Below are 144,179 nucleotides of genomic sequence, written 5' to 3'. Positions count from 1 at the left end.
AACCAGCTTGATCGGATGCTGACCATCATTTCATGTTTTACATAAGGATGAAATAGCATGGTGCTACACTTATGATTTTGGATTTATTTATTGTGATGATTGGAAAAAATACCTCGTTTGCCATCTGGGACGTGCTTTTGTTAGCCTTTTTTTTTTTAACCACCCATTCCTTAACTGCTGACCGCATGTTCCAGTATTCTACTGTAGCACAAAGCCTGTCTATCTATTTTTTACACTAGATTGCGCTCTGTTTTTGGTGCTGAATAGAATCTGGTGCCTTACTCCATTTTGGGGGGAAAAAAAGCGGCACTATGTTTTATACTTCTGAAAAACGCTGATTTTATTAACTACAGGGCTCTACGCTAGTCCTTTGCATTTGCCTAAAATAAACAGCCTCACAGTCATATCTTATCAGAGGTGCAATATGTGTGGTTTAGAAAAGAGAAAGTGGATAAAAGGAGTGGCAGGGCAACTGTAACCTCCATCTGTTTTGGAATTCACATTTTTAAGCAAAGTTGCTACACAGTTAAAGGGACATTTTACTTTCAAACATGTATGAGAGAAACGATCCTTTTTTTATATGTGAAATACATATGATCACTACTGGCACAGGTCATCTTGAGTGGTTCAGCTGGAAGGCTTTGCTTGGTGCTTTAAGATCTTCTCAACACATCTTGGCAAAAGCACAGTGAGAAATTGTTCATAATTTGGTGTATGAGTATACCTCATTGACCATTTTGGCCTTTTTCATGTACATATTTTGCATTCAATGTGAAACGTCCACATAGTCATTGGATTAATAATATACTGTATTTGCTGCTTTGTGATGCAAGGATGCTTCTGGAGGATTTGTACATAAAATTGTATCTTTGATTCTCTATAAGGAATATTATTTGGATGGACAGTGAGTTTCCTTGCATGGGAAAGCATAATATATGGGGCTCTTCAGTGTTTTCACCTTCTTGACGTTGTCAAATGCTGTTGGTATGGCGATGCAGGGTTTTAGTTCCACCGCTGCTTCCATTTCACTCCAGCGTATGATTCCTGTCAGTCATCGATCCTATGCAACATCATCGTGGATTTCAAATGGAAGCCAAATATCGTAGCTCTGTAATGCTGTCAGCACTGCCAATATGTTGTGTGTACACGGTGTATATAATTTGTGAATAATTTTAGGATATGTGCCTAATATTCATTTTCGTTGATGGATTATGATGATGATGAAATCATTTTAAGCACAAATGTTGTATGTGATTGTTGTAACTGAAATGGGAGGGCTATACCTGAATGGATTTCATGTCACTGAATGTGTACATCGTTTCTGGCTGTAATATATTAATGTAAATACTTGACTACCCTGCAGGCTGCATTTTGATGAATAATCTTTTTTCTAGCCGTTTATAACAGTGCTTGGAAATATGGAATATTTTGTGTACAGTGTCTTTTTCATCTTAACAGTCCCACGGATGGTCTGTGAAACACAGGCAGCCCATAAAGATTTACTGATTACCTTACCAGTTTTAAATTATTTGTAATTCAATAAACCTAGTAATTATTTATTAATGGTTTATTAGTTTGTTTTCATGACTTCATGCAAGCACAATGATGAAAAGCATACAAAAATATATCCACAGCATTTTTATATCAACATGTTCCATTCAATTATAGCATTAATTAAAAAAAAGTATTACAATAAAACAATTACAATTAATTAATGATTTTAAATATTTAAAACACAACCAATTTTAGTTAGTAAAGTAGTAAGTGATATTTTGTTAAATTCTAGGATAGGTGGACACCTTTTACATGACAGCTGTCATTCTAACTTTTCTTACGATACTTACAATACAACAAATAAACACAGACTAGTGTACATGAATTAGCTATACTTGCAAGAGTTTATATGAGCTTTGGGATCATTCTAATAAAGACCAGAAATAATGTTCATGTTTTTCATGTTAAACAATTTCGATATGGTGACAAAGAACACACCTAAAATGAAGCTGTGAGTACTAACCAATCACAGCACAATTAAAATAAATCTAAGGATCTAGAAAGTGTCACGTTACAGAAACGAGGTCTGGGTCCAAGAATGCAGGGAGGTGTCTTTAATAAAACAAACTAACACAAAGGCCAACACGGCACAATAAACAGAAACCAAAACAAAACATAACATAAGCAGATCTCAGAACAGGAAGCGGGACATGAATCACGGGTAACAACATATAATGAAAGCACACAGAGTGGTGAGAAGGTGGAAGCTATATAGTCCGTGGTGATGGGGATCAGCTGTGGGTGTAATGATTAGCCAGGTGTGTGCAATGAAACAGGTGTATGCGTGTAATCCTGTGAGTGGAGTCCGGGAGGAAGGGAGATGGCGACCTCTGGTGGGGAAGGGCAGACCTGCAGTCCGGCCTCGTGACAGTACCCCACCTTAAAGGAACGGCTTCCAGACGTTCCCCAAGATCCAACAGTCCGGAGGGGGGTGAAACAGTGAACAGGGGGAGGGATGGCGGGCCAGGTCCGTGTGGGGGCAGAGGGTCTGGAGATGGAGGCAGCGCAGGAAGCCAGGGCGGGTCTGGAGGAACGGACCAGGGGGGCTTCAGCCCAACAGGAACCCCAGGGCCCAGCCAGGGTGGGGCCGGAGGGACAAACCTGGCAGTGAGTTTAAGAACGGCCTCTGTGGCCGTGACAGGGCAGACAGTGAGTTCAGGAACGGCCTCTGTGGCCGTGACAGGGCAAACAGTGAGCTCAGGAACGGTCTCTGTGGCCGTGACAGGGCAGACAGAGAGCTCAGGAACGGTCTCTGTGGCCGTAACAGGGCAGACAGTGAGTTCAGGAACGGCCTCTGGCAGGGTAAGGAGCTCGAGTGGAGCCGGCAGAGCGAGAAGTTCGGGTAGAGCCGGCAAGGCGAGGAGCTCGGGTGGCGCCGGCAGGGCAAAGCGCTCGGGTGGCGCCGGCAGGGCAAGGAGTCTGGGTGGCGCCGGCAGGGCAAGGCGCTTGGGTGGCGCCGGCAGGGCAAGGAGTCTGGGTGGCGCCGGCAGGGCAAGGCGCTTGGGTGGCGCCGGCAGGGCAAGGAGTCTGGGTGGCGCCGGCAGGGCAAGGAGTCTGGGTGGCGCCGGCAGGGCAAGGAGTCTGGGTGGCGCCGGCAGGGCAAGGAGTCTGGGTGGCGCCGGCAGGGCAAGGCGCTTGGGTGGCGCCGGCAGGGCGAGGAGCACGGGTGGCGCCGGCAGGGCGAGGAGCTTGAGTGGCTCTAACACGGCCTCCTGGCCAGCAGTGAGCTCTTGGGAGGCCTCCTGGCCTTGTGAGACGGAAGCCTTCTTCCGTCTCTTCCTCCGTTTCCGGGAGCGGGATGCCGTGGCATACTCAGCCTCCACAGTGGGCGCCGCTGCGGCATTCTCGGCCACCTCTGGGGGATAGAGAGCGGCCACCGCCGCCTCGGGAGCGCTGCGAGCGTGCCCCGCCGACATCTCCGCCGCTAACTCCACCCTGAAGGCTGAGCCGCTCACCTGAAGAATCCTGTCGATGTAACCATCCAACGACTCCTCAGGGTCCCAGTATGGTGCTCGGGACCTGAACGGCTCAGCTAGACCACTCCAAAAAAAAACCACGAGACACTCCTTCTCAACGGTCGACTGCCGAGCCAACCCGATGAACTCCTTGGAGTAATCCTCCACGCTCCGATCCCCCTGGCGCATGTTCAATAACCTCCCCGCTGGACCCATCGTTGGTGCTTTCATTCTGTCACGTTACAGAAACGAGGTCTGGGTCCAAGAATGCAGGGAGGTGTCTTTAATAAAACAAACTAACACAAAGGCCAACACGGCACAATAAACAGAAACCAAAACATAACATAAGCAGATCTCAGAACAGGAAGCGGGACATGAATCACGGGTAACAACATATAATGAAAGCACACAGAGTGGTGAGAAGGTGGAAGCTATATAGTCCGTGGTGATGGGGATCAGCTGTGGGTGTAATGATTAGCCAGGTGTGTGCAATGAAACAGGTGTATGCGTGTAATCCTGTGAGTGGAGTCCGGGAGGAAGGGAGATGGCGACCTCTGGTGGGGAAGGGCAGACCTGCAGTCCGGCCTCGTGACAGTACCCCACCTTAAAGGAACGGCTTCCAGACGTTCCCCAAGATCCAACAGTCCGGAGGGGGGTGAAACAGTGAACAGGGGGAGGGATGGCGGGCCAGGTCCGTGTGGGGGCAGAGGGTCTGGAGATGGAGGCAGCGCAGGAAGCCAGGGCGGGTCTGGAGGAACGGACCAGGGGGGCTTCAGCCCAACAGGAACCCCAGGGCCCAGCCAGGGTGGGGCCGGAGGGACAAACCTGGCAGTGAGTTTAAGAACGGCCTCTGTGGCCGTGACAGGGCAGACAGTGAGTTCAGGAACGGCCTCTGTGGCCGTGACAGGGCAGACAGAGAGCTCAGGAACGGTCTCTGTGGCCGTGACAGGGCAGACAGTGAGTTCAGGAACGGCCTCTGTGGCCGTGACAGGGCAGACAGTGAGCTCAGGAACGGCCTCTGTGGCCGTGACAGGGCAGACAGAGAGCTCAGGAACGGTCTCTGTGGCCGTGACAGGGCAGACAGTGAGTTCAGGAACGGCCTCTGGCAGGGTAAGGAGCTCGAGTGGAGCCGGCAGGGCGAGAAGTTCGGGTAGAGCCGGCAAGGCGAGGAGCTCGGGTGGCGCCGGCAGGGCAAGGCGCTCGGGTGGCGCCGGCAGGGCAAGGAGTCTGGGTGGCGCCGGCAGGGCAAGGCGCTTGGGTGGCGCCGGCAGGGCAAGGAGTCTGGGTGGCGCCGGCAGGGCAAGGAGTCTGGGTGGCGCCGGCAGGGCGAGGAGCACGGGTGGCGCCGGCAGGGCGAGGAGCTTGAGTGGCTCTAACACGGCCTCCTGGCCAGCAGTGAGCTCTTGGGAGGCCTCCTGGCCTTGTGAGACGGAAGCCTTCTTCCGTCTCTTCCTCCGTTTCCGGGAGCGGGATGCCGTGGCATACTCAGCCTCCACAGTGGGCGCCGCTGCGGCATTCTCGGCCACCTCTGGGGGATAGAGAGCGGCCACCGCCGCCTCGGGAGTGCTGCGAGCGTGCCCCGCCGACATCTCCGCCGCTAACTCCACCCTGAAGGCTGGGCCCTGGGGTTCCTGTTGGGCTGAAGCCCCCCTGGTCCGTTCCTCCAGACCCGCCCTGGCTTCCTGCGCTGCCTCCATCTCCAGACCCGCCCTGGCTTCCTGCGCTGCCTCCATCTCCAGACCCTCTGCCCCCACACGGACCTGGCCCGCCATCCCTCCCCCTGTTCACTGTTTCACCCCCCTCCGGACTGTTGGATCTTGGGGAACGTCTGGAAGCCGTTCCTTTAAGGTGGGGTACTGTCACGAGGCCGGACTGCAGGTCTGCCCTTCCCCACCAGAGGTCGCCATCTCCCTTCCTCCCGGACTCCACTCACAGGATTACACGCATACACCTGTTTCATTGCACACACCTGGCTAATCATTACACCCACAGCTGATCCCCATCACCACGGACTATATAGCTTCCACCTTCTCACCACTCTGTGTGCTTTCATTATATGTTGTTATCCGTGATTCATGTCCTGCTTCATGTTCTTAGATCTGCTTATGTTATGTTTTGGTTTCTGTTTATTGTGCCGTGTTGGCCTTTGTGTTAGTTTGTTTTATTAAAGACACCTCCCTGCATTCTTGGACCCAGACCTCGTTTCTGTAACGTGACAGAAAGCAGTTTAATATACTGTATCTCATAAAGTGTGAAACAGATACAAGATGCAGCTTCAGTTATGATTGGTTTGATATTTAATATTGATGGTTAAGGTGAAGTCAAACTCTCCTGAATAGCTTCTAATCCAATTTGAGCAAATGCATAGTTAACGAGTTTTGTTTGCCCATATAATCATTAGGAAACAGAGTAAACTTATTTGGCTTGCTATCCACTGATGAGGGGCTCAATGAAGCAGCTTCCGCTCGAGCTCTGATATACCCCCCAGGGACTTGATATAAGTTCATTACAAAGGGCAAGGTACGTAAGAAGAAGGTGGAGATTGGGGAGGTGGAGGGATGCTGGAACAGCTGAGACTGTAGAGAGGCAAGCAGCTGCTTATGTACTCTGGCTGTTGATTGAAAGATTAGATGGGCTCGCTCCTCCCTAACTTACGTTTAGGAACTTCATTTAACGACTTTGTTTGCCCATATAATCATTAGGAAATAAAGTAAACTTAATTTGGCTTGCTGTCCACTGATGAGGGGCTCAATGAAGACTAATGGTGATACCCCCCAAAAGATGTGAAATTTAAGCTATAAAAGGATGGTGGTGAGAAACCTGCGCTTGGAAGTTTGGTTAGGGTGCATCTCGCCGCTGCGGCAGTGACTTTCTGGAATTACTTCTGCGGGAGTATCTCAGAACTGGAGGTTTGAGTGCGGGGCTGGAGAACACCCCGCCGCACATCTGCGCCATGGAGCTTCATGAAGTCAAATAACAAGGGGCCCCCAGATGTCGCGGATGGGGCAGGGCGCCCTCAGTCCGGAAGGGGAAATGGGCCACTGATGTTCAAAGCAAACCCCCCCCACCGCAGAAAGAGGGGGCCCACGGTGTATAGATAAACGTAGGGTTACCATCCCTCCAAAGCGAGGGTTTTAGGTCACGCAAGGACATGAGGGCCCACTGCGCCAGAGGGACCGACGAACCTGGTACACATCCAGTCCACTTTTTCAGATGGGAGGGCTCACACTGCGATCCAAACGGGAGAGCCTCCATGGTTAATAACATGGAGGATCACACAGCGATTCAGAAAGGGAAAGCCCCCACTGCGCCCGAACGGAAAGCTCACACTGTGATTCGACCGGGAGAGCTCCCACGCGTTTTGAAGGAGAGAGCTCCCTGTATGAATTAAGGGAGATCTCATTCTGCCATCAAAATGGGAGAGCCCACACTGCAACTCGAACGGGAGAGCCTGGACGAGATCTGGACGGGGGACCCCACACGGCGATTCGAATGGGAGAGCCTGGACGATATCTGGACGGGGGACCCCAGACGGCGATTCGAATGGGAGAGCCCACTCCAGGAGTGGTAGCTCCCGCCAGTCCGAAAAGGGGACTCAGAGGGATGCTAGTGATTGGTGAGCTTGTCTGATTTGATGAAGATCAGCTCGAACATATGATTTGAAGGTATGGGATGTCCATCTGTGAAAGATTTTGAAGGAATTCCAAGCTGTCCAGTAGCTTTGGAGTGTTCTGGGAGAAATGGCTTGTAAAATGGTGTTGATGGAAAGGGTATGGAGGTGACTGAGGGCGTGGTCTAGAGGAATAAGAGTTCTGAATAAGGAGGAACTTGAGTTGGGTTGGAGTCTGCATCCGGGGCCAATGTTCTGAACTTCTTAAAAAGAAAACAAAATAAAGGGTCAGCGATTTAATTTTGATGAATAGGAATATGTTCAGCTTTAATGACAAATTGGTGACAGACGGAGATCCAAATTAGACATCTTAGAAAGGGCATGATTTTTGGTTCGTTAGAACTGCCTTTGTTGATACAGTGGATGGTGGCAGAATTATCGCAGTGAAAGAGGATGTTTTTGGTTGACCATTCAGAGCCCCAAAGATAGGCTGCTACTACTATGGGGTATAGCTCAAAAAGGGCAGTTGATTCGACGGTTTGACTAGAATTAGAGAGCTCCGGTGGCCAGGTTGAGGCGAACCAACGTCCTCTGTAGAAACCTCCAAACCCTGTGGAGGGAGCAGCATCAGTGAATAAGGAGATGTCACAATCATCCTAGAAGAAGGTTATCCCATTCCAATTCCTTAAAAACGTGATCCACAAGTCTGCCCGACATGGTTGGTTTAGGGAAATTATTTGTTCTAGACTAGACGCTGACATAGCGAGAGTTAGCAGGTGGGAAATGAAAGGCCGACCTTGGGGAATTATGCGCATGGTGTAATTTAGATGGCATAGAAGCAAAAGCAAATCACGCTTACTGCAATGGTTAGAATCTAACAAGTTAGATTCGATTGTGATTATTCAATCAATTTTTTCTTTGGGGAGAGAGGCCTGGAATTTGACCGAGTTGAGGAGGATACCGAGAAATTCCAAGGATGTAGAAGGGCCCTCAGTTTCTTCAGGAGAGAGGGGAACTCCTAGTTTTGTAAACACTGATTGTTGAATGCTCTTCGACCGGCATTTTTAATGAGAACAATTGCTTGGTCAATGTCATGATAGTGTAGGCAGAATTCGTCTAGGGGAATTAGACAGTTGATACTGGGATGGGAATTTCCGTGGGGAGAGATAAAGTCAGATCAGTCGTTTTTTACCTGAAAATTTTCTGGTGGCTACTCCGATGGGACTTATGCGAAATAATTCAAAGGGAGGAGAATTGAAAGGGTCAATCATGAATCCTGAGAGTTATTTTTTGATGAGGGCTTCGACTATGTTGGGTTCAGCCGTCGCAGATTGCAAGTTATTGCAGATCATGCTAAAATTGGGTATGCTTTCCAAACCGGGGTCAAAACCAGAAAGAAGGAATTGAGTGATTTTTTTTTTTGTCTGGATGATTTCCCAGTTCACTAGCTAGTGAAGAAATAATGATAGGAGAAGAAAGATACTTTTGTAGCTTTTTATTGAAGTTAGCCAACGAGCGGCGGACAGGGAAAATAGATTGTGCGTGAGCTCCGCCACAGAAATTGCAGACGTGGAGGAAGCAACATTGTTGTCTGATGCAGCCTGATGAGTTAAAACTGTTACACACTTGTCTGCCTGACACTGAAGTGAAAATTTGGTCACGGTCACTTCTAGAGCGATGGGTGTACGAAGTGGATTTTGAAGCTTGAGAAGTCACTAGATGGGTTGAAGGGTCGGGGTTGGTTAGGGGACATTCTGAGGTTGAATGAACAATGGACCTGCAGATGGCGCAGGAGAGGCTTTGAACTCCTAGAAAAACTCGGTTGTACAATTTGAGGTCTAGAACTCCCCAATAAGGACATTGGTTCCAATGGGTGACACGGGCTGAGCATTTGGCTACGAAAAGCTTATGGTAGGTATAAAAATTACTACCTCCAAATGAGAGACTGAGCTCTGCTATGATGAAGAGGTAGTCATTTAGTTCCTTGCGTCTGTTAGGAAATTAAGTGCAAATGACTTCTGTGTACCTACCAAAAGCTATGCAGAATTCTGCCAGTGTGAGAACACGTTTGGTTTGAGGGATGGATTTTTTTAGATTGATGGTTAAAGGGCCACAGTCAAAAGAACGGTGGGATTCATTGGTGGGAACAGAAGTTAGCAGAGAAGGAAGATCAATGTCAGAATCAGAATCAGAATCAGAATCAGAATGAGCTTTATTGGCCAAGTATGTTTACACATACAAGGAATTTGTTATAGTGACAGAAGCTCCACAGTGCAACAGAAAGACAGTAACAGGACAGGACACAGGTAATAAAACAAAATAACAAGAAATAGCCAATAACCAATGTACAAAGCAGCAAAAAAATAAAAAATACACAATATATAATATATATATATAATATATGTCTGCACCTGTAGACTATATATATATATATGTATATATATTAATATATAATATATAATATATGTCTGCACCTGATAAAATTAGGGAACGGAGGTGAGTTGAGACTGGAGGTGGATCCATGGCGACTGCGTTGGGAGGAAATGGAAGAAGGACTGCTGTGGCAAGAGAATGAGCTGGCAAGTGGGTTAGACCTGAGGAGGAAGATGGATGCTGGGCAGGGGGCCCTAGAAGTGACTGGAGTCCGAGATGGCTAGGAGGAGCTGAAGTGAGAGAAGGGGGAGGGTTAGCAGGGAAGAGGGGGGAAAGGGTCCTTTGCGGAGACAACCTCACGCTAGGGACTGAGCCAGGGAGAACGTTAGGAGGAATTTGAGACCCAGAAGGGAGAGGAAGGGGATGAGAAGAAATGACGCTAAAGGATAAAGGAGGGGTGGAACTCTAGTGAAGGCAGCCTCACGCTAGAATCCACTTTCTGAGTAGGGGGTGAGAAAAAGGTAACCGTCTGTGAGGAAGTAGCACATGGGTTATCAGGAAAAGAATTGAAAAGAGGTGGAGCGGCAGAAGGAAGAAAAGTTGGAATAGATGGGTCTTGCCTAGGAAGTGGAGAAGCCTGTATGAGAGAACTCGTGAGCACTGGAGGGACTGCGGAACTATTTTTTGCGGACGCTGTTTTTGGCCGGACGGAAAGGTTGGCGGACTAGGAAGTACGTGCGGCTGTAGTCCCACCCTCCCCCCCTTGTCTTTGCTGCGGCCTCTGGATTAGTGTGCTGAACGCGTTCAGAATGCCGAGCTGGGGGAGAAAGATAAGTGGATGAGGACTGTGTCTTCTTTTTAGGAGTTTGTTGGGATGCTGGAGCTGTTATTAGAATTAGTAAGTAGATTGTAGAGTTGAGCTTTAGATGATCTGCGGGAAAAATGTAGTCTGGAGTTTGAGAGAGCTTGTGCAAACAAGATGTGCAGCTTTATCTTACACCATACCTCAGAAATTCCATTCTTCTGCAGGCTTCTACTCACACAGGCAGATACAATTTTATAATAGTAGAATAACTTGATACATAAATGGATATATTCACATTGGTTACATTTGATTAATTTATATTTTGATAAAACTCTTCTACATTACTTGCATAGCACAGAGCAAAGAAACATCTATATTGATACAGTAAGTATAAAATGGTATATTACTTACCAAAAAGTGGTTCGGTGTTGAAATAAGAAAAAAAAATATCTAACAACCAAACTTAACAGTATCTGTTCCAGTGAACCACACCACAAAAAAGCCAAGATAATACAATCGTCTTCCCCTATTTAACCTTTCCAGGAGAGTGGGCGGGGAAACAGGGCGTGGATGTGAGGTTTTTTTTGTTTGTTTGTTTGCTCGAGTATGAGCACATCCTTGAATCCTTGTTGCCTGTTGTTTCTCAAACCATAACACAGACATCAGATTTAACTCCTTTTAATAGAACTATTGAATGGGAAACATTGTTGGCTAATACATTTCATGCATCATACCACTCTTATTGCGATTTTCTTTTGGGCCAAGGTGCCATATGCTTTGGGACTGTCCAGATGTGCATGCTTTCTGGGATATGGTGCTTGATGTTTTGTACAAGGTCACTAGGATTTGTTTAAAGACCCTGTTCTGTTATTGTTGAATGGTAATTCTCAGTTTCCTCTAACTGAGAAGGACCTGAAAGAAGCTGTTAGTTCAGCGATAGAAATCTCCTCATGACCTCTCTATCAAGCAATGGTTTACTTTCCTTACTGAAGATAATATATCTGGACACTTCAGTTATTTTGCATTCTTACAATGTGAAATTCAGTACAGTAAAAAGCATTAGCACAGTGAGAAATTGTTCATGATTTGGTGTATGAGTATAACTCCTTGACCATTTTGGCCTTTTTCATGCACGTATCTTGCATTCAGTGTGAAAGAGTAATACACATTGTCCATGTCCACATAGTCATTGGATTAAATTAAGCATCATTTTATGTGCGTGCCCACTGAAATATATGCACATGCTGTCTATTTTAGTAACTCATTCACTAAAGGAATTATGCAAATCAGGTAGTGCCACAAACTAATAACCGCTGCCATGATGAACAGAAAATGCAAACATGTATTTGAAACAAAATCTCTTTACCGCCTGCTTTTTGCAAGCCATAATAGAGTAACATTAATTGCACCAGGCAAATAGCACTGAACATTCCAAATAAGGTTCATTCTATAAGTGTGTTTGCATTGAAAAGTCAGTTCTCATGGTAAAAGACTATTGCTGTCCATTTAACGTGGTTCAACAGGTTCACAGGTTTTTAGTGAAGACTACACGCTTTTGCAGTAAAAAAACTGCACAGAAAAGTTCTGGAACGGTGAGTTTTCCACAAAGGTCTCTCACTGCGCATCCCTGCTAAGAAAAGAGCACAAAGTAGAGTGATTGATGGATTGTGAGAAAGTAAGAAAACTTGTTTCTCCATTAAAGAGAAGATCACTTCAGAGCATTATGGATAATGTAGCTTTAGGGAAGTCATGGGGAAGGACAGAGGAATGATAAATGAAGTTCCTAAACGTAAGTTAGGGAGGAGCGAGCCCATCTAATCTTTCAATCAACAGCCAGAGTATATAAGCAGCTGCTTAGCTCTCTCCAGTCTCAGCTGTTCCAGCATCCCTCCACCTCCCCAATCTCCACCTTCTTCTTACGTACCTTGCCCTTTGTAATCACCTTATATCAAGTCCCTGGGGGGTAATCCTATATCAGAGCTCGAACTGAAGCTGCTTCATCGAGCCCCTCATCAAGTTTACTCTATTTCCTAATGATTATATGGGCAAACAAACTTTCCATTAAATGAGTCAGCTTTTGTGGTGCGGTACACACTCTCATTTCAACAATTAACGAGAAGCTGTGTAAACATTGCTCAATAATAAACCGCTAATTAAAACGACAGAGACAGACTCAAGAAAGAAAGAAAAAACATAAAGGGTTGTAGCTAAACTCTTCAGGATAGTGGGTCCCCAGGAACAGGGTTGAAGACCTCTGCTCTACATCCATTAAACAGGACAGTGCTGTTTTATCAGCATCTCAGCAGAGAGAAATCTTCTGGCAGAAAATCACTAGCATTATTCTTTCCTGTCAGTGAATCGGTTAACCTGGATGACCTGACAATGTGTGCATTTATGACATCACTTCCCATCTAGAGAAAGAGCGCTTTCTTATCAGGCACACATCTCTCTTCTCTTTCAACCCGATCTCATGAAAGTGTGTATAAATAGTACACCAAATAAAAACGAAAACTTGTGGTATTGATATGCAAAAAATTTACTTTGGCGTGTATATGAGGGTGAGTAATTTTTCATTTTTAGGTGAACTATCCGGTTACGGTTTTTGTATTTTTCAGCACTAGTACTGCAACAGTAAGCAGCAATGCAACTGGATCAACATTTCCCTTGTGAGAATGAGATTGTTCTGCATCACCGGATGAAAATGTACAAAAAACACTTCGTGGTTCAAAACAGAGAGCCCACAAAAGAGCCTGTGAAAGCAGCTCACATTCAACTGCATTCAACAAAATCATGGCTCGCACACCCTTACAGACACAACACACAGAGACCAACATACTGCTGCATTAGCAGCACGGCACACCAGACTTTCTGCTGAGAGTGGCTATTCACTATAACAAAGAGCTCAATACAGTCTCATACAATCAGCAATGTACTTCAGCATAAGACCCAGTATTGATGAAAATCTGGTGTTTTAATGAAAGAAGAGAGAGAAAATTAAATTAATTATTTAAATGTAATTTGTCTGTCTGAGATGTAGTCATGTCCCATGTAAGCCTTTTTGTTAACACCTGACATAAGAACAGCATTATACTGCCGAAGGTTATTGAACAGCTTAATAATATACTGTATTTGCTGCTTTGTAATGCAAGGATGCTTCTGGAGGATTTGTACATACAATTTGATCTTTGATTGTCTATAAAGGGACATTATTTGGATGGACAGTGAGTTTCCTTACATGGTAAAGCATAATATATAGGGCTATTCTGTGTTTTCACCTTCTTTATGTTGTCAAATGCTGTTGGTATAGTGCTGCAGAATTTTATTTTTTTATTATTTTTATTTTTTTCGTTTTAAACTTAATTTCATGATGGTGAAATAATACACACCTAACATGAAGCTGTGAGTACTAACAAATCCCAGCGCAAATAAATAAATCTAAGGGTCTAGAAAGCAGTTTAATGTACTGTATCTCATAAAGTGTGAGAGAGATAGAAGATGCAGCTTCGGTTATGGTTGGTTTGACCTCTAATGGTGATGGTTGAGGCCCTTGACCACCAACATTTCCTGAATAGCTTCAATTCCATCTTGAGCATGTGTTGAATTAATCTTTGCTTAATCATTTTCTTTGTTTTGCATAGCAACTCCATACCATTTATACAGAGCTGTTGGTTTTCTTTCCAGACTATTTTCTCCTACAGCAGTTCAATAAAGAAGAATTTAATATGAACACACTTATGTTTTAGACACAATATTGACTGTTTTTGCTCTATTTAGCCAACAAATATAATTTTAATTTGCGTCTCTGAGCAACAGCTGATTTGTTCCTGAATGAATCAGTCCTTTAAATGATTGGGTTCAGTCGCAATGACTCACTTATTAACAGTAACTTGCTGCCACCTACTGGCGGATTTAATTTCACATTTAAAATAACTTCTTTTTTTTTTTATAATTTCAAATATCAGTATTCAACGTTTTATGTTTAAAATACAAATACAGTATTAATGCATTTGTAACTGCAGGTTAAATGCATTCATGTCCTGCATTAAACAGTGTGTAAATGCATCTAAATGCCACTTCTAACGGTAGTCCTTAAGATATCAGCACAATAACACACTCAGCAAAATATTGTAATTAATTTATCGTTATCAATAAAATCCCAGAAAATATTGATATATTTTTTGTCAATATCGCACATCCCTAATATATTTAAAGTTTTGTTTAAAAAAAAATTAATAAATATGAGAAGTGCCCTTTTTTCCTCTTGAGCCTCTGGCACTCAAAATGTCTCTGCATGTCCCTGCTGCCAGTAATCAAACCCTGTTCTCGTTTCCTCTGTAATGACCCGAGGAAATCTTTCACAGGTTGGCCTTGCTCTGAATATTAAGGTGAAGTCTTGGTGTGTGCTTTCATGTTCATCTCTTGACCACTCATAAGTAAAGCTATCAGTTTAAAGGGGTTTCGTTGAAGGATGTAAGTAATCATCAGAGAACGTTTAACACTCAGAATAATCTTTCAGTTCTGGGAAGTCATTAACAGCGTTCTCTGGTTTGTTCAAAAACCAAGTGTATGTTTTAAATGTAGGATCATTTTCTTCTTTGTCCTTGTGTTTTTTTAGAGCAGGTATTTCATCATAAAGCACTGTTAGTGCCTCTTGATCTGTGAGTTGATGTTTGTTCTGTACCAGTAGGTAATTTAAATCACGCATGAAATGAGGCCAGTAGAGTTGAGCCACAATGAAGTATGGATGAGCAGGAAGTTTGCCACCTCTGTTCCAGCTATATGCAGACATCCCCTGGAACTCAGTAGTACAGTTCCCGCACCTTGATTTTGGCAAATTTTGGCACCTTGAAATCGCTTAAGAAGGGCAGGATCTTCACCTTTAAATTCATGAACAATACCCCCGATTGTAGTAGTCTTTTTTAACTGTACGACGTAATAGTCCTTCCCACTGTATTTACCCTGTGCATGAAAAATGTACCAGCGGTAACAGTTTTGCCCCATTCTCTCCTACTCTGGGTATATGTAATCATCACTCTTGTTTCTATATATTATATTTCTCTCTAAATAGTTAAACCTGAGGCAATCAACTTCAGACAGCAAGTGTACATCCCATGAAAAAAATATACCCGTCTGGTTTTGGAGGTTCTGTGCCTTGATTAATACTGTCCATCACATTTTTAGCTATTTCAAGGCCAATTATATCTATGCTTTCTTCTATGAAATGCCGGTTTACACATCGGATGATCTCTGTGAGCTCACGACTGTCACACTTTATGAACTCAGTTGATGTACGTTGCTCCCCTTTTAGATACTGAATGGTGTTGTGGAAAGCTTGGAGAGCCTCTTCATAAGAAACATTGCAATGTTTGTTTCGAAACATGAAAGTCTGAGCTGCAAGTAAGACCACATCAGGAGATAATGTTGAGATGTCACAATCATCGTGTGATTCTGCAGCTTTCCGATAATCTAGATTTCCTTTTTTAGCTTTGAGCAATTCATTTACAATTTGATGTGGAGATGTATAAACAGACTCATAATAGCTGAAATTGTTCCATGTGGGATGAGATTTCTTGTAGTCAATAACAGCCTGGATTTGTTCCTTTGCAGTACCACGTAAGCTCAAACCATGAGCACGTGAAGTCTCATCAGAGAATGCTAATGATGGACGAATTGTTAGATTCAGCATGTCAGAAACACAATTTCTGAGCTCTGAAACCCGGATTTGAGCCTCTGATAATTTCATGTTTGGGTCTAAATACTTTATGACAATAGCCAAGTCCAAAAAGGGCACTGGCTCATTGTTTTCTGCCATATCTTCTATATACCTATAAATAAAAAATGCATTTATATTAAGTTACATAGAAGAAGACATAATGCTTTCGAAGTAAACAGAGAAGAACTGCATATTTAAATTCACTTTTGTTAGGGTAAAAATTTGCATACTAGAATCTGCTTGTGCTGTTGGATTTGCATTTTATTTCAGCCAGTGGTGGACAAAATGTGAGTAGTTACTTACTGTTGCAATAAGGAAAGTGCACAGGGGGTGGATACCGTGGCCCAAGCTACTGCTCCTTTTGCCTTTATCAGGTCCCTCTCTGGAGATAAATACATTTCCATTAATTCCTGTAGCAGACGCTTTTATACAGCAACTTATAAGAGGACGCTATCCTTTTTACAATTAGAAAATATATTACAATGCCATGTAAATCTAAATGTCAGCTTGGAAAGAATAATAATAAAAATTATTATTATTATTATTATACATTAACAGTATAAAGTTTAATCCTGTACATATTTTTAAACAATAAATTGTACAGCTACATTCAAAACAAAGAGTGTGGATGTGCAGGCTTTTTGTCAATATCAGCATATACGGTTTAGTGTGTTTTAAATGTGCTAAAGGAACATTTTCATTTGTTAGAGGCCAAAGCAGAAGGGTAAGGTTACATATCAGAAATTAAAATCTGTCAACATCAGGAGGAATGTGTAGCAGTTATAAAAACAGACATGTCGGGTCAAGATTTTGGGGACCGCTTGCTTGTGAACAGGTGCAGTCAAAAGGGAGGGGTAAAGGATAGAGACATTTCTCGGGAAAAAATGTAATTTGAAACTAAAACAGATCTGTTTGTATAATGTAAATGTGAATGGCCAACATAAACCTGTTACTAATTTACGTTTATTTTCAATAATGTTCTTCTGCATTTTAATTTCTGTTTTCACTGTTAAATACCACCTGCAACAATTGTATCTGAACATACATAAAACATAAAAGAGAAAATTGTTTGTTGTATATTCTACGAGAAAGTCCGGAATGGTAAAATAAACTGGATGTTGTATATCTCCCTGAAAAATTAATTAGACAATACCAAGATCTATTAGGTTTTAGGCGTTCAAGACGTTTGTAGGCCAAACCGGAAGACTAATTCAGCACATTATTCTACTATGCGACATAGCCTCGTGCGCGCTGTGGTTTGTATGGCACGTTCCCATTTAGCCTAATCCACATTTAGTTCTTGTCATTTGTTGGGGATTAACAAATAACAAAACAGATTCACACAACATTACACACTATTGCTTCAGTTGTATGGACAGTAGCTTTTTCAGTAGCCAATTTTGCAACAAGTTGCATTATAGATAAAATACATAGGCTAATTGCTGTTTTATGACACACTGTAGCTATTGCCCAAGCAGTTTCAAAGCGAGGTAATAAAAAGTTTAGCAAAGCTCAATTCGTTTTAGTGAATCGGCTCGTTCAGAAGGTTTATTTAAATGAACTGATTCAGACCTCAGTCCTCGCGCGTCTTTTACACAATTATTTATGTTAACGCCTTAGTTCATTAATATTATTTTGTTTCATATTTTATTGAAAAAAAAAAAAAAAGATTTAATGCACTGATCTATAATAGAGAACAGATCAGTGATTTAATGTGTTCTGTCTGTTTGATGCTGACTTTTTGAGTTATTCATTCAAAAACATTTGCTTTTGTTTTGAATTCAGACAAATATCTTCTATGGCTAATAATTATATTAAGGTTCCTCGTGCTAAAGTTTGATTGTGCTTGTGGACAAATTGTGGTCAAAGGGAAATCTTATTCTTGAGGTTTCTGCTATTTGTTTGCTAGTTATTTAGTTCTTCAGGTCAAAACTGCAGTGAAAGAGCATTAAAAAATATACTGGTGAGGTCAATAGACCTATATCTACCGAAGTAATGGATTTTTCCCCCCAACTCAAAACTGTGATTATAAACAGAGATTTTACTTTATTTAGAGTTTACATTCGATAATTGAAACCTAAATGTAGCACTTACATCTTATACATTTGGTGAGTATTATTTCGTGCTCTTTGTTTTCCTTTCACAAATTATTCATAGGCCTAATTATTTGTAATCAACCACCCTAAAGTACGGTGGCCGAGAAGTGCAAAACAAATCACGATTCTGAAAACAAAATAACAAATTACAAATGCAAAAGCAAATCTAAAAAACTAAATAACAATTCAGAAAACACAACAACAATTCCGAAAACATTATAACAAATCCGAAAACAAATGAACAAGTCAGAAAACACAACGACAAATCAGACAAACCGGAAGAGGTAGGTATAGTTTGAGACAGCGCCATTGGTTTGGGAATAGATTACTCATCGCTGATTGGACGAGACATCTGTCAATCAAGGTGTACAGGAAGAACCAGAAGAAGAACAGCAGAGTCAACTATTGACAGCGTCAGCTCCAGTGCCGCAGATGGTAGGGCGCGTATTATTGTGTTTTTAGACGCGATCGACCGGGTTTGAGTCCGCCTTTTGCCGAAATTTTTTTTTTTCTTCCTTTTCAAATCTCGTATCGCTTCGGAAAGGCATTTATTTTCAATAAAAATTAAGGAAATAATCCAAAAGTTGAAAATAAAGTATCGGGTAGGGTTAGGATAGGTGTAGGGAGGGCTTTATTGTACCAATAAGGTGGCATCCATTTGAATTAAAATTATAATTAAGTAATCTATTCCCAAACCAATGGCGCTGTCTCAAACTATACCGACCTCTTCCGGTTTGTCTGATTTGTCGCTGTGTTTTCTGACTTGTTAATTTGTTTTCGGATTTGTCATCGTGTTTTCTTATTGTTATAATGTTTTCGGAACTGTTGTTGTGTTTTCTGAATTGTTATTTTGTTTTTTAGATTTGCATTTGCGTTTGTAATGTATTTTGTTTTCAGAATCGTGATTTGCTTTGCACTTCTCGGCCACCGTACTAAAGAGAGACGATGAAATTTACAATTTATTTGCAGACAATACAAAACATTTTCAACATATACATATGCATACAATGTGTCACAAAGAGATAAATTCGTATAAATTATACATACGTCTACAACTTTAATAAAGAATCTAAAACTCAAAATTCTTGGTATAAAATATCCATACAAAAATATTTGTACAAAATACTGTACAGTTTCGAAACAGCGAAATCATTTTGCGAAGTCAATATAAAGTGATGTGGAAAAGAGTTGCTACAAACATGGAAGTGAAATTACATGCCAGTAAAAACCATACCATGGTTATGGCGTGCACTTGTGCTTGAATACAGACACTATACAGCTGATAAAGTCGCTTATGAAACTGTTATTTCATCCTCTGATTCAGAAAAGTCCGAGTGTTTGAATGAAATGCTGGAATCAGTGCGTGTCGGTGAGAGGCAGAAATGTGATTTAGGCCTCGCGCAAGCGTCGTCTTCATCTTCCTCATCCTCAGAAGACTTTTTACCCACGTCGCTGAGATCTGGGTGAGGATTTGTTTTGGTCGGCAGGGTTTGTTCTCGGCAACCTCCGGAAGACAGCAGCTCCCTCTCCTTGGAGTTTCTCCATTTCATTCTCCGGTTCTGGAACCAGATTTTGACCTGTTTAAAGAGATTTTATTGTTAATGATTGAATCTTAATAAAGCAGAATATAGTAATAACATTTTGCCTCGATAAACAATTAACATCTAAAATAGTAAATTATTTAAGATATTTAAATGCATATTTAAATGCAGCCTAAATAATATATTTTTCTTAAACATCATTTTATATAGGCTAGAATTATTAGTAGGCCTATAATACTTTTCCACCCGTATATTCACCTGTGAATCTTTTAGGCCGAGTTTCCCTGCGAGTTTTTTCCTGTCTGGCTTGCTGATGTATTTTTGCTTTTGGAACATTTTCTCCAGAGCTTTGCGCTGCACATCAGAAAACACTGCCCGGCGGAGCATCCCTCTTCTGGGCTTCCCTCTCGCAGCAAGAGGCCAGGAAAAAGTTCCAGGAATGGGTACAACCGATGAAGGAACTGTTACAAGAGACAAGTACATAAGGTAAATAACGCATTCATGCACACATTCGCAACTGTGTCAAAGAGTTGCATTTCGTTTTTCGCCCAGGAGGCTAAAAGTTAACGTTGCGTTACTAAGGGCAATTGGGTGTTGCTTTTCCCAGGGACAATCTAGAGTGGGAGAAAGAAATCTTTTCTTCATTATAATCATTATTTTGAATGTATTCTCTTGAAATGTTTTGAGTGAAATGGCACGAGGTGACTAATTAGCACATGGGCCGGATCCACGCTGCATTGGTATGGTAAAAAGGCAGAGTATCCTTTTCTACGAGCCTCCCAGTGCAGGACAGAGGAGTTAATATACCGTGAACGGTAATTGTGTAGTAATGAACTGGCTGAGAAAAGACTCCGGACAGACGGCTAAGGCCATATATTATTGCCACAAAAGGAGATTTACAATTTCAAACCGAACGTAACTGCATCCCGGAATACTGATGACCGGGCACCGCGTTTTTTGCCCTCAAATAATTTTCATTAAATGAACACGAAAAGCAATTGAGAGCGCAAAAGTTGTTTTGCGCGCGCAGTGAAAAGAGTCGTGCTCTATTATTATTTGGCGCCGATAAAAGAATGGACCGTAGACATTTAATGCCTCAAAAGAGCATTTTAAGCTCGTATTTTAAATAGCCTGTTGAAAAGTATCCTGTGTAGAGCACGTCCAAACCGAAGTGTGTCTGGCGCGCAGTCAGCTGAAGTTGATGTTTGGCAACTGCAGCTACATTTTCAATGTTTTTTGTCGATTTTTCTGATTTCTCGCTATCCATTCTAAACGCACAGCTCTCGATATTGTTCTTTTGCAACTCTTTCCACAAACACCAATCACACTCTATGTGGTCTTGTGAGAATATTGAAACCGCTCAATTGCTCCTAATGGGTAAATTAGTCCATGACTGGTAAACGCCCCTCTGTCGCTGGTTAAAAGTCTATCTTTGGCGGGTTTGTGGGTGGTTTGCCCCGGAGGGAGCTGACCAGATTGGTCATGGTGCTGGCGGCATTGTTGGCAGTCAGCAGGCCGAAATGCTCCCTCACTGTGGGAAAGACCTGCGCCAAAAGCGCTAGTAATTTGAGGACTTAAAGAGGAGAAGACCCTCACGTTGGCAATCGATTAAACTAAACTCTAATTCGTTTGCCTCTCTCTCTCTCTCTCTCTCTCTCTCCCTACTCACAGTGTTGGCTGAATTCAATCCACTTAAGTGGACTCTGCAAGCATTTAAATCTGAATACTCACCAGGGAAGTACGAGGAACGGACGAAAGGGCAGAATGAACCATCAAAATAAGGCACCGAGAATCCTTTGGGATGCATGCCGTGAACGGACAGTGGATATGTGGCTAAAACAGAAACGCAAACAGAAGTTAGTGCTGTATTAACTTAGATTTTGTCATTATTAATGGAAATATTAGGTTTATTTTAAACACTCACCTTTATTTGGTGATGGTGCCAAGATGGCACTCACCCCAAACTTGAGGTAGGTTGGATCTTTGCTAGACACTGACGTTTTTGGGGAGCAAGATCCATGTTTCTCCGTGATACAAGGGCTGACTCTGTCCAATAGCCTGGAGTTATCCGGGATGGAAAGAGGTGTTGAAGTGGGGGGAGAGGCGCATGGCGAGTGCGCGTCTTGGTTCAGGTAACCGCTAGGTCTGTTGATGCGCAGGAGGTCCTCCACCAGAAAGCTCGGGTGAACCGGGAAAGGTGAATGCAACGATGCTGTAGGACGCATAAATGCTGAATATATTGCAGGCGGTGCAATAACACTAGGGATCATCATTGTCCCGGCTATTTTAATGCGAAGTTAGACGATAGGGTTACTCCTGTTAGGATTAGAAATGTCTCTTCTGCCAAGCTCTGAACTGAACGAGAGGCGATTTGCTTCTGGACGTCTCCGTTTGGGAAGGGGTCCTTTATATCTAGGCCCCTGTAAGGGTCCTTTGAGGACTGACAGCCACAACAATGAGACTCAATAAAGTCCTCTGCTTGAGTCCCATTGAATGATGCCTCGGAGGTGCCTGATTGGTCCGACAGAGCAATTTATGATTGGATTAGACTTCATAAGATTTAAATGGCCAGGGCATGCATCTTAACAAAGAAGATGTGGTCATAAATTTTGCATATCGACAAACTATTTATTTATTTAAAGCACAAGCGATATTCATTATGTATTTAGTGTCGTAAATGTATGCTACTCGTTTGCAAATGTTACAGCGTAATTATTATTGTTTTTTTAACGTGAACATTGTTTTCGAATGCATAGCAGTAACTAAATATAGGTTAAATATAGGATAAATTATTTCTGAAATAGGCCTAGAATTGATAGAGTCTGAAACATGTGTTTTATCTTTTTGGAAACCTTGCGTAAAATATAAATAAAATAGGTTAATGCCCCTCAGACTATATGCGCATTGCCTGTCTTATTATTATGCACAGTTCTTATCCTGGTTTATGCTGTTCCTTTAGCTGTCAAGAACCTCCCGATTAAACCCCCATTTAATAATCATTTATGCTGTATGCTGTATACTTCTACTGAAATCCAATCTGGGCTCTGTCACGGAGTACAGCTTTAAATGGATTTGTGGTTGAATCGCCATGACAGATGTGTTAGATATATATCCCCCGTGTTTGAAACCGGGCAAGTCTTTATTCACGTTTGCCGGGGCCTCACTTTACACACGCTCGCGAGACGTGTGCAGCCCCGTTTGAACCGTGAGCTGTCACCCTCAGCTGCTCGCGCCTCGCTTTCTTTTGCCCTCACAAAGATCTCTGACACAAAAACACACCGATCTCTGTTTCTATAGACGACGAGGCTTATTCTGCCAGTTTAACCGCTTGAATAAAAGTGCATATGAGATTTGAAACGCATGCGTAAGAGGTGCATTTAAACTCGTATTTAACTGATATGAGAGACTGGACGCTGGACACTCGTGAACGCATGATTCAAAGCTTCATATTTCAGGATTGGTCCAGTTAATAAAGACTAAATTAATATTCTAAAAAAGTGACAATAATAAAATAATATAGTTTAAACAACAACAACACCACGCTACTGCGCAGTGCCCGAAAATGTACGTATAAAAGCGCTCACGGTGTAAAAGTCTCAATCCGTCGTTTATATTTCCACTGTCTTTATTCTCAGTCCCCAAACTGCATGTGTTGAAAAAGTCTTGAAAGTTTCGTGTTCGTAACGCGCTTTATGAGCATAGAGGTTTCACTCTGAGCATAAACTCTTTTTGAAGCAGTCAAGCATAGAAGATGGGCCTCTAATGCCTCTCATAGATCTTATCTTGAATGTAATAGATCGTATTTATTTATAACTCTGATTTTAATCTTTATCATCTTAAAATTAGTTTTATTTAAAATTTCAACAGTTCTAATGTAAATATAACATATAACAGTAAGGACAAATTCAAATGGACTAAATAAGCTAAATGGGTGTAAAAATAAAACCTCTCAATACATTACTAATGTTTAGCATGCCCAATTTAACTATATCAAACTTTATCAAAGGACTCATATTTATCCCTTAAATTTATGGGATAAGATCATATTTATCCCTTAAATTTATGTTTTTCGTTTACATTTTTGTGGCTATATCCTTTTACCATATGCATAGAATACTTTTTATGAATAATTTTTTTATCTGTATCTGTGTGGATGTCCACAAAGTAAGATTTGTCTGTTATTTATTTTTATTTTTGGCCCATGCACACACAGACTGGTTTACCTAGGTAGCCTATCTAATTAGGGACTTCCCATAGACTTCTTTTGTACTTAAATCAAGCTAATTATAATTACTATAGACCAACTCTATTTCTACAACAGGACTTTTAGCATTTTTAGAAGTGAATGCAGGCATTATTTACTCCTTACAAAACAATTGTTCCTTTAAGGTATATCCAAATTTATTTTAAAAGTTAGCTAACTTGTTACTTGTTAACAGCTATTTAATTATTTAGATACACACACACATATACACACATACACATACACAAACACATTCTGTAAATGCACCTTAAGCAAAAGTGATGAGGCAAATTAACAAAACAAAGCCTTTTTCCATTATGTTTAATTTTTTTATAACTCCATATTTCTTTGCTCAGGAAAATCCTTCTATTGTTGCAGGCTAGCAGATGGTTAGCTGGAAACATGGCTTAGTCTCGATGACCGAAGCTAATTTCTAATAGCTGTGGAAGCTTGGCACATTTTTTTTTTCTCTTTTAGCAAAGGCTAAAAACAGCTGGTGGGATTTGATTAAACCCATTAAATGCACATTTCCAAGATATTATCCCCCTCCGGAACACCTCGACTTAAGTGCAGACACTGTTGAGGGGAGCAGCTACGGTGCCGGCTAGATTCTTTACACAGTTGCCTTATTTCACAACAATATACTAAATAGATTAACTTGTGCATTATCTGGCGTCAATGTTGCCTAGTTAAGAGAAGGGCTGAGTAAATATATTACACATGCATGAAGGGTTCTTGTGGGATAGTTTTACTTGGTGTTGGATCTGGCAGGTGGTTAAGTGTTTACTCCTTTTTTATTAGTTAAAACACTGGATTGGACAAACAGGAAGTCTTCCATTATAGCAGGACAACTATAGCAGGACAAATAGAATTTCAGTTCTTTGAAATAAAATTTTGAAGTTACATTCCATACAAGCTTCATATATTGCGAATAATTAGATGATATAGCAGGCCGTTTCTTCCAAAGCATGATTTTTTTCCGTATCTTTCTAAGCATTCAGAGGATTTGCATTGTCAAAAAAAAAATATAGAACCGCTGACAAGCATTAAATCGATATTAACTCGGCATTTAACATAACCCTACAAAAATCACAAATCTATTGAACAAAGCCTTTAGTACGCCTGGTCTCGGTCCACCTGTTCTTTGATATGTCAGGCAGCCAACCCGCGTTTGGTCACAGCAGGGATTAACGTTTTTTCTTTGGCCTTCAGTCTTGAACCCTCCATTGGTTGTCACTGTTCGACGTGTCTGCAGGTTTGGATGAAGAAAGGACTGGGACGGCAGAGACAATTTTTCTGAGACTATTAAATTCAGATGTCCCTCCTATTTGGCTGGCTGCATAACAGGTGCTGTTATAATCCTCTTTACATGGAGTTATTGTTCTCCAGACTCAAAAACAGGAACAAGCCTGGCTATTCACTGTTCTACAGGCCAGTTTTTCAAATTTCACTGACAGCTTAGGCCTTCCCCAAAGCAGATCTTTTGTGCATAACTTTTGTCCATGACTGAATGCAAATTTAATTGCTCGTTGATGACAAAATGTATGACTTTGATTTTTTTTACATTATGCAACTCAACATAAATTTGAACAATTCAGACAGCATAGACACACTGTTTTTAATGTGTTAAGTGGCTACAGCAGTTTTTTTTTTTTTTGTTTTTTTTGATGGCATCACAAGACATAAATGATTGTAAATAAAACAAAGATTATTGGATTTGCCACGTTTTACAAGGAAATACTATTTCAATCTTTCCACTTCAAAATTTCACATTTAATTCAGTGTTACTTGCCGTTTCTTTGTAATAAATTGTGAAATTTACTAACAGTTTCTGAAAACTATTCTACACCAAATGTTTTTTTCAGTCCGTAAAAGTCTGATGTGCTCAAGTGTAGAATTTGTGTTATATTGCTTCATAATAATCACTTTATTTAATGCTTCTGCTGATACAGAAATTAATATTTTATTCTCCACTAATGATGTTTCCATCACTGAAGTTTTAATGAATGCACTGAACAGGATTTAAAAGGCAGCGTCTGCCAAATACATTTCAAACCTTTCAAACACTTTCCGATTTTAACTTGTGAACTGTGTCCAGGTAGGTGGTAATGTTAGTGTGGATGTATCTGTATGGATGAGGCCCAGGAGAAATGGAAAGTCATTTAAGAGAAGGACAGAGGGACTCCAGTGCCTGTTTCCCGGTCTGCGCTGACAGATTTAATCGGATTTTGAGCGAGTGTGGGTACTTATGTCAGTCTGCGTTTTGTCAGAGCCGCAGAGCGCTGGCTGGCCACGGTGCCTTAATCTCCCCTGCTTTACCTTTTAGAGGAAAAGCCCAGAAAGCCTCATTTAATTCACATATAATTCTCACTGAGCACTCTGACACATTAGCATAACAACAGGAAAGCGTTGCCTTTTCAGTGTTTTTTTGTGAATGTGTGCTTGATTGTTCTTTCAAGTAAGTTATACCTGCTTGATAGTATCTATCTATCTATCTATCTATCTATCTATCTATCTATCTATCTATCTATCTATCTATCTATTCTGTCCAACTGTCTATTTTTCTGATTATCTCACTGAAAGATTTTTGGTGTAGGATTTTCACATTCAGTAACACATTGAATTAAACATGAATGTTTGATGTGGAAAAACTGAAATAATGTTTTTATCTATTTTCTTTTACTACTTGAAATCATTCCATCAGTGATTTTTTGAAGACAGCATGTTTTACAAGTAGCAAGCTTCTGATCTTCTTTTCTTATGCACCGTCAACTCTTATTTACCTGTGGCACAAAAGTAGAAAAGCTATTTTCAAATGATCAATGTCTTGTTTTTTTTAATGGAAGAGGATATGAACTTTTGAACCAGGATACGGGTGATTTCGGGTTAAACGCTGTGAGCCGTAATGAACTTTTCGGTCATCGCACAGCATTAGATTCATACGCAGGTACTTTAGTCAGGCAAACGGTACTAATGAGCTCTGACTGACTTTGCACTCGGGCACAGCAGTGGGCAGCCCCCTAATGGCAGGACCCCAGTGTGACCAAAGCTCTGCCTGCTTTAAAGCACAACAGTCATTCATGTTCATGAAACTGGTCATGTGCACTGACAGAAGTTTATATTGACTGATCTTGTTATGCATGGCTTTAGTCATTGGCCTCAGTGATTCAAGGGTTGCAAGACATCACTGATCATTACCATAGAAGGGTAGGCCTATGTTTAAAGTGTAATACAAAAAAAGGTGGATCTTTTTGTTGATCTTTAGTTTTTAAGTCGATTTCCACCACACAATAAAAAAGGTAATTTTGACTTTTTATATAACAATTCAGACATTTTTTATCACAATTTTATACCACAAAAAGAGATAAACTCAGAATATATTTTTTTAGGTATCTGCTTGTATAGCAGATTATATTTAATATGTACATTGTGCACAGTATGTGTGATATTTCTTATGTATACTGTTTTGAAATTGGAATTCTGACTTTTTTCACACAATTCCAAGTTTGAATTTTGACTTTTTTCTTTGAATTCTGAGTTGACATCTTGCTTTTTTTGCCACCACAGAAAAAAAAAAAAAAAAAAAAGTAATTGCAACTTTTTTTTCTGCAATTGCAAGTTTGTTTCACAATTCTGACTCCTTCTCAGAAGCGTCCATAATTTTTGGTCTTGCATTTCCAAGATATTGTATTTGCACAAGCTAGTTTTCTGGTTTGTGACAAATTTATAAAGCTACAAAGTTTTAAAATGATCTTTTTCATTTTTGTACTAGGAATCTTCTAACAGTATACCATGACTCTAAAGTATTGTCACTTTCCATGACTTCTATAGTTTATATACTGAGCTAATGATGTTTTATCATAATGCACATATCACTGCATGAATGAGGTATAAAAAATAAAAAGGTATAAAACTGGTTTCACGTTCATATTGTCACAGAACGGCCAGGCTCATCACAAAACCAATTACCACGATCCGCCTCACCTGAGTTCTGATCACCTTCACCTGCACCTCATCACCGCTACTATCACCACCCTCAATAAGAGCACCGTCCTCAGTTCACACAGTTGTCCGATCTTGTTGTGACTACAAGGAGAGACCGCTTACGAAGCTACTAGGCTGAGTATACTACCTGTACTTCCCTACCTGTCGTAGTTACCTTCTGCCTTGTTCCTCTTCATCCACCCTGCTCTCAGGAACCAGCTCCTGGTGACTACCATCTTCCCCAAGCTCGAAGTAACTCTGGTTCACCACGGACCTGCAAGTTAAGAAAGGGACGGTTAGAATCCTGACGATCTATCACCAAACTCACGGAGAATCACCACTCACCTGTTCTCACATCATCCACCTGTGCTGGGAGATCACCAAAGCTGTTAATAAATATTATCACTTGAAATACTTACGTTTTGTGTCTGACAGTTCCATAACACATATAGGCTTTAAGTGTACCTGGCCCAAACTCAGACATTTTTGACATATGGCATAATGCCACTTAAGAGCACTCGAGATGTATATTTTGGACCATGTTGTTTGTTTAGAACTAAACATATCTGACTCTATAGAAAGTTCTTGAAGTAATGTTGAAGTATATTGTAGATACTTGCTGTGTTATTGTTACCCACTCCATAAGTGTTTTAATAGTCCACTTTCTGACACATCTGCTCTCATTAACAGGTCCAATATACCTTTTCCAGAGCTTTTTTAATCCACCTTCATCCAAGTAGATGATTTGTTGGAATAATCAATGGAGTTTCAAAAGGTCAGTGCTGCTGTTTTCTTTTCCAGATCAACATGTGTCCTTTTCCTGGACCTCAGCTTACCCCAAATACTTTCCCATTGGCATCTGAAAACACAGAGGGAAGGAGATTTCATGGAGCTTGCAATGCACAGAAGTTTGGAAGCAAAAGAGAGGGAGCGACCCTGATCTGAGACAGGCAAGCTGACCGTTGTGTCACAGTTCAGTCTTTGAGGCAAGCTTAGTTAACTTTATGAGCTGTATCCAATGTTCTCATCGCACTGTTACACTACATCATGATGTAATCACCTGTTAGAAACATTACTCTGTTTACCAAAGCCATGCAAACAATATCTATATGACTTCTGCCAAAATAACCAGCATTCAAATGATAAGTATGAAATAAACATGCTAATCTATGCTAAAAAGAGCAAGTAAACAAGTAACATGTCCTCAACCCTAGAATGATTAATAGTAATGATTTTCTTGTGATATTTCTAGCTGTGGATTCTTTCAGCAGAGCATCTGTCTCCATCTTCTTTGTGTACTCGGCCTCATTGAACAGATTTTTGAAGGCTGTGTGTGTGGGGTGTAGGGGGGGATTCTGGGGTTGTATCAAAGTATCCAAACACTTCCCTGCTTTTGCATAAGAATGCGAGCCTGGTGCCTCTGATTTCTCTGAAGATGCCCGTGGCACTGACATCTCTAATCCCTGAAATATTGTCCGGCCTGCCTGAATGGCAGTGCATCAGAGCGCAAGTGTAATTATTCTCTAATACGTCTGAGGCTATTGCATGTTCTCACACATTTACTGAGAGGATTGAGAACAGCCTCTCTGTGGAGATGAATGGTGCTACACAAGAACAACCTGCTATGCTCACACTACACACTTTGCCTTTGTACACTTTGTAAACTTGCACTTTGAGGAGTTTGCAGTTCTGATAGTATTTTTTAAATGATTTTCTTAATGCAGACTTGCGTCTGTGCTTTAAAGCACACGAAGTAAGCTTTGTGTTTCTTTTCACTTATATTTACTTGATTTAAAGCGGACTTCTCTTTCAGCATGAAGTCACACAGATATTTGTATTTATGTTGTCTTTACACAGCATAAGCGGCACACAATCTGCATCAGATGCTGGATACAGTATATGGGTCTTTTTTCAACTTTCTCACAGAGGTTTATTGTATTTTATTTTGTTTTTGTTATATGAAGAACACATTACAACTGAATTAGGCTAACTTTGTAACTTTGTAACTTTGACCCTAATACATTTTTTTTTTTTTTTATAGTTTTTTTTTTTAAGAAGCACATGTAATTTGTGAACAAGAAAAATTGAGAAAACTATCACTTGTGAGAAGAACATTTTTGTGAGCTGTAATTTTGCTGATTTATGCAAATATTTTTTTTGAATAATTAATGCTATGAGGCTGCAGTTTATTATTTCTTAAAAAAAACTTAGAAATGTCACTTGCCTACCATCATTTTCATGAGATAGATATTATTTAAACTAAGTGCAAATAGCTATAGATTCTATTTGCACTGTTAAAATAGCAAGTTTTTCTGCTATTTATACTACTTATTGCAAATAGTGGCAATTATCTGCACCTCAGTATTGTAGTACATTATAAAACAGTACGCAATAATAACGTATTGAGTGTATTATAGTTTTAATTCAAATTATTAAATGGATGCCACCTTATTGGGACAATAAAGCCCTCCCTACACCTACCCTAACCCTACACGATACTTAATTTTTTTTTTATTATTTCCTTCATTTTTATTGAAAATAAATGCCTTTCCGATGTGATATGAGATTTGAAAAGGGAGAAAAAAGTTCAGCAAAAGGTAGGTTGGAACTCTGGTCGATCACGTCAAAAAGCATGCGCTTTACCCTCTACGCCAGTAAAACTGATGCCAAATGAGCGTCTTTTTTCAGTGTTGACGAACCCAATCACACATTGGTGGGCGGAGTTAGTGTAAATAGCCTCTGCCAACAAGGTGGGCTATTTGCACTTAGTGTAAATAGACACTCTGTTTTAAAATACTTTCGAATAGAAGTTATTTTAAATTTTAACAATATTTCACAGTATTACTGCTTTTACTGTATTTTTGATCCACTATATGCAGTCAGTCCTAGTGAGTCTAAGATACTTCTCACACAAACATAAAAAATGTAACCGACCTGAAAATATTTTAGTTGCATTAAGATTTATTTGAAATTACATTATAGTGGGAATTTTTATGACTTGACAGAACAAAAGACAGAATTATCCAGTGATGTTTGCATATACACTGTTGAACAACGTACAGAGGAACGTACGATCAGCTGCTAGAGATGACCTCTACAGCCCTGAACGTCAGTGGAGAACAGGACAACTAGATGAGCCCCAGAGACTGATCCCCAGTGAAGACCACTGGAACCGGATGAGTCCTTTGCACAATCAGACTCTGCTTTAGCCTAGATTTAAACTGCTGAATTTGTCTGGCCAGAGGAGAATGTCACTATTTCCCCATCTAAATACTGTAAAGTTGATATAAAGTCACCCAGCTTTATATCAAGCTAATTTAAAGCTGATTTGACACAATTTGCATTGTTAAAAGCGCTATACAAATAATAGTAATAGTAATAGTGCAATAGTTGAAGAACCCATATATACCATGAAAATGTGTGTGTATATAGTGTATATAAATCATGCTATAATCATAAGAAAGCATTTATTCAGAAATTACAATTACAATTACATTTAATTATAAATTCTCAAATTTATTTACATGGAACCAAAGCTGTCATTTACTAAGCGGAGCTGTTTTTGTCCAGCGACTTCTAGCAGTAATAGTAGCAAGATTGTGTTGCGATCTTATGTAAACAGCAGCAGTGGAGGGGTTTTTAGAGCAGTTGGTTAGCCAACCCTTCTTCTTGAAGCACTCTCTTTTTTCCCTGGTCTCTGAACCCAATAATAAACCCAACAGAGCCACAAAGAGCCTCAGTTCATTAGACTGACATAGAGCCCTGAGGAGCCGTGAGTAGAGGCTTTCCAGCATGCAAGTCAATTGTGACCCTCATCAGACTGAGGTTGTTGATTGGAATTGTTCAGGGGTTAATCTGCAGGAGAGGAGCATGATGGGAAAGTGAAGTTTCTAATTAAGGCCTGTCATTACCTCTATGTGCACTTTCACAGGCTTTAGTGCGGCACAAGTGTGCTGAAATGGATTTGAAGTTGGGTAATCTAAGTTTTATTCAGCACAGATACTGCTAAAGTCCTTCTTGGCTCTTCCTCTAATTGAAAATTCCAAGAGCCTGAGTGTAGGACAGATTCAACTTACATGAATTGAGTGCATACAAGCAGCATTATGCTGATAACTTTTGCTTCCTCTAAAAACCTGATAACTTTGAAGTTTTCTTTTTTCCTCCTATTACCAATGCAAAAAAACAAACAAACAAAAAAAGCATTTCAGTGATAGAAATTACCTAAATCTCTAGCTACGTGTTGAGACTGGAAATTTAAAAAATGCATTGGTAACACTTTACTTAAAGTCTTTATGTATAATGCATTATAAAGGTATTATAATGTACATTGTAATGCATTATATGTTTTCTCCAAAGTTATAAATGCATCATAATATTTGAAGGTTTGTTCATCTTTCTCAGCTTTCTAAAGGTGTAACAATAAATATTACAACATAATATAACTGTGGTTGCAATTATTCATTAGATCATGCAGTACAATGCATTATAAGTTGCATTACAAGGCATAATTCATGCATTAAAAATACTTTTATAATGCATTATATATAAAGGCTTTAAGCAAAGTTTTGTCAATGCATTGTTCATGCTACATTTACTGTTTTATGATCATCTATTTTATTATTATTATAATTTTTAATTTTACCATGCAAGTAAAGAATGACATGTTTCAAATACAAAATCACTTGGACGAACAAACATATATACTGATAGCCAACATTATTATGCAAGTAAAGAATGTGACAACATTTACATTTGTGTACATGATGATTTTAAAATCAATGTTGGTCTCAGAATGTCCTTTTAAACTTAACTTTTTTTCTATCATTTTCTTAATTTACCACAATTTCTGTGCAGTGTGATTGCATTACTTTACTTTCATAAGCCGGATAGACTCAATCCTCAAAGACTCAAATCCAAAGAAGAACAAGGGGTTTCTGGGACATCTTTGGCTCTGTGGTGCAGGTTGGGGGATTGGATTAGGGCAAGAGTAGCTGGGAGGCGGGCCGTCAGGAGTAAGTCTATTCAGCAGTGTCTGAGGACCGCTATTGTGGACTTGAGAGTGAGTGTCAATAAGGGGGCAATCAAGCATGGAGGCAAGGGTTATTTTAGAGGAGCCATCCCTATTCTGTTCTACCTGTGACAGGCCCTCATGTGCCTTCCTCAAGCCTTGTGGAGCCGCTGAGGACAAAGAGAGAGAATATCAATCTTGCTATGTGCCGCTCATCTTAAAGGATGTCCGTGGAGAATGACCTCCCTCACATTTATACAATACATATATCTGCTCATTACTAAACACAGGCTAAATTCATCAAAATAAGCTGTTGCTCATGTGCAGCATAACACATTTCTCTCTTTCCTACTAGACAAAGTTGTATCCTTTTAGTTCATTTTGAACACGATAAACTACATTTTTATGTTTTCTGAAGAAAATGTGAGTGGTGATTGCTAGTGTGCATGGATAACTTTTAAATATTATTGGTGATGGCCTTATAAGTAAAATATTTAAGCTAATAAATTATAGTCAAATGATCATTGACCCCACATTATTTCTAGTACCTAAACACAAATAAAATTGCCTTTTTCAGTACCTGTCATATTTGATCTATTGCGCACAGGCATTCGGTTTCTTTATTATTTATTATATTTGTGACATTTATATTTTTTATTTAACTTGTATAAATGTTGTTCACAGTTGGCCTACATTTTTTCATATGATTGTGTCAGATTGTTTTCGACCGTGCTTGATGTTTGGTGTCATATCAAGCATGTGGAGATCTGGAAAGCTGTACAACATGCAAATTGTTATATAATATTGGTGTATTGATTATCGGCTTCAAAATATAAATAAGATTATATTTTTTGGCTATGATATAGGCCAAAATTTCCATGTCGGTGCATCTTGAGTGCTGATCTTTTGAACTCTGAAGTCTTAAAAAAAAGTTTCAAACATTGATAAAAATATTACATTTTTCTTGAGCAACAAATCAGCATATTAGTATGATTTCTGAAGGATCATGTGACACTGGAGACTGGAGTAATGATGCTGAAAATGCAGCTTTGTATCACATAAATAAATTAGATTCTAAAATATATTCAAATAGGAAACATCTGTTTTAAATTGTAATAATATTTAAAAATATTTCAATATAAAAATAAATGTAGCCTTAGTAAACATAAGAGACTTCTTTCAAAAACAATACATATCTTGCTGACCCCAAACTTAATGGCAGTCCACTTCTCTTTCGAAAATTGTTTGATGGCTTAACAAACTATTGTTAGGTCTATTATTTTCAGCATATTAAATGACTCATTTGCACAGTTTTTACAGTTAATGCATTTTGGGTATACTTTAATGTTTCAATGATGCTGAAAGATGTAATCATCATATTGTTTCATAAATATGAGCTCTTCATCAGAGTGCTAAACATACTAGTGTGCATCTAGTTCTTGATTATGTTTGCATACACGAGGCATCCCATGAAATTTTTCCTTGATAATATTACAATTATTCAGAGACAGCGTGAGAGAAAGTTTAATACACCTGTGCATATGGCTTGATTCCTCTCAGTTGTGTTACATCTGGTGTTGAGACTGAACCAGTTTAACCGTGTCAAAGCAAGCGAATCCTTACACACCACCAGCCACACACACACATGCACACAGCATTTCTCTTTGCCCCATTACTCACAAGCCAGTGTGACCAATCCTGCTTTGTCACCAGTGGTCAGGTCATTCAGTGCCAGGCTGTATTTCTCTTTCCCTCTCTTTATCTTTCTCTTTTTTCCACACACTCACTCGCTCAGCTGTCGCATGAGAGCAACGTAAAGGGGGGGAAGACATAGCTACTCTCCCTTTGAGTCGGGTCACCGAAAAGAGTCACAGAGACAAGAGCGAAAGAAAGAAATGCGCGATTTAAAAGAGATTTAGAATTTAAAAGAAACTGTTGAAAAGTGTGTGTGTGTAAGGGGAGGGGGCTGAATTATCATTTATATCAGATAGTTATAATCTTATCAAATATTTATAATCTCAAATTCATGGTTTGTGATCTGAAGAGCTCACAGTTCACAGTTCTGGTTCATTGAACAAAACTTATTTACATGCATTTATGTGCATTTTTACAAATTTTCCCCAATTTTAATTGTGAAATGTTTTTCAATTTTTATCTTTAAGACATTAACCTGAAACTTAAAAATTGCTTTTGTTGAGGCAAACTAATATAGACTTATTGATTTAGACATAATTTATTTTGAATAAAACACATTAGTTTAAATACACTTTTGTAACCTGACCATCCTCATAGTGTATAATCATTCATTTTATATAATTTAATAATTTATACATGCAATGTATTTGTACTTTATTGAACCGAATGAACTATTTTTTTCAAAGCCGCTCTAAGTGATTTTTAAGACCCAGATCAGTTGTAAACAACTCTCAGTGTATATTTTTACGGTCTAGTCTCCTCAGTCTGTTCTCCATATGTTGTGTCCCCTGTTATTGGGACGAATGGACATCTTGCCACCAAGCTGGTTCTTAATTCTCCATGTCAAATACAATGGCAGCAATTATATGCTAATCAGCGCTGGCCTGCCGTAGCCCTCTCGCTGCAATGTGCCTCTCTGTGTGTCTGAGCTGGTACCCGTGAGCGTGTTTAGTCACGGCCTATTACAGCACCATTACAATGGTCACGCTTTAAATCAGGCTTTCTCCATGCAGACGCTAGCGCTTTCAGCCTCTGTGTTCAAAATCATATTAATGATAATGATATGTAGTAATGATAGGTTATAGTCATTATTAGGACGATAGTGAATGTAATTGTATGTAATGAATATGATTTTTACAAAAATGCTTATGGCTTTTTTGTATTTTTCTGTATAGGACCGGTGCATGCATACAGATTGATAGTTTAGCACATGTCAAAAAAGATAAGCATTGATACAGAATCGCATTTAGTGTCATTCCATGTGTTTTCACTTACTGTAAAACGATTCTTAATGTGATTGGTTTTAAGGTAAGTTTTTAATATCCTTGTATTTAAAATGTATTTAACTGAGCTCACATGACTGTGTTTTGGGATGTAATGCATATTTTTGTTCTTTATCTAAACGGACTAGCACATTGTCACTGGGACATATATACAGGTAAACTATGACTTTAGAGTAGAGTAAACTATTAAAATACTAGGAATTTAATTTATGCAGAGGTAATCTGAAGAGAAATGTTATTAAAAGTGGATGTTTATGTTTGAATATAACATTTCAGTAGTGTATATTTCTTGATGATATTTCCTGTACACCAGGGCTATTATATTTAACTAAACTAAAATCAAATTTTTGTTACTTTAAATAAAAAAAAGTTAACTGAAATAAATTAAAATATAATTTAAAATACAAAAAAAAATTTCATTTAGTTTTGCTTGATGTACTAAAATAATGAAAGCTAAGATAAAAATAGATAAAAACTTATTTAAAAAAAAAATTAATAAAAATAACAAAAACAATGTTAATTTGATTGCCTTCATAAATTATTTCATAAATTAAATAACACTGAGGGTAGAGACACAGACAAAAATTGATTTATTGATTTAACAATTTTCACTCTGAAATTGTTTAATAATTACAAAGAAACAGCAAGTAAAATATTTAACTGAATGTGAAATTATGAAGTGGAAAGACTGATTTTCCTTTGTTTTATCTTTATTTAACTTATAAAAATATTTTTTTACAGTTTAGTAGTAGACCGACAAATGAGTGAATGCTTTCGAGGTCGTGTTTAGTTAAAAAAAAAAAGACACATCTCAGCAATGATTTGTGCCCATGATAATATAAATCCTGCCCAGAAAGTACCCCCTTTTAAACCAGCAAAAGGGTTTGGCTGAAAACTGTATGTTGTATCAGTCTTTCTAATTTTGATGGTAATATAGGGGAGCAAATTGCTGTTCTCACAAAATGCAGGAAAAGCAAAAGTTTGCCGATTAGCATATGTGTTGCGTGCTGGCATCCCCTTCGCTCTCCTCAGTCATCGAAGCTTTTAGCCCGGTACACACCCACAAACGCTTCAACTGCACAAAGCACAGCCCGGTCTGAATGGCTACTCTGACAAATGAATTGTTTTAAAATGAAGCTCCCTGTCTGTCTGTTGACTGCACCTACGCCCCGATCTCCCCAGCACCCCCTGCAAAAAAACTTTAACACACCCCCAGTGGCCGCACCTCCCACCCTCTAAAAGCAAAGGCCCCTTTTGTTAACCTAATGTGCATTTACCAGTTGCTTTAGCCGGAGACATCTGCTGTGTGCAACCAGTCAATATTGTGAGGCCAGTTCAAAGCAGCCAGTTCATTATTCCTGTCAGCTTAACAGGCAAAAGGTGGCAGACTGCGGGAGTGCTGGAGCACAATGCCAGGCACAATGAAGGACTCATTACGCTATGATTTATCAGGACAAGATGCCCGTTTTCACCTCGGGTCGGCACCGGTCTTTAGGTCTGGCCCTTTCCGCGTCGCCACCCCTCACAGTGAGATCTTCAGAGAGAGATGATATTGTAAAAGGTGGCTACGGTGAAGTGTGTCCGCCGAGGGTGGCAGCTTGGTTGGAGGCATTCAAGGCTTTTATATTGTGCCTGTGATTTTAAAAGACTTTTTTTATTAAGACGGTTTTATAAGCATCAGCGGCACATGTTTGTCTTAAGAACTCGGACTGTTTACTTTAAAGTGTTTACTGTTTTTTTTAAAGTAGCCAACAAACTGTTCTCTTTGACAGTTAACATAAATGATGTGGTAACATCTAAATTACGGGTTTGGACATAGTCAGAAATAATTAAATGTGACTGATTCAACATTTTTAAGGCTCAGATTGGGCAGAAATAGCTCCTTAGGATAACAGGTTTTGACTTTTGACAGTGATTGTGAAGATTTGTCTGTTTTGCTAAACTTGCAATAACCTTTTGACAATAAAGTTAAATTGAAGTATAATTTCTAAGGCCTGTAAATGATCAGCATGATCAAAACTTTGCAGAAAAACACAATCTACTACATGCCTTCTGTCGTCTGATTGATAGCTCATACTTTTCAGAAAGTAATACGCTGAAACCTAAGAATAACTTTTATATTGTTAGTAATATTTCAAGGTTTTTGTAATTATCCATACATAATTCTTTTAGAAAAATCAGGTTAAAATGTAATAAATATGATAGTAAAAGAAAACACATAATAAAATATATTTTTTTATTTTTTAGATTTTTTATATTTCATTAGAATATTTTAATAGGTTCAATAAACCATTATATTTTTTAAAATATATATTTTTTTGTAAAATCATTGTTTACATTGTTGTTACCAATGTAAATATTTAAATTGTTCAAATTACAATTATTACAATTCTGTGACAATTTACCCCAATCTAATATTTTTGAGAATATATATATATATATATATATATATATATATATATATATATATATACTGTATATATTCTCAATAATATCAGATGTGTGTGTGTGTGTGTGTGTATGTGTATATATATATATATATATATATATATATATATATATATATATATAATGTATATATCATAATTTTTTTATTTAGTACTGACAAAAGCTATTCCACATAACTGATATTTACATATGTTCCATTATTTATGTATGTTCATTTTTTTTCTTGTTTTGTGGAAAAATATGTAAACATATGTTATGTAAAATAGTTTAGAGCAATCATAAAAAAAAGATTTCATGATCCCTCTCTTTTTAAATGATAAACCTTTGTAGTATATGATTTTAAGAATTAATATAGCACTGGACTTTGAATTTTAAGTGACAGGGCAGTCAACTTCTACTACCTCACCATCTCATTGACTCTCTAAGACATTATTTTTAATTTCATACACTGGGCTGAACCGTAGAAATTGGTATTTAAAGACATGAACCCCCTCTGCCCTCTATGAAAGCCAAGTATAGGCCTCATAATGCTCAGAGGAGATCATGTGAGGTGATGAGTATGGCTCATTCATGCATATGCAGTGAGATCATAGCAGCTCTTCTCCCTTCAGCACACTGCACACATACAGAGCCTAATTGCTATTTAATGTATGGAGGAGACTAAATAGGGCAGAAGAGAGAAGATTCAGTCTCGACTCATGTGGCGTTTTGTTAAGATGCCACGGCCACACCTCTCTCTGAATCCATTTGCCTAAATCACAGCGTCTCCAGAGGCCCGCTGGATAATGTACCAGCCAAGCCTGGTAAACTGTTTTGTTAACAATGCATTATGAAGGCAAGAAAGGGAGGACTAAAAGAAAAGAGAGAGGCAAAAAAAGAGGTGGACACTTCTGAATGCCAAACAGTTGGGTGGGTGTGTAGGGCCTCTCTATTCGGAAGAGCAAGAGGTGACACCCCCATCTCATCGCTCCACACACACACACGCACACACACACACACACGCACACACACACACTCATACATATACACACGGCCCATTTGCGCCAGGCTCTGCTTAGTCACACCACCTGCTCTACCCATTTTTCGAATACACACTCGTTCACAACCACGATGGCAGCGACAGACGGTGTCCCGCTCCCCCCGACCGCTCTCTGTCCCGTTTTTACCCATCACTTTCCATCCCGCTCCTCCCTGAGGGCAGGGTTCAATAGAAGATGACAGCGAAGATTGAATGGCCGTCACGGAAAAAGCAAAAAGACATAATGAAATGATCAATAACGCTGAGATCAGAGGACTGTTTAAAGTCTCTGCGTGTGTGTGTGTGTCCTTATGGGTCATCCGTCACGGTTAGTGTTTCCTTGTCATGACAGGTTATAATAAACACCCTTTATTTGCTCGACATCATCTCACCTCTGCTTCAAAGGGGGATTAAATGTACCCCAATCTGACACTGAATCATATTCATTTTATGAGGTTTCTAATGACCATGTTTTTGATGGTTTTTATGATTTATGTTTTATTTGATTTAAATTCATTTTATTTTAGTAATTGTTTGGTAACACTTTTAGTTTAGTCCTATTAGTCCTAATACTAACTATTAACTAGTTGCTTATTATCATGCCTATTGTATTGGCTGTTTATTAGTACTTATAAATCACATATTCTGCATGACCATATTCTACATCCCTAATCCTACCCAATACCTTAACTTAACAACTAATACTGTCCTTTATCAATGTATTTACTTATAAAACTACGCTACTGTTCTTAGGATTAGGATTAGGACTTGCTAAATTTATAATATTTAGCAAGGATGCATTAAATTGATCATATATGACAGTAAAGACTTTTAAGTTGTCAAACAAAATTTGTATTTCAAATAAATGCAGATCTTTTGAACTTTCTAGTCATCTAAGAATGCTGAAAAAAATGTGTCCTGGTCTCCACAAGATTAAATTTGAAAATGTATTAAAATAGAAAACAGTTATTTTAAATGGCAAAAATGCAGTATTTTTTGTTTAATTTCTTATTTATAAAAAAAATGTAAATACTATATTTGTAATTAAATAACAGCCTTGGTGAGCACAAGAGACTTTAAAAAAAAAATAGTAGCAGTCAATTTTTGAATGGAGAGTGTAAATTATATCATCGTTCTCTGCAGGTTTTAGTTCAGGAAGCAGAATTTATTTTGGCCATTAAGTCGTGACAAAGTACCAATTTTTTTTATATCATCTTCAACTGTGTAGGCCTAACAATATGCACATTTTTTAACACAGCATTGGTGGGATAGGAAAATGTAAACATTTTTTAAATGCAAAAATTATTTATGATAACAGATGACAAAATGACAAAATATTTTTTGCAAAAACAGTGTCAAGATTGATGCCCAGATGTTAACAACAAACTATATGTGAATTATTTGTTCTTTAATTTATTTTGATATCCTAATGATACGTGATTATATGGTTAGTTGCATTTTATTATTTACATTAGCATTTTTTCCCCTGCAGCTCATGACCCTAATCAACCTGCAATCCAGTTTATGGGGCAACCCACCAGTTGAGAACCACTGTCAAAGGTGGCATACAGAATACGGGGGGACCAGACCTGTTTTATACACCAAACATTGAACATTTACACAAGACATGTTTCTGCACATTCTACACATTATTACATTTTTAAAAATTATTTTTGAAAACCATGTAAAACATTCTCAGACCTTAAAAACACAGTTTGCAACAACATTTATAGTTTTAATAATAAAGTACATAACATGTTTACTTGTCCTGTCAAAATTCTGGTCAATCTCTCCCAAGATCAGACTAATATCTAATTCAACAGCGACCATTTATCGTCTGACCATGTTCCACACTTGTGGTCTCTAAGGACAGCTATCCCCAAAAGGAGTTAGCAAATCCAGCCACTATGAGGAGAGTAAGTCCCTCTCTGATTAGCCATTAGCCCCTGCACCGGTGGGCTTCAGTGCCCCAGCAGCACAGCTTGTGCCGCACTCCCCCTCCCATGCCTGTCGCTGTCTTTCGTCCTTTCTCTTGACTAATTGGCACAGAGGGGTATCTGACAGGGTTGCAGCCTGTGGGAATAGCCATTGACTTCTGATCTGATGCTCACTTAAAATCAAAATCAGACTAAACCGCACTGTCGGGCCTTCTGAGCTCCCGTGAGGATGCAGATCTTAGGTTTTTGGGACACTGATGTCAACACTGCAGACAGCACATGAGAGATGAAAGCATGAGGACAGACCATTTTCTGTTTCACTCTTATTAGCTGGCAACAATGTCCAGATGATGTATTTGAAAAAGAGAAACCTTGTCTTAGTCTCTTGATCTTACTATGCTGTCATATCTTACATAAAATCATTATGTTTTCTTCCCCTACACTTGCATGGAAGAAATACTCTCAGTATAGTCTGAAATGCTTTGAAGAATGTGAGTTTATATACAATACCCTTTTTAGAATCGGTAAGATTTTTTAAATGTTTTTGAAAGTTCTTAAAGGAACACTCCACTTTTTTTGGAAATAGGCTCATTTTCCAACTCCCCTAGAGTTAAACGGTTGAGTTTTACAGTTTTTGAATCTATTCAGCCGATCTCCGTATCTGGCGGTAGCACTTTTAGCTTAGCTTAGCATAGCTCATTGAATCGGATTAGACCATTAGCATTTGGTCATCAAAAATGACCAAAGAGTTTCGTTAATTTTCCTATTTAAAGCTTGACTCTTCTGTCGTTACATCGTGCACTAAGACCGACGGAAAATGAAAAGTTGCGATTTTCTAGGCCGATATGGCTAGGAACTATACTCTCATTCCGGTGTAATAATCAAGGAACTTTGCTGCCGTACCATGGGTGCAGCAGGCGCAATGATATTACGCAGCGCCTGAAAGTAGTCCTCAGCTAGGTAACTAGTTATGATATAGCTGGGGACTTTTAATTTTCCTTCGGTCTTAGTACACGATGTAACTACAGAAGAGTCAAGTTTTAAATAGGAAAATTATCGAAATTCTTTGGTTATTTTTGAGCGAGATGCTAATGGTCTAATCAGATTCAATGAACTATGCTAAGCTAAGCTAAAAGTGCTACCGCCAGACCCGGAGATCGGCCGAATGGATTCAAAAACGGTAAAACCCAACTGTTTAACTCTTGGGGAGTTGTAAAATGAGCCTATTTCCAAAAAAAGTGGAGTGTTCCTTTAAGCTCCCCATAAAATATATAGTAAAAAAAGGATTAATTAAATATTACAATTTAAAATAATTGTTTTCTATTTTAATATATGTTAAAATATAGTTTATTCCTGTTATGCAAATATTAAATTGCATCAACAGCCATTGCCATTCAGTCTTCAGTGTCACATGTTCAGAAATCATTCTAAATATGCTTATTTTGTAATGAAGAACATTTCTCACTATTATCAATATTGAAAACCGTTTTGCTGCTTTTTTTCCCAACTTTTTTTGTTTTTTTTTAGATTAATAGAAAGCTCAGAAGAGAAGCATTATCTAGAAATACAAATCTTTTGTAAGATTACAAATGTTTTACTGTCACTTTTGGTCAATTTAATGCATCCTTGCTGAATACAAGTATTAATTTCTTTCAAAAATAAAACCTGGTAATTGTTCTACAGTACTTCATTGCAGTCAGATTGAAGCCTTGTATCTTCTTTGTATTAGATTGCTGAAATTTCTTTCATAATTTATTTATGTTGCTCCAAACCTGTTTAACTTACTGTCTTATATTTGTTTTTGTATTTGTGTGTGTATGTATATATATATATATATATATCTTATATATTGTGTATTGTGTGTGTATGTATATATATATATATATATATATATATATATATATATATATATCTTACTATAGTAAATATAGTGTCACGAATTTCCTTCTGTGGTAAAACTAGAAATGAGGAGATGAGAGATAAACTTCAAAATAAACAGTCTTTAATCCAAAATGGGGATACACAAGGCAGGGAGAACACACAGGAACATATCATTGACAATCAATACCGGACGCTAGACTAAGCTTAAGTAGCTCAAATAAAACGACATAATTAACAAACACAGGTGAATACTAATGAACTAATAATGAAACAACAAGGACAGGAACAGGAAGATAACCATATATGGGCATAATGACACAAGAGGGAAAACTAGGAGCACATGGGAGACAAAACACAAGACATGACACAACACAAGCCTGACATGATGCCCCCCTTCAGAAGGCGCGTCCTCGCGCCATCTAACATCCAACGGAGAGGGGGGTGGGTGCTCTGGAGGCCCTTCAGGACAGACAGGGTAGAGAGAGCGGTAGCCGTTCCGGGACCCATGGCAGATCAGGCAATTCGGCGCGCCATGGCGGATCCTTGAGCTCAGGAGGCCGGAGCAGGGAGCTCGGGCGGCCATGGCGGAGCAGGAGGCTCAGGAGGCCCGGGAAGCCATAGCCCCAGCCCCTCCATGGGATAAACTCAGGAACAGGAGCCCTCTCGCGACTATCCACAGGAACAGGAGCCCTCTCTGGGCTAGACTCGGAATCTGAGGCCCTCTCAGGGCCGGACATGAGACCAACAGCCCTCCTTGAGCTGAACGTGGTGACTAAGGCCCTCTCAGGGGTGAGCTCAGGAACCACTTCCATCGAGGCAACAAGAGAAGAAAGCGGCTTGGAAATGGCCTCCGTGTCCATGACAGGAGAAGCAGCCTGCTTCTGAAGAACCCCAATAGACAAGACAAGACCGACAAGATAGACTAGAATGGTTCCTGTGAACAATACTTCAGGGGACATGACTTGACTCTGGTTAGGGGCTGGAGCCTGCACTGGATCCATATGAAAAATCAAAAGAAAACACTTTAAAACGGGTAAATAAAGCATAGGGTAGATAGCTGCTCACTTTGTATAGGTCCGGTATTCTGTCACGAATTGCCTTCTGTGGCGAAACTAGGAATGAGGAGGCGAGAGGTAAACTTCAAAATCAAAGTCAAGTCACCTTTATTTATATAGCGCTTTTAACAATACAGATTGTGTCAAAGCACTTAACAGTATCAAATTGGAGGATAGAGTGTCAGTAATATATAATGATAAGATTAAACATTAAATTTTCAGTTAAAATTCAGCGATGTCATTGTCTAGCTCAGTTTAGTTTAAATAGTATCTGTGAAATCGAATCGACGATAATCGCTAGAAATTAAATGTCCCCAACTGAGCAAGTATAATAAACAGTCAAAATAAACAGTGTTTAATCCAAAATGGGGATACACAAGACAGGGAGAACACAGCATCGACAATCAATACCGGACACTAGACTAAGCAAAACACAAGGCTTAAGTAACTCAAATAAAACGAGATAATTAACAAACACAGGTGGATACTAATGAACTAATAATGAAACAAAGAGGACAGGAACAGGAAGATAACCAAATATGGGCATAATGACACAAGAGGGAAAACTAGGAGCACATGGGAGACAAAACACATAACATAACACAACTGTTACGGAACGTGCTTCCAGACAGGCGGAACAAACACACGGGCAACGGGATATCCAAAGAATAAGAGGTATTTAATAATAAGAGCTTTCATCCAGTAACATCAAATAATAGCAGACAAAATGGCAAGGGTGAACACAGGCTTATAAAGGCAGGTCATCATTAGGGGAGAACAGAAACAGGTGAGGAGCTAATTAACTAATCGGGGAAACTGGGTCAATGGAAAACAAGGCAAAAACAGAACAGACTCGTGACAGTTCGCCCCCTCCCGGAACGGTGCGTCCTCGCACCGAGAAATGCAGACCAACCGAGGAGGGAGGGTGGAGGTTCAGGAGGCGGGCATGGAGTAGGAGGGATCCGGGCAATAGGGAGCAGGAAAAAACAAAAACAGTCCAAAAAATGAGTCCAAGGGGGTGTGGAGGGTGGGAGGATCCAGGGAGGAGCCCGGAGCAGGGGAAGCCAGATGGCAGTCAAGAGGCCAGCCAGGATGGCGGCCCATGGCAGAGTCGATGGCGGGAGGAGCCATGGTGGGGATGGGACCACCGACACCATGGGGCCGACTGCCGGAGATGACGCCGGTGGAGAAGGAGCCCAGGATGGAGCAGAGCAGCCGCAGAGCCAGGGTGACACGGATGGGCTGGAGGGCCACGGCGGAGCCGGCGGCTCAGGCGAGTGAGGCGGAGGCGGGAATCCCGAGTGACGCGGTGGAGCCGGAGTGACAGAGGACAACGGTGCAGCCCGAGGGAGGGAGGAACCCGACGGAGCCAGAGGAATGGAGGGACGAAGCGGAGCTGGAGGAGTGGAGTTCCGTGGAGTAGGCAGGGGGACGACTGACCAAGGCGGAGCCGGAGGGACGAGGGAGCCCGGCGGAGCTGGTGGAGTGAGGGGCCACGGTGGAGATGAGGGAGCCACGAGCCAAGGTGGAGCCGATGGATCGGAGGGCCGAGGTGGAGTCCGGGTCTCGCAGGCTGGAGGCGAGGACTGGGGATCCTCCAATCCCGAGGTGGTAGATTGCAGGGAGACCCGAAGCGCAACCGATCCACTGGACATGGCGTGCTGAGGATGAGCTGAGGGGCCTTCCTGATGCAGCTGAGGGAGGACTGAAGGACTGGCTGACTGGTACCGAGGAGGCGGGAGAGGGAGGCTGGGAGGGAACACGGAAGGACTTGAGCTGGACGGAACCAGCGGAGACACAGGAGATTCAGGGCTGGACGGAACCAGCGGCGACGACGGAGATTCAGGGCTGGACGGAACCAGCGGAGACACAGGGGATTCAGAGTGGGGTAATGCCTCCCCAAACCAGTCAATAAGAGTTTCTTCGAAGAGGTCCAACAGTTCCTCAAAATAGCTTCCAGAAACCAGCTGTTGCTCACCCTCAGCGGTGGAAGCGTGGGCTGGGGATTCCTCCATTCCCTCGATCTCCACTAAGACTCCCACGACGCACGATGTTGCCGGCTCACACACCTGGTCAGTCGCGTCGAGTTCGGTCTCCGGGGCGATGAGTGGCTCTGTCACTCTCAGTGGTGACGGCTCTCTCTGCGCGGCCGGCTCGGGCTCTGCGACTGCGGTGGGCTCTGGCGAAACCTCCGTGCAGAGAGTTGGTGAGGGCTGGCTGGGCTCTGGATCGGGAGTGGGGCTGGAGCTGTCCTCAGCAGGGTCACCGAAAATAAACAGTCCATTATTTTCCAGCACCCACTCCACGCAAGCGGCAAAATTCTCCCTGGGACCGTTCGCTGGTAGGCGTGCCTTACACTGCTCGCTCAGGTTGGCGATGTAGAACACACAGAGCGAGCGGTCTTCAAAGTGTGTAAGGCGCGCCAGGTTGATGTAGTCCATGGTGTGTTCCACCAGCGAACGGTCCTTCTGCTCCAGGCAAAGGAGTAGGACGGCGGGATCCATACCGGAAGGGAGAGGAAAAAGAAACAAAAATGAGCAAAAAGAAAAACGCCGCTAAAAAAAAAAACTGTTTCGGTCTGCTATTCTGTTACGGAACGTGCTTCCAGACAGGCGGAACAAACACACGGGCAACGGGATATCCAAAGAATAAGAGGTATTTAATAATAAGAGCTTTCATCCAGTAACATCAAATAATAGCAGACAAAATGGCAAGGGTGAACACAGGCTTATAAAGGCAGGTCATCATTAGGGGAGAACAGAAACAGGTGAGGAGCTAATTAACTAATCGGGGAAACTGGGTCAATGGAAAACAAGGCAAAAACAGAACAGACTCCTGACAACAACACAGCACAAGCCTGACATATAGACTTTATATACTCAAAAAATATCTGTCACTGGTGCAGTACCTTTTCAAAAGGTATCCCTTTGTACTATATTTACCCCTAAAAGGTGCATATTAATACCTTAGAGGTGCGTAGGTAATTGGTAAGGGTACTGCACCAGTGACAGTACAATCACTTTTGTACCTTTTTTTTCTGAAAGTGTGGTATATTCTGTTATTCACTCAACATCATGTCTTTCAAAACCCTGAATGCCAATCAAACTGGAATAACTTATTAACTCTCTGTGATTTTTTCCAGTATGTCCACAGAAAATCATGAAGTGCACATCTACTACTTTGATGATCGTGCTTTTTGGAGCTTGGTAGTCCCAGTCCCCATTCACTTTCACCATATAGCAAAAAGCAGAGGAAAGCAATTTATACATGTTTGGAAGATGATGACTGAATGGTCATTTTGGACTATCCTGTTAAAAATCATATGTGATATTGACATTAATAGGAACAATGTAAATGCTGCAGGGTTCAGTTTGAAGTAAGGGTGAACCAGGTTTCACAGATTACTGAAATCACAAAAACTCTTGGCCAAATGGCAATTACACGTTTATGCACATATTTCCTCCAACTTTTGGCTTATATACTGTAGTAAATAGTCAAATGTGTATGCTAAATAACTCATGCACCTATTTTTGTTCATCACCCAAAAGAGACCAAGTAGCCTAATTTTTTCCCCCAGCAGCCCAACATCATCCTCTTTTCATCTGATTTGTATCCATCTGAATAAGATTTGTAAAAATGTTCCCATCCCATTCTTGTTGCGGCATTTCCTTATCATCCATTCTGAAACGAAACGGAGAACAGAAACCATCATGAGTCTGAACATCACAGTCGGTCGACCCCTAAGCAAACATCTTGGGCCTTATGACTCGCCCATCTTCTCCACCTCTCCAATTAAGTTCAGTCACGGGGGTGAGAGGATCTTCTAATGCCTGCTAATCTCTAACACACACACGACCCTCACTCTCACTAACACAGCCTGGAGATAATCATCGAACCACCCAGGCAGCGAGAGTGAGAGTGTGGAAGAATGAAACGAGCCCAATCCCTGCAAACCTTCCTCATCAACCAATAAATGGAGAATATGCAAATGCTGATTTGGTAGGAGGAGTACTGTAGGGTTTATAGGGATTAGTGCTTGTTCAGCTTAGCTCGCTGCAGAGCTAGCACACTAATACAGGTGTTGGTAAATTGTTGTTAGCCTCCAGCTAATTTGGTTCCTTTCATTGTGGCATTGTGCTAGCATCTTGGCCATTTGTAGTTGTGTTTGCTCATTGGCAGGGAGAAATCTCAGTGCTGTGGTGGGTCTGATATGATCCTCCGCTTGGCTCAGAGTCCACACTCTGGGGTACTTTGGATCATCTTAATGAGGCTCTTAAAGCCAAAGTCCTGCTGAGAGGCCAATGAAGACCTAGAAGATGCTGATTCCACCTTTTGTTGAATAAGATCTTGTTTCGTAAATGCTCATGCTCATGTGGTTTGTTTCGTATGAATTTTGGCACAGTATCAATTTGGTAAAACTGAGAAACCATTCTTGCTCAAATCAGTCGTGACTGATGTGGGAACGAGTGTAGAGGTTAGCGACTTAGCATGTTTCCAGACGAGAGGTTGAGTTGCACACAAAGCTGAACCTCAGAGAACATCGGCAGTTCAAAGAAGTCATTAGGATAGTCCAGACGCGTGACAAAAGGGAGATTTGAAGTCTGCAAACAGCACAGATGGAGAAACCTAAATCAAACATAGACATCCGCTATAAGAAGCTTTCTCTTATTATAGCATTTCATAGAAAACAAAAGGCTCAGTGCTTACTTTTTCTCTTGGGAAAATCTGGGAATCTCCCAAGCTCACTCTATCTATCTATCTATCTATCTATCTATCTATCTATCTATCTATCTATCTATCTATCTATCTATCTATCTATCTATCTATCTATCTATCTATCTATCTATCTATCTATCTATCTATCTAAGGCTCAGTGCTTACTTTTTCTCTTGGGAAAATCTGGGAATCTCCCAAGCTCACTCTATCTATCTATCTATCTATCTATCTATCTATCTATCTATCTATCTATCTATCTATCTATCTATCTATCTATCTATCTATCTATCTATCTATCTATCTATCTATCTATCTATCTATCTATCTATCTATCTATCTATCTAAGGCTCAGTGCTTACTTTTTCTCTTGGGAAAATCTGGGAATCTCCCAAGCTCACTCTATCTATCTATCTATCTATCTATCTATCTATCTATCTATCTATCTATCTATCTATCTATCTATCTATCTATCTATCTATCTATCTATCTATCTATCTATCTATCTATCTATCTATCTATCTATCTATCTATCTATCTATCTATCTATCTATCTATCTATCTATGCAAACAGTTTGTAATTGTAAAATAGCAATTGCTAGCAATTGACTGAGTTGTGTTTTTAACGTCAAGTTTTCTGTATGTTTTAGAACCTGATTCAATTAAAGACAATTATTGATCGCCTTGGAATTATAAGGTTCTATCTGACATTTCTGTCAAAATGGAGTCATTCGCATATTCTTATTCTGTGACAACTTACATTATGTGATGTTTCTTTTGTAAGCTGTGTGCATTTTGGGCCTTTTTTAGAAAACAAAAAGGCTTCTATCTACAGAAGTCTATGGAATGCAAAAACTTTGAAGATCAATATCTCAAAATTGCTCAGAATGCAGATAGAACTTTATAATTCTCATTTGTGTTTTAAAGAACCTACAGTCTACACGAAAAAGGTACAGAAGCTTTCACTGGTGCACTGGTACTTTTGAAAGGTACTAATATGTAGCATGAAGATACTGATATGTGACCCTGGACCAAAAGTCATAAGTCACATGGGTATATTTATAGCAATAGCCAAAAATACATTGTATGGGTCAAAATGATCAATTTTCCTTTTTTTGTCAAAAATCATTAGGATATTAAGTAAAGATCATGTTCCATGAAGATATTTTGTAAATTTCCTACCGTGAATATATCCAAACTTAATTTTTGTTTAGTAATAGCATTGCTAAGAACTTTTTCTCAATATTTAGATTTTTTTTTTTTTTTTTTTTTTTTTGCACCCTCAGATTCCAGATTTTCAAATAGTTGTAGCTCGGCCAAATATTGTCCCATCCTAACAAACCATACATCAGTAGAAAGCTTATTTATTCATCTTTCAGATGATGTATAAAACCTAATTTCGAAAAATTGACACTTAAGACTGGTTTTGTGGTCCAGGATCACATACTGTATGTACACTTCTGGTATTAATATGTACCATGGACAGCTCCAGTACTTTTTTTTTTCTGAGATTGAGGAGCTTCGTTTTCCCTTTTGTAACAAAACCAAAGATCTGTTGTAACATGAACAACTTTTCTTCAAAGAACTATACACAGCTTTTGCTAGGATGCTGCAAACAACAGTGAAAGAACCATAATTTTTATTGTATCTAAGATGGTGAGTGACAAACATTTTCATGTACCTCCTGCATAGCAGAAAATAACTCAAAGTAAATTCATTTGATGACGCCATCCCTACAAGGAAACTTTGGCCAGCCCTGCGCTGTAATACACTTCACCCTCTCCTCCCATTGTAAGTTAACGTATCTGTGCTTAACACAGCATGCCGGACAGATGTGCTAATGCATTTCCAAGTATTAACTGAGCCTGCTGTGGCCTGGCAGGGGCCTCATCTACGCTCCCATCTCCCTCTGTGTCGGGCTGCTCTAATCTGTTTGCTCATTTAATTACGCCATTGTTTTGGATGAGTTGGCAGGAAGCCTGGTCAAAGCAGGTCTGAGACCAGCTTAGCTGATGGCATTTGGGCCACAAAGCCGAGCTGAGCTGCATTGATACTAAGCCTGGATCGGCCACTCTGCCAGCACAGAGACTCAGTCTGAGACGAAGGTACCTGTTTAATGAGTAATGATGAAGTTGTTTAGTTATGTAATTGTCTACACAAAAACTGTGCAAAAGAGCCATTTTCCCCCAAACCTAAATGATGTCCACATTAAAAATGAATGAATAAGAAATACTGTATATGGGAAATAGGACTTTTTTTTTTCTTTTTTTCTTTTTTTTGCCATGTAGGGATGTAACGGTATGAAAATTTCTAATCACGATTATAGTGACCAAAATTATCACGGTTATCAGTATTATCACGGTATTGTTAAAATGTGCTGGAGATGTTCAAAAAGTACCGAAACATAAATCACTTCACCAAGTTTCATACTTAAAAATCAACAAACAGCAAATAAAATGACTTTTTGTTTGCATAATCACTAAAACAATAACATTACCAGTGAGGTCTGGATTTTAAATGACAATTTGACTGACACCAGTTTAATAGCATGTTCAAATAAATAATGTAAATGTTCAAATAAAGCTTTGAAAAAGTTTAACATAAAGGTAGACCACACATTTCAGCCTTTAAAGAAAAGGGTTAAATTAAAATGATAATTAATAAATGATTATATGTATTTTATCGGCTCCATAAATAATCCTATATAGCATATCTGAATTGTTTAAATGTACATAAGTTTGTTTTTCATCAACCGGTTAAAATTTACAGCAGGTCATGCAAATTTGGTCAATTTTTTGGCCAGACAGAAACTGCACACAGACTGAATGTAAATAAGTGTCTGTAAATCCACTCTCTGGCAGCAGGTGGCGCTTTATATGGAAAAGCTGAATTACAGCTGATTCCTGTGAACTCCGCGAACACTTCCTTTAGGTATTACATGGAGCTAAGATGAAAACAAAATGCCATCGAATTGTTTCTGAAGACAGTCAGATCCTTCAGAGGTACATTCATATGATTAATTCATTGATATATTAATTTGTATAATTCCCTAAGCACTCTTTTAAAACCTCCCAGCTTTTCCGCCCTATTTTCACTCAGAACGAAACTACTGTGCTGCTGTGCGCACGTGAGACTGTTACTGAAAACTCTGCTTTATGCTGGACAGTATTTATTTATCGCGAGTTGTTTAAATCACGGTAATCGAATACGGTTTTTATGATAATTAAAATATGAAACGGTAATACTAACCGCGGGGAATTTTATCATGATTTATCGTCAAACCGGTAATCGTTACATCCCTATTGCCATGTATTGCTTACAATATAAAATTGTAATAAATAAATAAATATGAACTAATTTCTGTTTAAAAACTTTAAAACGTTTTAAAACAAATTAAATAATTTATTTAATTATATATATAATTATATATAGTTCATTTAGATTTTAAATAATATAGAAAGTATTTCATATGCATATTCATGTTTATTATTACAAGCATTATTAAAAATGTTTAAACAGTACATACATTGTTTAATATTTATTATAATACATTGCAAGGAAATATACAGTATATACACTATATGGAAGCAGATAAATACATGTGTGTGTGTGTAGTCTTGTAATTATAATATGTAATATAATAAATAAATGTATTGTAATTTATTATAATGATGTAATGAAATATAATACATTTGTTTTAGAATTAAAGTTTCTAAATAAATATAAATACATTTAAATGACATCAATTAAAGATTGTGCAAAATGAATATTACAAAACATTCACTACCTATTGTTTTACTGATTATATTCTGATTACTCTCATCATGTCAAAATATGATGTAAAATACAACATTCTTTAAATAAATAAAACTGATGAACAGATTTTGGTCTGATATGAGTAATAGGGCGTTAGGCCAGCCGCTGTTAAGATTATCTGACATGCAAATGTAAAATATAACAAGGCAAACGGTCAAGTCTAATGATGTCACTCCTGTTCAGCTCTGGGATTGTGAAGCCTGTGATTCCTGCACCTCTGGGACCACTGAAGAATTAAGCTCACATTATTGGACAGTGCTTTTTTGACAGTAACTGACAGTTACTTTTGACTGTAAAGGGTATTGAGCTCTAATTAAGATAATCCTCACCCATGGATCAGCTGGGATCGGCCTGCAATCCGCAGTCCCTCTGTGGCAGCTCCCCGGTTTTGTTCTTGAAACCTCCTCATCCCTGCGCAACCACTTGCCACTTGATTTGTCCTGACGTCCCGAGACGCCTGCCTCCTCTTTGGCCCCTTGCAAGCTGCAGATCCTGCAAAGGTGCTACAATGAGGAGCAGATTGTGCTGTCAGGCTCCATTAATGGCCATCATTAGCATCACACTCAAGAGTCAGTGGCTCTGCTGGCTAAGCCCTCTATGTCAGTGGGCAGGTTTCAATTGGCCAGGATATGGGACATATTGCACTGCAGTGGGGCATTAGGCCTCCTGGTTCTGTGGATTCTGGATTAGACATCCATTTTTTAACTTAAAGATCTCAGAGTCATTTGGAGGCTTTTAATACTTTTGCTGTGAAAATGCTACATTGAATATTATTTCAAATCTAATTTAAACCTAGAAATAAACTAGGTTTTATGGTTTTAAAACATTTTAAACAAATGTTATAGCCTAAAATTAATATGAAATATCTTGGTCACTATAATTTCTACATCACTATTCAGGTTTTCAAGTGTTGCTGTCAAAGCAAAAGAGGGGCTATATATATATATATATATATATAATTAACTTTTCACTCAAATAGGTTTGCTGGTTATGTATTTTTTATAAATAATAATTTTTAAAATATCTAATACATTGTTTGCATTTTTACTCATGATCAACGCATTTTACATACATTTAAAATACAATTTATATAAAAAATTTTTTTTCATTAACAGTAAAGCATGCCAAAATTGACTTATAGACCTATTTTTCCATTCATTAATTCATAACTTTATTTATTTATTTTTTTCAACCAACTTTATAATAGACATTCTAACTTTCTGTCATGATTTAAATACATTTTACTTTAAATTCTACTTTTTAAAATTTTTACATTTAATTTACAATTTAATTCTAGTTTAAAAAAATTGTCAACAAAAAAATATAAAAAATCAATAAGCTTAATTATGCATTAATTAGTTAATTAGTTAATTAATTAATGTATTTATATTTATTTATTCATTTATTTGTTTAACAGTCTTATTCATTCATTGGTTATTTGTTTGTTTGTTTGTTTGTTTATTTATTCGTTTATCCATTCATTCATTTAACTGTCTTATTCAATCATTAATTTATTTGTTTGTGGAAATGCCCTATTCATTCATTAATTAATTTATTCATTCTTTTTTTAACAGTCTTATTTATTTATTCATTTGTTATTTATTTATTTACATACTTATTATATTATTATTATATGGTTGGCACTACTTGCTTTTAATAACCTTTTTGAATGTGCCACCTGTAAAGACAGACGTCAGTCAAAAGATATTAAAAAGTTTAATGCACTTACATGCACTTAAGTTCCCACTAGCTAGTGTTTATCTGTAGCCTTCTATTTCTTAGAATTATTGATTGCGAGGTGTAATTAAAGATCTGGTTTTGCTGAGTTAGAATTACAAGTAAAAATGCATGACTTCAAGAATTCACATCCACATATCAAGCTGTTTTGACATTTAACATTTAACAAGTGTTTTTAATGACACTGTGAATGAAAACCCTCCTCTGAACCTCAGCATGGCCTCAATCGCATTTCCTACATACGCTCATCCGATCGAAGTCAGGCCACAATGACTCAACATGTGTGTATGACAGCGACCTACACAAAGCCATCTCTCCTCCGCAGGCTGCCACAGACCCCCACTAACATGGGACAATAGGAAGCCATTTTGATTCCACTCAGTGGTAATTAACAGACTATACTCCGCCGGCATCTCCAGAGCTCACCGTGGTCACCCTGTTACTGACAGGACAGCAAGATCGAAGCCTTTTGTTTTAAGCGGCGAGGGGGATGTGGATTCATTCATGACGCATTTTGTCATTCTTCCCTGTCCTCGACGAGATTGGTTTAAGCTCAATAATAGAAAAAGAGCAGCTTTTCAGAGGGAGGCTTAAAGTTAAAAAATCAGCAGGGAAAATTCATTCATTGCATGAGCATGTCCAGATGCACTGTGGGTTGCTTTCGGAATAACACTTCCTTACTTGAGCTTTACAGTCATTTCATTCTACAAGAGTAGTCCAAGAATGAACTCTGTGGCTGCATGTATTAAAATATGGTTTATTGGACATTCATCTGTCCTTAAGAAAGAGATATTTTCTATTTCCCAGATCATTTTAAAGAAGGAATAATGAAAGTTGATATCAATAGCCTTCTATAAATCTCCACTGCATTTGTTCAGTAACATCTGAAAGAGGATTGCCAGCTGACATATGGGTCTATTCATACCAGCGGCCAACAAACGTTTGAACAAGAGGTGGAATTTAAACAGTTGGACAATAAAATCTGCTTTAAAGGATTGGAGCATATGGTGTGGCCTCATTGACTGTAGAGGAAACAGTTTAATTCACAACTTTGATATGTTTAATGATACAGTGTAGTGCAGTTTTGCTCCATTTGAAGACTTGAATCATGCTTTCCTCTAGTGATATTGGTAAAATATGTTCATTTGTGAATTGCACTTTCTGGTATGAAAGTCTTTCCACAGCTTTACAGGAATTAAGCACAAATACAACATTAAACAGAAAGAGATAACTGTTATTGAATGTGTTTCATCATCAAAAGCACCAGTGTTAGATTAGTGGCAGGCAAGAGCCAATCTTCTGAACGCAGGGGCCCCCAAGTATTAAGCAAGGGAAAAAACAGGGTTCACAGATCTTGGGTTTACACTGCCATCTACTGGTGAGAATAAGGCATCACACATGAGCGCTTTTGGTTACAGGTGCCATTGGTCATTGTAGAAATGACCTGTTTTCAGTGATAAAGTGAGTGGAATTTTGGCACAAAATTTTCTTAAGAACACATCATGTCAAACAAAACTACTTAATCTAGGCCAGTGATGTGACAACATTTATATTTTTAGAAGTAATAATTATCAATTTAAATATTATTTTGTTAAAATACAGTTTGCAAAATGTTTTTAATTGTCTCTCTATTCAGTCTCTAAGTAAACAAAAGAGAAAGAAAAACCCGAAGGGCGTAAGTGACATTTTTGGTGAAATGGAGATATATACATCAAATGAAAGCTCTTAATGAGCTTTTTCTACTGGCAAAAGTACTGTCATCCATGAGTGTACAAATTTGTATTATAAACAATTGAAATCAGTACACAAAGTCAAACTATGGTATTTTTTTGTTTGTTTTGGCTCTACTGTAAAGTTGGTGAAATGTCACTTCTGGTTCTCAACCCTCGATATGAAATAAATTCACACTGTGAGACATAAAGTCAAGTGGGAAATAAAGCTGAAAATGTGAGATTAAATATAAATATGAAAATATGAGATTAATATGTAACATGAAAAACACAAAATAAATTTGCCATGTAAAGATTTCAAAAAGAAAAAAAAAATAGTTGCTGGTTATTGTATCTTTCAGTTTTTTTCCCCTCTGCTGTGTAACTCAATCAAACAATCAAAACTATATCGTGTTGTTTTACAATATTAAAAAAAAAAATTCATACAGAATGTCTTGGAAATCATGTATGAGATGCTAGAACAAACTACAAACCATTGTCATTCAAAGAACGTTTGCATATCAAAATCATTAGGGTACTAAGAATGTGATGGGACTGTGATATTAAATTTAGTACTGATCTAAACTAATCTTTACTTCTTAATAACATTACTTGTATGTTCAGTATTCCAACAAATATTAAATGATAAAATCCACATTTCAGCTCTGACATCCTCCTGTGGTGCTGTAGATGAGGAGCCTCCAAGTGGATCTGGACTGATCCAGTCTCCACTGAAAAATGCCTGAAAGAATGGAATAAATGGAAATACAGTAAAATATCTGACAACACCAGTCAGTTTATGCAAAATGTTGGACTCAAAAAATTTGAAGTTCTCTGTGATGTCTGTGAAGAAACAAAGATGAAAGCCTTGAAGTCCTGTCTGGTGTGTCAGACCTCTTACTGTGAAACACCTGGTTCTTCATCTGAAAGTCCTGAGCTTAAAGAAACACAAATTGATGGATCCTGTGGAGAATATAAATCACTATATATGCCAGAAACATGAGAGACCTCTGGAGCTGTTCTGTAGAGATGATCAGACGTATGTGTGTGTGTTTTGCTCTGATGGAGACCACAAGACTCACAACACTGTTCCTCTAGAGGAGGAGAGTAAAGAGAAGAAGGCATGAGATACTGTTAACATTAAAATACAATAATCTGGTTTTAATAACAATTAATTAAATGTTTGTGTGTTCTGGTTGGTCTGTAGACTTATATGATGAAGACACAGAAAGATGTGCAGCGAATGATCCAGGACAGAATCAAGAATATTCAAGATGTGAATTACTCAGCAGAAAAGTGAGAGGATATAGAATATTAGATGGGTAATGATTTGATTTCCCTTAAAAAAAATTAATCTGATTATTTAAAGTAATGTATTTTTCAGAAAAGCACAGATCGAGAGAAAGCAGCCAGTGTTGAGCTCTTCAGCGATCTGATGTGCTTCATTGAGAGATGTCAGGCTGAGCTGCTGAAGATGATGGAGGAGAAGCAGAAAGAGGCAGAGAATCAGGAGGAAAAGCTCATTCAAGAGCTGCAGCGGGAAATCACTGAGCTCAAGATGAGAAACACTGAGCTGGATCATCTCTTACACACTGAGGATCACCTCCAGCTCCTACAGGTCAGTGTCTCTCTGTCTGCTCACATCACGGGACAACACTCACACTCTTCATGCTGAGGGATTTCTGCTCTCTCCTGCTGTAGATTGATCCATCCCTGTGCAGTCCTCCACACACCAGGAACTGGCCTGAGATCAGTATGAACACTGATGTGAGTGTGGAGACTCTGAGGATAGCTCTGACCCAGCTGCAGGAAACTAGACAAGAAACTCAATGAATCTGGTAGGTCAATGTAAATACAGCACACAAATTTTATTTTTACAGCAGTCATGCTTTATCTAGGGTAATATTGTGGCTGCAGAGGTCACAAATGCTCACCAAGGCTGCATTTAATTAATCAGCAATGCAGTTAAACATAATATTGTGAAATATTATAATTTAAAATGACTGCTTTCTGTTTTCATACATTTTATAAAGTAATTTATTCTCGGTAATTTATTAATTTATTTTCAGCAGACATTATTTCAGTCTTCAGAGTGACATGATCATTCATAATATGTTGTATAATATAATATCTCATCATTCTAATATGCTGGTTTGGTGCTCAAGAAACATTTTTAATCACTATCAATGTTGAAAACAGGTTTGCTTTTTTTTCCTCAGGAGTTTTATTTTTGCTAAATAAAAGTATTATGGCAACAAACTATAGCCTTTGGATGCTGGTTTATCCACAATTGTTGATGTTTTATTATTATTTGCCTCCACAGTGTTAAGGGTGATGCAGCATTTTACAGGTAAAATGTGTCATTTGTACTTTTCTTTCACATTCAGAGATACAGATACACATATGACAGCTGAACATATAATCACTTGTACCAAATATTTTTTGTTAAATATTAAGCACATCTAAATTCATATTCTCTGATTTCTCTCTCTCTCAGTGGATGTGACTCTGGATCCTGCTACAGCTCATCCATATCTCATTCTGTCTAATGATGGGAAACATGTGAGACATGGAGACATTAAACAAATGCTCCCAAACAACCCAGAGAGGTTTGATCACTATCCCGGTGTCCTGGAAAAAGAGGGATTCTCCTCAGGGAGATTTTATTTTGAGGTGCAGGTGAAGGGAAAGACAGACTGGAATTTAAGAGAATCTATTAACAGGAAGAGACAGATCATGGTGAGTCCTCAGAATGGATTCTGGACTGTGGCTCTGAGGAATGGGGATGAATATTGGGCTTGTACTGGTCCGTCTGTCTGTCTCTGAGAGTTAAACCACAGAAGGTGGGAGTGTTTGTGGATTATGATGATTACTTATTTGACTCATTCACATGCAAATCAATTTATAACTTTTTGAAATGTTTTTTGTTGTTGTTGTTATTCTGTCTCTCACTGTTCAAATAAACCTACCACACACACTGTACTATATAATATGAGTAAAAGTGAGGTAAGGTGAACCAGTGGTTAAGTATAGCCACATGTCAATAAAATTATACACAGAGAAACTCAAAAGAATGAGTTCAGGACACAGTACAAGCCAGACTCAAACCTGCACCACCACATAAGCAGCACAGCTTTTTTGCTTTTTTTGAGAGGTGTTCATGTGCACTGACACTGCCACAGTACTTTAGTATGTAAAGTGATGACTTTCACGTTCTGAAGTGATTCAAGTGCCAGTAAACCCAAACGCAGTCGTGCTCGTGAATATGCTTTTAAAAACAGCTGGAACACGCTGCATTCTATGCATGCAGGCGTTCCACGCACGCGCAGTGTGATACAGTGGACGCTACAACAGGAAGAAGCTCCAGCGTATCAACTACCTCTGTTTATCGACCTTGGCATGAATATATTTGAGAGTAACTGGGGTAAAACCTTAAGCTTCTTCACTGTTTTTGTTGTGGCTCTCGCCGCTGTTTTTAATTATCTGGAGAATTCAGAGACCGACGAGATCCCAAGGTGAAGTATCCAATACAGTCCACTACAGTCACTTCTATTGCTATGTAACTTATCGTACTATGCAAGCTTTGTCCTGCCTGTGCTGGCAATATGTTTTTTTTTCTACAGTACGTGATCATTTTGATTCTCGAATCTCGCTCATAGCAGCCTATGAACGACCACACCTCGTGATAATGGCAATTTTCCGTCTTTATTGTATTTAGGTAAATAACGTCATCAAATACTAAAAAAAATACAGAAGGAGAATTTGAATCAGAGAGATAAAGAATAAAATAACAACAGTAAAAATGAAAAAAAAGAGAGCATGCTATGCATGATGAAATAAGTCGACTGGACGTGGCTGAATGTAATATCAATTCAGTAAATCTGCTAATAATATTTCTCGAGTTCATTCATGTCGGCAAACGACACCTTTATTGTCACGTGGTACTCGATACTTTTCTCAGCATGGACAAACCACAGCTGATTGTTATTATATATATATATATAGGCTACTGGATAAGGATTTTTAAAAATCATTTGAGAGATTTCTGGGGCAGATTAACATTAGCATGCCAGGTACCAAATACTGGCATTAATGGATTTCAACAATTCCAGACATGTAGGCCTATTTTAGTGTAGCTACAGTTCTTACCAGTAGACAATCGTCCTGAGATTTGATTGACTCAGTGAGCGCCGCTCATGAAGCAGTTATTAATACACCTGTTTATTATAGTACACATGTGCAAATTCATGCACTGTCATGGTGATGTTGCGAGATTCAAACGGTTGCGTATGCAATTATTTCTTCATTACAGAATGGATCTGAACGCGATGGAAGAGAATTACCGGAAGAAGAACAGCACGTGCTTCATTCTCGGCGCTTCAGGTGAGACCGGAGGGGCGCTGCTGAAGGAAATAGTGCAGCGCAACATCTTCTCCAAGATCACTCTCATTGGACGAAGGCAGCTAACCTTCGAGGATAAACCCTATGAACATCTGGTAATGTGTCAAGTTTGAGAATGTTACGATGCCCATGTACAGTAGCCCATAATTTGTTTGGACACTTATTCATGCTAAAAATTTAAGAATTTTGAATAGCAAATATCAAATGAAGTGACTTAAAGGGATAGCTCACCCAAAAATGAAAATTCAGTCAACATTTACTCACCCTCGAGTTGTCCCAAACGTCAAACCTGTATGAATTCCCTTCTTCTGCTAAACACAAAATAATATTTTGAAGAATGTTGATAACCACTGACTGAATTTTCATTTTTGGGTAAACTTTCCTTTTAAAGAAAGAAAGCACAGCACAAGGTTTAATATTTTGTTGTTTAATGCAATGCAATTTAAAAAAAATGTTATGCAGGACTTTATTCTGACTGTTTATTGTCCTCCTTGTTCTCTTCAGGTGCAAAAGGTGGTTGATTTTGAGAAGCTAGATGAGTACGCTGAGGCTTTTCAGGGCCATGATGTTGGATACTGCTGTCTAGGAACAACCAAGGCCAAAGCAGGAGCTGTATGTTTCAGATGTGATCATTTTGTGAACTGTACTGTATAAATGCATGAAGGACTTTCTGCTGAACCTTATTTCAACTTGAGAAATATAAAAAAATGCTTTTTCTCAATATATGTATAACATAATTTTCAGACAAAAGATTTGCACTCGCTGTCTCTTCTTAATGAGTTTTAGTTTGCATTTAGTTTATGTTAAATTAAATTAAATTACAAGTCATTAAGATCAATATTTGTATAATTGGAATGTATGGTGAGACAAAAAATAAATGCAAACTAAAACTAATTGGCAATGCAAGTAAAGACACTTCAGCAGCTGATGAACAAAACATTTTTAAAATAAATTATTAATAATATAATTATTATTATAAAATCACTTTCTGTTTTTGGTAAACAATGATGCATTTGTGGGGAACCCTTTGCAAGTTTACATTTCATGTTCATTTTTTGTGGTAAAGTTGGTTAATTGGATAATAAAAAACATAACCTTTTGTGCATACATTTGTATGGGCTTACAGGAAGGGTTTGTGCGGGTGGATCATGACTACGTACTCAAGTCTGCAGAACTTGCCAAAGCAGGAGGTTGCTCACATTTTCACCTCGAATCCTCCAAAGGTGCAGACAAAACCAGCAGCTTTCTCTACCTGAAAACTAAGGTATTATAACTTGTTAAAATTATATGGCTTATTTAATTTACAGAGCAAAGAAGTGCAAAGAAGCTTGTATTTTCATGTCATTCAAGCCAATCCAACACTGGTGTATTTACAGGGACAGGTTGAAGCAGAAATTGAAGACCTAGGGTTTGAGCGTTTCTCCGTCTATCGACCAGCGTAAGTCCCGCTGCTTTTTTTTGTTCTAAAAAACAAGGAATAAAATCTGTTGTGATTTCTTATACTCTGCGTATAGTCTCTGAGGTCATACATCTTTGTGTTGTGCACGTCTGATTTTTCAGTTATTTCTAAATCATCATTATATGTGATTGTTTTTTTTTGTCTAGGGTGCTCTTAGTGGACAGAGAGGAGAGCAGGCCAGCCGAGTGGGTGGCCCAGAAATTTCTTGGTGCATTCTCCTCTGTTTTCCCTACAATGTCTATTCCCATCACAGCAGTGGCCAGGGCTATGGTTGTCAACACACTTAAAGATGGAGAGAAGAAAGTGGAAATTCTCGAAAACAAGGCCATATGCAATCTTGGAAAAATTGGAGACCAAAAATAAGACTTTTATTCTCACATTTCTTTACTTAAGTGCAATTCTGGCATGGTGTGGTTCTTCAGTAGGATAAGCCAAAATATTGTTTTACTGCAGTTGACTTGGATGTAATTATCATATTAAGTAGTTTAAAAACATATTCAAAATATAGTACTGATTGACTGCTTAATTTAATATGTGCTGTGTTTCTTTATGCTTTATATTAGGGTTCTGGTGCTTTGTTTTGTTATGTAATTTTATATTGCTCAGGAAAAATAAATTATATTCATACTTGACAACTATTGTGTATATAATAATATTATTTTGTGTGTGATATCTGAAAAGTGGATTAAAACAGTCACCTCTTCAGTCACAACTGAAAGACAAAAGCATTTATTTGCTGTATTAAACTTCATAATGTACAGAAGCTGTTTAGCAGCTATACAGTTCAACTGCATGCAGAATATAAATTTTTGAACTTTGCAGCTGCACATATAACATATATATTATGTTCAAACTTCATGATTTTGTAATGCTTTTAACCAGCATTGGAAGAGTTCACGTGTGTGCTTGACTCTCGCTTTCTTTCTTATCTAACTCATTCTTTAAAATTAAATAAAAAATTAGCTTTGTAAATAATTTCCACACGGAAAAGTGACAATACTAATTCACACACTAGCCATACTGTATATAGAAATATAGTGCAAGCCTTACAATAGGCTAATTATGGTGAGTCTTGAGTGTAGTAGGTAGGCCTAGTGCGTTATTCTAAAATTACAAAACATAAAGATAATGGGTTGTACCTGCTTTTTGATGTTTTGTAAAAATGCACAAATACAATACGCACTTAGACACAAACACAGAGGCACACGGTTACTGCGATTACTAAAGAAACAGCGACCTCACATGGCGACAAAGGAGAATTGCACCACAATAAGAATGACCCGGATGAGAAAAACGACTCAACATGGCAGCGTACACAGGTACACGTGAGTCTATGAAATGTGATGCATATATTTGCTTTAACCTATGATGCGATTTAAACTGCGTTATTCTAGCGAGCTGGATAGTGTAATTTAATCTTAGCTGCAGCTCGGCATTTTCAAATGGTGTAATTAATGGTGTAACACTGTTATTTTTGTTAGTATTTCTCATAACCGGTTGTTTAGGAGGTGTTTATGAGTTATGGGTTTTGTCATTGTATCCTGTGATGTAGGAGATGCTGACTGCGAGGTGTGTGAAGATGTACCCGAGCTGTCTGACAGTGATGAAGAGCAATGGCAGTCGATGGAGGAGGGATCTGAACACATAACAGTCCCTTGTTTACTCTGTGACAGGTAACATTCAGTGGAAATCACTCATGCTGAGGCTTCCAGAAAGAAAACTGAAAGATGATTTACTGTGATCTGCTCGTGTTTGTATCTGCAAATATAATAATCCAGCAATATATTTCCATGTTTACACACCCACTTATACTTATATGTGAGAAAATCTAGCGTGCTATTTCCAAACTTAAATAATTTGCTTTTATGTTGGCTTTTTATAGACAGGGGAAACTATTCAAATGTATGATATTGTTACTCCTTTGTAACAATCTCTTTGGCTATCTTATCTTTTTCTACACACTATTAGTGTAGTGTTAGATTTATAACCTAAAGAGCAACATTTTAACATTTTGATTTAAGTTAGATTAATAGTGCTAGAAGAAGAAAAATGTAGAGAAATGCATCACAAATACAAACTCTTTTTGGATGTCAAAAGTATGGATCTATGAACCATTATAATTTTTGTATCATAGATTTGTTCATGTATTATTTCCACTTAGTAATTTCAATGCTTCAACATAAACATATTTTTATTAATTGCCAATGCAGTATTTCTTCAACAATGTTTTTGTTGGGTTAGTTAAGTATTTTTATTTTATTTCCATTAACAAAAATCTTAATAATTTTAAACTTAACTATTTTATACTTTTAGTTTACAGTAAATAACCCTGATCTGAACTTTGATTATTCATTTATTTATTAAAAAAAAAACACAAAAACTGAGTAAGGCTTTGATTTTGTGTGTCAGAAATGAGCAGGGAACTTTATACAAGCAGATCAGGAGTCTAGGTGTATATGTACTTCTTTTTTCCAAATTTGTGTTCTGAAAAAAGTGAAAAACCTCAGAATTTGCATTTTTGGTTGAACTGATCCTTTAAGAATAAAGGGTTTGTTTTGTACTCAAGTATCTGTGTCTCACTTTAAACAGGACTCTCACCTCTGTGTCTGAAACAGTACAACACTGTAAGGCAGATCATGGTGTGGATATTCCAGCTCTTGTCCAAAAACACCGTAAGTTTTCCAAACAAGGACTGCTCAGTGTGCTGAGTGATGCCTGATGTCTTGAAATACAAATGTTTTAATTTCTCTTTAGGGCTTGAGGACTATAGCTACATAAAGATGATAAACTACATTAGAACTGCAGTAAGTATCCGTTTAACACACTCAGTTGCGATAAGATGACTTGATGCCTGTCTAAGCTGTGTGTGTTTTGTAGAAATGTTCTGCAGAGAGTTTGCTACTTGCTTCAAATGGTCCATTGCCATGGGACAGTGATGAATATATGAAACCAGCGTTACCAGATGACCCATTATTGCAGATAGGTATGAGAATCATTGTTTTTGTCTCATTTATACGGACAAATTCCTGCTGTTTTCTATCTTACACGATCCATAGTCACATGATCCTTCAGAAATCATTCTGGTTTGCTGCTCAAGAAACATTTCTTATTACGATCAAGATTGTGCTGCTGAAATTTTGTATGCACAAAGTGATTTCCTTTTTTTTCAGGATTATTTGAAAAATAGAAAATTCATAATTTCTAACATTGTAAATGTTTTACTGTTACTTTTGATCAATTTAATGCATCATTGCTGAATAGGTATATTTAAAAAAACGTATTAACTTTATAACTTTTGAGGATGTGCTAATCTTTCTTACATGTTTGAAACACATTTGTGCTACTGGCTTGTATTTTGTCAGATGTTGAAGAGTTGTGCGAGGCTGCAGCTGTGACGTTGAGCCCTGCGGCTGGTGATCAGGTGTCTCTTCTGCTTCAGAGAGCCAGACAGGCTGAAGACAGAGCTCAGAGAGCTGAGGAAGCTCTGGCCCGGGCCATGGATGATCTGCACAAACTCAAGTCAGTATAACCTCAGCACTGAATCACTGTGGCTCAGCTTTTTAGTGCTATTTTTCCTCAAAGTATAAGCAAAATAGCATTATTCAGCTTGTGGAATAATGTTTATGCAAACTTTTGTTCAATCACTCATCTTTAGTTTGATTGCAAAAATAACACAATATTGCTTGTGCCAATCTTAAACATGCCTTACCTGATAGTATGAAGTTCAAAAAACACGTCATCCAGCGGATTTTTGACAGTTCCAGGGCTTTTGAGAAAACTTCAGATTTTTGTATTCCTACTCGTGGATAGTGGATTGAACCCAGTGCATTATGGGTGTTGGAAGTTTTCCTTTTTTTGCCACAGCACCCCCCCCCCCCCCCCCCCCTTTTTTCTTGAGTCATGTGTCATAGATTTTAAAAATGTCTTTTCCTGCATAGACAGACAGTTTTTATTAAAACCACATATTCCAGCAGTGAGTTACCTTAAAGGAATTTGAATTTAGAAAAAAAGAAGAAAAAAAATTGGTTAACATTTACATTTACAGTCATTTGGCAGACACTTTTATCCAAAGCGACTTACAATTGGGGAATACAAAAAGCGATTCATCTTGAAGAGGCAATTAGACAGAGGAAGTGCTCGTAACACCAAGTCTCAGTCATTGTTCAAATAAGTACAAGCTAGTAAGGGAGAGAGAGAAGGATAGAGGGAAAGATTAAGATGTTTTTTTTTTTTTTTTGAGTTTAGGATGAAGTCAAGTACTGACGAAAGAGATGTGTTTTCAGATGTTTCTTGAAGATTGACAGGGATCCAGCGCTCCGCATAGGGGTGGGAAGATTATTCCACCAGCCAGGAATGGTGAACGAGAATGTTCTGGAGAGTGATTTTGAGCCTCTCTGTGATGGTACCACAAGGCGTCGCTCACTAGCAGATCTCAGACTTCTGGAGGGGATGTAGGTTCGTAATAGTGAGTGGAAGTAGGAGGGTGCTGAGCCTGTGGTAGTTCTGTACGCAAGCATCAGTGTCTTGAACTGGATGCGAGCTGCCACTGGTAGCCAGTGCAAGGAGATGAAGAGAGGTGTAACATGCGCTCTTTTGGGCTCGTTGAAGATCAGTCGTGCCGCTGCATTTTGAATCATTTGTTAAAGGGATAGTTCATCCAAAAATGAAAATTCGGTCATCATTATGGCACAAAAAGGAGATTTTTTTTTGTCCATACGGTGAAAGTCAGTGGGGTTTAATGCTAAATATTTTCTTTTGTGTTCTGCAGATAAAAGAAAGGTTTAAATTAATGCAGAATATTACATTTTAGGTGAACTATCCCTTTAACCCTCATGTATTGTTCCGGGTTCAGCTTTGATTTTTGAGTTGTCGGAAATATCAGTTAACTTATGTTTTTTTTCTTGAAATTTTGTGACTTTTCCTCATTTAGGGTCATGAACATGCATGCAAAGTTTCAACATGCTGATGTGTTTTGACAGGTCCAAAAGAAATTTGTTACGTTCGTACTGTTCCCCGGGTCAATTTGACCCGCCTATTTTAATGCTATTTTAAGGCAACTCTACAGACCCAAAATAATAACATATCTCGGTTATATTTTGATATTTTAGTTTTTTACTATCCTATGAAGCAAAAAGAGTAGCTTTTCCCCACTCATTTCAATACAGAAAAATATTTTGTCAGCCAAAGATGGTAAAAATGAGCAATCGTTTCTTTTTTCAATCTATCTGAAATACTATTTAACTCATGTTGTTATTCTTGAAATTTTGTTATTTTTTCTCATTTAGGGTCGTGAACACACATGCACAGTTTCAACACACTGATGTGATATGAAATGTAAATACAGAAATTATTATACGTTTGTGATGTTCGTGGGTCAATTTAACCCTCATAGGCATCCATTTAAAAGCAACTGAAATACACACAAATAACAACAAATTCCTTTTTTGTATTTCAGAGCTTCTCAACTCTCTCAAGTGCCTCCTAGTGTCAGTGTCTTGATGAGTTTAACAAATTTTTAATTTCAAAGTTTGTGAAAACAAAACTGTTTAGCCTTTTAACTGTAAGTCACAGTTTTTGAGCATGGATATAAAAATGCCTTTTCCGGCTAAAATTGTTATAAAACTTGAATACTTCAGAGCACAGACTTAAGACTGGTATCCTTTTAAAGGTGAAACATCACAGGTTATTGTAGAAGTAAAAAATTGTTATGAAAGTAAATTCATAAAGAAGTTATACAAAGTTTAAATGTATGAAAATGAAAAATATAAAAATACATATTTTTGTGTTTTACATTAAAATAGCAATTTTACAAAACATGTTTACCATCAAATCTTCAAGAAAATCAAAGCAAATCATCTGAACAAGTTTTGTGCCAAATTTTAGGTTGAGATCTCAAAAAATTAACTTTTAAGTACAATTTTGTGGATGCAGTACCAAACTTTTCCACTAGACGATTTCCATTTACTGTTTGAGTGTTCTGAAATATATATTTCCATATTTTTAAAAAAATATTTATGAAGTAGACATCCTATTCAGAAATAGTTTGGGCAGTAACTTTAATATCTGATTTGAATTCTATCTGTAAAACACATAAAAACATACATATAGAATAAGAGTGTGTTTGGCACCATGTCACAAATGGAGAATCTATCGCTATTTATCTATTGCTCTGTCATTTCTTTGAACCAAATATGAAAACTAGAGTCCGAAACCTTTCAAATGATATATAATTTGTCAAGATTACTTTAGGTTTAGACCAAGATATTATCTTAAAAATATGTGCAATCGCAAACATCTCACAGGTCTGGGGGAGTGGCAGTCAAAAATAGTGGTTAAAAACATTTTTATAAATCATAAATTCAGATATTCATTCTTTGAAATGTGTGAAAAGTACTGATATTAAATGTTTATTGATTGTACTTGATTGTATGTTTCTTTTCAAGTCGTAATTTTTGTGGAGTTACATTGAATCCAATATGGGTCAATTTGACCCGGACCATACAGGAAGACACTTGTTTTTGAACAGTACATGAGGGTTAAATACAACTTTAAATGCAAGCTCTGTGGACTGGATATGTGGCATACTGCATAACAAATATGAATTTCACATTTCAGTCTTTAAATTATGCAATACACTTTCCCACAGACTTGTAATATGAGAGCATTAATGCACACACATTGTCTTTTGTTTTTCCAAACTGATGACCAAGCTATTTAACTACAGTATCAACCGTTGTTACAGTATGTCACAAATTCTCACAAAGATGCTTGAAAATTAGTTCAAAATTCAAAGGTTGATGAAAAGAGCAAAATCCACCTTTTGTTCAGTGGCAGTTAATTTAACATGCAGTAGTTTACATCTTCCTTTATGTTTGAACCACATTTATCATTGTTTAAACTGATCTGACCAAGCAATTACAATAATGGCACTGCTCACAAATTTTTTTAAGTAAATTTTATATATATATATATATATATATATATATATATATATATATATATATATATATATATATATATATATATATATATATATAAAAAAGAGACATTACCTTCAGTCTTGACTAATTTAAAAGAACTGATTTGAAGCTGTGCAACTCCAATAGATGTGTAATGTATAAGTGGGTCCAGCAGGGTGCAGCATAGAGTTCAGTTTCAAACACACTCACTGAAGTGGATAGAGGTGCAAAAAAAGAGGCGGGGCAATAGAAGTTAGAGATGGGGTAAAATTCCACTGCAGTGGTTAAGATTTTGAGCGAGCATTCACATGCACGTGCACGTGTGCTGGTGGACTGACCAAGCTTTCATCTGTCTTATATATGTGTGTGTGTGTGTTGTTTGCATTGCCCCAGATTGTTGGCACAAGGTCTAGTGCTGAACGCAGACACAAGTCGTGGCCCTTCACGCTCAGGGGCCATTGCTGAGTTGAGAGAAGATGAAGACGAGGCCTACTTTAGCTCTTATGGGCATTACAGCATCCATGAGGAGATGCTGAAGGTAGGTCTGTCCCCATCTAACATATATCTGCGGCCTTATTTGCATAGGTAGAAGGTCACAAGCAACTCACACTTTGTGCAAACTACTTAAAAAAAAAGATGCAATGGTTCGCTCTGTGCAGCATTCATTTTCATGATTCGCCATTATTTATTTTCCCACATTGCAATTTTCCAGATGTATTATTAGGATGTCATTGTTTGAGTGCTGTAACTGCAGTAAGGGAGGTTCAAGTGAGGAGCTTTTGGATCATCAGCTCTCATACTGCAGTACATCCTGGAGAGGGCCAGTGATTGGTGCCTCCTCCAACTTGCATTAAATGGCAGTTTGCGTCAGAGTTGAAACTCTGCAGAGGAGAGGCGAGCTGTATGGTGCAACGCAAGCGCTGACGCCTTTTACTGTCCACCATAAAATGATGCCGTTTACCGTCATGAGTCAGATGCCGCGATCTTTAACCCTTTAACTAATGCTAAACTTTCCGTGTAAGGAAAGTTAAGTGAACTTTTCCGTCATATCTTTTTTTTTTTCCTGCATCAGATTCAGAAAGGGCACTCAAATAAGTTTAATTGTTAAGAAAAACACAGATTTTTAATGTTTTCCTTTTAATACAGGAATGCTAATGGCATTTTTGCCATAATTTGAAAGCATTTTTAAAGGATTAAGTATGGATAAGAATCAAATCAGATACTACTGGATAAATAGAAATTCTGAAAAATCAGTCTAATATGCTGATTTGGTTCTCAGTTATTATCATATTATATTATTATTTGTTATTATTGATATTAAATTATTAATAATGGTTCTTATGATCAGTGTTGAAAACTGTTTTTGCTGCTTAATATTTTTGTGGAAACAGTAATACATTTTTTAAGATTCTCTGATTGAAATAGAAATCTTTTGTAACAGAAATGTCTTTACTGTTACTTTTTATCAGTTTAATTGGTTTATTCTTGCAGAATTTTTTCTTCTTTCTTTCTTTCTTTCTTTCTTTCTTTCTTTCTTTCTTTCTTTCTTTCTTTCTTTCTTTCTTTCTTTCTTTCTTTCTTTCTCTCTCTCTCTCTCTCTCTCTCTCTCTCTCTCTCTCTGTCTCTCTCTCTTTCTCTCTCTCTTTCTTTCTTTCTTTCTTTACCCCAAACTTTTAAATGGTAGTGCATCATGGTTTTCACATAGTAAGCAGCAGCAAAAACTCCATATTAGATTTATTTCTAAAGGACTATGAGATGCTGAATACTGAAGTAATGGCTGCTTAAAATTCACATTTGCTATTACAGGAATAAATTACATTTTAAAATATAAATTGCAATAATATTGCACAATATTATTTTTATTGTATTTTTGATCAAATAAATGCAGCCTTCTTTCAAAAACTTGAAAATAAAAACATAATTATTCCAAACTTTTGTGCTGTAGTTTGAACAAAAAAATGTTCAGGAAAAAAATCATAAAAATTCAAGCTGAATGTTTAACCAAACAAAAAAGTTATTATTTTTAACAATTCCTGATTTAAACCAATATAAATGTAACGGCTGTGGTCTGGATTGTAAATAGCTTCCGGCGTCATGTATGTTCTGGGTGGTACTTAGTCTGATTGGCAGATTAATTAGCCATTTCTGGCTGGAATTCTGCTGGCAAAGCAAGAAGTGTCAGGGTCAGTTTCATTTAATTTTTCATCTCCACTCCCAACAACACCAAACCCCTCCCCTCAAAAAAAAAAATTCATTAGCAGTCACACACATCCTTTGAATTGCTTTCTAATTCAATCTTGACTCTGTTAAAAATGAGATTTTTTTTTCGTGCTGCTTAACGATTGTTAATTTGATTTCCAGCATGCTCCTTGACTGTCAGCTTTAACTGTGGATAAGGCGTTAAAATTAAATTTTTGTTCTGAATGATTGAATCGTGTTCAGCGATTTCTCTCACTGGGATGGGTGCGCTCTGTCTTCTTAATGGGAAGTAGAATGGTGACACTGTGCCATTACTTAGGACTTTGGTTGTCTCTTTTTTCGACAGGACAAGATGCGCACTGAGAGCTATCGAGACTTCATGTACCGCAACATGGACGTCTTCAAGGACAAGGTGAGTATGGGCTTCTTGAAGCCCAGCCACTTCGGCATTTCTAAGTGTTGTAGAAAAAGCTACGACGGAGTCATGATTGCGTTGACAGGGCTGATATAAGAAACCCTTGCATTATACCGAGCTGCAGTATTTTTTTTTTAAAGGGGGGTTCTTATGTGTCAACTGCAGTGGGCTGATAACAGGATAATGGTGCTTCAACGCACATACACAACATACACCACAGCTCATATACAAACCATTAATTTTGCGCTGACATTGGCTAGATCAGCTTTAGCCGGCCGTGGTTGAACATGGATCCCGAGGTGACACGCTGAGCTGGAAAGAAAAAGGTGAAGTGGGGGTAGACGACGAGAGGCTTATCTCGGCCATCGTGGTCCAGCCAGTGGACTTTGGCAAATAAGGGTTAGACCCTGTCAGCTTGATAAATGCCTCGGGTGCCATTATTACACATCTGCACGCTTAAGATGGCACAGACAAGCTGGCATAGCGCAGAAAGGTTACGCAATGCTCCTTTAACCCGCAGGTGGTGCTTGACGTGGGATGTGGTACGGGAATCCTCTCCATGTTCGCCGCCAAAGCGGGAGCCAGGAAGGTCATTGCTGTCGACCAATCTGAGATCATTTACCAGGCCATGGACATTGTCAGGTGAGTCAACATTGCACTCAAGTAATGAAAAGGTTCTTGAGTATATGAGAAAGGCCCTCTTGGGATACGTTTACTTGTTGTTAGTAAAAACAAGGTATAGTGTTGCTCCTTTTGGAAAATAAAACCATCTTGTCATCATGTGTTCTTCTCTGGTGGTTCCTGAACATCTCCTCTGTCAATGGGAAATCCTTTTATGGCTTCCAAAGTGTTTTCCAAACTTCATCCTCTTTGAGACACTTCTTCCCTTCTTCCCATCAATCCAGCTTCCTTTTGCCTGTATTTGCTGGGCTTAACAATAAGAGTTTTTCTGTTTTTTTGGTTTTTTTTTGGCTTTTATCAACATTTTTACTGGCCCAACCACAGTTCAATTTTTTTAGCATATTTTTATATTTGCGTGAAATATTTTATTTTAATTATTTTTTCCATTAAATGTTAGTTTTCTTCACAAGATTTTATAATGCAAACCAAACGTATAAGTCATAAAAATGGATGTACAAGATGCAATTATTATTTTTTTTTGACAGTGCAGAATTGGTCTAAAAGGGGAAGTGGCAGTTTTGTTAACTGGCTCGAGAAACACTCTCACACCAAACCTGGGCCAGCGAGCTTTATTACCTTGCAATCTCATCCCCAAACTAGTCCTCTTTTTATTTGTCTCAGTGCTTGACTTCAATGTGTTTACGGGCTGCAGTCACGTTCCTAAAGGCCTGTCATTTACCTCCACCCAGTCGACTTCCAATCTCCCCTGCTTCCATCCCGGCCCTGTGTCTCACACGCACGCTAAACATACAAATGGACTCCAGCCTGCCCTATCTGCTTCCTTTTACGACCTATCTGCCCACTAAAATTACCTCATGTATCACCTCCGAGGACACTTCCATTTCATCCAGAAGCAGGAATATAGTTTTATTTGTTGGAGCTGAGATGTGTTCACCACATGTGGTGTCTCTGGGAGAGTTTTTTGATTATGGTTATTGTTATTATGTAAGTCTGAGGAGTCGAAGCAGGCAGGAGGATGAAAGGAAAATGAAGTTTAATTTTACAGCTCGCTGGGCCGCTGTTGGGCCGAGGCCTCCTACATGCCGCCTGAGTGTGTATGGGTTTTACAGAGGTGGTTTTCTGACGTGCATGATACTTTATGCAGCTTTATAGAAGCGGAATTTTAATTGAATGCAAAATATATACATAAAAAAGCAGTATAAAGGAATTAAACAAACACTTTGACAGAAAAGCATGTACAGTGGAGTAATAAGGATTATTTAGTTTTACATTGAATAATTAAATGACTAAGAATTAGGGAAATCATAAGCAATTTATCATGAAAGAGCCAAGAATGTAAAAAGTGATGACTGGAGTACGTTTTACAATAAAACACTAGTCAGTTTTTCTACTTCAAAATGTAATGTTTAGTTCCATGTGTTACTTGCTGTTTCTTTGTAATTGTAAAGTTAACTAGCAGATATTTATTATATTTTATTTGTTTTGCATACCGTTTTTTTTTTACTTCTGGATATTTAATGGGCAAAAACAATCACGTATCCTTGATAAATGCATGTTATAATATGTTTGTCTGTCATCTAGAAGTCATTCTAAATCAAGAATTATCTAGAATCAAATACAAAAAAAACATGTTTTTCTCAAACCTGGGCTATTTGTATTGCACTTGTATTGTGTGAAATGTTGCCCTGGCTTTTTGTTCCGTAAGTATCTTTATTAATGTTTTAGGAGCATTTACAGCAGGAATCCAGATAATCCTCACATGATCTCTACAATTTAGGTACTTATTCCCTAGATTACACCGTTTAACACCAGTCATGATGGTGATTTGGTGGATAATCCAGTCATCATCACTTTATAGCTTAAATCCAATCATTAGTCCCAGAGGATCAATATGCTTGGATCATATTCTCTAAACCAAGTACCATCCAGTGTAGGGAAGTATTAAAGCATCCCAAACCCCCCCCCCCCCCCCCCCCCCCCCTCCTCTTTCTCCCCCCCGTAGCTGACATTGTCCTCTAAATTAACCCAGTAATGAGATTAGTGCTTCCTAGCTCAAGACAGTCCGCTGAAGGAGGGGCGGATAGAGGGAGCGCTACAATGGGATTCTGGAAGAGTGTGATAGCGCGAAGGTGCAGAGATAAGGATCGGTTGGGCAGAAATGCGCTCCGTAGCCTTGAGTAATGACTCTGTCCCTAGTAACATTAGCTGTCATGATAATGGAGTATTTGGAGAGATTGATGCTGAGGGTTACCGGTCAAAATGGGAGCGATCATTTAAATAAGGGGGTATTCATGCACGTTTACACACTTACACACAAACACTCAGGTGAACGGTAGTTTGCTGACCCTTAGTGCAAAAGGTCATGGGAGGAGGTGCTGTCAAATTGGGACCGTTAGTGTTGTTGTTCTGGTGAGTCCGCTGTGGTGTGTGTAATTTGGATTAATTAGCAGCCGTCTTTGAGGAGACTGACTCCCGGCCAAATTAGCGTAATTAACATTCATTGTCTCAGACGAGGTGTTCAAATCTAGCAACCTGCATTTCATATTTTATCATTTACTCATTTACTAATTTTATTTGATTTTATTAATTGGAACAGTTGCAACAAAAAATAATGTGCAATTTATAATGTATTAATTTTATTTTAGTTCATATAATCATATAACGACATCTACTCTTAAATGTTAGATAATTTTATTAAAAGTTTATTTTTGCTTTCTCTAGATCAAATAAACTTGAAGACACCATCACGTTGATCAAGGGCAGAATAGAGGAAATTGACCTTCCTGTGGATAAAGTGGACATCGTCATTTCAGAGTGGATGGTGAGTGGAAGTTTTTTTTTTTTTGTGCATTTTTAAATTTGTAAATACTAATATGCTTTCCAGAGAGAAGAAAAATTCATTATACATACACTTTTTTTTTTTTTGCAATGGAATGTACTGCTCATTGAAGCAAAATGGCTAGCTTTGCCTACAAAAGACTGCATTTGCAACAATTATAGTTGGGTTTGACCCAAAATTAAACATAAAGGATTTGTATTTGTCAGCGTCTTTTTTTCTGCCCAGTCATTTCCCTTTTCAAAACCTGCCCAGGTGTTGGAAAATGATGAATTTTTGATTGATACATGATATATTGCAGGCATAATCTGTAATGGCATAACTTTCATGCTCATTTTAGAAGCCAGGCATCACTCCACATTTACTCAAACATGACTGAGGACGAGTATGAGAAGCAATTCCTTTAAGAGACACGTGTTAAAGGAATAGTTCACCTAAAAATGAAAATTTGCTGAAAATCGATTCACCCTCAGGCCATCCTAGACATGTAGATGAGTTTTTCTCATCATAACAGATTTGGAGAAATTTAGCATTGCATCACTTGCTAACCAATGGATCCTCTGCAGTGAATGGGTGCCGTCAGAAAGAGAGTGAAAAAACAGCTGATAAAAACATCACATTAATCCACAAGTAATCAGTGTGAAGCAAAAAGCTGTGTTTGCAATAAACAAATCCATCATTAAGATGTGTTTTACTTTAAACGTTTACGAGTCCTTTATCCATAATAATGCTTTCTCCAGTGAAAAATCATCTCATCTGAATGAGGAGAGAAATAAGCAGATTAAGCACCCTTTACAAGCAAAAACAGTTCTAAACAAATATTTCTCCACTAATGCAAACAACCTCATAAAATAAACTCTAAAGAGTGCTATCAATGTGAAAAATATTACATTTGAAACCATATAGTTCTGGGTCTTAAAGGGATAGTTCATCCAAAAATGAAAAACCTGTCATCATTTACTCACCCTCATGTTGTTTCAACCATGTATTTTTTTTTTTTTGTGGAATATAAACCATTTCTTAATGATCTTCTTTTATGTTCCACTGAAGAAAGAAACTGAAACTGGTTTAAAATGTATGTAAATGATGACCGCATTTTAATTTTTAGGTGAACTGCCCCTTTAAATCTGATCAAATATTGCCCATCCATTGTAAAATAGCCAATGTAATTGTCAGCATATCAGTTAAATTCTACTTATTATTGCTTGGCTGAAGAATTGTTTATTGTGGTTATTCTTGGTGATAAATTATTTATAAAAAATATGTCTTTTGTCCTACTGCTATTGCTGCTGCTTGAAAAATGAAGACATTTCATGCTGTGCTTGACTCCCTTTAAAATGTTAAAATGACTGCAATGCATGGCATCTTGTGGATAATTGCTTTGATTTCTATCCTAGCAATACAGAGAAACTGGTATTATGGATTTGACAGTGAGGCTATAAAAGCTTGTATTGCACTGCTCTCCTTGTTTAAGTTCCCTTAAATTGTAGTCCAACAGGAAAGGGGAAAAGTAGGTCATAACTCGAGCCACCTAGCCACAGGCTCAAAAAAGGACATTGGAGAATTTTTCTCTAAATTTGGAAACTTCCAGGAATTCCCATGCGAATTTGACCTGCAATGCGATTTTCTGCCGTCTCTGAGTTTTTTATCGCTTGCAGGTTAATAAATGTTTTATATTCCATCCCCTTTTGTTTGCTTGTTGGGGCTATAATTTAACAAACTCGGTGCCTGAGGCAGCAGCGAGCGTGTGTATGATTTTCCAGTATGTACCTGTGTTTGTACGTGTGTGTGTGCAATGCTTCTGACAAAGTAACCTGAGATTTGGGTCACTGGAGCACATTATTTTATGATTACAACTCTGGCTTGCTAAATGGTGTAAAAATCCTGCCCTTCATCATCTGTGCAATGTCGTCCATTTCATTCCGAAAACGTCTGAAGTGTTTGTGCATTGCCACCATTTCCTTGTGAAAGCAGAGGAGCGTACAGCCGTTTTCTGAAAATCATTTTTCAAAATGGTATGGAACAATAGTTTTACAATTACCTTATTACACAGAGTTGTAGGAGACACATGTCCACAGAAAAATGCAGTCACCCTGGTCCACCAGCTCCGATATCTAACTTTGACGTAGTTGTCAATCCAAAAGGATTAGATGCTGAATTGGGTCAAATGGTCGTGAGCAAAGTATTGCTGTACATTGATCCATAAAAGCTTCTAGAACAGACCATAAAAGTAAAGTACAGGATCCCGTAAGCAATGAAAAAAAAATTGTGTAGGATATAGTTGGAAACAGTTTTCACTCAGAAATTGTAAAGGAGTAAATTTCACAAATAATTACAAAGAAACTGCAAGTAACACATTGAATTAAACATGAAATTTTGAAGAGGAAAGACTGAAATTTTGTGTTCTTGTAAAATGTACTCTTAATATTTTTTGTTTTTTACAACTGTGAAATTGTATTTTTATTTATTTATTTTTGGGGGGGCAGATTCTTGCAGTGAAAATTCAAAATTCGTTGAGCAAAAAAAAAAAACTTCTGACCTTGAATTATTGACCTTGATTATGTTAAACTTACAATATATTTTTTTATAGTGATTTATATATTTTACGTGAACTTTATTAGCATTTTGTGTAATTCAGTGCCTGGCTTCTAGGATAGGTTTTCTCTTTTGTGCTTTTTTTTTTTATGTGTTGTTTTAAAAGTTATTTTAGTGTCATCCAGGTACTCTTACAGTTTTTGTTAATAAAGATTTTTTTTTGTTTTAGTTTGTCCAAGTTAACTATAAAAACCCTGCAAAGGAGCAATAGTTTTTTTTTTTCAGACGTGTACCGCATGTGTGTTTAAGGTAGCTGATTTTAAACATTCAGCAAGCCAGCAAGATTTTCTTTAAACTGTTGCTTCCCCATAACCTGAAAGAGAAAGCGGATCATAAATATTGTGACCATAAATATTGTCGTCTGCAATAGCGCCCTCTATGGCAATGCTGAGAATGCAACACTGTGTGCTTGCAGTATTGAATGTGACAGTGTCATGCACAATCATGTTTGCATTGGTAATTTTTTGCTTCCACATGCTTGGCTTTATTCTGCATTAAACAGAGTGCCAATTACAATGAAGAAAATTTTTTTTTTCACTTTTTCAATTAAATGTTACAGTTAATGAATGCCATTGTGTTGGAATTGGCTCTTGGAAACTCACATTGGTGCACCTATAGTCCGAAATGTCTCATTCTCTTTATTTTCTGTCTTATTGAGTGTCAGAGAAAGTTTCTCCCAAGGTGGTGTCTGTCCTATTTTTCGGCTGTCTTGAGTTTGGATGTGTAAGTGTAAGTGCGAGAACGAGAGCAAGAACGAATCGATAAATCAGAGGGGGTAATTTTCAGAAGGACGAGATGTCGTCTGGCAGGGAGAGACGGGTCTGAGCCGCCGTAATGTCATTTCATAACTCACACAATTGATCTGTACTTTAACATCCAGCAAAACAAACAGACTGGATTAGATTAAGGGGCAAAAAGATAGAGAGGGATGGTTTCTGCCACTGGCTAGGTGGAGGAGAGGAGAAGTGAATTAGGAGAAGGCTAAATAAAGCTTGTCACAGGATGATCCATCACATCATATGCTATGGCTTTTCAGTCCTCGGTTACACCTAAGAAGCATGATGTGATATATACACTGGATCAGGCAGTCGAGGGAAGCTTTAACACGTTTTGCAGCTCTTGAAATAATCTGACAAAACAGTTAAAAAGATCTGCTTTACCATTGTCTGCTGGTGTATATGGCCTTTGAGGGATTGTTTACTCAAAAATTACGATTCTGTCACTATTTGTCATTCCAACCCCAATTTTTTTATTCTGTGGAACAGCAAAGAAGATGCTTAGAAGGATGTCTGCTTTATTCCATACAATGAACATTAATGGGAACCAGGGCTGTCTGATTCCAAAACAGACAAAAAAAAGCACCATTAAAATCATCATAGAAATAGTCCACATGACTTCTGCACTATAGCAGAGCTGTTATCATTAAATAAACTAAAAAAACATTAAATAAAGTAATAATAATAATAATAAAAAAAGATTTATTTCAATTAGTTGCCAAGGCAATATTTCTCATCTAATGTTAAAATAGAAAAAAACATTTGTTTTAAATGGGAATAAAATTAATAAAAAATAATTCTATGAAAAAGAAACACTAATAAAACAAACAACAACAAAATGACAAAAACTTAAACTAAGGCAGAGCAAGTTTATTTATATAGCACAATTCATACACAATGGTAATCCAAAGTGCTTTACATAAAAGAAAAAATAATCACAACAATAAAACAAGGAATTGAAACTTAATGTAAATGTATTTTCATCTCTTTACTCATATATGGCTTGATAGTGATAGTTGCTGTTCACTTTAAATAGTGACGAATTTTGGGGCAAACTATGCCTTAATTAAAGCATTTTAAAGTCTTCTGTAATCAGTTTTTTTTTAAATATTCATTTCAAATTTGAATTTGTTACCTCAAAACATATGTACACACTCTACTCTGCTTGAAGATTTAATGAAATTACATTTATCCAGGTTCACCATGACAAAAGTTTAAAAAAGGTGGATGACACTGAGATATTGTTAACACTTCTCACAATTATTTAATTCTTTAGCATGTTGTAGTTCACTTCACATTGGGCATATATTGTGTGTTTGCAGCAAGCCAGATGTCATAAATACTAGCAGATATAGGAAACTAATGATATGTGTCCTTCAGTGATGGGGACAAAGGTCTTGTGTAGTTGCCTTCAAAATTCTCTGGCATTAGCCTAGTGGTTAAAGATCAGGGCTGGAGAACAAAAGGTTGCAGGTTTGAACCTCTCAAGGGGCAGGCCTTGAGCTATCACCACTGCGCCCTTGAGCAAGGCGCTTAACCCCAGGTTGCTCCAGGAGGATTGGCCCTGTAATAAGTTCATGGTGGTTTTCTGTTGAGCAGCTGTTGTGTTAATACAAGCCCTGGTCAGAAATAAAAATTGTTATCATTTGCTCACCTTCATGTCATTCCAAACCATTATTCTTTCTTTCCTCAGAGGAAGATAAAAGAAATATGAAAGCCCGTTTCCGTCACTGAATAAAAAAATAAAATAGGTAATTGTGTCTTTTGATCTCCACAATTCTGACTTTTTTCTCACAATTTCAACTTTACCTCTCACAGTTCTGACTTTTTTTTTCTCAGAATTGCCTTCTACAATCTTGCAATTCTGACTTTTCTCAAAATTGTGACATATAAACTCACAAATGCGAGTTAAAAAGTCAGAATTGTGAGATAAAAAGTCGCAATTACCTTTATTTTTTCTTCAGTGGCGGAAATAGGCTTCCATGAAGATATTTTGAAGAAAAAAAAAGTCTGTTTTTTCTTCATGCAATGAAAGTCAACGGGATACAATGCTATTTGAATATTTTATTAGAATTTTCACTAAAGAAAGAAGGAAAGAAATATTTCATTAGTGCCCGCCCACTTTCAGCGGTGTTGGTTCCAGAGATATTTTTTCATTCATTTTCCCCATAGAGATTTAAAACAAGTCTCCTCTAAAGCATTATAAGCTATAAGTCAAACCAATCCCTTGAAACCCCATGAAATGAATAACATAATCAAATTAAAAACATGGTAAAATATGTAATTTTTAAAAAGTTGTTGATTTATATCTATAGAAGCAATGTATTTGAAACAATATATTTGAAACTATTTGGTGCTCACAACAGCTCAGCAACTTGGTGGAATTTTCTGTATGGCATCATGGGTAATGTAGTTTTTCCACCACTAAGATTAGTTTAAAAACAAGTTAATGTGAATAATGCGAACAGATGGCATAAACAAAGGCATATACCATCGATTAACAAATTTCGAGCTCAGAGTAGGTCTGTTTTTAAAGGTTTGTCATTTAAAAAAAGTTTTTACTTTCAGAAACCGACTGTTGAAATGGTTTGTAATGACATGATGTTGTGTAAATGTGTCCCTTTAACTAAAGCCACCCAACGCTGATATGGTAGACTGCAGATGTTGATGTTAGTTGTACAAACTTTAATTTGCTCAGCTTCTGTTTACTTCAGCCCAACATCCTAAATGACGTGTTTATGTCACTTTTTATCTGGTTCGGTGCCTCGAAATGAACATAGCGGTTTGAACTTTCAACTTAAGGTTGATTTGAGGTATGTTTTGATATTTAGCACATTTGGGAAGTGATGAGCTGCTGTGTGTGGTGATGTTCAAGTTGAATTAATGGAAGATCCCATCTTGGGTCTCATTATCTCTTGATAGCAGTCTTACCTTTCGCAGAAGAGGACAGCTGCAATCACTCACTCCGTCCACAGCCTACAGCTGCCTACCACACACACACACACACACAAAAACCAACAAACAAACACACACACACACACACACACACACTCACTCTCACTCTGAAGTACCTAAGATACTCTTGCTGTTTAAACAATATGTATTAAGCACAGAGAAATTAATGTTGTTGAGGTCAATTGGAAGGAAGTTCGCTGTTTTAGCAAAAGGATTGTTCGTTTCCTGATATTCCGAGATTTTGACTCCATCATGGTTTCCCTTTTCTTTTGTGTTACACCATGATATATTTAACTTGTGTTTCCCACAGTGCTTACCTGGATCTGTCACCGACTGACAATGAAGCTTTCAAGCATCTATTGTCCCTCTAAAATTAATGGTGTAAATGTGAGGCTTGCCTCATTTGAATATGCCTGTACAATGGTACATTTACTACTCGTCTGTATTCGTATGCAAATCAGGCTCTTTCACACTTGATCCACACCGAGCAAACAGTTTTGCCCCTAGTGTTTTGATTTATTTCACGAAATATGCTTTATTAACAATAGCGTTTAGTGTAGTGTTATGGTCATTTATCTTAATGTCTTTTAATGGTTGCCCGCACACAGCGCATCTTTTGTTTGCCTTTAATTTTTTCTTTGGTTTTATTCGTCTTGTGCTCTTTTAAAGCTGTAACACAGAGCTGACTTGATTTTTCATAAAGCATCAGCAAGATTGCACACTTTGGCACTAATTAGGGATGCACCAATATTAGAATTCTGGCTGATTATTATTTTCATTTTATACATGATGACTGATAAATGAGAAATATTATCAAGCAGTGATGTTAACTGATTATTTTCAGCTGAACGCACTATTAATGAGAAAATGTTCTCATGGAGTTAAATAAAAAAGTAGCTCTTTTGAAATTTCTGTTGATAAAACAATCCTGAAAAAGTATCAAAGTTTCCACAAAAATATTAAGGCAGCACAACAGCATTGTTCTAACATTGATGATAAGGCTTTTTTTTAACATTTACATTTACATTTAGTCATTTGGCAGACGCTTCTATCCAAGGCGACTTACAATTGGGGAATAGAAAAAGCGATTCATCTTGAAGAGGCAATCAGACAGAGGAAGTGCTCGTAACACCAAGTCTCAGTCATTGTTCAAATAAGTACAAGCTAGTAAGCGGAGAGAAAGATAGAGGGAATTTTTATTTTTTTTTGAGTTTAGGATGAAGTCAAGTACTGCCGAAAGAGATGAGTTTTCAGTTGTTGCTTGAAGATTGCCAGGGATCCGGCGTTCCGGATAGGGGTGGGAAGATTATTCCACCAGCCAGGAATGGTGAACGAGAATGTTCTGGAGAGTGATTTTGAGCCTCTCTGTGATGGTACCACAAGGCGTCGCTCACTAGCAGATCTCAAACTTCTGGAGGGGATGTAGGTTCGTAATAGTGAGTGGAAGTAGGAGGGTGCTGAGCCTGTGGTAGTTCTGTACGCAAGCATCAGTGTCTTGAACTGGATGCGAGCTGCCACTGGTAGCCAGTGCAAGGAGATGAAGAGAGGTGTAACATGCGCTCTTTTGGGCTCGTTGAAGATCAGTCGTGCCGCTGCATTCTGAATCATTTGTAGAGGTTTGATTGTGTTTGATGGCAGACCAGCCAGAAGAGCATTGCAGTAGTCCAGTCTAGAAACAACAAGGGCCTGGACAAGAAGTTGCGCAGCATGCTCTGTCAGAAAGGGCCTGATCTTTCTGCTGTTGTGTAGTGCAAACCTGTAGGATCGAGCAGTCTTTGCAATGTGCTCTTTGAAGGTCAGCTGGTCATCAAAGATTACACCAAGATTTCTGACCGAAGTTGATGGGGTAATCATTCATGAGCCTAACTGAATCGTGAAGTCATGCTGTAGAGTCGGAGTGGCAGGGAAGACCAGAAGTTCCGTCTTTGCCAGGTTGAGCTGTAGGTGATGTTCTTTTTATCAAATCAACATATTAAAATGATTTCTGAAGGATCATGTGACACTGAAGAATGTATTTTTGAAATATATTAAAATAATGTAATATTTGTAATAATATTTCACAGTTTTACTGTGTTACTTTATGGCCAAATATATGCAAGGCCAAAAACTAAGTTTTTGTTTACATAATATATGTGTGTATACTGTGTATATTTATTATGTATGGACTGGAATGGCTATAGCAGAAGCTTGGTTTTGTGCCCAGTGACCCATTTTTGTGTTGTTTTTGAGGTTTGTGTTTGGATTATTGTATGGTTTGAAGATCCAAACATGGCCCATTATAAGATTTCTAACAGAGTCAGTCACTTATTGATTTTTTATCTGTTGGAATTTGATCGAATCCATGAGTGTTTGCTGCTAAAAAGCTCATTTTTTAGTTTCATCTGACCATAGAAGCCAGTCCCATTTGAAGTTCCAGTCGTGTCTGATAACTGAATATGCTGGAGTTTGTTTTTGGATGAGCTAGGAGAATTTTTCTTGAAACACTCCCAAACAACATGTGGTGATGTAGGTGCTGTTTGACAATTTCTTTAAGGTTTTCTGACCCCGAGACTCAACTATTTTCTGCAATTCTCCAGCTGTGGTGCTTGGAGAGTCTTTGGCCACTCAAATTCTCCTCCGCATCGTGCATTAGGATGATAGACACATGTCCTCTTCCAGGCAGTTTCATAACATTTTATGTTGATTGGAAATTCTTAATTATTGCCCTGATGGTGGAAATGAGAATTTTCACTGCTCTAGCTCTTTTCTTAAAGCCATTTCACTAATATGTGAAGCTCAATTATTTTTTGCTGCACATCAGAAATATATTCTTTGGTTTTTCTCATTGTGATGGATGATTAAGGGTATTTGGGCTTTGTTTTCCCTCCTATTTATATTTCTGTGAAAAAGGAAGCCATGGCTGGTTCATTTCATGTTCGTAATCACCCTGGAGTGCTTAAAATTGTGAATATGAATTTGAATATACTTCAGACATATTTTACTCATAAGAATTTCTAGGGGTGCCAATAATTGTCCAACGTGTATTTAAGAAAAACATTTATTACATAATATTTCCCCCATTTTAAATTCTTATTATCCAATGAAAGGTTAGATTTTTTTGTCAATTTTTTAAATAAAAGATCAAAAGGATTAACAATGCAGATTAATTTTCACAGTCGTCTTTGATCATATATACCAGTGCTTCTCAAAGTCCGGACTCCGGTCCGGATCTGGACCCGGAGGGAATTCAATCCGGACCCGCTTCTATTTCATATTTCAAGAACACTAATTATATTTCCTACTTTGATAAACGCACGTTAAACTTGTAAATCATTTGTTTATTTATTCTTATTTTTTTATGTCTTTTGGAGAAGGTCCGAAATTGCAGGCGAGATATTGAAACTTTTCCTTCATGACATTTGTTGTCATCATAACATCCAGTGAGCGTATGACGTTTGACATAATCGGGCGACATTTCACCGCTAATATTTAAATTTTTTTGTTTTGTTTTGCTATCACTTATATTATGGCAATTTGTCTTATAGCAGTGCCCAGTGTATACATTTATTTGTGGCGGCTTGTCACAATATCAAAACTGACCGCTACAAATAGATTTTCCAAAAGGCTTATACTTCGTTGAATAAACTGAGCACTGCGCGTTTCAAAAATAAAATGCTGCGCGGGTGTTTTTATATGAATGTATCTTTTAAAAGAACCGTCCGTTTTCTTCAGAAAAGCTTATATCGGCCATAGGCTGCCCTGATTTCTAAATATCGGCATTGGCCAGAGAAAAAACATTATAGGTCGACTTCTACTGCTGACACTTAAATTAATTGTTTTGCCACTTTTGCACTTGTTATTAAAGTATTTTGAATGCAAAGGGAACCTTTTTTTTTTTTAAATGAGTGTTTATTTGTTATATGTTATGTATGTTTATTAAAAACACGTTTTGTAATAACCAATTGTTCCGGACCTTTGACACTGATGAAAATTCAGATTTGGACCTTTGAATGTAGACTTTGAGAACCCCTGATATATACCAAGGGTGCCGAAACAAAAACTTTTATTTTGGATGCGATTAATATATATATTATTATTGCGGGAGGAGCAAACGACAGACACAGTGGGTGTGGCGTCAGGCCTCGGAGAGGTTTTTATTAAACAATAAATAAACAAAATAGTGTCCAAGGGGGAAAAAAGTGTCCAAAATAAACAGGGGATCTGGTGTCCTCGTCGTGCTGCGGGGCTTGTGAAGGAGGGCAGTGTTCAGGAGGGAAGGGTCCTGGGAAGGGGCGAAGTCCGGTGGCCGCATGCGCTCCCCTCTCGGGTCCGGGAGCGAGTGGCGGCGGCTTCCTCCAGCGGCGACATCCTACTCCTAGGGGACGGGGTGGTGATGATAATAAGGGGGGAGGCAGCCGACTCGTCACATCCCCCCCCCAAGCGACATCCCCGTCCTAGGGTCGCCGCCCACGCAGGAGTGCTACCTTCCTCAACCAGGCTCCAGCGGTCAGAGTGGGAGGGGCAGGAATTCCTCTCCGGGCAACTCTCCCCCTCGCACCGCGCCGGAACCGGGACAGAGAAACCGGGTATCAGTCGACAGCCTCAACCAACCACAGGGTAAAGTGACAAATAAACAGAACGTCACTTACCCCTTTGGTGGCTGGGAGGCTGTCCCCGTTGTTCCTCCGTCCCCGTGCGGCCTCCACGGCTTCATGCGATCGAGAGGGGATGACGTCATCAGATGTTGCCCAACTGCGCTGTCTAAGCTCCGCCTGCCTGCATTCTCCACCACTGTCGTGGGAGGAGCAAACGACAGACACAGTGGGCGTGGCGTGGCGTCAGGCCTCGGAGAGGTTTTTATTATACAATAAATAAACAAAATAGTGTCCAAGGGGGAAAAAAGTGTCCAAAATAAACAGGGGATCTGGTGTCCTCGTCGTGCTGCGGGGCTTGTGAAGGAGTGTTCAGGAGGGAAGGGTCCAGGGAAGGGGCGGAGTCCGGTGGCCACACGCGCTCCCCTCTCGGGTCCGGGTGCGAGTGGCGGCGGCTTCCTCCAGCGACGACATCCTACTCCTAGGACCCCGGAGCTTCTGCGTCTAACGGGTGCGGCAGTCCTCCTACTCGACGCACCCTTCCTGGACCCACGAGGACACCAGCGTGCATGCACGGGGAAGAGACCGGTCTCCCGAGGAGAGGCACGCTCGGCATTTAAACGGCGGCGGTGATGAGGCTCTATTCACATCAGGTGCGCCTCATCACACGCCGCCAGCCCTGGCTGTGTCAGCGCCCCTCCTCTCTCACACACCCACTCCCGTCGGGAGCCTGGTGAAGGGCAGCGAATACGGGACGGGGTGGTGATGATAATAAGGGGGGAGGCAGCCGACTCGTCACTCTATATATGTATGTATGTATGTATGTATGTATGTATATATATATATATGTATATGTATATGTGTGTATATGTATATGTACAGTTGCATCTTAATAAATTAGAATGTCGTGAAAAAGTTAATTTTTTCTTATTTCAAAAAGTGAAACATTCATATATTTTTAGATTCATTGCATGTAAAGTAAAACATTTCAAAAGTTGATTTTTTATTTTTGATGATTAGAGATTACAGCTGATGAAAGTCAAAAATCAGTATCTCAAAATATTAGAATATTTACATTTGAGTTTCAATTAATGACCATCCCTACAGTATAAATTCTGGGTATCTCTTGTTCTTTGAAACCACAATAATGGAGAAGACTGCTGACTTGGCAATGATCCAGAAGATGAACATTGACGCCCTCCACAAAGAGTGTAAGTCACAGAGGGTCATTACTGAGAGGTGTGGCTGTTCACAGAGTGCTGTATCAATGCATATTAAATGCAAAGTTGACTGGAAGGAAGAATTTGGGTAGGAAAAGGTGCACAAGCAACAGGGATGAGTGCAAGCTTGAGAATACTGTCAAGCAAAGCTGAATCAAAAACTTGTGAGAGCTTCACAAGGAGTGGACTGAAGCTGGAGTCAGTGCATCAAGAGTCACCACGCTCAGACATCTTCAGGAAAAGGGCTACCAAGCCACTTCTGAACCAGAGACAACGTCAGAAGCGTCTTACCTGGGCTGTGGAGAAAAAGAACTGGACTGTTGCTCAGTGGTCCAAAGTCCTCTTTTCAGATGAAAGTAAATTTTGCATTTCATTTGGAAATCAAGGTCCCAGAATCTGGAGGAAGAGTGGAGAGGCACAGAATCCATGTTGCTTGAAGTCCAGTGTGAAGTTTCCACAGTCAGTGATGATTTGGGCTGCCATGTCATCTGCTGGTGTTGGTCCACTGTGTTTTCTGGAGTCCACAGTCAACACAGCCATCTACCAGGAAATTTTAGAGCACTTCATGCTTCCTTCTGCTGACAAGCTTTATGGAGATGCTGATTTCATTTTCCAGCAGGACTTGGCACCTGCCCACACCGCCAAAGGTACCAAAAGCCGGTTCAATGACCATGGTGTTACTGTGCTTGATTGGCCAACAAACTCGCCTTACCTGAACCCCATAGAGAATCTATGGGGTATTGTCAAGAGGAAGATAAGAGACACCAGACCCAACAATGCAGATGACCTGAAGGCCGCTATCAAAGAAACCTGGGCATCCATACCACCTCAGCAGTGCCACAAATTGATCACCTCCATGCCACGCTGAATTGAGGCAGTAATTAAAGCAAAAGGAGCCCCTACCAAGTATTGAGTACATATACAGTAAATGAACATACTTTCCAGAAGGCCAACAATTCAATAAAAATGTTTTTTTATTTTTTTTTATTGGTTTTATGAAGTATTCTAATTTGTCGAGATTGGTAATTTGTGAATTGGTGCGTTTTTGTTAAATGTTAGCCTAAATAATCACAATTAAAAGAACCAAAGACTTAAACTACTTCAGTCTGTGTGCATTGAATTTATTTAATACACGAGATTCACAATTTGAGTTGAATTACTGAAATAAATTAACTTTTCCACGACATTCTAATTTATTGAGATGCACCTATATATGTGTATGTATATGTATATATATTAGTGCTGTTAAATGATTAATTGTGATTAATCGCATCCAAAATAAAAGTTTTTGTTTACATAATATATGTATGTGTACTGTGTGTATTTATTATGTATATATAAATAGACACACATACAGTATATATTTAGAAAATATATTTGTTTATACATTTATATATTCATATTCTTATATTTTATGTTATATATAAATATTTAATATATATAAAAAAAATTCTTAAATCTATACATGCATGTGTTTGTATTTATATTTACATAATAAATATACACAGTACACACACATGTTATGTAAACAACAACTTTTATTATGGATGCGATTAATCTCGATTAATCGTTTGACAGCACTAATATATCGAAGGTTGAGAACCCGAAGGGCGTAAGTGACATTTTTGGTGAAATGCAGATATATACATCAAATGAAAGCTCTTAATGACCTTTTTCTACTGGCAAAAGTACTGTCATCCATGAGTGTACAAATTTGTATTATAAACAATTGAAATCAGTACACAAAGTCAGATCAAACTATGGTAAAGCAAAGTTTTTGGCTCTCCTGTAAAGTTGGTGAAATGTCACTTACGCCCTTCTGGTTCTCAACCCTCGATATGTAACCCTGGACCACAAAACCAGTCTTAAGTCTCTGGGGTATATTTGTAGCAATAGCCAAAAATACATTGCATGGGTCAAAATTATAGATTTTTCTTTTATGCCAAAAAACATTTGGATATTAAGTAAAGATCATGTTCCATGAAGATATTTAGTAAATTTCTTACCATAAATATATCAAAACTTCATTTTTTGGTAAGCAATATGCATTGCTAAGAAATTCATTTGGACAACTTTAAAAGCAGTTTTCTAAATATTTAGATTTTTTTGCACCCTCAATTCCAGATATTCAAATAGTTTTATCTCGGCTAAATATTGTCCTATCCTAACAAACCATACATCAATGGGAAGCTTATTTATTCAGCTTTCTGATGATGTATAAATATCCAGGGGACAGTCATGGCCTAGTGGATAGAGATTTGAACTTGTAACCCGAAGGTCATGGGTTCGAGTCTCAGGTCCGGCAGGGATTGTAGGTGGGGAGTGAATAACCAACACCCTCAATACCACGACTGAGGTGAGACCCACTGAACCACCAACTGCTCCCCGGGTGCCGCAGCAATGGCTGCCCACTGCTCCAGGTGTATGTTCACTACTGTGTGTACACTTGGATGGGTTAAATGCAGAGCACAAATTCCGAGTATGGGTCACCATACTTGGCCACACACCACTTCCCTTTCCCTTCCCCCCTTTATTGAGGAGGAGTGATGGGCAACAATGGGGAAAAGGGTCCTTGTGGGTGCTCTAGTGCGGTGAGTGCTCTCTTCTTTCTTTCCCAGTGCAGTGAATCCGCGAAGTGTTCCAGTGGGGCTGGTCGGTCACACGCTGCTGTCTGTGGGAGAAATGAGAGGGCGAGTTAGTGCTTGGTCTCATGGAGTAGTCTCCCTGTGTGTGGGGCTTACGTGGCTTATGTAGCCACCGCCTGATGAGCCGCAGCTGTGACCGATCAGCCTGTGATGAGGATGGGCAGGTGTTCCTGATGTACGCTGATGACACTTCGAGACGCTCGTCACAACAACCCCTAAGCGTCGTCCTGGTCCTGTTGATAATATTAGGCAGTAGGGGGAATTTAGGGGGTGGGTGGGGAGTGACCCCTGACAGACCTGTGAAAGCTGCCTAGATTGGAGAGAGGCCGTCAGCGTTGGCGTTCGCGGCACCAGCCCGATGACGCACAACGAAGTGGAAGTCCTGGAGTGCGAGGAATCATCGGGTCACCCTGGCATTGGTGTCCTTGGCGCGGGCCATCCACTGAAGGGGTGCGTGGTCAGTGACCAGGGTGAACTTCCGGCCCAGGAGGTAGTACCGCAGCTCCAGGACTGCCCACTTGACGGCCAGGGCATCCTTTTCCACCGCAGCGTAGTTTCTCTCGGCCGGGGTCAGCTTCCTGCTAATATAAATTACGGGATGCTCCTCACCTTCCTGGATCTGTGACAGGACAGCTCCCAGTCCTGTGTTGGAGGCATCCGTCTGCAGCAGGAAGGGGCGCAGCTAAAGTCCGGGGCTCGGAGGACTGGTTCCGAGGTGAGAGCCCCTTTCACCTTCTGGAAGGCTTCCTCCGCTGCTGGTGTCCACAGTACCTTCTCCGGCTGCCCCTTCCTGGTCAGGTCTGTCAGAAAGGCGGCTAAAGAGGAGAAGTTAGGGATGAAGCAGCGATAGTATCCCGCCAACCCTAAAAAGGCTCGTACCTGGGTTTTGGTTTCGGGCCTAGGGGCGGAACGTACTGCCTCCACCTTCTTCTCCTGTGGCCGAATGATTCCCCTGACCAACCTGGAAACCCAGGTACTTCGCCTCGGAGAGGGCAAGGTGGCATTTGCGAGGGTTGGCGGTGAGCCCAGCCTTCCGTAGCTCCGAGAGCACCCTCCGTAACCGATCCAGGTGGTCTTCCCATGCCTCGGAATGGATTACCACGTCATCCAGGTAAGCGGCGGCGTAGGACTGATGGGGCTGCAATAGGATGTCCATCATCCGCTGGAACATGGCAGGGGCCCCGTGAAGGCCGAAGGGAAGGGTCCGGTACTGCCAGTGGACACTAGAGGTGGAAAAAGCAGTCTTAGGTTTGGCATTCTCAGAGAGGGGTACCTGCCAGTAACCTTTGGTGAGGTCCAACGTCGAGATATACCGGGCCCTTCCCAGTCGGTCCAACAACTCGTCCACCCGAGGCATGGGGTATCCGTCAAACTCAGAGACCTCGTTGAGGCGGCGGAAGTCGTTGCAGAAACGGAGGGTGCCATCCGGTTTCGGGACCATCACGATTGGGCTGCACCACGGGCTGCGGGATGGTTCTATCACCCCTAACTTCAGCATTTGTTGTATTTCTTCCTCAATAGCCTGCCGACGAGTCTCAGGGACACGGTAGGGCCGTTGCCTGACGACGACCCCTCGTGGCGTCCGTATGTCATGCTGGAGGACGCTGGTCTGCCCAGGGAGAGACGAGAACACATCAGAGAACTGACCGATCAGGTGCTGCTGCTCCCCCTTCTGGGCAGCCGAGAGATGGGGGTTGACATCAACCACCACGGGATCAGCGAGCGGCGAGCTGGTCTCTAGTCCCCACCCACTTCTTGAGCAGGTTGATGTGGTAGAGCTGCTCGGCTTTCCTTCTTCCTGGCTGACGTACACGGTAAGCAACCGGCCCGATTTTCTCCAGCACTGTGTAAGGCCCCTGCCAGGTGGCCAGGAACTTGCAGGCCAAGTTCCAGACAGGAGTTCCAGACAGGAGAACTTGCAGGTTCTCCTGTCTGGAACGCCCGTGGCTGGGCTGCCCGGTTGTAGTGGCGCTGTTGAGCCTGCTGCGCTTCGGTATGGTGTTCCCGGGCCTCCTTCCCACATCCAGGAGGCTGCGGGGTTGTCGGCCAAATAGGAGCTCGAAGGGGGTGAATCCAGTTGAGGCCTGGGGGACTTCGCAGATCCCGAAGAGGACGTAGGGGATCATGAGGTCCCAATCGCGCTTGTCCTCCGTGGCCACCCGTCTCAGCATCTGCTTCAGGGTCTGGTTGAAGCGTTCAACCAGTCCGTCGGTCTGGGGATGATAGACGGTTGTCCTCAACTGTTTCACCCGCAACAGCCGGCAGAGGTCAGCCATTAGCCGGGACATAAAGGGGGTACCCTGATCGGTCAGGATCTCCGCTGGAATGCCGACTCTGCTGGAGAGCAGGAAGAGTTCCTGGGCGATGGCTTTTGCAGTGGCTTTTCGAAGGGATGTATTCATGTCCCCGGGCAGATTTAGGCAACGGCCCCATGAGGTCCATCCCGATGCGCTCGAAGGGCACCTCGATGATGGGCAGCGGTATCAGCGGACTGAGGGGAGGCGTCCTGGGTGACGTCACTTGGCAGGTCACCTGAGTCCAGCAATGCTTCAGCCTGTCATCCTCTCGTTGTTCCTTCCCGAATGATCCCCCTCCCGTCACCTGTTGGAAGACATCATAGAAGAGGTTAGTATTTTGGGAGGGGGACTCGCCATCTCTCCCGCTGTCCGAGGCCAAAAGAACTGGGCTCTGGCGATGTCCTTTCCTGGGCCTCCGTCTCTGGCGGTCCCTTCGAAGGCTGGCAGGCTGCGTCGCCGTGGCCAGCAGGCGGTCAAACCCGGGCCAGTCTCTCCCAACCAGCACGGGCACGGGAAGGTCCTTCACTACCCCGACTTCGATGGGCCAGGTGCCGGACATGGCCGAAATGGTCACTCTGCGGGCGGGTACTTGTCGGGTGTCCCCGTGGACACATGATGGGGAGGAAGGTTTTACACTCCATACGTGGAGCGCGAATGTGAGACTGCACTAGAGTGACCGCACTGCCTGAATCCAGGAGGGCCCGGAATGGCTTTCCATTCACCTTCACTTCCACTTCTGGAGCCCCAGCCGGTAGGTCGCGGTGTACAATGCAGCCTGCCAGCCATGTCCGTGTGGGAAGTGCGGGAGCCTCTGTTGGCATGGGCTCGTCCCGCGGCGGGGAAACCGCCGGCCTGCTCATAGGTCGCTGGGTGCCCTCGGGCGTGCGTCACTCCTGAACCACCCTTCGGGGAAACGGCGGCGCTACCTCCCCAGCGTCCCAATGTTGGGCTGTATCCGCCAGCTCTATGGCCTCCACGAGTTCCAGGGTGGTGGTTGGGTTCCTCATTCCAACCGCCTGTCGATGGGAGCGGGGAAGGGCTCGAAGCAGACGATCTATCACCACACATTCCACCACCTGACTGGCTGATGACGCCCCCTCCAGCAGCCAATGTTGCGCAAGTCGCGTTAGTTCGGCGGCCTGGGCACGGGCTGGCAGACGGGGCTTATATTCCCACTCGTGGAAGTACTGAGTGGCACAGATGGGTGATAATCTCACGCTGGCGAGGATCTCCCTCTTAACCTCCGCATACTGGTCGGCGGAGGCGGTGGGAAGAGTGAAGAACGTGCGCTGAGCTTCACCCGTCAGTAGGGGAGCTAACGCACGTGCCCAGTCGTCGGGATGCCACCCTTCAGAGGTTGCCGTTATCTCAAACATTTGAAGGAAAGCTTCCACATCATCATGCGGGGTCATCTTGGGGAGCAATTTCGTGGCTTGCACTCGGGGGTCCGGCAGCGGAACGCGTTGAGCGGTGGCTTGCAAAGCCGCAAGCCCTTGCTCCGTCTCTCCTTGACGAGTGGCGAGGTGCTCAACGATCTGCTGCTGGCGGATGCTAACATCGGCAAGCCGTTGGAGGATTTCGTCCATGGTGAGGGGAGGAGCGCCCGCCCTAACAACAAAAAGAGGGAACATAAAGGAAAAAAAAGATGAGGTCAGGGAAATCGCTTGTCGGTGATTCCTCACGAATCTGCCTGCATTCTCCACCAGTGTAACGGGGTGAGGAATCACACGACAGGGAAGGCAGGTTAAAGGCCCCGAAGGGTGGCTTTATTGAGGAGGAGTGATGGGCAACAACGGGGAAAAGGGTACTTGTGGGTGCTCCAGTGCGGTGAGTGCTCTATTCTTTCTTTCCCAGTGCAGTGAATCCGTGAAGTGTTCCGGTGGGGCTGGTCGGTCACACGCTGCTGTCTGTGGGAGAAATGAGAGGGCGAGTTAGTGCTTGGTCTCATGGAGTAGTCTCCCTGTGTATGGGGCTTACGTGACTTATGTAGCCACCGCCTGATGAGCCGCAGCTGTGACCGATCAGCCTGTGATGAGGATGGGCAGGTGTTCCTCGCTTGTTTCCAGGGCGACGCTGATGACACTTCGGGATGCTCGTCACTATATATATATATATATATATATATATATATATATATATATATATATATTCCAATTAATCTCAATCAAACTGCAGTTGGGTTATTTTGATTAGGTTAAAAAAAAAAAATACAGCTAACACAATAAGACACAATAAAAACATGACAACATTATAAGATAAATATAAATATAACATTGTATATTAGACTAATAAGTGATATGGTTACATTATTTCCTGTTATGTCTCTCCCAGTCTGTCCCATAGTGGTGGAAAGGTTAAAAACAACAGGGGTAATTATTAAGACATTAGTATTTATTTACTGTATATTACACTGTGGAGTGATTAGTTGAGTATTCAGACATTTAAATTCATTATAGCATGTAGCTTGAACCATTTATGGGTTTAGTGTTTCTGGCTTTGGATTTGTGAGATTGAGTGAGTGAGAACTAGATGATTACACAGCCCCTGGGAGCTGGATTGATATTGTTGTACTGTAATTGAGAGGATTGTTCATTGAATGCTCATGACGTTGGCAGAGGTTGAATGGTGCTCATGCCAGGTGTTCATAGAGCAGAGATGGCCACTCTGGGCCAGACGAACACTATTCTCTGATGTTCACAAGAAACAGATTACAACAGCATGATCTAAAACAGACTCTTGACTTAATTGACCCGTTTCAACATTTGATTGTTTGCCTTTTTGTTAGAGAAGCACTTTTTTTGCACAAGTCATCTGAATCCTCACATTTAATGAATTGTTATGTGAACTGTAATTATATTACATATCATAATGAATTCTTTGCTCCAAATCTAAATGGAAAAAAGTGGCATTCATGTATGTGTGTGTGTGTGTGTGTGTGTGTGTTTATGTTTATGGGGTAATTTGTTTAATGTGCATGAATGCTGCTGTCCAATTTTCATTAGCATTTCATTAGTTGCATTCAGGTAATTCTGCCCCAGCTCCACATGGTTTAATGAATCGATCTGCATTTTGGCCACATTCAGCCATTCATTTTGCAATAACTTTTTTTTTTTTTTTTTTTAACACCAGTGTGTGTTATTGGATCTTCTCTCTATGGGATTTACCTTGTTGTGCACAGATAATGTTCCTGTAATACTCACATTTTGCTTGTTGGACTAGAAGTTGTGGGATGTCAGCTTATAAAAGTATTTCTTTAAAAAATGTGAAAAAGTGTTTAGGCTATTTTTCAGGAAACAATAATGGGAAACAATGGATCCACACACCATGAAAGAGGCTGGCAATTGCACAGATTAATTCTTTCACTACTAATAAATGTTTAAATGCTTGGTGGGAGAAAAGAAAAATAACTTGATTTTAGGATTACAGAGCAGCGTTGGGGTGCTACTAGCTAAAAGCATAAAATCTGATAACTTCACTACTTTTTTCAGTACTATGATCGAATCTCAACTTCTTTCAAAACATTGTAGCTAATAAGCTACTTCTTATTTAATGAGTAGTGGTGTAGCACATTCAAATGCTACATTGGCATTTACTTCTCATTAATATATGTTTTTGAATCTGGTATAAACATTTCTGTTTATTCTAGTTTTTGGTTCTGGTAATAGATTATATTTAAAATAACTGGCAATTATAAAAATATATTCCCTTATAGCTTGAATGAATGAATGATGCATTTTTTTTTTTTTTTTGTATAGCTTTAATGTAGTTACATGTAGCTACTTATTGTTGTAGCTTGGAATTAGAGACAACAGACAGATAGATAAAAAAAATTTAAGCTCACCAAGGCTGTATTTATTTGATCACAACATAAAAAATATATTAAAAATAAATAAAATGCATACAAATGAATATATTTATTTGAAACACTAAATAGTTATATTAGTCTATTATATTTCTATTATATATTAGTCTATTTTAATAATTTTTAAAATGTAATTTATTCTGATGTGAAGCTGAATTTTCTGGAGTCATTACTCTATTCTTCAGTGTCACATGATCCTTCAGAAATAATTATAATATTTGAAGAAAACAAATCAACCTTATCAGTGATTAAAACAATGCTGTTGTGCTGCTTAATTTTTTTTTTTAGAATGATTTTATAAATAGAAAATTCAAAAGAACAGAATTGCAAAAAGTGTGAAAAGTCTTTACTGTAATTTTTGAAAATTTAATGCATCTTTTGCTGAATAAAAGTATCAATTTATTGAAAAAATCTTGCTGACCCCAATATTATGAATGGTAGTGTGTATACATCTCCCCTTAGTGTCTCTCTCCCTCTCTGTGTCTCTCCCTCTCTCTCTCTCTCTCACACTGCAGTGGAGGCAGCCGCCTGTGAAATTGGGTTCTAAATTACACCATGGAGAAGCTTAGCCATCACTCTAATGCTAAGTCTGTTTAAAAACGACCCAGAGAGATCCAGTACAGTTGCTGTCACAGCATGGCTTTTGAGGGTGCTGGGCCAGTTGACCTCAGCCTAAAAGCACAGAAGTGCCTATGTGACCTTTTACAGCAACAGACTTTTCAATACAACATCATGAGAGGAAACCTTTGTTAAATATCGAAATATTATATGGTTATTTATTTTTTTTAAACCAATATACCAGAACTAAATTTCTAGAGGAAAATGTTTTATGCACATCAGAGCTGTCGCTTCCACACTAATATAACTAAGATGGCTTACACTAACTTACACTAAGATGACGCCACAGATGGCAGCTACTGTGCTTTGCTCTTCAGTGTTTGTACTGTTTTTGTTTGTTTTTCTTGTTTTTTGTTTCTCAAATATGATCAGTTTTACCAGGGATGACCTGCTGAACATTCGGCAGAACACACCACAAAATCTTTTACCGGATTTTGACTATTTGGACGTTTTGCTGGACATTGTAGTTGGCGGAGCCGTAGCTCTGGTGAAACGCTTCAGGAGGATGCGCAGACGGGGGATGCGATCCGGCATGCTCGTGAAGACGGCGCAAATTTCGAATGCCGTTGCCTAGCATCCATCTGGCGAATCTCCGATCTCTACCCAACCAAACAGACAAACTCTGCTGCTCCGTGTTTCACGGTAACTTGGCTGAATGGCAACATACCAGACAGCATGCTCCATCTGGCTAACTTCCAGCTGATCAGAGCAGATCGGGACGCAGAATCAACGGGGAAATTGTGCGGCGGCGGGACGTGCTTTTACGTCAATGATAGGTGGTGTACAGATGTAACTGTGTTAAAGAAGATGTGCTGTTCAGATTTAGAAACACTCTTCATTAACTGCAAGCCATTCTATTCGCCGCAGGAGTTCTGCTCATTCATTCTCGTGAGTGTCTACATTCCACCACTCGCTGATATGATCACAGAGAGTGAGCAACAACACCCAGACTCTGCTTTAATCATTCTCAGGGACTTTAATAAAGCAAATCTCTCCCGCGAACTGTCAGAATACAGACAGCACATCACATGTCCCACTAGAGACAGTAATATACTGGATCACTGTTACACAACAATAAAGGACGCATTTCACTCTGTCCCACGAGCAGCTTTAGGACTCTCTGATCACTGTTTGGTTCATCTTATTCCGAGCTACAGGCAGAAAGTTAAGTCTGCAAAACCTGTATGAAGAACTCTTAAAAGATGGACTAATGAAACAGAGCGGGATTTACAAGCCTGTTTATCTCTCAATGATTGGAGTGTTTTTGAAGCTGCTGCCACCAATCTGGACGAGCTCACAGAGACTGTAACATCTTATATCAGTTTCTGTAAGGATATGTGCATTCCTTCCAGGACTCATTTAACCTACAACAAACCATGGTTCACTGCAAAACTCAGACAGCTCCGTCAGGCCAAAGAAGATGCTTACAGAAAGGGGGATAAAGTCTTGTATAAACAGGCCAAATACACACTGGAAAAGGAGATCAGAAATATTCTGACAAGCTAAGGAACAAATTCTCTTCCAGTGATTCTGCTTCAGTGTGGAAAGGTATGAAAGATATCACCACAAGTCACCATCCCCCAGCACTTTGGAGAATCAACAACTAGCAGACGACTTGAACAAGTTTTATTGCTGGTTTGAAAAATCACCCCACACCCGCCCTGAACACCTCTCCACACAACCATCCACACCTCCAGCAACCCCCCTCTCCCCCACACCTACAATTCAGATAAGCGAAGGAGATGTGTGCCAGGTCTTCAGAAAGAACAAAAGGAGGAAAGCACCAGGCCCAGTCGGTGTGTCATCAGCCTGCCTAAAAGCCTGTGCTGACCAGCTTGCCCTCATCTTCACACAGATCTTCAACAGATCACTGGAGCTGTGTGAAGTCCCCTCATGCTTCAAACGCTCCACCATAATCCCCTTCCCAAAGAAACCCAAAATTACTGGACTTAATGACTACAGACCTGTGGCTCTAACATCTGTGGCCATGAAATCATTTGAAAGACTGGTTTTGGCTTATCTGAAGGGCATCACTGGATCCCCCTGCAGTTTGCCTACAGAGCAAACAGGTCTGTGGATGATGCAGTCAACATGGTACTGCACTTCATCCTGCAGCATCTGGACAGACCAGGGACTTATGTGAAGATCCTGTTTGTGGATTTCAGCTCCGTTTTTAACACCATCATCACGGACACCCTTTAGTATAAACTGACACAGCTCTCCATCCCCACCTCTGTCTGTCAGTGGATCAACAGCTTCCTGACAGACAGGCAGCAGCTAGTAAAGCTTGGTAAATTCTCATCCAGCACCCACACCATCAGTACTGGAGCTCCTCAGGGCTGCATTCTCTCCCCACTGCTCTTCTCTCTCTCTACACCAACGACTGCACATCTAAAGACCCCTCTGTCAAGCTCCTGAAGTTTGCAGACAACACCACACTGATCGGCCTCATTCAGGATGGTGATGAGTCTGCTTACAGACAGGAGGTCAAGGAGCTGGCTGTATGGTGCAGTCTTAACAACCTGGAGCTTAACACGCTCAGAACTGTGGAGATGATCGTGGACTTCAGGAGAAAAACCCCCCTGCTCTCCCCCCACTCACCATCATGAACAGCACTGTGACTGCAGTGGAGTCATTCAGATTCCTGGGTACCACAATTTCTCAGGACCTGAAGTGGGACATTCACATTGACTCTATTGTCAAAAAGGCCCAGCAGAGGTTGTACTTCCTTCGCCAGCTGAGGAAGTTCAATCTGCCACAGGAGCTGCTGAAACAGTTCTACTCTGCCATCATTGAATCCATCCTCTGCATGCCAATAACTGTCTGGTTCAGCTCAGCTACCAAATCTGACCTCAGAAGACTATGGAGGGTAGTCCGGACTGCTGAGCAAATCATTGGTACAACCCTCCCCACTCTCCAAGAGCTGTACTCATCCAGAGTGAGCAAAAGGACTGGTATCCAAATCACTCTGGACCGCTCACACCCAGCACACTCCCTCTTTGAAGTGTTACCGTGTGGTCGACGCTACAGAGCTCTGAGCACCAGAACGACCAGACACAGGAACAGTTTCTTCCCTCAGGCAAACTATTTAATGAACACTTGACAATAAACATGGAACACACAACTCAATTATACATTATTTATTCACAACACTTATTTATTTATTTTTTTCATTTCAAATTTGCACACATCAGACCTGTACACACATACAGTCAGGTCCATAAATATTGAGACATCGACACAATTCTAACATTTTTGGCTCTATACACCACCACAATGGATTTCAAATGAAACAAACAAGATGTGCTTTAACTGCAGACTGTCAGCTTTAATTTGAGGGTATTTACATCCAAATCAGGTGGACGGTGTAGGAATTACAACAGTTTGCATATGTGCCTCCCACTTGTTAAGGGACCAAAAGTAATGGGACAATTGGCTTCTCAGCTGTTCCATGGCCAGGTGTGTGTTATTCCCTCATTATCCCAATTACAATGAGCAGATAAAAGGTCCAGAGTTCATTTCAAGTGTGCTATTTGCATTTGCAATCTGTTGCTGTCAACTGTCAAGATGAGATCCAAAGAGCTGTCACTATCAGTGAAGCAAGCCATCATTAGGCTGAAAAAACAAAACAAACCCATCAGAGAGATAGCAAAAACATTAGGCGTGGCCAAAACAACTGTTTGGAACATTCTTAAAAAGAAGGAATGCACCGGTGAGCTCAGCAACACCAGAAGACCACGGAAAACAACTGTGGTGGATGACCGAAGAATTCTTTCCATGGTGAAGAAAACACCCTTCACAACAGTTAGCCAGATCAAGATCACTCTCCAGGAGGTAGGTGTATGTGTGTCAAAGTCAACAATCAAGAGAAGACTTCACCAGAGTGAATACAGAGGGTTCACCACAAGATGTAAACCATTGGTGAGCCTCAAAAACAGGAAGGCCAGATTAGAGTTTGCCAAACGACATCTAAAAAAGCCTTCACAGTTCTAGAACAACATCCTATGGACGGATGAGACCAAGATCAACTTGTACCAGAGTGATGGGAAGAGAAGAGTATGGAGAAGGAAAGGAACTGCTCATGATCCTAAGCATACCACCTCATCAGTGAAGCATGGTGGTGGTAGTGTCATGGCGTGGGCATGTATGGCTGCCAGTGGAACTGGTTCTCTTGTATTTATTGATGATGTGACTACTGACAAAAGCAGCAGGATGAATTCTGAAGTGTTTCGGGCAATATTATCTGCTCATATTCAGCCAAATGCTTCAGAACTCACTGGACGGCGCTTCACAGTGCAGATGGACAATGACCCAAAGTGTACTGCAAAAGCAACCAAAGAATTTTTGAAGGGAAAGAAGTGGACTGTTATGCAATGGCCAAGTCAATCACCTGACCTGAATCCGATTGAGCATGCATTTCACTTGCTGAAGACAAAACTGAAGGGAAAATGCCCCAAGAACAAGCAGGAACTGAAGACGGTTGCAGTAGAGGCCTGGCAGAGCATCACCAGGGATGAAACCCAGCGTCTGGTGATGTCTATGCGTTCCAGACTTCAGGCTGTAATTGACTGCAAAGGATTTGCAACCAAGTATTAAAAAGTGAAAGTTTGATTTATGATTATTATTCTGTCCCATTACTTTTGGTCCCTTAACAAGTGGGAGGCACATATGCAAACTGTTGTAATTCCTACACCGTTCACCTGATTTGGATGTAAATACCCTCAAATTAAAGCTGACAGTCTGCAGTTAAAGCACATCTTGTTCGTTTCATTTGAAATCCATTGTGGTGGTGTATAGAGCCAAAAATATTAGAATTGTGTCGATGTCCCAATATTTATGGACCTGACTGTAATTGTCTATATTATATATTGTGTTTTTGCTGTTTTTTACATTGCCTATTTGTATATTACTCTTTTATTATCTGTGTCCTGTCCTGTTGCTGTCTTTCTGTTGCACTGTGGAGCTTCTGTTACTAAAACAAATTCCTCGTATGTGTAAACATACTTGGCCAATAAAGCTCATTCCGATTCTGATTCTAAGCATTATGCAAGACACATGTACACTTTGGTGATAAAGAACATCTTGTTGTTCTTATTCGCTTTTAGGCTTCCATGTAAATTTTGCATCAACTAAAAAGCAGAAGACCATGTTGATGAAGAATGTTACCCCTCATTCTAGGTACATCCATCACGTCTGTCTTCTGTAATTGATTATGCCTCAGTTTTAGATTACTCTGAGCATGAAGCAGCCTTTTTCACTCATTGCTGTCTGTGCCGCTGTCCAGATTGAGGCCAGTGAGACACGGTCGAGCTGCAGTTGAGTGGTAATAGAATAATTCAGAAGGTGACGTGTCAACTACTCATGCAAAACCGGTGTCAGTGAGGGGTCAGTGCAGTGAATGCCATGCATAGGTTTAAACAGGGTGCAGTGTGAAGGGCTCATAAATCCAGAGGTCTCGTGTTTGATATCGGTTTGGCTGTGTTTGTGGATACTTGTTGGGAAATGTGTGAGAGCTAAATAAATAAATTCCAAATGTTAGTCTTGAAATGTTTTTGAAAGATTTTGCTAGCGGAGTTTGGTCATGGGTGGTTGATTGGCTGTTCTGGGTAGTTGCTTACTGTCCCAAGTTAAACGAGCTTGCTTCTATCCTATTTTCATATCTAATTTTAGCATAAAATCACAAAAACTGTTTCAAATAAAATAGCAATTTTATCCCATTGAACATCATTCAGTATTGAAATGAGAACATGCGAAATTCATGTAATCCCAATAATTTTATTTTTATTTGAAAACTAAGTTTCATCAACACAAACTTTGAATGATGACTCTATAAATAAATAAATAAATGTATTAACAAATTGTAACTTAAAATATATTTATTCTAAACATAAAAACATAAGTTATCTATAAATAATTTTTTAGTTTGTTTTAATTGTACATACATTTTTAAGAACAATTTGTTATCCAGCCAAATATTTTAAATCTCTCCTCATTAAAACTGCATGATTTTATGACTTTAGGTTTTGTGGCCGGTCTATAGCATTAAGTTTTGAAATGTTTGTGAATGTGTTTCAATGCTGGAATATTACAAGTACACTGTAAAAAAAAAACCTCTGACATTTACGGTAAAATACTGGCATAAATGTAACGTAAAAATATGGTAGCGACATTTAAGGTTTTACAGATTTAACGTGCATTTACAAAAAAAAAAAAGCCCCGCACATTTCATTAATTGATGTAATGTTAATTGCCTATACCAACTTATTGAAGTACTAATATGTTTTGTATTCATTGCTGACAGCAAAAAATTATATTGCTTATCGCAAGCACTTTTCCACAAGCTGAGAAGCTAAATACTAATACATAATAAAAGGTGCATATTGTCATTCACACAATTACACCATAATGGTAACATGATACTAAAATAATGCAATAAACATTAAAGTTGGGGTAAGTGATTTCTGGTAGCCAATGTTGACATTTGAAATCACTCAAACACGGCCCTACCCCAAAAGGGTCTCGCCCCTATTTTGATAGCTCCGCCCCACACATGTACGGCAACGATTATTTCTGTGAAACAAAGCAAAACCAATGTTACTCACCTATCGAGAAGAAACAAAGCAACCTCGGCATCCGATCGCAGGCTTTACCGCTCCTTGAGTTCTGTCCAGCGCTGGAAAGCTGATCCGATATTTACACGGGTCCTACGTCTTGCCTTATCGTAACACCGTGTCCACACCGGACGCAAGCGGAAAACAAAATACTATAGAACTCATTATAATTAGTGATGCTGTCTACACTGGATGCGGCGCGATGTGACAAATCCCCGACAGTAAACTGCTGTCGCGTTCTATTTATGACATATTGACACAAATTTCAAATGATTTTCAACGGTCGCTTTGTGTAGACATGGTGTAAGCCTTCCTTTGTTCCACAGACATTTTCCTCTTTTGTTTTTTATCCGCCATCTCTATCTTTCTGTCATCGCTCGGCTTGGCTAATATCCGTCATGTGCACTGAGCGCTCTCTCCTTTGCATCATGAGTAGACACGCCCCTTACTGCTGATTGGCTACAAGTTTGTTTTGGTACTAGGCCCGACTCAGTTTTCTAAAGCGTTTTTGAAAAAATACATACCCTATCTTTAATTTAACAACATTAGATGTAAGATAAAACCCTAATGTACAAAACTGATAAGAAAATAAAAACTAAAAAAGAAACATTTATTTCAATGAAAAAAAAATACCCATCAAATGTGCAGCATCATCATACAATGACTTGTTCTTTTTCACTTCCAAAAAACAAAATTTTAACAGAATTATATGGTAAAATTACATTAAATGCAAGGTTAGATCTATTACAGTTATTCACCTTATATATTACAGAAACTTACTGTTAACCAGTTAGTGTGTTTTTACTGTAACAGTTTTATAATCACAATCGTTTCTAGTGTACCTTAATGCAATCTCTGGCCTTCTGTACGTGTATCTTTAAATATTAAAAAGTTTTCCCCAATTTTGTCATTTTCTAGGGCTACTTCCTGCTGTTTGAGTCAATGCTGGACTCTGTGCTGTACGCCAGGGATCGCTACCTCACAGAAGATGGTTTGGGTAAGTCACATACGCATGTTTCAGCCTTTTTACCTTCTCATTGTGAGAGGGGTATTTGGGAGCTCCTTGGCCATACCTACCTATAGTTTTTTACTGATGGAACTCAGTGAGCCCATCCCTCATAGTGGGCTTTTATTTTCAAGGTCTATCAAACAGACTTCATTTATTTTAATAGGAGGATTTCATACAGACTGAATCAGGGCTGTCCGAAATGATGAAAGATGAGTCAGCGTGTGTGTTTGTTTCCCCTGCAGGGACATTTTAAGGAGGTGTTATTATGAAAACGGTGTAGTGTTGAACAGTGTTTTGCCTCCCCCTTTATCCTGACCATGACCATTGAAAAGGTGGAGGCGTGTTAATGTGCTTAAATAAATAAATGAATGAATTAATAGGTAAATTAATGAATTAAAAAACAAATATAGGAATAATATATTTTTCAGGAGTCTATATATAATTAATATATATTCATGGATGGTATTAGTTTGTGAATCAGACCACATTGGTCTGTTTTTTTTTTTACATATTAAATTATATAATTTATTTTATGTAAATATATTTTACATTGGTTTCAAAAAGATGGCATCAAAACAAACCTTTGATGTCCTGCATATTGGTACATGTTTTATATAAAAAATATAGATATTTTTTAAATTGCAGCAAAACCTTTTTTTTTTGTAATCTGGTAATTCAAGGTTTTATATTTAGATTAATCATCACATATATAATAAATAGTATTTTTTGCCACATTTTGTGTGTTAGAAAAAATCTATCCATCTATCTATTCAATTCACTATAATTTAGTGCAGTTTAGGCCTTTTATATTCGTAAAAGTCGTGCCACCACGACAGTTTTGTAGAATTACCTTTCACACTTGCGTAGTTTACGGCATAATGTTCTGTGTGTTTCTCAGGTGTTCTTTCTTATCTCACACCCTGCATGCTACTCTGCCTTTTACTACATATTGATTTGCGTAAATAAAACATAAATTAAACCAAGTGCTGAATAGCTAAACAGTCCTTGGGCACTCACCTTCTAGATACCAGAAAACAAGCATGTTTTTCTTTCATTGTTCGAGAAACTAAAGTCTTCCAATGGTCGTGGACAGACTGGTAGTGGATGTTAAACATTCTGCACGAGTCTTGTGGCTCTGCGTCATTTTCTTGTCCACTGTGGAGGTTTAAGTGAACAGATGCTGAGGAGGTCCATGGTACGCAGCACTGTGCACACACTGACTGGATGAATTATAACTTCAAGGATCCTGACACAGGAGATGTTACACTCTCCTGATCTTTACGGCATCATGGGATTGAGGATAGGGTTGGGAATTGTAAGAAATGTAACGGTTCTAGTTATGATTATGATTCCTCTTAATGACTCCAGTCTTTTTATTCTACTAACAGTTCTTTCTGTACTTTTCAAGGAACTCCAAATAATTGATCCTAAGTAGTATGTATTTATATAGATATATAGATAGATGTTTTTATTTGATCAAAATAATAATATTGTTACAATTTTAAATAGCTGTTTTCTGTTTTAATGTATTTAAAATGTAATTTACTCCAGTCTTCAGTGTCACATGATCCTTCTAATATGCTAATATGCTGATTTGTTGCTCAAGACACATTTCATATTAGTTTTATGCAGCACAGCTGTTTTCAGCATTGATATTTTTTTGTGGAAATCATGATACATTTTTTCAAAAGAATAATAATATATAAGAAATATAAATAGTTTGTAATAGTATACATTATATTCTTACTGAATAAATGGATTAATTTCTTAAAAAAGTATTTGGTAATTAGAGATAGTAATTTAAGAATTTGAAAGATCCTTTAAAGTATTTAAACTACTTAAAGACTCTTGATTCTATACTGTTTGTTTGTTTGTTTGTCTAGACAGATAGATAGATAGATAGATAGATAGATAGATAGATAGATAGATAGATTCAATGATTCATTAACTGATCAAAATACAGTAAAACACTAATATTGTGAAATTTTTAAATAAATTATAACAGAAAAACAGCTATTTTAAATTGTATTGATGTGTAATTTATTCCTGTGATGGCAGCATTTTTATTACTCTAATATTTGGATTATTTCTATATAATAGCTAATTTATGTAAGTTAAATTTTCATTAATAGCAATGTTGTATTTAATATTTTTGCTGAATATTTTTATTTAAATATTTTTGACAGTAGTTTAAATATTATAAAGATTATTTAAAGTTTTTAAACTACTTCAAGATTTTTACAAACCATTGTGACTATTTTTGAGAAAAAAAAAGTTAGCTGCACTACAAGAAACTGCTTGCAAAACTACTTTTCGTTCCTGTCATAATGTTCTGTCATATTTTCTATTTAAACAGGAAATTAAAAAAAGGCAATAGGTTTTATTAACGTCGCAGCCATGAACTCTTTAAACTTGCAATACATGCATGTTGTATTAGGGGGAGGTACATTGTCATTTTATATTTATATTGTATTTATTTATATTATATTTAATTTTTATGTCAAAAATATGTTGCATGTAGGATGAGCCATCCACATTTTTCCAGGAAAAGAAATGTTGACCATTTTAAATCCATATATCTGCTAAGAAATCTCGTCCAGTGAGGCAGCATGTTTCTATTTTTCCACTCAGTCGGAAAGCCCGCAGCCATGTATACCTGGTGTGAAGCAGATTGATATAATGGCCCATCATGTGGCAGCTCTGCACTGTGTCAGATCAACATTACTTACCCCTGCCACTATAACCTCGTTTCTCCCTCTCTCTCTTCTTTCATCTCTACTTTATACCTTATATTATTAACCTTTCTCTTCATCCCAAAACGTGGCCCGCGCTTTCGCTCTCTCATCACTGGATGCTTTTTTTCCACCCCCTGTTCCCACTACCCTCTTCTTCTTCACGGCTGGCCTCAAGAGGAACCGGAGGGGGGTGCTTGACAAACGGGCCATGAGCACCGAGTCGAGAAGGACGCAGATGTCAAAGCTATGAATCTTGGGACACTGCCTCCCCCTCGTCCCTCTTCTCTCTCTCTCTCTCTCTCTCTCTCTAGCCTTTGCTCTCTGCTCAGGTGCGGGACGGTCCCGTGTAGCACCCAATCAGCACTCACCTGCGTCTCCCAAGACAATCACTCATAGTTCTACTAATCAGAGAAAATGAGGTGACAAATCCACTCCAGGTGTGTGCGTGTGTGTGGTTTTTCACCCTACGTGACACTCACAGGGTCACAGCGAAGGCTTTAAGGAACGGGCTGGAGGTTATAACTCGCCGGTCACGATCCTGTCACATGGGAGACGAGATTTTGATGGCACACACTTTATTATGGCGCATGAGAGTGAATGTGCACCCTTAACCCTTGAAAAAAGGTCAGACAAAGTTGGTGAGATATAGTCCATCATGGATTTCTGTCTCTTGGAGCTTGTCTTGGACAGAGTTATTGGGACTGTCTGATCTGAAATAGCTGTTTTTGGTTTTGTATAGGTCTCACTGCTGAACTTATAACATGTAATAACAAGAAAGAAAGCTTTCCTTGTCTGTGTTCTATTATGTAATATTTTCAGATAGAAAATGTAATATTATTATAAAATATTACATTTCAGAATACCATTCATGATTTTTGTGTTTTTGAAACAAAAATAAAGTTTGATCACCGAGGCTGCATTTACTTGATCAAAAATACAGTAAAAACAGTGATATTGTGAAATATAATAATTTAATATTTTAAAATAATTTAAAATAAGTGTTTTTATGTAATTTAATGTAATTTATTCATGTGATACAAAGCTGAATTTTCAGCATCATTACTTCAGTCTTCAGTGTCACATGATCCTTCAGAAATCATTTTAATATGCTGATGTAATGCTTAAGAAACATTTCAGGTCATTATGAAGTGACATTCAGCCAAGTATGGTGACCCATACTCGGAAGTCGTGCTCTGCATTTAACCCATCCAACGTGCACACACACAGCAGTGAACACACACACACCGTGAACATACACCCGGAGCAGTGGGCAGCCATTTTATGCTGCGGCGCCCAGGGAGCAGTTGGGGGTTCGGTGCCTTGCTCAAGGGCACCTCAGTCGTGGTATTGAGGGTGGAGAGAGCGCTGGACATTCACTCCCCCCACCTACAATTCATGTCGGCCGGAGACTCGAACCCGCAACCTTCGGATTACGAGTCCGACTCTCTAACCATTAGGCCATGACTTCCCCCCCCATAAAAAATTATGAATGTTGAAAACACTTTTATTCACAATATCTTTGTGAAAATGTCTGTTTAGCATTCTTTGACAAATAAAAACAAGTTAAAAACAACAGCATATATTTTAATTTTTTTTTAAAGTAAAAGTCATTACTTTGCACTGAATAAAAGTATTAATAAGAATATTAATTTCTTTACAAAATATTACTTTATAATTTTTTTGTTTTATTTAACCAGGTAAGCCACTTTAAGATTTTTCACTGAAAATTAAATTCATATTTACATTTTAATGTTTTTTTTTTTAGTTAATATACACTGAACGAAATTATAAACGCAACACTTTTGTTTTTGCCCCCATTTTTCATGAGCTGAACTCAAAGATCTAAGACTTTTTCTATGTACACAAAAGGCCTATTTCTCTCAAATATTGTTCACAAATCTGTCTAAATCTGTGTTAGTGAGCACTTCTCCTTTGCCGAGATAATCCATCCAGCTCACAGGTGTGGCATATCAAGATGCTGATTAGACAGCATGATTATTGCACAGGTGTGCCTTAGGCTGGCCATGAAAAATGGGGGCAAAAACAAAAGTGTTGTTTATAATTTTGTTCAGTGTAGTTTATAACTTTTTATTAATATTGTTTATGATACTAATTCTTTATATGATACTAATTATTTTAACTGTAAGAAATATTTATACATTTAGTTTGGACCTAAATTATAATTCTTTGAAAAGAGTTAAATTCTCTTTATTTGAATAAATTGTTTGGCTGCTAAATCTTAAAATAGATAAAATAACCACTACAAAGCTTTTTTTTTTTAACTAGTGCTACAACCATTTGTCATTGATACAATCACTTCTTTTTCTCAAGCACAGAGAGAACGTTACCTCATACATACAGCATAAACATAGTCACTGTAGCTTGTTTGTAATTGAAAATATTTAGTGTTACAAATACCCTGATCTCCTCCTATACTCATACGATGATTAAAAAGGGAAAACAAGGATTTTTCAATCTCCTATTGGTAGTATAGATATTAGATATCTGCTTTCTCCTGGAATGTGAAATAAATGCACAGCAGCTTTGAGTTTGTGTCTGATACGTAACAGACATTAAGAACTGATGAATGCAGAGTTTTTACGATTATGACCATCAGCTGAATTTAGATTTTTTTTGCCAGAAGCATGTGCATGGTAACCATTACCATCATCACACAGGGACATTTACGAGTGCTGGAAACGACTGAAACATTACTGAAAGAGACCGTCAAGGCTGTGGTTTACCATTTCATGATAGATGTGCTCATTATTGCATATTTGTGTAAAGGATGAGGTCTAATACGCCCACACAGTGACCAGCCGTCTGTTATGCTTTAGCTTACAATTACATAAAACCACAATTTTTGTAAAAACTAGTTATATTTTTAGTTTTTAGCTATGTTACACTGATTCAGCTTTAATTTAAATAGTCTTTGGTTTGGTTGGCTTTTCATCTGTGTATCTTGAACACATTTTCCGTTAAATTGTACTTGTTTGTAAAGTGTTTTGATTGTTGCATTAATCTTCCTTATGCCTTGTCATAATTATGGTGCATTCAAACTGCTGTTTGCAAGTAGTTTTGGAAGCTTTTCCTTCTTTGATTCGTGCCAGTGAGTTTGTTCAAACATTCAGAGCTGGCATATTCAGTGACAACAAGTTAATATGCAGTCAAAGTTTACAAATGTAGGACATTTAATTGGAGTCATTTCCAGTTTAATGGACTCGAACCAGCATCCCTGGGAGCAGTATGGCCCAGATATGTCTAGATCATATGAGCGAACTACTGCACCAGAGATCTGAAAAGCTGCACATAAATCTTTTAATGGATGTGACCTGGCTTAGTGGTTGAAGTTGTGGACCGATACGCCAAAGGTTGTGGGTTCAAACCCCAGAAGGTGCGATTCAGGAGCTCAATTCAGGATGACTGTAGTAAAATATGTACCGCGAGTCACTTTGGATAAGAAAGTGTCTGTTAAATGAATAATGTTCTTGTCATGTGAAGTATTGACTCACGAGGGCTTTGTTTGACTTTGCACATATATCATATGTAAGCCCTGCAGTTTTTTACTGATTTTCATGTATCATCTTTATTCTCAGTCTATCCAGACCGCTGCAATATCAGCCTGGCGGCGGTGGGGGACACTCAGAAACACAGTGACCGCATTGCATTCTGGGACGATGTATACGGCTTCAAGATGACGTGTATGAAGAAGGCTGTGATACCAGAGGCGGTAGTGGAGGTGTTGAAGCCTGAGACAGTCATTTCAGAGCCTGCAGTGATTAAGGTAAGGGAAGAGAAGGTAATTCAGGTCTTTCTAGAAAAGGGAATTATCAGCGAAATGATTAGTTAATTCTGAATGTCCCCTTGGGGAGCGATGGAGTGTGTCATCTATCAAGATTTAATAGTGTATCATCAGGCAAAACATACTGTCTTTTGTGCTTATTATGTTCCTCAATTCGAATTGGATAAAACCATGGTAAATGAAAATGTAAATGTATATATTTATTTTAAATAATTTCACAGCACACAAGTCTAGATGAGTAGGGCTCCATACACTACTGTTCAAAAGTTTGGGATCTGTTTTTGTTTTTGTATTTTTTAAAGAAATTAATACTTTTATTCACAAGCATGCATTAAATTGTGGCATTAAAGACATTTGTTATTTCTATTTTAAACAACTTTCTAGTCAACAAAGAATCCAGAATTAAAATGTATCACAGTTTCCACAAAAATATTAAGCTGAGCAATTTTACATTGATAATAATAAATATCCTATAATAAATGATCACCAAATCAGCATGAGATAAAATGATTTCTGAAGTATCATGAGACACTGAGGACTGGAGCAATGGCTGCTGGAAATTCAGCCTTGAATCACAGAAATAAATTACATTCTAAAATATATTAAAACAGAAAACAGTTATTTTAAATTGTAATAATATTTCACAATATTACTGTTTTTACAGTATTTTGGTCCAATAAATGCAGCCTTGGTGAGCATAAGAGACTTCTTTCAGAAACTTAAAAAAAAAAACTTACCGAGCCCAAACTTTTGAATGGTAGTGTATCTCAATTCTAGATATTAAAATGAGTTCAACCCAAAAAATGAAAATTGTAATAATTTACTGATCCTTATGTTATTTGAAACCTTTCTGAATTTCCATTGAACACCAACAAGGAGTTTTTGGAAAGTGTCCAAGCTGCTCTGTTTCATAAAACAAAAGTGGATGATGATTTATACCATGATGCTTTCATGTTTGGGTGAACTATCCCTACACATTTGACTAATCTTGTTACTAATCCCCTCTTTTTAACTATATAATGGTTTCTGTCTTATTGGATTTGGTGCAAATCATTAGATCACCTGAATCCCTAATTAATTGAGTCTGGGGTGGACAGAAAGCCAATTTCCTGTGTTGTGGCCTTGTTTTGAGATGGAGGGAGGAGGGGAAGGAATGTAGGTAGGATCAAGGCAGAAGATGAAGAGAATGACAGATCGTGAGTGAGTGAGAGACGTGAGAGAAGAAGTAAAGCCTCAGAGACCGTCTGTGACAGAATGGCTGATTGATTATTCTAATCCTTGTTTAACATCCTCTTTAGTAAACTTCATTACTTACCGCTGCCATGGCCTTGGGTCCACTTACAAACACACACATATGCTTAATGCTGTGTTTGTTTAATACTGCTTAATGCTGTTTTTAGTGTCATGTATATCTTTCAAAAAATATTGAAGAGGAAGATGTCATGAATGAATCTGATATTTTGTGTTTACAAGAAAGCTACTGTATGCTTGCATTAGGTTATGTGATTAACCAGTAGATACTGTACATGTTTTGACTAGACTGAACATAAGTGTAATTTTTCTTTCATTTGCAGTATCCCGTTGCTTATCAGAAAAATGCACACATTTTTACCCATATGTTCAACCTTGGGAAATGAATTTCATTGTATTCCCTGACCTTGATCATAAAATGGTTCAGACATAAGCAATAATGAAAATTCAATGCACAAATCAATCTTTTCCTGTCTGTGCAGAAACATTGCACATCTTACTTCCATTATCTCACTGACCCACCCCAATAACGCCATTTAACGGTGGTCAGAGTTCCATTAAATTAACACACTCTAGCGTGGAATTCTCTTACAACGTTTAATGACTCATCTTCATCTTAAACTTGCCATGTTCACTGCTTTTTTTTAAAATAATTTTATCATGCAGATATACATGTAATAATTTTAAATTCGATTATTTAATATTAATAAAAAAATGTATGTCTAAAATTGACATCCAGGTTTAACTGTCCCTGAAAAATCTGTCTTTACCATGTTTGTTGTGTTCACATTCATTCGCTATAAGGAATAGTTGACCCAAAGATTAAAAAAAAATTGTTAAAATTTACTCACCCTCCCTCAGGCAATCCAAAATGCGATGAGAAAACAGTCCAAATCAGTTCTAAACAACTATATCGGTGGATTTTGATGTAAGCGGACAAAGGGGATGGACATTTTCACTGGAGGAAGCATTGTTATCAATTTTGGAATGATTTCGGATTTATTAGAAACATGCAGCTTTTCACTTCACAATGTTAATTAATGGACTGGAGTCGTGATCTGTTTGGACTCTCATTCTGACGGCACCCATTCACTGCAGAGGATCCAATAGTGAGCAAGTGTGTAATGCTACATTTTTTTTCAAATCTGTTCCGACAAAGGAACAAACTCATCTACTTCTAGAATAGCTTGAGGGTGAGTACATTTTCAGCAAATTTTCATTTTTGGGTGAACTGTTCCTTGAAGTTGAACCACTATAATACAAAAAGTTATTAACCGCAAATGACAAACTTGACCGTAGGGTTTCATAATTATATCAAATGGAATGGGATGGCCATAATATTTTTATGAAACAAATATATTTTTGTGACCTCTACTGCTCCCAACTTTTTATTCAGCAACATTATGTTTGAAAAAGTGTTGTGTGTGTGTCTGTGTGTCCCTCTCTAGACTATTGACTGTGGCTCTGTAACTGTGTCTGAGCTGGAGTTCACTGTAGACTTCAGTCTGAAGATAACAGCCAGCACCTTCTGTACAGTGAGTAGATCCAACTTCAAACACACACACAAACACACATTTACTTCTAACACAACTCACAAACAAACTGTGATTGTTACCTGTCTTGCACAACACTTCAATCTTTAGAGCTAATCAAGCATGTCAGGTTTGAAGATTAATTAGGGGTGGGAAAATGGATTGGCCGTTTGATTGGCTGGGATGTGTCAGGGAGCTCAGACATCAGTCTGGTTTGATGGACAGACAAGGTAAAGACAGGCAGTGAAAGGTTTACTTTAATTATTTCATGGCCTAAATTCAACCGCATGTCTCCTTGTGTGAGATCAAATAAGGTGGGAGGTTATTAAAGAAACATCTGATAAAAAATCTGTCATTATCTACACACCCTTGTGAAAAATTTTAAATGTCAAGCTCCGTTTCAGCAACTTTTTATTGTTGTCATGTCTGTCAAGCTCCAAAAAGATAAAAAAAATACCATAAAGCTTCCAGAAAAAGTAGATTATATAGCTTGAGCAAATAAATGCTGCCTTGGTGAGCATAAGAGACTCAAATAAGAGACAAAAAAATCTTACCAACACCTAACTTTTTGAATGGTAGTATATATTCAAAGTAGGCTATATATTCTTCTGAAACCATACGGTATATTTTTGTCAGTAGTCACTGAAATTCATCTTTTTAATATACGTCATTTGAAAAATATAGTTGTCGATTCATCTTAATCAAGCTGGTGCCATGCAGTCATTTGTGACACATGCGAGAACCAATGCCTTTTGCTTTTAAGAGTCATTTGGACTATTTTTATAGTATTTTTTTGGTTTTATTGGTTCTTGATCAGCCTACATTGTAGGAAGCAGAGCAGCATGAACATTCTAGAGAGTTTCTTCTTTTGTGCTTCATTGAAAAATAGCATTATACAGGTTTAGAACAACATGAGGGTGAGTAAATCCATTTCTGCGTGAACTAGTCCATTCAAGACTATATGTTCCTTTGTTTGTTTAACTTTATTGTCTGTACAGATTTCCTGAACAGAAATTCATCTTTGACACTGGCATAGAAAATACATCATAACAGATAATACTATACATTCACATATCACATAATAAAACACACAGGAGAGAAGAAGGGAAAAATTACAATAAAATATATAAGTATGCCCACATATATGCATACACGTGTACACATGCCTACCCAGAAAATACCTCAATTTAGAATTTAGTTTAAAACAGTCACCGCCAATGGTATAAATTATCTTTTCTATAAGTTTTTTTAGCCAGCGGTATATGCAGTCTACACCCTGAAGGAAGGGCCTCAAAGCAGGAATGGATAGGATGAGTTTGATCTGAATAAACTGCGATTTGCCTTTTTTTCCATAAAGTTTAAAAACAGCTCTTGCATTGTACTCTGTTTCTGACCAGTGATCTTATTTGCTTCAATTACTCGTGTTAATTTATTTTTCTGTCTCATTGTTAAATTACCATACCACGATACAATATTATATGTTAAAATACTTTCAATCATCGATCTATAAACAATAGTTAGGACCCTCCTATCAATGCTAAAATTTCTCAGTTTCCTGAGTAGACCTAAACTCTGTCTTGCTTTCTTGTGTATATGGTCCACATTTTCCTGGAATAAAAGTTTATCATCAATGATTGTACCTAAATGTTTAAAATTTGAAACTTGCTCCACCTTTACACCTTTTATAATAATTTGTTCATATGAGACACCAACCGTACCGGTCCTATTTCTGTTCCCACAGCATAGTTCCTTTGTCTTCTCAATGTTCAATTGTAAGTGACTATCATCAAACCACTGAACAAGACTTCCAATATACTCACTATAAGTTAAACTATTCATGCCCAATTGACAGGAAATTAAAACCAAATCATCAGCGTATTTGATCAAGGTGAGATCACCCCGGTTACATTGAAGTTCATTAATATAGACAGAAAAAAGCAGATTTCTTTCTAGCTATATTGTGTGCTTGTTCACCCTGTTGTATTTTCGGGCGAGAGAGAGTATGTGTGTGTGTTTGTCAGTGAAAGAGTGAGACTTGGTGAGAGACGGACCAAAAAAAGCAACTGAAATTTCAAGTGTAATTTTTCTTTTGTCTCCCAGTTTTGTCCCAGCATTATTGTCCCTGCTTCTTTGTTATAGCTTTTATGGATTAATCAATACTGCATTATTATCTCCTTTCCCCTCTCCGAGTTACTCTGGATTTAATGGAGTTTGTAAACATCATCTCATTTTTCTGCCGCTCTCCAGTAATGGAAAAGCACATCCTGATTTCCTCCCCGTTTAAAAACTTCTATTTTTAGATAGAAAGCAGGTACAAGCAATTGGCAGTTTTTTAAATATCCTTGAATTTGAGGAAAATTCCATTTATAGTCATAGATGGGATTCAGCACCCTATTTTGCACTGCTTTGTCATGTAATTATGGAGGCACCCCAAAAACGGAGGGAAAATGCTGTCGTCCCCATGATTGAGTGCATGGACTTATTCTCCTGCCGACAGTCCATTCATCACATCAGGCTGCCTAACCTTGCATTAAATGAACAGCGCTACCCTGCGCTCTCGTGCTCGGCCGGCGGAAGACAAATAACGCTCGCTCTTACAGTTGCACTGGTCCTCGGCTCACATTGCCCACAGGGACGGCAGTCTCTCTTTACTCTCTCTCTCAGTATCTCTACTACTTTCTCTTTCACCTCCCACCAGAAAAAATGTGTCACTCCTAAATTCATTTTGATAAATTCAATATGTATCTTTAAGCTCACTTTTGGCCAAAGTGCTAGTGGGTAAGCTGTGCTGCTTGTTTACTTTAGTTCCTTTCTTGGAATTAAAAATAAGATGGAGTAAAACTGAATCTTATTTCAAATTCATGATCAGTTTCATAATACACAGTATTTCATGTGTGGATGGATAAGTTTGCTTTAAGAGAATTCAATTTTTGTTATGCCTGTTATCTCAAGCAGCTTGTATATGATAGGGTATTTCAAAATACACTCACCTAAAGGATTATTAGGAACACCTGTTCAATTTCTCATTAATGCAATTATCTAATCAACCAATCACATGGCAGTTGCTTCAATGCATTTAGGGGTGTGGTTCTGGTCAAGACAATCTCCTGAACTCCAAACTGAATGTCAGAATGGGAAAGAAAGGTGATTTAAGCAATTTTGAGCGTGGCATGGTTGTTGGTGCCAGACGGGCCGGTCTGAGTATTTCACAATCTTCTCAGTTACTGGGATTTTCATGCACAACCATTTCTAGGGTTTACAAAGAATGGTGTGAAAAGGGAAAAACATCCAGTATGCGGCAGTCCTGTGGGCGAAAATGCCTTGTTGATGCTAGAGGTCAGAGGAGAATGGGCCGACTGATTCAAGCTGATAGAAGAGCAACTTTGACTGAAATAACCACTCGTTACAACCGAGGTATGCAGCAAAGCATTTGTAAAGCCACAACACGCACAACCTTGAGGCGGATGGGCTACAACAGCAGAAGACCCCACCGGGTACCACTCATCTCCACTACAAATAGGAAAAAGAGGCTACAATTTGCACAAGCTCACCAAAATTGGACGGTTGAAGACTGGAAAAATGTTGCCTGGTCTGATGAGTCTCGATTTCTGTTGAGACATTCAGATGGTAGAGTCAGAATTTGGCGTAAACAGAATGAGAACATGGATCCATCATGCCTTGTTACCACTGTGCAGGCTGGTGGTGGTGGTGTAATGGTGTGGGGGATGTTTTCTTGGCACACTTTAGGCCCCTTAGTGCCAATTGGGCATCGTTTAAATGCCACGGCCTACCTGAGCATTGTTTCTGACCATGTCCATCCCTTTATGACCACCATGTACCCATCCTCTGATGGCTACTTCCAGCAGGATAATGCACCATGTCACAAAGCTCGAATCATTTCAAATTGGTTTCTTGAACATGACAATGACTGTACTAAAACTGTACTAAAATGGCCCCCACAGTCACCAGATCTCAACCCAATAGAGCATCTTTGGGATGTGGTGGAACGGGAGCTTCGTGCCCTGGATGTGCATCCCACAAATCTCCATCAACTGCAAGATGCTATCCTATCAATATGGGCCAACATTTCTAAAGAATGCTTTCAGCACCTTGTTGAATCAATGCCACGTAGAATTAAGGCAGTTCTGAAGGTGAAAGGGAGTCAAACACAGTATTAGTATGGTGTTCCTAATAATCCTTTAGGTGATTGTATATGTTGTGGCAAAACTTATGCACAAATGACATGAGTGCATTAAACTGGTCAAAAGTGACAGTAAAGACTGTATAAATTAATGCTGTGAACTTTCAATTCATTAAAGAATACTGAAAAAAATGATCAGTTTCCACCCAAATATTAAGCAGCTAAACATTTGTGTTTCTTGAGCAGAAAATTAGCTTATTAGAATGATTTCTGAAGGATCATGTGACACTGAAGACTGCAGTGAAGATGCTGGAAATTCAGATTTGTGTCACAAATAAATTTTAAAATATATTAAAAAGAAAAGTATTTTTTATTATAATATGTAACATGTAAATAATATAATACAAATTGAGTTATATTTCACAATAACTATTTAATATTTCACAATAAATGTTTTACTGTATTTTTGATCAAATAAATGCAGACTTGGTGAGCATAAGATAATTCTTTCAAAAACATTAAAAAAACTTACCAACCTCAAACTTTGAAACAGTAGTATACACTCACTGGCCACTTTATTATGTACACCTTGCTAGTACCGGGTTGTACCCCCTTTTGCCTTCAGAACTGCCTTAATTCTTCGTGGCATAGATTCAACAAGGTTTTGGAAACATTCCTAAGAGATTTTGGTCCATATTGACATGATAGCATCACGCAGTTGCTGCAGATTTGTCGGCTGCACATCCATGATGCGAATCTCCCGTTCCACTACATCCCAAAGGTGCTCTAATGGATTGAGATCTGGTGACTGTGGAGGCCATTTGAGTCAAGTGAACTCATTGTCATGTTCAAGAAACCAGTCTGAGATGATTTGAGCTTTGTGACATGGTGCATTATCCTGCTGGAAGTAGCCATCAGAAGATGGGTACACTGTAGTCATAAAGGGATGGACATGGTCAGCAACAATACTCAGGTAGGCTGTGGCGTTTAAACGATGCTCAATTGGTACTAAGGGGCCCAAAGTGTGCCAAGAAAATATCCCCCACACCATTACACGACCACCGCCAGCCTGAACCATTGAGACAAGACAGGATGGATCCATGTTTTCGTGTTCTTTACGCCAAATTCTGACCCTACCATCTGAATGTCACAGCAGAAATCAAACATTTTTACCCAATCTTCTATTGTGCAATTTTGGGGAGCCTGTGGGAATTGTAGCCTCCGTTTCCTGTTCTTAGCTGACAGGGGGCCGCACCCGGTGTGGTCTTCTGCTGCTGTAGGCCATCTGCTTCCGGGTTCCACGTGTTGTGCGTTCAGAGATGGTATTCTGCATACCTTGGTTGTAACGAGTGGCTATTTGAGTTACTGTTGCTTTTCTATCATCTCTAACCAGTCTGCCCATTGTCCTCTGACATCAACCAGGTATTTTCGTCCACACAATTGCCGCTCACTGGATATTTTCTCTTTTTCGGACCATTCTCTGTAAACCCTAGAGATGGTTGTGCGTGAAAATCCCAGTAGATCAGCAGTTTTTGATATACTCAGACCAGCCCATCTGGCACTAACAACCATTCCACGTGCAAAGTCATTTAAATCCCCTTTCCTCCCCATTCTGATGCTTGCTTTGAACTTCAGCAAGTCGTCTTCACCACATCTAGATGCCTAAATGCATTGAATTGCTGCCATGTGATTGGCTGATTAGTAATTTGTGTTACCAAGCAATTAAACAGGTGTACCTAATAAAGTGGCCGGTGAGTGTATATACCAAGTCCTTTGAAACTGTACAATAGCTTTATGTCAATAGTCACTAAAATGCATCTTCATTTGTAGAATACAATGTCGATTCAGCTTAATCAAACTGGTGCAGTGCAGCCATTTGACACATGCAAGAACCAGTGCCTTATGCTTTTAAAAGGGTCATCTGTACTATTTCTTTAGTGTTTTTTGCTTTTATTGGACCTTGAACAGCCTATGTTGTAGGCATCAGAGCAGCATGAACATTCTTGAGAGTTTCTTCTTTTGTGCTTCATTAAAATATAACATCATACAGGTTTAGACTAGGGCTGGGCGATATATCGAATGCGATGATCATGCGCATCTCGTCAGCAAAGCCAGTTCCGTGATTAGTCGTAAATCTCCATCACCTGCTTTCAGATGGAGCGGCATTTAATACACAGAGCTGAAGATCACTGACAAGATAAATATCGCGTTCATAATCGAAGGCGATTCATCTGCGATTATGAAAGCGATATTGCGTAGCTTGTCATTGATCTTTGGCTCTGTGTATTAAATGCTGCTCCGTCTGAAAGCAGGTGATGGAGATTTACAACTAATCACAGAACTGGCTTTGCTGACGAGATGCACATGATCATTGCGTTCGATATATCGCCCAGCCCTAGTTTAGACCAACATGAGAAGTAGTAAATTCAGTTCTATGTGAACTGTTCCTTTCAAGATAATATGTTTGCTAGAAAAAGGCAGCATTGATGTCCTTGAGCTTGTATATTAGGTATAAAATGTTCATGGCACGTTTTGTGCACTGCAGTTAAAGCACATCTGAAGATGGGTGTGCGTAATGTTTGCGTCAGTGGAGATTTGCCTTAAGGACACTTCATGTTACATCAAGCTGTGACAACAACAATACTGGTAATGATCATACAGTATGTGGGGGGAAAATAAAGAGGCATAAAGCTTGTTTTCTCCATATTTGTAAAATGTCAGTGGAGACAAAGCAATGGGTAGAAGTTAGTTATAAGGAGTGTAAGTATTAGCTGTAATTAGCAAGTCCTAAGTTCTTTTAAAAATGTGCTTAACTTATAATTGGAAGTTATGATTGCATGTTTAAATGGTGCAACTTTACAGTGTTACTAAATATTTCAATTTCTAATTAATGCTCTTGATGTACTTTTGAACTTTCTATTCAAGAATTTAGCAAAAACAAAAGTATCAGTTTCCACAAAAATATAAGCAGCACAACTGATTTTAATGTTGATGATAATAAGAAATGTTTCTTGAGAACCAAATAAGCACATTATTATGATTTCTGAAGGATCACGTGACACTGAAGCCTGGAGTAATCATGCTGAAAATTCAGCTTTGCCATTACATTTGAAAATATATATTTTAGAGTAGAAAACAATTATTTTAAATTGTAAATATTTCACATTATTACTGATTTTAGTGTATTTTTGATCGAATAAATGCAGTCTTGTTGGGCAAAAGAGTCTTTGAAAAACATTTACAAATCTTTTAAACAAAAGTGTAGGTGCTTGTGCAATAAAACATTAGTTATTAACAACATCACTGTATTACTCACCCTTTCCATTATCCATCTGTTATGATTTATTGTAAGCATCATGCATATTATTTCTGTTAAATAGCACAGTGACATCTTGAAATGCACTCATCCTGCATTTCTGATGACTTCAGAGACTGACTCAACATTACCAGTGAATGTTGATAATGGGACATCTTTAGATATCCCAAATCCCTGGACTAGGGAGCTGCTGAGACCCATTAGGTGAAATCAAGTCAGTAGAGTTTCAGTATAGATCATCAGTGTGGTACAGTAAATGTTCATTTTATGCAAATTAACTTCCTTTGTACATGCAATATACTCTTTGTTAGTTCTTGACCTCCAGTAGTTGTCGTAAAGTAGTAGTAATCGTAATCTAGCAAATGCATTAATTTAAAGTGACTTGCCTAATTAAGCTCTGAATCTAATCAAGCCTAATTTTTACTTTCTTATAATTAAAAATGTGCCAAAGTAATCAAAAAGAGGCTACTGGATATGCTTGATAGTTTATCAGCAGGGAAGTGAAGTTTGAGTACAAACAATTCTGCAGTACACTATTTTTGTTGCTGCCTCTCTGGTGGCCACATTAAGGCTTTTATTGGCATGATAGAACCCACTTGTTTTAACAGAACAGTATTTACAGGATGGCCTAAAATATAATTGAGAGAAAAGTATAAAGATTTTGGGAGAGAGATTCTATGTTTTGGAAAACTGGTTCACAATGGCTGCAGAATCAAGTTTAACCATGTCCTTGCCATCCCAAGTGACATACTCATGTACATGATGCATAGTTGTTTTGCATTGTAATGTGCTCATAAGTTATTCTGTTGAATTAATGATTGTACTTTTCTATGTGAGGGAGACTAATAATTACTCTAATGTTAGGCTATTTTAATAACACTAGTTCCAGCAGAGTGTCAAACTAGGGTCAGTAATGTACAAACCCACTCACCACATCAGTGTTTAAGCAACACTGTTGATTTTACCAAGCTAAAGGAAGGTATGCATGTGCCTAAGCACCCATATGGCTAATCCAGTCCTGGACTTTACTGTACATTTGTGACCACAAAACCAGTCTTAAGTCGCTGGGGTATATTTATAGCAATAGCCAAAAATACATTGTATGGGGCAAAATTATAATTTTTTCTTTTATGTCAAAAATCATTAGGACATTAAAGTAAAGATCATGTTTTCAAACAGTTGTATCTCAGCCAAATATTGCCCCATCCTAACAAACATTAATGGAAAGCTTATTTATTTGGCTTTCAGATGATGTATAGATCTCAATTTCGAAAAATGTTGACCCTTATGACTGGTTTGGTGGTCCAGGGTCACATTTTAGTTCAAATCTTTTTATTATACATTTTTAGATCAGAAAATGTAAATGAAGAGCATATAGCACCATAACCAGTGATTCTTCCATTGTTCATTAACAGTCTTGAATATAATGGGAGGCTCAATTTTTGCTACTTATTTGTACAAATTACCTGAAATAGGTTATTTTTAAGACAAAAGGTGTTGTCAGCATCTTCTAAGAGAAGCAAGAAAGGCTATATTTGTTCTGTTTTAACTAATGATAGGCTACGACTTTTCTGCAGCATTTCTGCCTCTCTCTATACTCCAGTTGACTTTATGTAGGTGACTGTGAGTGTTCCTGCAGTAATGTCCTTCCCCTCTAATTAAACCCTGTATATTTGTTTCCAGTGCGGCGGAACGTCAAACTCTGAGGGAAACGCAGAATAACAGGAACGGGAGTTTCGTTGACATTGGTGTGTGTTGTGCACAGAATAAGGGGAGACGCCGGGTGGAGAAGGGGGGGGGGGGGGGGGGGGGGGGTGTTGGTAGAGAGCTCGAGGTGGTCGAGTGTGACGCCTCGCACGCGTGAATAAACCCCATCAAAAGCGCATTAGCTCTCCCTCCTCCGCAGCTCGCCGCATAATTGTATCTGGCTGCACCACGCTCTGCTCCGACATGATAGCGCTGGAAAGGGCTTGATGATGAATTGCTCCCCGTTGGTGTTAGCGATGATGATAATTATTAATTTTCCCCCGACCTGTTCTCCAGGTAGTCTCTCTGAGCGGCACCGTGCGCCGCCTCCTGGGCCGGGAAACAGCTCGCGCGCATCACTTATCTCCAACATTCCCCGGGTGTGAAGGCTGAACACTTTGATGAGAATAAAAAGCCTCCGTTTCCACCGTTTTTCCCCACGCAACTTGGGCTTTTGTGTCTGCTCTTTCACTCCGCCCCGGTGCGTTAACGGGGGGTGGTTTTATTTTGTTTTATTTCTGGCAGGGAGTTATTTGGCTCTGACCCCCGTGCTTTCAGTGCTCATCCTGTTTTGTCGGTTCTCGGTTTCTGTTGACATTTCTGGGCAGTTTACGCTGACAAAAAGGATGAACCCGTTTAAAGGAAAGCGGTTTGGAAATGCAGTCATTTTAGTTTTAAATAAATGACTCAAAATAAGGGGAAAAAAATGCATCACCTGCTGTTTTATTACAATTGCGATTAATTATAGAAAATTATAGGAAGACTGTAATTGAAAATAAAATGTATTTGAGAAAGCTTATTAAAATATATAGGCCTATTGGTTATATTAAAATATGACCATCTTGGTAATATAGATGATTGTAATTATTATAGTAAATGTAAAAAAAAAAAATCTATAAATATAAACAATTAAATGATAACTTACACTATTTTGCAATTCTGTTTTTAATACTGTTTTTAATAGTGCCTAAAATAAACCCGTATAAATGAATCACACAGAACAGAAGTTGTTTGTCGATGTGGTGCTAAACCCTTGATTATGTTGCTGTGGCTTTGTCCTCTTAAAGCTATTTTAACAGAAGAAGAGGAGGATTAATAGTTGGGTGTTCTGCTCTGGTTTGTAGAGGAGGGAGAGAGAGACACACAGGCATTAAGCCAGAGCTGTATTTCTCCCCACAAGGTCCTTAGGATACTTCAGGCAGAATGGCTCACATTATCACTGCAGTGTCCCCTGGGAGTTCACAGGGTGACTGCGCTCTGTTTTCTGTGTGTGTGTGTGTGTGTGTGTCCATCTGTGAGAAGGTGTGTGCCGTGATACAGCTCAGCCTTTCATTCAGGGAAATCTCCTCAATTTACACATTTCATGACTAAATAAATACTTTAGAAAAATAAATTACTCCTTTCCAGTAAATTGTGTGTTTTGCTGACTGTGAACAGTTGCATATGGGAAATATTGTACTTGGAAACAATGTGAGTCATCAAAAGAGAAAGTTATGAAATGTTTGTCCCCAATCAATCATATTTATGAGCTGTTGTCATCAGCGATGACAAAGTTCATCTCTGGCGTGCCAAATGACTCGCAAATCCTCTCTTCCTAACGCATTCAATAAGCAATTAGCCCTGATTTGGTAATTATTGCTCCACATAATGTCGGATCATGTTCATTACAATCCATAATTACACTGACCTGACTTTTTTTTCTATCACACCTTCAGTGATGTCTCTTGACCTTAACTGTCATTTCCGATAAAAAGTGATGTGCTTGGATTTGAGAATTGTGTTAGATTTTATACACTCCTAAGAATAAAGAACCTTTATTGGCTTCTGTGGTTCCATGAAGATTCCTTAACATCCATGGAGATTTTCTGTTGCATTAAAATGTTCTTCACACTAAGAAAAAATGGTTCTTTTAAGAACTATTCACTGTGTAAGGTTAATTTGGGAACCCAAAATGGTCCTATGCCGTCACTGCAAATAAAACCCATTTGGACCTTTATTTTTAAGAGTGTAAAATAATTCTGATTCAATGACTGATTATCTGTCTACACATTTAAAATCTACCTAAGCAGTCTGGGATAAAAACTAATAAAGCAACTTTAAAATAATGCGTGATTTCACAAGTTATTTTAAGATAGGCCTATTTTGTAAATTTGTACGTTGTGGGTTTTAAATGGCTATTATATTCTATATTGGTAACATCTCTCAGCTGTCGTTTCCTTATAAATAGTGAATTGGACAAAGTTTATAATAAAACAAAAAAATCTAATTGAACTTAATGAAGTAACTTTAAAATAACGTATGATTTCATAAGTCAAAAGTTGTAAGGTATTTTGTAAGTTGTGTGCAGCATTTATTTTATTTTTAAATCTTATTTTATGCACAAGGATGCTTTATAAACAATATTTAATTTCAAAAGAGTGAAAACTGAAAATGCTGCTCCCAGTGTAGTTAGTTAAAGGAAAAAGCATCTTATTTAAAATGTAATCACTGCTACTTTTTCATCTCTTTCCTTTTTAACATCTTTTCAATATGCCAATGCCATTCTTACTTCTCTATTTCTGCCCTGTTTTTCGAAGTCTGTTTGTCATATTTAGATTCACTAAAACAGCCTGGAACAGAAAGTTAGTTTATAATTTGAATTAATTTAATAAAGCTGGTTTAAAAAGGTGTTAGTTATTTTAAGGTATTTTGTAAATTTGTACGGTGTGCCAGATTTTGTAATTTTTATTTTAATTTAACTTGATAATTAAAGTTGAAGATGCTCCAGATTTGGTTAAAGAAAAGAGCAGCTCCAGTAATTATCTTGCTTAAACTTATTTTTCTTCCCACTTCCCATTGTTGTCTTGCTTACCTCTCTCTTTATGCCCCGTTTTCTCTTTATCGGTGTATTTTCTCTCTCTCTTTCTCTTCTCATTGATTGCGCTCTTTGTGTGAGCGAGCAGACCCTCGTGTTGTCAGCTGCGTCAGGATTAAAAGCTATTAGTTCTGCATCATTGCCACTACAAGTATGCCCCTGAGATTGATAGAGTTGCTCCACTGTCGTTGGGGGCAGGTTGGGACAAAAAAAGGGTAGTTTTCATTTCCATAATATTGGGTATTTTACACACTGTGTGTATTAACACAGAAAACAAACAAAAAGGATTATTATTCATCACTACACTTTATTAAATAAAAAGATGATCTTTTTAGATGGAGCGTTTCCACAACACTGTGCTTTTTTTAAACGACTTGTCAACATGTCTGTTTTTACCCTGTTTAGCTAATTACTTCCTGCTGGCCCGAACACATGTGAGCGTTTACGAAAATGTCATGTTCTAACCTCTCTCTCATATTTCATTCCAGGCCATCGTGGGCTATTTTGACATTTTCTTCGACAAGAGCTGCGGAAACAAGGTAAGCAATAGTGCTGTGCTGTTTAACAGCGAGCAATTGCGGTCACGCCTTGCCGTCTTTTAGGCCCGAGGCAATCGCAATGCAATCGCCAGCCTCTCATACCTAAATGCTGAAATAAGCATTTGCCTTCCTCCAGTGGCCAACTGGAACAGGCAATGAAATAAGCTAAACCCATCAGGCACTGGGAGAGGGATTGTGCGCTGGGTTCTGATAATGGGAGTTTAAGCAGGAGGACGTGGAGGGGTCTTGTGTCTTTTGTCCTGTTTTTGATGCAGCATCTGAGTTTGTGTTAATGATCTGGTGGATAACCACAGCAATTATGTTTGCTTTGGCTTCATTCAGTTTAAAGGAGCAATTGTTTTGATTTCTCACCTGGAAAATTTAATTTTGCATTTTACTTTGGCCCATTTTCTGTCTTCACATTTCTCTCTACTTTCCCTAAATTCAGTCTCTGTTGTTACCTTGTAATGAAATAATTTGCACTGCACTTTTTTTCATTGATCTTTATACTGCCACCTATTGGCCTGGATGTATGGAAGCTTATTTCCGTTATTCCGGTATAAAAAAAAATAAAAACGTAATTGTGACTTTTTATCTCTCAGTTCTGAGATTTTCTCACACTTGTAAGTTTATATCTTATGATTCTGACTTAATATCCCACAATTTTCAAGTTTTATCTCACAATTGCAATACATGCGAATTTACATCTCGCATTCAGATGTTTTTTTTCCCCGTCAGAGTTTACATCTTGCAATTTTGTAATGAAAGAAAAAAAAAACTACCCAAATATTATTTGTAAATATATATTTGCATGAATCCTCTTTAGTCATCAAGTTTGACACCAAAACAGAATTTTCCCACTTATTCACTGCAATTTTCTTTCTTATTAGTCACTTTTCAATATAAGTCAAGCAGGGCAAGAGCATTTTCCTGTTGATCTTAACATAAACTGCTTTTTAAAACAGCTGTGTTTTAATTTTAGGTCATGTTTTCCACTGCTCCAGACTGCACTAAGACTCACTGGAAACAGACGGTGTTCTTACTAGAAAGCCCCATCCCTGTCAAAACCGGTTTGTACCCCGTTCACACATGCTTCCTATTTGTTTTACCTGTCTTCACACCAGTGTTTGCATGTATTTGTGTCTGTCTTTAAACTGTGATGAGATCTGGCAAGTACATATGCAGCCATCACCTTTCTTTAAAACACAAAAAAGATGTGTGTCACAGGGAGGTGTATCTTATCTTTCTTTACTCTGACAGTTGATTCTTAGACGGTGACACAGGTTATCCGTCAGTCATTGAGAGATAGACACATGATTGAGCAGTTCTAGAGCCTGTCCACATAAACCATGTAGTTTGTTCTGTATATATGATGATATATATTGTGTCTTGAGAATCAGTCCAACAGGGTTTCGAGATGACACTATTGTAGACCGATTTATTTAGGGGCATTGTTTTTGTGATCCCTATGTTTTATATTGTTCTAACACAAAATGATATTGCCAATTGAGGTTGTGTGTGATCTGATTACGTGGTATTTTCACATATAACCAATAATTACCAATTAACCCATTTTTAAATATGCTTACAAAGCATTTAACAGCACAAACAGATACGAGATTTATTTTGTTGTTATATGACAATTACTGTCGCCACTGAAGTTTAAATATTAGAAAATTAAACTGAAATTTTCTTTGCATTTTTTTATGAAAAACTGTTTAAATAGAATCATGTAAATAAGCAACCTTGCACAAAAACAAATGCTATATATATATATATATATGTATGTACGTATATGTGTGTGTTTTAAAAGGCTTTTGCTTTTAGTTATGTCACATATTAATAATAACATTAATGTAATTGTAATGGTGCTACGGTTATATTAATTGACAAATAATACAAATATAATAATTGTAGTAGTGCTTTTTACCCATATAAAATGGTTTTGATTCCTGTAAAGAGGATTCGAGTGTAAAAATGCCATAAAAGAGCATTATTGATATCAGCTAGAAACTGATTCATTTATATGTAGATTTCTGTGTCATTTTATTTGAATATTGATTTATCTTTATATTATTTATTTTTAACTGGCTAATGCAAAATTGCAAGCATATCAGCCCTCTATTGTTTAAAAGAAGCAAATAATGGGAAGAAACCCATATAAACGATGAGAGGGAAGTGAATCAGAATCTTTAAGTCTTTATAAAAAATTATATTGCCTCATGTTTAGGTATAAGAGCAACGCAGACCATCTTACACTTAGATCAAGGCTCTGTATGTCCGTAGATGGCGAGACAGCGTCCCGGCCGTGCTAACAGATGAAGTGTGTCTTATCATAATGGGAATCGGAGAAATGTCATCTGATGCGCAGATGGATGAAGGTGCTTTAGCCGGTTTCTCTGATACAGCACACTATTATAAATGACTGTGGCCTAACTGTAGCTGTCCACGGGCATTACCACGGACAGCCCCTGCAGGAGCCGTTCAATGATAAGAGTGCCGTCCACTTGAAGGTCTGCTAACGCTGCTTCTGCATTGCCAGATTGTAATCAGAAGTTATGAGTTGTGTGATTATATTGTATGGCATATTTGACTATTTTGCAGTAGCTCCAAAAAATGCCAAATCTGTAAGCATTTTCCCTCAAACTGGTGATTTATAGTGACTAACCTTGATTAAGTTATTTATAGTTAATATTTTCCTCGTTTTCTGTTTGCTTTCTGTTTGTATTTTGTCATCATTCAGTACCATGGCACAACTTTTCAGGTTTTTTTATTAATACTTTTATTCAGCAAATACATTAGGTTGATAGAAAGTATTCATCAAAGAATACTGAAAAAAAAATAACGGCTTCCACAAAAAATTGTAATAAAAATAATAATAATAATAAAAAAAACATTTTAAGAAATGTTTTAAACATTTCTTAAATGTTTCTTAAGCATCAAATCAGTAATACAGAACATCAAATAAATAAATAAAATAAAATTGTGTGTATGTATGTGTATATATATATAATATTACAGCCTTGGTGAGTAAAAATGAAATTTTCATCCCAAAACCACATAAGTGTATATATCAATGTACAATAGTATTACTACATTACTTTTTTGGCTGCTCTGGTAACTATTTGTGTCTCTTCTTTTTGTGAAATTAGTAATTGCCTTTGTTCAGTCTATACTCTTTTTTCAGTTGCATTTATGTGTTAAAGTAGTGATGTCAGTTTATCTTATTGATTGACTACAGTTATTATAAAAAATTTAATCATGGCCTGCAAAAACCGCACTTACTGTGAGCATGAGTAAGGAGTCGTTCACAGATGATGCAAAACTTGAAACACACATCTAAAAGTTATTTTTTAACTTAATTTGGCACCTTGAAAAATAACTGAAACTTTATATGTCCTGATTCATTTTTATTGATTAAAATGAAAAGATAAGAAATACACTTTCCTGTAATGTATCTCACAAAAATAGGAATCTTTTCAAATATTAGGAATTACCTTTGACATTCTTCTCACTTTACTTAATACGTGATTTGTAACTTGTGAACTTAAATTGGATTTCTTTTTACAAACAATAACATTAATGTGTTTTGTGTTGTATATCGCCAAGCTGTAATGTGCGTAAAAGAAATCGAGAGAAAAATGATTGTTAGAAGAAAAATGCATTCCTGTCAGCTCACGGTCAGGTTGCGTGGATTCTTCTCTTGTTTGTGTAATTACTTTTCAGCGGTGTGATAGAGAGGGGAGGTAGAGTATTCAACGGAAATGCAAAACGCCTTCAAAAAGCAGCCTTCATTTGTCATGATTTAGTTGGTTTTGCCGTTCATTAAAAGGAAAAGATGAGAACATTTCCTTGAAAAGCTTCATTTCTCATGCGGAACCAACCTTTGAGCTCGAATAAAAGAGGTCACCCTGTGTTGAGTGGTCTTGGGACATTTTGAGGGTAGAAAGTGTATTGCATGTCACGTGCTCTCCAAATAAGTGTTCAAAAGCTGATGTATTGGTAATAGACTTGAAGAACAAGGCTGCTTATTGAATCAGCCATGCAATGCTTTGTGTAGTACTTTAAAGTAGTTTAAACTCATAGGAAGTGCAGTCTGTCTGCAGTGTGAAAAGGTCCTTGAGGTGTCAGAGCAAGGTTCCTTTAGGGGGAGGTGCGATTATTTGATAGACGGTGCACTGTGGTGAGCTGGTGATTCCGAAGGCCTGTTTTATGCATCTCCTTTACAGGGGCCGCAGATTTATGAGGTTATGCGCTGCAGAGTGAGAGATAAGTTTTATAATGCAGCTTTAGTATCTTGTGCTGCTGTGTTTGGGAAGGCTTTTTTTCCCCTGAAAACTGCTTGCAAAAGTAGTCTTTTAAAGGGTTAAATAATTCCCCAAAATTAGAATTCTCTCATCATTTGTTTCAGATCTTCTTCTTTTTTCTTTAAGGTCCGATGTTGTTTTGGACCCCACTGATTTTCATTATATGGACAAAAAGAGTTTTGTTGTGCAGAAGAAATGTATCATTGCATCATTTGCTCACCAGTTTGCTCTGATCTGAATGGGTGCCGTCAGAATGAGAGTCAAAAAAGCTTGTAAAAACATCACAATAATCCACAAGTAATCCACATGACTCCAGTTCATCAATTAACATCAAAAATCACACATTTGTAATAAATAAATCCATCATTAAGATGTTTTAATTTTTAATTGTTGCTTCTAGATAATAATCCATAATAGTCTATTATCCATAATAGACATTCCTCCAGCGAAAAACCTGACATATTTGTTTAGAACTGTTTTAGAATGTTCTTTCTTGTAAACGGTGCTTGATTTGTGCATATTTCTCTTCTGATTCAGACTAGATGAATTTTTCACTGGAGAAAGCTATATTATGGATAGCAGACTAGTAGCAGTTTAAGCTAAAAATGTTATTACAAACTTGCAGCTTTTTGCTACACAAGATATTAATTAATGGACTGGACTGGTGTGGGTTATTGTGATGTATTTATCAGCTGTTTGGACTCTCATTCTGACGGCACCCATTCACTTCAGAGAAAATTTCTCCAAATCTGTTCAGAAGCAGAAACAAACTCATCTACATCTTGGATGGCCTGAGGGTCAGTAAATGCTCAGCAAAGTTTAATTTTTCGGTTGAACTATTCCTTTAAATTAATATTTGCGTAGATTATGACGCTTGTTCTGTACATTTACACACCAGCTTGTTGATTAGCAGTCACATTATCAAGGAATACATCAAGATGTTTTACGTTGTCTCATCCGTTTCTCATTTCAGCCTCTGTCACCCTTGGTTGCATTGGCATGTTTAATGCAAATGGCACGGTGATGATGACGGCTCTAGAAGCAGCCTTGTCTCCTTCATTTAATTAACGTGCACCAACAGCTTCTTTCTCACAGATTGCCAATCTTTTTCTCGCCTCTGTAGACTCAGAATAAAATCTTGCAGTAACTACATCCCAAACTGCTTTACTCTGAGATTTAACCAGGAATTGTAGGGTCAAGTAATTTCACTCTCTGTCTCTTGGTTCTCTCTACAGACCTCTGTGTATCAAAGCCCATTGGCAGTAACTGGGCAAATGTTTGTTATGAAGTGCAGACACACCAGTGTGATGCACACAGCCATTTTCTGCAGGGCGCTGAGGTTTAATAGATCTTTCTATCATTTGTGCTCATACTGGTCAAGAGAAAACCCACTGTGTGCTTTTTACTTTTGGTAGGCAATATGCGATCTGTCAAGTTTTCACTGCACAGCTGATTTTAATTAAAGGATTTCTTGCTAGATCAATTGTTTTACAAAAAGTAGTTCCCAAAGGCCCCATTCACACCAAGAATGATAACGATACCTACATTAGCATTCACATAAATGTGTATTCACATAAATAATGTTCTTTGTATTATAAGCACGTAGGGTTGGGAATTGCAAGAAATTTCGGTTCTGCCTAATGATTCCAATTCCATTAGCCATTAAACTATTCAATTTCCATTAAAATTATAAGGAAATTCAGTCAATTCCATTTTTATGACCGCAAAAATATATATTTTTTCTATTTTCTATTTATGCATATGTATTTTATTGACATCTTATTTTTTATTATCTCTGTGTTGTTGTTGTTGTCTCTGTGTACTGAAAGCTTGCGACACCAAAACAAATTCCTTGTATGTGCAACAATACAGTACTTGGCAATAAAGTTCTTTCTGACTTCTGACAATTTCATCTGTGTTTTCTGCGTTCTGGAAATGCTCGCAGTGCTTTGCTAACGCGTTGCACCAGAAACATTTTTAGAACCGAATGTTATGAATTTTGCACAGTTCTGGTATTTTTCAGAAAACAGAACTGGATAAGAACCACTGATCTATATAAATATTCTCTATTATAGATCAGTGATAAGAACCTTTCTTGGTCCCTAACCTTGTAAGCGCATGCTGAATCTGCAATATATTCCTCTGTGGTGTTATCATTGTAGTTATGATATAGACTTCCCTATTCTCATAGAATTAGAATGATTATTTAAACTTAATATTTTTCGTCCTTGGTGTGAACAGGCCTCAGCATTCTTGTATTTGCATCCAAAAATATATTTTTTGGGTTAAGGAAAAGAGTAAATAATGTTATGTTCTTTTAAGGCGATCATTTGACAGTAAAAGGTTCAAGAAAACCAATGTGACAGTTGCAGCGCACTGTGACGGTCACATCTGACTTCTCCCCATCTCCTCATGTCAAAATGCTGCAGTCAGCATATTTTTATCTCATGTAACCTGCAGCAAAGAAAGTAATGATGGGGGGTGGAGGGCTTGTTTGCCAAATGGGTAAACATTAATTTACGTCTGGCAGTGAAACGTGAAGTTAATCAAAGTGATTATCTGGTGTAATCATCGTCATTGTCTTCAGGCCTTCCCGATAAACCGTGCCGCCTGTATTCCTACTGTAGTCATACTGTAGCGAGAAGCAGCTTTCTCTGCCATCTGGAGCCAAGCTGCATGTCATCCTCCCCCGATTCACTCTCAGCTTTTTAATCGCATCTTTCTCTTCTCAGCTAGTTTCAGTTTTGTTCAATGAGAGGCAGTAGATATTCCCACTTTTGGTATTACACAGCTCTGAGTTTTGACAGAAAAGTGTCAGTTGTGGCTGAGCTATATGGTAATAAAAAGTGAATATTTACTCTTGCATGTAAACGTATCCCAGGAAAGCTCAAATATCTTACATTTCTAGTTGGTGTGAAGGCATGTCACCATGGAGATTGATCTGTGTCAAATCCTGTTTTCCACTCTCTATTTTTCCTTGTGCAGGAGAGGAACTTCCAGGTCAAATCGCAGTGCATAAGAACAGAAAGGACCCCAGAGCGCTGCTGATCACACTTGACATCGCTGGCCAGAAGCAAACCTACAGCCTCCAGTGAAGACGTTTTATTAGAGGGAAAACGCATAGTTTGAACAATGCAGTGTTTAATAACTGAAACATTCTATTAAAGTTTTTTTCTATTAAATGTCAATCATTCATGAGTTGTATATAGAGTGAAAGTTGTTCTCTCTGTGACAAACAACAGGACCATACACTGAGTCACCAACTTGGGCAACTAATGAAAGTCAGTCTTTGTTTTAAACCTCATAATGCCCATATAATTGGGCCTCTTTGACTCTTCATGTAAAGCAGTGGAAGAAATCTCATTTCCTACTTGAGCGAATAAAGGAAAAGCTACCATGAAATCTAAGTACTCGGTTTCTATGTTCTTTTATAAAATAGGTTTATATTTACCATAATTGTAACACTTAAGTCTCCTGAGTCCTTTTTGTTTCACAAAGATTAGAGGTTAAGTTATTTTACTCAATCACGCAATAACCTCAATTGCAAACGTAAGTCTACGTCAAAACATTGAAGACTGAGCATTCACATAGAGATAGCAGACAAATGAATTACGACAATATTGTATAAGATTGGTTGCCTTTACGTACTCAGTTGCATTGACAACTGTCATAAAGAAATGCCAAAACTGAATGCCAAAATTGTCCAATCAGAATAAAGTTTTCAGGGAGTCGTGTAATAACAGAACCTGTCCACTAGGGGGGAGGGGGGGGGCTCAAAATTAGCTTAATTAGCGTAAAACGTGCACTTGGTGGCCTCTCAGAAGATAGACAAAAGCTTGTTGTTTAAATAACAGTCAGTGATGCCTCACGCTAAATAAACTGCTTTTGTGTGGGAAAAGCTGATCATATAGGCATAACAAATAGACTGCCTCTCTGCTAGTCCATATGTTTGGCATGATTTCTTCATTCGAGTGTATATTTGGGGTCTGCGACCAAAAGTGCTGTTTTTTTTTTTTTTTGTTTGTTTTTTTAAGAGTTTTGCCTCAGATATGATTTTAATATATATATATATGGTACTACTGTACTAGATGTTCCAGTATTCACACTTGCGGTGTTGCCCTTTAAGTGCACGTGCACGCCGTAGAGGTGTGCCAGACTGACCCAGGTCTTAACAAAATCAATCATCCTAATATGAAACCATCTTTTATTAATACAGTTGCGTTAAATTTTAAAATGTTCACAGAAGAGAAACTGATCATCGTTGTAGAAACATTTAATTTAAGGCCCTTTAATATTCCATATATTACCGGCACGTTTTGTGCTGTTTTAACAACAAATACTAACAAGACAAATGACCATCGGCTGATGCACAATCTTATCTCATGCAATTAATTATAGGGTGAAAGAAAGTGGAGAGAACTAACATACTTAGTTTCAACGTAATTTATTTCTTATCAGACACATTGCGTCATTTTTAGCAAAGCAAAAGCAAGTTCGGAAAATGCCCAAATACATAAATTGTATTCAACACAAGACAATTACAAATTTGAAACTGTAATAAACAGCCTGAGAAACTGAATTGTTCGTTAGGTAAATGGTTAGCTGGTTGTAGACCACTGAAAGACTGCATGTTTTTGTTGGCTCTCTCTACTCAAGGCGTACCGTGTTTCTCTTTAACGCGCTTTAAAGAGCACGTATAAAGGTAAGAGAAGCAGAAATCAATTACAACTATTCTCTGTTGACAAAGCAATTAAACCCAGAGCAAAGAGCTAATCCAGCCGTATAGAGGCTTATCACAGGCGGCCGCAGATTTATGATGGCCACTGCAGCAGCGTGCATGTATAGAGGGATATCAAGACCGAAGATTGAATAATAACTTACCGATGCTATTATATTTCTTGTTTAACTGGTTGGGCACTTTATTATAACTTTAATCAAAAGCCGTTATTATATAATATTTAACAGCTCAGTACATCCAAATATGAATCGACTTAAATAGCCTATCTGTTATTCTATATACTGCAATGTGTGTGTCGTGCAAGTTATTCTCCCCAATAATAATTATTATTATAAAGATGCTATATTCAATTCAGTGTTTCTCTGTTGAAAAAAAAAATGGTAGGCTACTCCGGGGGATGATGCTTGGATGCTCAATGCAGTGTGGTTACATCGAAGCTAAAAATAGAAAATACTCCTCCGTAAAAGTTTAACAAATGAGTGCCTCCACTCGTCTGAAAACCTCGCCCACTTTTGACACTTCAACAATATGTGTGCCGGTGACGCATACGGGTACGCGTGCGTTAGTTTGACGTGTAAACTATGAGATGCATTACTCAAATACTATGGAAAATATGCTACAAAATTTTTCCAAAGTCAACTGTTTGGTTGCAGATATAGCCATTCGTGTAAAATATAAGCAACTTCGTTCAAAAATCATATTCCCATGGCCTTATCTATATAAAAAAGCCAGACTTGACGCAGATCTGTGCATTGCATGTAAATACCCTAACCGTGATAAGATGTAATTAGAAAACATAAAATGGGCCTGTTATCTATCTTTAATAATATTGCATGATGAAAAGTCATTAGATTTATCTGTATAGGCAGTCTCCACGATGCCTGCGTCTGCAGAATCTTCTCCGTGCGTCAGATGAACATCTTTACATAGTCCTGAGGGACAAGTTTATTAATCAGTCACGAGCCAGTCCGTCCCCATCGTAGTCTCGCGCTGCCTTGTGTGTGTCACGAGCTCAAGTTTCGCTTGTCGCCCCTTTAAAAATCAGAATCGAAGGCCAATGATTTATCAAAGCCCTATTATCAAGAAAATGTCATGCGAAGGGTACCTTGCCATGCACTGACGCAAACCCGATCATTCCCACGGAGATATAGAAAGCTTTGCACTTTGCACAGCCAAACTCAGTCTGCCTGCCGTCTTTCCAGCTGTTTTCTGCTATTAACCCACATTTGTTGACTCTGCACAAATGGTAAGTACAGCACATTCATTACTTTACGCTTTGCGTGTTTTTGCTGTGAACGGTTTACAAATGATTTAGAGCAGTCTTGGGGGGAGAAAAGTATTATTTGTAAGTGCACTAATAAACGAAGTGTCGCTATCCACGGTGCTGAAACTTTAAAGCAGGCAACGGAAGTATTTAGTTATGCAAAATAAATAAATAATTACAAATTTATAACCTTCGTAGTAGTAGCTAGTATTCATATGATAGCATATTTATTTTATTTTTTATTATTTAGAATATTTGAACACATTTTAAAGGGTTTTAGGACAGTGGTCTCCTATGGTGCGATGTAATTGTTGGTGTAATGTTCCATGTTTGCACTGCACACTTACACCGGGACTGGTGCCTGCCGCAGCGGGGGAAGCCTCGGCCGAGCCCGGCAGCTTGTCTATTGCCCATAAAACCAGGGGATGTGCCGGGGTTGAATGACAGGAGGTAAATGAGGCGTAAAATTAAAGAATCTTTCTCTAATGGTAAAAGCAAGAAGCAAACAGCTGAAAATCAAAGAAGTGGAGCAGACATGTCCAGAAACGGTCTAGCAGAAAATACATTGCAGAAGTTACAGTATGAAAGCGTGAACATTTTGCCTAGGGGTAGGTTTCTGTCAAAATGCCGGTGTGAAATAGTTCATTATTAGGCTGCGTTAATTATACTGATCCTGTCTAATGTGTATTTAACGTTGCAGGATTTTTCTGAGCACGGGGAAATGTTGAGACACCCGTCAAACAGTATCCCGCTCCAGCCGTCTGGGGGAGCGGCTGGAGCTACAACTACTAACAAACCGGAGAACGGGAACCCGGTGCCCCAACCGCCGCCTGTAAACGAACGGAAAACTTTTTGTCCTTCGGAAAATAAACCGTGCGAAATGGAAGCCAATAAAGCATACGGGACGTTTAAAAACGCCGCACCTGGACCCACGTTTGCTCCCGTTAATTCTGCCGTCGGTATGGATGTTTCGACCGGTAAAGCCACGCCGGACTTCATGTCTAACAATCAAAGTGCTGTGAGGATCGCGGCGGAGCATAACAACACCACCGGTGACTGGACCTCCATGAGCCAGACCACCATCATCCTGGGTACAGATGGCAATACATCTGTTCTGCCTGGCACCGTGACCGGGGTAAGTGCGTGGTTAAGCAACGTTTCATTCCGGTTGAATCAGCCAATCACCCCTAACCGTAAAGCTTTCAAACGGGGAGAGTCTTGAACAAAAACAAAAGCTAGATATTTGAAGTGCCTTAGCAAAGGAATCCAGCGGCAGCTTTGTCCGTTACGATCGTTACAGTTTGAATTTAGTTCGCGAGACCTTTATTTAACCCACTTGCATTTTTTAAAAAATATATAAAATGATGATGATAATAAGGTTGGAGTTTCTAGAGGTTCGTCTCACTCAAACGAAAATGTAATTTGGCGCCGTCACAAGCACTATTATCCTTTAAAAATGTATATCGTTTTATTGTGATATTTGAATTTACACTTTAGCGATGAGTAGTGACGGTTATTTGGAGCGGCGTGCTGTTGCTATGGTTACCTCCCAGACAAAATCTATTCAGGTAAAAATGCGCTGTGACTAACTTGTAGTTTTTCGTAGGATTTTTACCGTTACTGAAATGTTTAAAACACATATGCACTTATATTAATATGTAGTCTAATTTAAGACCTTCGAACCTTTTGTTTGAACTTAATTTGGACCGTTTTACTGTGTTAAATAACGGTGTAGGTTCGGTTACGTGTTCTATGCGATGTGCTTCAGGAGTAGAAACCAAAGACGGCTGTCATCTGTGATATAAGGCTCTCATATTAGTCATAAAAGTGTTTTGGACAAAAGGACATTGTTCTGTAGTCTCTCAAAAGTGAGCAGCGAAACGAAATCTGTTTCCAGTCTGGAAAGATTTGAACTGTGATAGCTGACAGCACGATAATTACAGCAGTTTTCTCAGAGGATGTGTCAAGGAACCTGAATACATCAAATGCTGTAGGCTATGTATTAGGATACTGCATTGCCAATGAAACAGCCCCCCAAAACAAGAGTTACAACATGAACTGAAGACGCTGAGCTCTGCATGTATGCTGTATACTGTCCTCAGAGACTGGTTGTGTTGCAGGATCATGTGTTACATAAGAATCTGCTTATGGTACAATTCCCTTTGGGGTGTTTCATTAGAGCCAAGGGCGACCCCTTTATTCCCAGGTCACGGAAACGAGGCATTTTTTTAATGTTGATGCCTCTATAATTATAATGACCCATGATCTGATGATTGTCGTTAAAAATGGAATATCTATTCAGCCAACATTCGTTCATAAATACTTAGTGGACTGTTCTTCCAGGAGGAGGATGATGATGAAGGAGATGAGAATAAGGCCCGGGGGAACTGGTCCAACAAACTGGATTTTATTCTGTCCATGGTGGGATATGCCGTGGGTTTGGGAAATGTGTGGAGGTTCCCATATCTTGCTTTCCAGAATGGTGGAGGTGAGAAACAATCAAGGGCATCATATTAGGAAATATTTTAGTTCTACTACAGATCGATTTTTATCGAAAATGAGTTGTAATGTCGATGCGTAGTAAACACACATATAAACTTTCGTTAGAGGCGATTTTATTTTCTGTTACAAAACTAAAAATTCGTTTTATAATTGCACGGATTTTATTTTAATGTACGAATTATAAGGGCAACGAAAGAATATTAATAGGTATTATTTGTACACATTAATAGTGTATATATGTGTTATGTTTAATATTTATTGTTTATTATCCATCTTATTATAATATTATAAAATAATATTATTCGTTATATTGTTATATATTATATTTTTATTTTAATTAAAAATATAAGAAAATCAAAAATTCTAATTTTAATATGCTTATTGCTTGTTTTTTCTTTCTTTCTTTCTTTTTTTTTTTAAAGACGCACTGCTCCGGAGTCATGACTTTTTCAATAGCAGCTGTTCTCTCTTATAGGTGCGTTTTTGATACCTTACCTGATCATGTTAGGCCTCGCCGGTATTCCTATATTTTTGTTGGAGGTGTCTTTGGGTCAGTTCGCCAGCCAAGGCCCGGTGTCAGTATGGAAAGCGATCCCAGCTCTACAAGGTAAACTGACGATACTTTATTAATTGATGCTCCATTATGAGCAATGTTAGTTTGTGCTAATGTGTCATATTAGTGTTTCCAGTGAACTGGTAATCGACTTTCCGACTGCTTTAAGTGTAATTTCTATTATCTGGTTTCATTTTGTTATTATAGGTTGCGGGATTGCCATGTTGATAATATCTGTCTTGATAGCCATATACTATAATATTATTATGTGCTGGACATTGTACTACCTGTTCGCTTCGTTGAAGGAGACACTGCCATGGGCCACCTGTAAAAATGACTGGAACACCGTCGAGTGCAAAGACAAAGACATGCTGCTTTTGGGTAAGCATGAGCGTCTCTCTCTCTCTCTCTCTCTCTCTCTCTCTCTCTCTCTCTCTCTCTTCTCTCTCTCTCTCTCTCTCTCTCTCTCTCTCTCTCTCTCTGTGAGTCCACCCCCCAACACCCCCTTTTTTCTAACTAAAATGCGCAATGCGCAACCTGTATTTCAGGAATTAAGTAGCCTACCACTCAATTTAGGTTATTCAGTGACATCCTGCTCTTTTTATACCCCAAATGCAGCTGTTTCTCCCGATTGCGCCAAAAGTTATTTTTTGATGACTTGACAGATTTTTTTTTGTCAGCAACAGAAACTGTAAAATCAAGTGCTTTTCATTTTAGTACCATCATGCAGTATGGATAGGTTTTGTGTTTTTATTTTATTTAGAATTGTGTCACATTGAAAAGTGTTATTAGTGATATAAATGCTGTTTGCTAAACTTAGAATGAGTTTTGCTTAAAATCTAATTTGAATAAAATTTCTGGTTATGCGTTTAATTTAATTTGCTGACATTTTTACGTTTTAATTTGTTTTAAAGCGCTTTTCTCAATGTCGTGCTTTTGGTGAATTCAGCAGAAAATCTGCTTGCTTGACAAATTTACTGTAAGAGTTGGTGCAGTGCCGCAGTGAGATGCACTGCCACCTCGTGGCCTGTTTGAATAGGGTCGCCGTGATTTTGCCGAGTAAGACATGTTCCTGGATCAACATTACTGTCCAAAAATATAGACTAAACCCAATCCCTACCCATAATTTATTTCTGACGTCTGAGAGAAATGATAGCTGATTAACAAGGGTGTAGAAGCACCTAACCCTGATTGTAAACCTAAAACTGACATTTCCTCAAAAGTTATCCCTTAATTCATTCTGATTGGTTGATTGGAATGTTGTTCCAGGATCAACATGGATGTTGATCCAGGAACATGTTGTACTTGGTGAAATCATGTTCACCGTTTGAGTAGTGCCACTAAATTTGCATGAATCAAAGACGTTGTGTACAGTATTACGGTTGTGTGTGAACTGTGTAGGTCTATTTGATTTATTTCATTGACTTAATTTGGTTTAAGACTGTTTTTCAATTAGGCAGTGAATGACGATGGAAAACAGGAACTTTTTTCCACGTTCACTCCAAGTTCTGTCATTGTTTCTTCTGGCCAGACTCCTGTATACTAAGGGACAGAAACATCACATCAATCAAGAACACTACATTCTGTTTATCTGCAAATGCTGTCGGGAATTTAAGTAAATTGTTAAATGTCACAATGGACAATAAAACCTATGTCAGCCCTAGTGAGGAGTATTTCAAGTAAGTGTGCTTTTCTATCTATCTGTCTGTCTGTGTGTTTAGAGGTGTTCTGTGTGTAATTGTTTTTAGATGAACTGGATACTAATCACCCTGATTTCTTGACAGGTATAATGTGTTGCATATTTCCAAGGGTATTGAATACCCAGGTGACATCCGTTGGCCTTTGGCTGCATGTCTGTTTATGGCCTGGCTTATTGTTTATGCCTCGTTGGCCAAAGGGATCAAGTCCTCAGGAAAGGTAAGAAAACAGGTTGACCATTTTCTCACCTTATTTCTCCTCTATGTACCGTAGAAGCACAGCAGACCTCATTCAGGACCAGTGAAAAGATTACTTAATTCAGATGACTTCTGTGTCACTGGACCCTTCAGAAATCATTCTAATATGCTGATATGTGCTCAAGAAATATTTATTATTCTTATATACTGAATATGTTAAAAACAGTTGTGCTGCTTATTGTTTTTGTTCAAATCATACATTTTTAAGAATCCTTTGATTAATAGAAAATTCAAAAGAACGATGTTTATTTGCAATAGAGATCTTTGAAAATGATAATAGTTTTTCTGTCACTTTTAATCAGTTCAATGCGTCTTTGCTGAATACAAGTATTGCACATAAAAATATTATGTTTTTGAAGTTTCTATTGCCGCCTGGATGTTGTATTGGTGAATGTGGGTGTCAAGACAAGTAATTATGCTTCTAAAGTCAGGTTTGGTAATTTATTATATTTATTAGCAGAGTATCTTTCTTGGTAAGTTTCCCTCAAATAGAACAGGTTAAAAGTAAGCCTTTGTGACATTATTATCATTTGGCAGGAACATCAGACAAGGTATTAGCAGCTAATAGAGTAAATGTGTGTTTACTAATTTGTCTTAAGAAATATTAGATAGGTTAATAATGATTTCTAAACTTGTAAGAAAAGCAAAAGATTGTCAAAATATTGTACATGTGTTTTACTTTCTGAATTTTGTTCAGTAAAATTCTTATGTTTCACAAAGACATTTTTTGTATCTACATAGTTGTGATGTTCGAGTACCTTGTTTTCAGGTGGTGTATTTCACTGCCACTTTCCCCTATGTGGTGTTGGTCATCCTCTTGATCCGAGGGGTCACTTTGCCTGGAGCCGGTTCTGGGATCCTTTACTTCATAACACCCAAATGGGAAAAACTCAATGATTCCAAGGTAATAAAAAGAATGGTGTGTTTTTACTCATTATATTTGGTGGTAAAATGTTACATATTCTTCTCCAGAATTCTCTTATTTCTCTTCCTCCATTGGTCTTTCTTTCTTTCTTTTACTCTTTTTCACTTTAGGTGTGGAAGGATGCGGCTACACAGATTTTCTTTTCTCTGTCTGCAGCATGGGGTGGTCTTATAACCCTCTCGTCCTACAATAAGTTCCATAACAACTGTTACAGGTAGCCAGCTGTGTGACTTTAGAATACACTACTGTTTAAATGTTAGGGTCAGTAAGATTTCTTATTTATTTGAAAGCAATTAATGGTTTTATTCAGGATGCATTGGTCAAAACTGACAGTAAAGACATTTATAATGTCACAACAGATTACACATTGCACATTCAGTAGACATATCTGTTCAAAGTATGCATTGTGGTTGATTATTTATGATGTAAGATTACACAATGCGCTCTGTCTCTTTGTTTTTCAGGGATACTCTCATTGTGGCGTGTACTAACAGTGCCACAAGTATTTTTGCTGGTTTTGTCATTTTTTCAGTTATTGGCTTCATGGCTCATGAGCTCAAAGTCCCAATTGAAAGTGTGGCAGATGAAGGTAGGTAGTATGAATGCATGTGTTTGTGGCTGGTGAACTATGATTAACTATGATCAGATGTCTGGTTGCTGTGCTTTTTTTCCTTCTTCTAAATATACAAAACTCATCATATCGTCATTGTTTTCACTTTCATCTGACCTAAAAGTAATTTGATCTGTCTGGTTTGTAAGTATGCTCTTTTTTGTGTAGGTCCAGGGATTGCTTTTGTGGTCTATCCAGAGGCTCTGACTAGGTTGCCCGTTTCACCATTCTGGGCCATCATCTTCTTCCTCATGCTGCTTACACTTGGCCTGGATACTATGGTAATGGAAATCATAAATTGTATGATTTACAGTTTTCTTAAGTTGTAATGTGATCACAGAATAAAATACAATCAATAACTAAATCACTTTTCGATCCCACTTTCTTTCCTCTCCAGTTTGCCACCATAGAAACTATAGTGACGTCTGTTTCTGATGAGTTCCCCAAGTACCTGCGCAAACACAAGCCTCAGTTCACTTTGGTTTGCTGTTTGTCCTTTTTTGTGCTGGGTTTCCCCATGATCACTGAGGTAGGACATTTACTCTTATTCCCATCTGCAAGAACTTTACCTTAATAGCACAGTTTAATTAAAGCAGCTCCCTGGTAAACAATAAAACAACAACAACAAGTGAATAGGAAAGTAAATAGACTGGAATGGAATTCCTAAAGCAGATAATTGTAAAGGTCTGAAATGAATGTTAGTTATTTATTTATTTTTTTTAATTAAAGAGATTCACTGGGTGATTTTTAGATTAGGTCTCATTTATTTTTATTTTAAATGTGCATGTGTGTGTGTGTGTGTGTGTTTTCATGCACAGAGTGGAATGTACATGCTTCAGCTGGTGGACACTTATGCAGCCTCTTATTCTCTGGTCATCATTGCCATATTTGAACTGATTGGGATCTCATACATTTATGGTGAGTTTACAAAATTATGACAATTTATCTTTAGTGCACAGCAGGAATCAGATTTTTAGGTGTTGAAAAAGAAAATTACTAATAATTAAACAAGCAGGCAGCAATGAATAGGTTCAAGTGCTAAAATCTTAATGCCCGTTGACTTTCTTCCTTCCTGTATTTGTGGTGCAGGACTACAGCGTTTCTGTGAGGACATTGAGATGATGATTGGGTTCCAGCCAAACAAGTTTTGGAGAATCTGCTGGGC

The 144,179-nt window shown here is 38.7% G+C and overlaps 5 protein-coding genes and 1 pseudogene across 9 annotated transcripts in view; 5 read left to right on the top strand and 1 right to left on the bottom strand.

Moving 5' to 3' along the window:
* LOC306882475 (neuron navigator 2-like) overlaps positions 1–1,562 on the top strand; it is a 204,246-nt gene extending 202,684 nt beyond the window's left edge. The window contains exon 40 of the mRNA XM_079437118.1: positions 1–1,562. This exon is cut by the window's left edge and continues 800 nt beyond it. The gene's annotated coding sequence lies outside the window, so the exon portion shown is untranslated.
* Positions 1,563–19,398: 17,836 nt separating this feature from the next.
* Positions 19,399–21,920, bottom strand: LOC306878792 (homeobox protein DBX1-A; the record flags this gene model as incomplete). Its single annotated transcript, XM_079431324.1, has 4 exons — positions 19,399–19,683; positions 19,906–20,108; positions 21,379–21,480; positions 21,572–21,920. The coding sequence occupies 4 exons, from the start codon at positions 21,918–21,920 to the stop codon at positions 19,399–19,401; spliced, it is 939 nt and encodes a 312-aa protein (XP_079287450.1).
* A 35,053-nt stretch (positions 21,921–56,973) lies between these two features.
* LOC306881043 (zinc finger protein RFP-like) lies at positions 56,974–59,000 on the top strand (annotated as a pseudogene). Its single transcript has 5 exons — positions 56,974–57,295; positions 57,382–57,470; positions 57,552–57,792; positions 57,876–58,012; positions 58,672–59,000. The product of its transcript is annotated as a zinc finger protein RFP-like (transcript).
* A 499-nt stretch (positions 59,001–59,499) lies between these two features.
* htatip2 (HIV-1 Tat interactive protein 2) lies at positions 59,500–62,749 on the top strand. 2 transcript variants are annotated; one of them, XM_079438714.1, is made up of 6 exons: positions 59,500–59,689; positions 60,487–60,670; positions 61,080–61,187; positions 61,702–61,839; positions 61,952–62,013; positions 62,181–62,749. In XM_079438714.1, the coding sequence occupies exons 1-6, from the start codon at positions 59,574–59,576 to the stop codon at positions 62,395–62,397; spliced, it is 825 nt and encodes a 274-aa protein (XP_079294840.1). In that variant the 5' UTR covers positions 59,500–59,573; the 3' UTR covers positions 62,398–62,749. The 2 variants fall into 2 exon arrangements, with proteins under 2 accessions (XP_079294840.1, XP_079294841.1); XM_079438715.1 differs by having other exon boundaries at positions 59,502–59,598; positions 62,181–62,667.
* Positions 62,750–63,307: 558 nt separating this feature from the next.
* prmt3 (protein arginine methyltransferase 3) lies at positions 63,308–133,927 on the top strand. 3 transcript variants are annotated; one of them, XM_079434007.1, is made up of 16 exons: positions 63,308–63,353; positions 63,587–63,707; positions 64,624–64,706; positions 64,789–64,838; positions 64,912–65,017; positions 65,397–65,553; positions 69,387–69,531; positions 71,539–71,604; positions 72,128–72,249; positions 74,971–75,070; positions 104,154–104,232; positions 110,576–110,763; positions 113,481–113,567; positions 126,110–126,160; positions 127,143–127,230; positions 133,453–133,927. In XM_079434007.1, the coding sequence occupies exons 1-16, from the start codon at positions 63,338–63,340 to the stop codon at positions 133,560–133,562; spliced, it is 1,569 nt and encodes a 522-aa protein (XP_079290133.1). In that variant the 5' UTR covers positions 63,308–63,337; the 3' UTR covers positions 133,563–133,927. The 3 variants fall into 3 exon arrangements, with proteins under 3 accessions (XP_079290133.1, XP_079290132.1, XP_079290134.1); XM_079434006.1 differs by having other exon boundaries at positions 63,312–63,359; positions 133,453–133,872; XM_079434008.1 differs by having other exon boundaries at positions 63,346–63,374; positions 133,453–133,872.
* A 3,263-nt stretch (positions 133,928–137,190) lies between these two features.
* The window catches only part of slc6a5 (solute carrier family 6 member 5), a gene marked incomplete at its 5' end in the record, with an annotated part of 9,313 nt that continues 2,324 nt past the window's right edge, over positions 137,191–144,179 (top strand). The window contains 13 exons of the mRNA XM_079434917.1: positions 137,191–137,604; positions 138,813–138,957; positions 139,447–139,578; positions 139,732–139,905; positions 141,056–141,203; positions 141,309–141,441; positions 142,249–142,383; positions 142,515–142,618; positions 142,869–142,993; positions 143,183–143,295; positions 143,412–143,543; positions 143,833–143,932; positions 144,104–144,179. The exon at positions 144,104–144,179 is cut by the window's right edge and continues 25 nt beyond it. Coding sequence (XP_079291043.1) covers positions 137,191–137,604; positions 138,813–138,957; positions 139,447–139,578; positions 139,732–139,905; positions 141,056–141,203; positions 141,309–141,441; positions 142,249–142,383; positions 142,515–142,618; positions 142,869–142,993; positions 143,183–143,295; positions 143,412–143,543; positions 143,833–143,932; positions 144,104–144,179 — 1,931 coding nt within the window. The remainder of the gene's footprint in view (positions 137,605–138,812; positions 138,958–139,446; positions 139,579–139,731; positions 139,906–141,055; positions 141,204–141,308; positions 141,442–142,248; positions 142,384–142,514; positions 142,619–142,868; positions 142,994–143,182; positions 143,296–143,411; positions 143,544–143,832; positions 143,933–144,103) is intronic.

This window comes from Barbus barbus (assembly GCF_936440315.1).
Source record: "Barbus barbus genome assembly, chromosome: 2".
NCBI classification, from domain to species: Eukaryota; Metazoa; Chordata; class Actinopteri; order Cypriniformes; family Cyprinidae; genus Barbus; species Barbus barbus.
Note: the sequence above shows the minus strand (reverse complement) of the source record. Positions and strands in the feature narration are given on the sequence as shown.

Excerpts from the sequence above, each read along its gene's own strand:
- htatip2 (XM_079438714.1), top strand. The coding sequence starts at position 59,574 with ATGAATATATTTGAGAGTAACTGGGGTAAAACCTTAAGCTTCTTCACT. Across the intron at positions 60,671-61,079 it reads ATAAACCCTATGAACATCTG|GTGCAAAAGGTGGTTGATTT; the intron begins GTAATGTGTCAA and ends TGTTCTCTTCAG. Across the intron at positions 62,014-62,180 it reads TTCTCCGTCTATCGACCAGC|GGTGCTCTTAGTGGACAGAG; the intron begins GTAAGTCCCGCT and ends TTTTTTGTCTAG.
- prmt3 (XM_079434006.1), top strand. The coding sequence starts at position 63,338 with ATGGCAGCGTACACAGGTACAC. Across the intron at positions 64,839-64,911 it reads TAAACTACATTAGAACTGCA|AAATGTTCTGCAGAGAGTTT; the intron begins GTAAGTATCCGT and ends TGTGTTTTGTAG. Across the intron at positions 104,233-110,575 it reads CCTCACAGAAGATGGTTTGG|TCTATCCAGACCGCTGCAAT; the intron begins GTAAGTCACATA and ends CTTTATTCTCAG.